We start from the raw sequence: 110880 nt of genomic DNA on the forward strand, positions 1-110880 counted from the left end.
GCAGTGGGCGTGGGCACAGGGGTGGGCAGGGGCTGTCCTCAAAAACCCCCTCCCCAGCTTGACTCTTTCCTTAGACTTGGTAAAGACCTTGCTGAATGAGCCAGCCTCGGTGAAGGTGGATGAGGTGAGCCCTGGGGGCGTGGCGGGGGGGGGCGGGGGAGTTCCGGGGTGAGCATGAGGGTTTTCCTCAGCTCAGCCGATGTTGCTGGGTGTCCCCCAGGGTGGGATCCCAGGCATCTCTTCCCCCTTCCTTTAGCACTGCACTTGGCAGACCTAATTTCAAACCACAGCTCTCTGCCATTAACGGGCCCTGGGTTTTGCAGGGAGCAAACACGGACTTTGGTTTCCTGGTTTAGAGCTGGTAAATCACAAGGACACCGTACACCTTGCATGGGTTCTAGGAGATGTGTGCAAAGTGCCCACTGTGTGTGCATCCCCTCCCCTTCTGGGGATGTTCTGTGGCATCGGGCAAGAGGGGTCGGGACAGCCCCTCATGCCTGCTGCCTGGCCCAGGTGGTGCGGTATGAGGCGGGCTATGTGGTGTGTGCGGTGATCGCCGGCCTCTACCTGCTGGTGGTGCCCATTGCTGGCCTGTGTTTCTGCTGCTGCTGCCGCCGGCGCTGTGGGGGCCGAGTGAAGACGGAGCACAAGGCCACGGCCTGCGAGCGAGGCACCCTCATGGCCTTCCTGCTGCTGACCACCCTCGTGCTACTGTGAGGGGCACTCGGGCCAGGTGGGAGGCGTGGGCTGAGGCCCAGGGTGCCTGCAGGCATCCAGCAAGCCCCTGTGTCCTCCCCCATCCCTGCAGGACTGGTGTGGTCTGTGCCTTTGTCACCAACCAGCACATGCATGAGCAGATGGGCCCGAGTGTGGAGGCTGTGCCTGAGATTCTGCTCAGCCTCCGGGGCCTGGTCTCCGATGTCCCTCGGGTAAGTACTGAGTGACCCCCTCGCCAGGGCAAGCCTGCATGAGCACCAGCCCCAGGCAAGACAGATAGTGCCAGGACCTGCGGATTAGAAAGGGCTCCCCATTCAATGAGCCCCCTGACTGCCCCCTGCTGGAGAGTGGCTGTAATACATGAATGCAACCTGGGCATCTTCAGGATGACCAGGCTGCTGTGTGGGGCATCTCTGGAGAAAGCTGCGGAAGGGAGGGCTGTCAGGTGACAGGAGGAGAGCGGTCTCATGACCCTGTGTTTGCCTAGGAGCTGCAGGCCGTGGCACAGCAGTTCTCCCTTCCCCAGAAGCAAGTCTTGGAGGACCTGGATGGTGAGGGATACAGCCGGCTGACAGATGGGCCAGCCGGTGGATCCCCCTGCTACGCCTGTCTTGGGGGGGCCTCTCATCCCCTCATCCTGGGCTCCACCTGGCCACACCCTCGAAGAGGCAGGGTTGGGGCCCAGCTATGGAGCACAGTCATCGCTGTGCTGAAGGACCGAGAAGCCAGCGACTCTGCAGAGCCCAGTGTGGGGCCTGGGGAGGCTGGACTGATGGGTGAAGAGGGCCCCTAGGCTCCTGGGGGCCAGCCCTGCAGACCATGCTGTGCTCTCCAGGGGTCGGCATGAACATTGGGAGCGCTATCCACACCCAGCTCAAGAGCACTGTGTATGAAATGCTGGCCTCAGTGAGCAGCCTGGGCCAGGGTGAGTGGGACCAGAGGTGGGGGGGTGGGGGTGGCATCGCTTGAGGGCTGGCCCCACCTTCACCCAGGCCAGGATCCCATTTGCCTCTGTAGCAGGCCCCTCCAATGACTTCCTCATGGCTTTATCTAGGATCCTTAGCCTGGCTTCCCGTGCCCTTAGGGCCGTCTTCCTTCTAACCGCAGAGGTTCCTGACCCACCTCCCTGGGGATGGGGAAGGGGGAGGGGTTCTGTCTCCCACAAGGCCTCTGAGGTGGTGGTGTCCAGAAGGGGGTCCCTCAGCCCTGCAGGTCTCTGTGGATCACCTCCAAGCCCTGAACAGCACGTTGGTGGAGCTGCGGAAGAGACAGCAGGGCCTGGAGCCCTCCGTCCAGGAGCGCCGCAAGCGCCTCCTCGCCCTGCTGGAGGGGCCCAGCTGCCAGGGCTGCACCGAGGCTCAGAACCAAGCCCGTGCCCTGGAGCTGGGAGCTGACTTCCACCAGGTGAGGGCCTCCTGAATGGAAGGGGGCTGCTCTGCCTGCTACCCCGGGAATCCCTGGGTGTTTCCCGAGGCAGACTCCGAATCCCCTTCCCGGGGCAGCTTCTTCCCTCCCCACACAGCAAGGGTTCATGATTTGGTCATCCTGGCAATGGGGTGAGAGAGCTTTCCTGGGCCATGTGCTGTGCTGTGGGCTTCCTGTATTTTAGCTCCCTGAGTTCTCCTTGTCCCCTAGTAAGATGGTCCCCATTTTGCATGTGAGGACATTGAGGGTTCCTCTCATCCTCCCTCTGGGTTCCCCCTTAGGCCTCTCCATGGGCTTTGTCATACCACCCCCTCTCCTCATTTCAGGTGTCCCCTGTGGACGATGTCCTGCATCGGCTGAAGGGCGTCCCAGAGGCCAACTTCTCCAGCATGGTCCAGGAGGTGAGTGCCTGTCCATTCTGCCCAACTTCCCCATCACCTAGTAGCTCACAAGTAAGGGGGCCTCATTTTACCCCTTTGGGGGTGGGAACCCAGTTGAACCTAAGACTTGGGTCAAATCAGGGCCTTCCCTACCACAGGGCTCCCTGGGCTAGGCGCTCATGATGAGGGTTCTCGAGTGTGTGCAGTCTGGTGGGGGAGGCAGCCCCGGAAGCCAGAGGGAAGAGCTGGGCCCCTCGAGGTGGTGGGGGCTGGGGTGGCCAGGGAACAAGGATGCCAGCCGAGCCCTGGAGGTGCAGCCTCAGTGCAGATGGGCTGTGGGGGAGGGTGTGGCATGAGTCAGCACCTGTGACCTGGGGCCTGGAAAATGCCAGAGTTGGGGAAATGGTGAGTCACCTGTGCTGGGTAGCTGGAGCTGAAGGTCCCGGGGGGGAAGGGATGGGGGAGCTGAGGAGGGGTAGGTTGGAGCCAGACTTCAGGGAGCGAGGCCTGGCATCATGTGCAGGATGGGTGAAGGAGAAGACAATAGCAGGGAGAGTTGGGAGGGGTCCCCCAGGAGCAGTATTTTGGGGAGCTGAGTCAGGCAGGGCTGAGGAAGCAGAGAAGAAGCCATCTACCAAGAGAACAAAGGGCCTGTTTCCTGATTTCCTGAGCTGTGAGCGCTGAAAGGGGTTCCCTCCCCCGGGCCTGGTGCTGTCAGGGGTCCCTCAAGCTGGGACTGTGGGTGGACAGCAGGAGGTACAGCCACCTTTTGTCCTGGCAGGAGAACAGCACATTCAATGCCCTCCCGCTCCTGGCGGCCTTGCAGATGGCCGATGTGGTCAAAGGTGAGGCCCTGTCTGGGGCCTGCTGCTCCTACCAGAGGGGCCCGTGGAGAGGAGGTGGGGCGGGGTGAGCGGGCAGGGGTGGAGGGATAAGGCTGTCCTCCATCTGGGCCTGGGCAGAGAGTGGGCCCTCTCTGGGGGTCTCAGATGTCCTTCCGGCCCACCCGACTCCTCCCTGGGCTCCTGGGTGCCTTCCCCCTCCCATAAGTCTCTGCTGCTTGGGGCAGAGCTGAAGAAGGTGGTGGCCCAGAAGCCTGAAGGACTGAAGACACTGGCCGAAGAGTTCCCAGGGTGGGAGGCAGCCGCTCGCTGGAGCCAGGCATTGGAGGAGGTGGAACAGAGAAGCCGCCCCTACCTGCAGGGAGTGCAGAGATACGAGAAACACAGGTGCCCAGGAGCCCATGGGCTTGGGGGTGGGATAGGCAGCCCAGCCTCTCAGCCACACTGGGCCCGATTCCTAGCCCTCATCAACCAACCCCAGGCTATACTGAACATCTGCCCCCATTTCAGCCAAGACCCCTTACTCCTTGGGCCTCTGTCTCCGCCTTGCCTATGGGCCTTTGGGACGTGAGCCTGGGGACCCCACAGGGGCCGTGGGCACCCTCCCCAGCCACTAGATCCTATGCCACCCCATCCTGGTGCCTCCCTTCTCAGTGACACCCCATCTTCTCTGTGGCAGGTGGATTTGGGGCTATGTGTTGTGCTCCGGAGTCCTGTTTGTGGTGGTTTGTAACCTGTTGGGCCTCAACCTGGGCATCTGGGGGCTGTCTGCCAGGGAGGACCCCAGTCACTCGGAAGCCAAGGGCGAGGCTGGAGCCCGCCTCCTCCTGATGTAAGATGGGCTGGGGGCAGGGTAAGAGTCTCTTCCACTGGGCCAGCGGGACTCCTCTCATGCCCGTGGATAGCTTCTAGTGTGACTACAGGAGAACGTCCTAGGAGTCAGGATGCTGGGCTCTACTTCCGGCTCTAGCACCAACTCACTTGGTGACTCTGGGCCAATTACTAACCCATCTGGGCCCCCACGTCCTCATCTGTGTGAAAGGGTTAGACTAGAGCAGGAGTGGCAGATAAGAAGCACCTCCCCCTTCCACGCCATTGACAATTATCGTAATCAGTGGGCACTCTTTCCCACTGAGCCAGACGTGGCCTCAGAATCCTTAACCCAGCATCTAGATAGCACTTCCAGTAGGAGGCAGCAGCAGAGCTAGACTCTGTTTGCCCTCTCTGCACTAGATGGTTAAGTCTGGGGCTGCCTCATTCAGTTGTGCAGGCTGGCCACTGCATCAGGGTGCTTGACCAAAGGGGTGAATGGAGGCTGAAATCTAGCCCTTGTTCTATTCTCCGAGCCTCAGACCCTCGCTTGGGGCTGTGCCTATCCTGCAGAGAAGCCCTACAGATCAGCAGCACTGGTCCCATTCAGCCCCCCTAAGTTGTGGCCCCTACTGTGCCACGTGGCTCTGTTGAGGGCTGAGTTCTGGAGCCGGTCACCTGCATGTGCCTGAGGCTCAGAGACCGGTCATCCTTTCTTGTCCAGCAAAGCAGCTAGGCTGCCAGGGCCAGCCAGGGTATCAGTGAGAGGCGGGAGTGGGGAGCAGGGAGGGGGACAACCAGCAGTCCTGACTTCTCCCCTCTGGCCCTAGGAAGCGGAGTCCTCTAAGGGCTCTGTCTTGGGGCCAACAGACCCCAGGTCGCCCCCCCCGCCATGTGGTGGGACAGAGGGTGTGCGGTCGAGGGTAGCCGGCCTCCTCTTTCCCACCTCAGCCCCATCCCTCTGCCTTCCCCAGAGGTGTGGGTTTCAGCTTCCTCATCGCTGCTCCCCTCATCCTCCTTGTCTTTGCCACCTTCCTGGTGGGTGGCAACGTGCAGACGCTGGTGTGTCAGAGCTGGGAGAGCAAGGAGCTCTACAAGGTGACCCTGCCTGTCTGTTCTGGGGCCCTGAGGGAGGTGGAGGGGACTGGGCTCTCGGGAAGCTGGGGTAGCCTTGCCCTCAGCCTGCTCAGGGCCCTTTTCTCTTTGCCCCGTTTCCAGTTTGCAGACACCCCGGGGAACTTGCCCCCGTCCATGAACTTGTCTCAGCTTCTTGGCCTGAAGAAGAACATCAGTATCCTCCTGGCCTATCAGTGAGTGGGAAGCCTTGGCTGGGGACAGGGTGTGGGAAGGAGCTGAGGTAGGGGATGTCGGTCCCCTCCTGCTGCCCTTTCCTCCCATCTTCGGTGTCTGTTATTTCTCCTCAGTCAGTGCAAGGAAGGGGCTGCGCTCTGGAGCGTCCTGCAGCTCAATGACTCCTATGACCTTGAGAAACACCTGAATATCAGCCAGGTGAGGGAACCTTCTAGAAGGCTGTGGGGATCCCTCCTGCAGAATCCTCCCTCCTCTGGCCTTGCCTCTGTGGGGGGACGATCTTACGGAACCAGAGAAGTCTGCAAGTCTGCAAGAGTGTTGGAGACACCTTGGGGCAGAGGCCCCAGGGCCGAACTCAGGGCCTGGCCCAGGGCGAGAGCCCAGGATGGTTTCTAGGGTGTGTGGGAAGGTGGGTGAGTGCCTGGAGGCACAGCTCCAAGCGCTGTGCTCCAGAAAGAACTGAATACACCTGAGGTTGTAGCAAGAAGGGCTGGTGATAGTGAGTGACGGGGCTGAGGTGTGCGTGTCCTGACTGAGGACAGGCATTGGTTAGGATGCTGCTGTGGTAGTAGGGTAGTTGGGGCTGGGGGTGGTGACAGTGAAAATGATGGTGATCAAGTTGTGAGTCCCTGGGGGAGGTCTCACCAGAGGCCCTCTGCTGAGCTCCCACAGCCATAAACGTGGGCCACTGAAAGCTCTTTTATAGTGGTGGCCTGGGAAAGTCTGCATGCTGTCCACTAGCCAGATATGTGTGGGCAGAGCTAGGTCTTGGTGGGGGTGGGTTGGAGTGCAGGCAGGTGAGAAGCAGAGGCCTCCTGGGAAACTGTCTAGGGCTGGAAATATCCAAGATGGGGGCCCTGGGTAACCAGGGGGAGAGCCCTGAGGGCCTGGTGACTCCGACCCCTGGAGAGCAGCTCTGGGGTCCTGGCTGAGCAACTACGCATGCCCTCACGCTGTCCTCCCTCATCCCCCTCAGTACACTGCCAAGTTGCAGCAGGAGTTGCAGAATCTCAAAGTAGACATGAAGAATCTGGACCTGCTGAGCCCAGCCGCCCACCGGGACCTGGAAGCCCTGCAGAGCAGTGGGATCGAGAAAATCCACTATTCCACCTTCCTTGTTCAGGTCAGCAGGGAGCCCCTCAGGCCAGACCCTGGCAGACAGAGGGGCTCGCCGAGGAGCTGGGCTGACAGGTGGTGTCTTGTGTCATCACAGCCCTCTACATTCCCTCCACTTTCTACATGTCCCTAGGGGTTGGGGGGGTCTCTTCCTGTGGGGGGTTGTCTGCACACCGTGTGCCTCCAGCCTGTCTGGGTGCCCTGGTCTGGGCTGGGCAGGAATGAACTGGCTCCCACCCCAAGCACGTGTTGCTGTTCCTGGTCCTGAACCCACTGCTGTGGTGAATGCTGGTGGGAAGTGGCCTCTTCATTGGGTTATACCAGAGGGCGCCTCATTGGTTTGTTTTGTTTTTTTCTATCCTAACAGAAAATTCCTGATATATTTCACAGTTTCAGGTCAAACCCATGGTGACCCCTGTGTCACAATAGACTTAGCTGGTGAGGGGTACTTCTGAATAGACTGGGAATTTGAGGGCTGGGGGAGCCACAGTGCATTCCCTCTTGGCCTCTCCTGTCTGTCTCCAGATCCAGAATCCAGTGGTGAACACCAACGTGGAGACACTGGCCCAGGAGCTGGAGGAACTGGCCCAGACCCAAGTGAGAAGGGACCAGGGGTCCCACTGGGCAGGCAGGTGGTGGGAGAGGTTGGGTAGCTTGGACTGGGGAGGGGCATGAAGGCAAAGGCAGGGGATGGGGGGGTTCCCACCAGGGAGCGCTGAGGCCCTGGGTCCCCTGGATGGGCTTAAGAGTTTTGCAGTATCAGTTCTGACTCAAGCTCTACCTCCAGTAGACTGTGTGCAAGGGCAGGTCATTCAGTGTCTTCAGGCCTCAGTTTCTTCATCTGTAAAGTAGACATTCCTCTACCTCAGACCAGATGAAGGAACTGTCTAATGTCACAAAGTGGAGCAGGGGTTTCTAAGTGCACACTGCTTAGGGAGCCTGCTGGGACAGGCATGAGGACTGTGCTATGGACTAGGTGTCGTGATAATTATCCTGGAGAAGCTTAAACTCCACTAGAAAAAAATATAACATTTTGCATTTATAAATATTTAGAGCTTAAATTGACTCTACACCAAGCACACATGATGGGTAGAGTGAGGAGTATTTCCTGTTTTAGGAGATGCCACCGCCGTGTGTGTGTGGCCACCTCGGTGTGGTGGGCTTAGAGGCACCTAGTAAGCTAGCAGTGGACCTAGAACTCGGGCTTAGTGCCTCCAAACCTGGATCGGAGCCAGGAGCTTAAAGAGGCCTCGGTTTTCTGCCCCAAGCCCAGCACCTTCCACATCTTCTCAGTATGTCTGACTGAACAGCTGAGTAAAGAATATGTTGGCAGAAGTTGGCATGTCCCTGGCAGAGTGCCATTCTCATCTCTGTCTCCCCTCAGGGCAGTTCCGTGTTGGGACAGCAGCTGCAGCAGGAGGCCCAAGAGCTCAAAAACCTCTATCGGGAGAAGGTCCTCCCCCAGGAGAGCCTCGTGGTAAGTTTGGAGGTGCAGGGAGCCTGGAACCTGGGGAAGAGGAGAGGCGGGGAGGGGAAAAGAGGAGGGAAGGGCAGGAAGCTTTCTTCCCTATGCATCCCTTCCCTTAACCAGCCCTGCCCTCTCCCCCATAGGCCAAGCTCAACCTCACAGTCAGAGCCCTGGCATCCGAAGCTCAGAATCTCCAGGTGGCTATTGGGGATGGGAAGGGTGGAGTGGAGCAGGTGGGCTGCAGAGGGGCCCTGCTGGTTTGGGATCTCATCCACTCCACAGAGTCCCCGTGGAGGTTGATAATAGAGAGTGGGAAGAAATGGGGGGGGGGGGACAGATCCTTAAAGACCACCATCTTTGGCCTCTGTGTCTTAGGCCCTAATACCCCATCCCAAGGTGAGTATGTGTGTGTGAGAGGTTGAATTAATGAATGGGTAAATGAATGCTTGGCTGCTCCCTGACTGAGCAGGCGCTGAGTCAAGCCCTCTCCTTCCCCAGACGGAGACCTCTGGGGTCTTGGACAAGGTCACCTACCTAAAAGGAGAGCTGCCTACCTGGGCCACCAGTATCTTGAGGAATGTGAGTGGGACATGGCACAGGGGCCGGGGGCGGCCACATAGTCAGAGATGGACTGAGCTGCTAATGCACATGGAGCTTCTTCTCTCCCCTGTCCCCTCACCATGGCTCCCAGGAAAGCCAGCTCAGCCTGTCCTACTGGTGCTTGGCATGGGTGGTGGTGGCGGCTGGCTCTGGGACCCCTCCCAGCCGTGGGCTCTTCTTTCTCCTGCAGGAAAGTGAGTGTTTCCTGACCCGGGAAGTGGATTATTTCTCCCAGTACGTGGCCTGGGTAAGAGAGGAGGTGAGTCGGGGGCCAGGCCCTCCTGGCCTCAAGCAGGCTCCCGGGGCCACCAGCTATTTATGCTATTGCATCCTTCCTCTGTCCCCTAGAGCCCCTGGGGGTGCCCTAGGCCTTCAGCATTGAGCCCAAACTCTGCATCAGGCTTCTGCACTCCTGCTTCCTGGCAGGGCTCTGCTTACTCAGCCTCAGCTGCAGCCCTTCTCTAGGGCCTGAGTGTGAGCTGGGCCGGCCGTGGCTCTCTAGAACCTTGCCCCCATGCCCTTCCTCACGTGGACCCCTGGCCCAGCTCTCCAATCAGCCTGCCTCCTGCAGGCCTGTGCTGGCCTTGGCCTCTGTAAGCCATCCAGAACCCACACGGGACAGGTGCGGTCGTGCTGAGCCCCGAGTGTGCGTGTGTATGGGCACATGTGGGTGGTGCGTGTGTGGGGGCTTGCACACCACAAGCGGGGCTTCTCCAGTGAGGGTGTGAACCTAAAGAAAAGTCCTGGGCACACAGTAGGGGCTTAATACAGGCTGGCGAATGGAATGGAAAAAGCAGGAGCAGAGTGATGACCCTGGGTCAGCGTGTCCTCCTCTCTGTGTCCCTGCATCCACGTGTCTGTGCACAGCTGTGAGCAGGCTCCCTATGGGTTCCCTGGACTTATCTCTGTCCGGTCACCCTCCTTCTCTGCCTGTGGGGTGTATGCCCGGGCATCTGAGTGTCTCTCCACGTGCCTGCTTCCTGTCGACACTACAGGTGACTCAGCGCATTGCCACATGCCAGCCTCTCTCTGGAGCCCTGGACAACAGCCGTGTGATCCTGTGTGACATGATGGCCGACCCCTGGGTGAGTGCCTTCAGCTCCTCAGGTCTCATGGATGTGGAGATCCCCAAGACAGCGTGAGCAGGGCCTGAGGGGAAGCAGGAGCCCTGCCTCCAGGCCTGCCCGCCGGACCTTCCGCTCAGCTCTGAGAACGCGTCCCTGTGCCCCTCACCGAGTCAGCAGGAGGCCTCAGGGTGGGAAGAAGTAGCTGCCTTGCCACAGCAAGCTGACCACACATCCTCTGTTCTAGAACGCCTTCTGGTTCTGCCTGGCATGGTGCACTTTCTTCCTGATCCCCAGCATCATCTTTGCTGTCAAGACCTCTAAACACTTCCATCCCATTTGGAAACGCCTCAGGTGAGGAGGTGGCCAGGACTGAGGGGGACAGCAGGGGTCTGGGAAGGAGTCCTTCTAGTCACTGGGTACTGACACCCCCTCCTAGGGGTCCCACACCCCCTCCTGAGACTTCCCTTGTAGAGGAGGCCCAGGCCTAGCTCTGAGGAGTCACACACTCTGAGCAACTCTGGGGCCAGAAAGTTCTTTTGTATGTCTGCCCCATAGCCTTCTTGTTGCAACACATCCCACCATGCACAGCTTTTTGGAACTCTTCCTACCCCTGGAGAGTTTCTGCGCTGGGAAGATCAGGGCTCTGGGCTTGTCCCTATGTCGGGGCCGAGGGTCCAGGCCTGGGAGGTCACTGGCTTTCTTTTTGCGACGTCTCAGCTCCACCAGCTCAGAGGAGACTCAGCTCTTCCACATCCCCCGGGTCACCTCCCTGAAGCTGTAGGACCCCAGTGGGTGAGTGTCCCCACCCCCTTCATTCCTCGGTGCCGGGAGTAGAGAATAGGAAGGGAAGGAAGGGCTTGGGGTCTGGGGTCTCTAGGGCCCAAGAGGGCAGGAGCGTTCTGGGACTTGGTGGGTCTGGCCCGGTGGTGGATCTGGCCCACCCGGCCTGAGCCCTGCCTTCCCCGCCCTCCCCTCACCCGCCCCGTTCTTCCTCCAGAACAGGGGTATTTGCTGGCTGCTAGGTGATGCCTGGGGCTGCCTGCCTTCCTCCTCCTTTGACTTGCCCTGGACCCGAGGACTTCCGTTGCTCTTGCCTAGAGCCTGGACGGGCATCAGGCCTGGATTAGCCTTCAGCTCCAGTTCCCTGACCCCATGCTGTCTCTTTTCCACCCCCTTCTGCTGATGAACCCCTTTTTTCATTCTCAAAAGCACGTTTGACTTTGGTTGAGCTACAAGGGCCGATGGGTTCTTGCAGGTATCGAGCCCTTGTCCTCCTTGCTAAAACTCGTTAGCTCCAGGAGGAGCCTGTTTTCCACCTGTTGGAACCCCTTCCTCAGCCCCGTGGAGGAGACAGAGGCCCTGCCCAACCCATTCTGTCACTATCTGCCTACCCCCCCACTCCTCCAAGCTCCTGTCCCGTTTCATCCTCTGACCTGCCCACCTGTCCTAGCTTCACTCTGCCCCAGCCCTTGTGTCCTCCCCACAGGGAAACTATTTTCCTTGCTTTGACCCCTTTCTACCTTATCCGACCGCCTTGCTGGTACCCAGAGGCTTGTCCTGCCCAACTAAGCCAATCAGGTAAAACCGCCAAGCAGGCCCTTGAGCCCTCCACTGCCCAGGTACCTGGACCTTCCACAGGCCCTGGCCTGGATTTCTGGCCACCTTGTGGGGTGAGGGAGGCCTGTCTGAAGGCTGAGCCCCTTGCCCGCGTCCTGGGTTGGAAATAGTGCTTTGTCCTACAGCTCTTCTCTGAGCACTGGCTCCCTAGGAAGGGACCTGGGACAAAGGCCAGAGTGGGGGTGGTCACCTCTGGTTCCCCAGAAGGTAGCCTCTTTGATAACCCCCACCCAGCTTTCCCAGGAGAGATCTGGTGGCCACAACTGGATTCTGTACTGTGCCCCTTCCTCCTTCTATCCTGCGCATGAGGCCTAGTCCATCCTGTGCCCTCTCTGAATGCTGGATGCTGAGTTCCAGAAACAGGGAAAAGAAGGAGGAGAGAGAAGAGATGGACAAAACCTTAGATCCATTAAAGTGTTCTCACTTCCTAAGCCTCGGCCTTGGATCTCTGACATGAGCTCAGGCTAGGGCCCTATATGCAGTTGGTGTTTAATGAGTTTTTTTTTTGGTGAGGAGAATCCAAGGCTTCCTCTGGCCGTGGACATCCAGGATTAACCCAGCAATCAGCAGATGGGGAGTGGGACCCACTCTGAGAGCAGGCAGGCCTGGTTGCACCTTGAAAGCTTTAATGCTTGAAAGCTTTAATGCTTGAAAGCTAGGACACCTTGGACATGTTCTGTGTGTTCCATAGACCTTAGTCTCTCCATTGGAGAGAATAGTCATGACTGCCTTCTAGGGCTATGAAAAATGTGACATTGCATGGAAAACCCTTGGCAGGAGCCTGGCACAAAACAAATCCTCAGATGCTGCTATTTTTTGTTTTTTTTTTCTGCCACAACTACTCTGGGCCACGGGCAGAGCTGGGTCTTGGCAGGTACAAGAGAGGAGGGAGATGGGTCCCTGTTCAAAGGTGTGAAGCCCTTTAAGATTAGAGTCTGCTGAGTTTCAGGGTGTGTCTGTGTTGCATTGCATTTTACAAGCCAGCAACAGATTTGCTACTAGAAATTAGGATGGTGTGTACGCAACCTACTGTCACTGTTCCAAGCACACTCCAACCAGGCATCCTTGAATGAAGCACAACTGTTATTTTTGTTTGTTTGTTTTTGTTTTTTGTTTTTTCTTGCTTTTCCCAAAGCTTTTTTGGCTTGTTTCTCATCTGTTGCCCTATGCAGGGAACTATGGTGCCTGCTGTTAAGAATGAAATTGATGGGATAAAAGTTGAGAAAACAATTGTGAAATAATTTCCAGTTCTCCACCTTATCCTTTCTCTATGTGAACATACCACACATGGTGACTATAAAATTTAATGACCTCCTAATATGGAACCTCTTTGAGTCTATTTCTTGTGTCTGTTGTTTATCTTGGTTTTTGTTGGTTTTGCCGCGTCTCCTCACGTACTTGGTGTGATTTTTTTTTTTTTTAAGATTTTATTTATGGGGCGCCTGGGTGGCTCAGTGGGTTGAGCCGCTGCCTTCGGCTCGGGTCATGATCTCAGGGTCCTGGGATCGAGTCCCGCATCGGGCTCTCTGCTCAGCGGGGAGCCTGCTTCCCTCTTTCTCTCTCTGCCTGCCTCTCCATCTACTTGTGATTTCTCTCTGTCAAATAAATAAATAAAATCTTTAAAAAAAAAAAAAAAAAAAAGATTTTAAGATTTTATTTATTTATTTGACAGAGAGAGATCACAGGTAGGCAGAGAGGCAGGCAGAGAGAGAGAGAGGGGGAAGCAGGCTCCCTGCTGAGCAGAGAGCCCGATGCGGGACTCAATCCCAGGACCCTGAGATCATGACCTGAGCCGAAGGCAGTGGCTTAACCCATTGAGCCACCCAGGCGCCCGCTTGGTGTGATTTTTGATTGAATGCCACACATTCCATCTGAAAACCTGTAGAAATAATCTGAGGCTTGGGATGAAGGTATCTACCATCTCGAGGGTTATGTTTACATCTGGTGGATGGCTTGGGATCCAGCAAACTGGGATTGTTTTAATCTAGTCTCAGGACTGAGATGATCGGCAGTCCCTTGCAATGCTGGTCTGTTTCCAGTTCACTTGTGTTCTGGGGGTGAATTCCTCTGGGGTCCCAACCCAAAGCATGAAAGACGCTCCTCCTCTTGGTGGGCCCCGTTTTTACCTCTAACAGCTCTCTGCTCAGCACCTTTATTTTGTAATGTCTTCTGGCATCAGCGGACCTCCCGGGGAGAAAGTAGCCCCAAATATCACACACATATCCCTGAGTTTCCTTCTTTTCCCAGGTCTTGGCCCTTTGATTCCTTACTCCCTTGTTTACTCTCTGATACCTCCAATCAAACTTAAAAATATATATTTTGAGTAGCTTTTAAGTTGTCCTTAGTTGGGAATTTAGGTCAAATGACCTACTTCACTGTGATCAGAAGTAGCTGTTCTGCAAAATTAACTGATTCCACCCCTCCACCCACCCATGACTTGGGGTGGGAAAGGCTGTCATTCATTGAATCAAAGATCCAAGACCTTCACCCAGCCAAAGGAACACTGACTGTTGAACGGTGCTTGGTTTGGAGAGTATCACTGTAGGCCCTGGTATCTGGGGATGGGGGTGGCATTCCGCAGGTGGGAGAGAGAGAAAAATAGCCATGGAGAAAAATATATTACATATTTTCCCAGTTTTAAAATGCTGGAATTCTAAAATGCTCATCTTATTTAATGTGTGAAACAAAGCCCCTTTGTGGTCACATTCTCATCTGTTCTCATGACATTCCCTGAAGGCGGTGGGGCTTTCCATGCTTGTTTGACTCTTGAGCAAATGAAGCTTTTGGGGGCAGAGTCAAGGTCTCCCAAGCTGAAGCCCAGCCAGGCTTTGGATTCAGGTCCCCTGGTCCTGGTGACTCTGGAGGTTTCCTTCTGGGCACGCTGCCAGTTTCCATTCCCCAGGGCTGTGTGGGAGGGAGGCCCTGTCTCCAAGGAGATTTGATCCAAGTGTCCTTGTTGTCCCTGTGGCAGCAGGGATGACAGATTGAAGGCCCTGGGACATGCCAGATGCTCCAGCCTGGCCATCCCGAGCAAAGGCCCCGTGGGCCATGATTGCCAGATTCTGCCAAAGAAACGCCACATGGGCTGGGCTGTCTGAGGTCCCAGGTGGGTGGCCAGGGCAGTTCCAGCTGGCTTCAGTGTGCAGAGGAAGGGCTGCATGGGAAGGGGCCCATTCAGGCCACCCGAGGGGACAAAGACAGTTAACATTTGTTGAGTTCTGGGAATGAACCAGGAAGTGTGCTAAGCACTTCCCGTGAATTGTCTCAGATGCAAGCACTGTTCTCCTATCTATAGTTGAGAAAACTAAGGCCCAAAGACTGGATATGAGCAGAGTAGAAGGGGCACAGTGTACCCAGAACCATTAACTGATGATGGTTGCATTTCTGGTGGGACCTCTGGGGTCAGCCCGTGCTCCAGCTCTGGGAGTCAGGATCCTACAGTCAGGATCTCCACTTTGCTCTCCTAGTGCCCTATCTCCCCAGGCCTAAACCCCAGGGTTTGAACTGGGAGCTGTGGCCAGCCTGGTTCACAACGCCCCCCATGTCCTGTTGGATCGAAGCTTCTTCCCCAAGGGCCCCCTTCCTTGCCCTTCCTAGATGGGCCACTCCTGGAACAGTGAGCACTCCCCCATCTTACAAATGCTGCCCAGATACTGCAGCACCCTGGGGAAGGAAGGGGGGCCGTGTGCTGAGAGCTGACCTCTGCCCACAAGTGATACAGGATTTAGGTGGCTTGAACCCTTACCACACTGAGGATACCCGAGAGGCAGGTGTTGAAGTTAGAGGAGGGAGATTCTGAGGTGAGCAGAACCCAAGGGGAGAGCTGGGACGCCCACCCTTGCAGCCCTGAAGGAAGGAGGCTTCAGAGAGCTTCATGGTGTCCCCTGCAGTTTGAGAAATGGGGTGGACTGATGTCTCACCTCTACCTGCACACTCGAGAGAGAGTGCACCCTCGAGAGGTTGGCTGCTGTGTGGCAGAGCCAAGGAGGGGGCTGCTGGCCCACGCGAGGGAGCGTGTGAGGGGGTCAGGTGGGCTCTCAGGCTGGGTCCCAGGAGGCTGCCTGAAGCATGAACAGACCCCAGTGACAGGCTGGAACTGCCACAGGGAGTCCAGGCTCCTTGGTGCCCTGAGGCCCCCGTGAAACAGCCCAGCCAGAGGGGTTGGCCAGGCAGGCCCTGGAGACCTGTGGAGGGGCCTGTGGGAGCAAGAGGTGTAGCTTGAAACCTCCCCCACCAGAGCAAAGGTGCAGGGAAGCTCCGTTCCTGGGGTCCTACAGGCTGCACCCCACCAGGCACCCTGTGTTCGAGGTGAAGGGATGGAGAACTGTCGTGTGCCCTCACCAAGCAGCTCCCCAGGCCTGTCCGGTGTCTATCCCTCCACCTGAGGGTGGGCAGAAGAGATTCAAGCATCAGTAGGTGACACAAAATGACAGCGACTTGCCAATCCCATAGCTGTGCTGCCCCAGCACCATGGTGACATCCCCGAGGGCTGTGGCAAGCAGAGGAAGGCTTTTTGGGGCCCACAGGTTTCTTTTCTTTTCTTTTTAAGATTTTATTTATTTATTTGACAGAGAGTAGGCAGAGAGGCAGGCAGAGAGAGAGAGGAAGGGAAGCAGGCTCCCTGCTGAGTAGAGAACCTGATGCGGGGCTCGATCCCAGGACCCTGGGATCCTGACCTGAGCTGAAGGCAGAGGCTTTAACCCACTGAGCCAGCCAGGTGCCCTGCCACAGGTTTCTTGAGCTCTTGTGAAGAGGGGACCCCACATGACCTCTCCACCCAGAGGGGACTCCCTCACAGGCAGAGGCTCTTGGTGAGGCAAGGACCCAAACCCGGAATTCGTATTGAGGATCCATATCTCTCTCTCTCTCTCTACCCACCCCTGCTGCACCACTTGGACAGGGGCAAGCAGAGCTAGGGCCCCAAAAAAAGACCCAGGAAAAAAAGAGATTGGGGGCTCCATGGAGCCAGGTTTGGAGTCCCTGAGGATGAGGAATTTGAACTTGGGCCTGGAGTGGAGAGGATAGTGAGCAACAATGGCGGAAGGTCCAGAAGACCCAAGACTCGTGAGTGGGGATGGCGTGAACGTGCTCACCACTGCCTCCTCTCAGATGTTGTTCATACAAGGACACAGCCTTCCTCTCCCTTCCTCTCCCCCTGCCAAACTCCCCCATCCTGGGACTCTCTCTCCTGTCCCCCAGTGTGAGGAAAACCGCGGCTGAAACCCATCAGGCTGAAGCGTGTGTAGCCCACAAGGTGAGGTTCTTTTGCAGCCTTTCCTAACTTTTTGGGTCTGATACACTGCCAAAGAGTATCCGGAAACTCCCAGACTCCCTCTCGGGGAAAGTTTGCTGATGCCCACAGGCCCACACCACTGCCAGGGCCTCTCAGCGCCGCCGAGGCCGGTGTGAGGAGTCCTGCCCCTGGCCTCCTCTCCCTCCCCTCCCTCCTGCCCTTTCTCCTTCCTGAAGCCCCCAAGGGCCCAGTGAGAGGGGGCCAGACTGGGGGTGACTGGGGCTCTGGAAAAGCCCTGACGGTATGGGGTCTAGAAGGAGGCAGGAAGGGGTCTGTAGTGGGGCAAGGATCACGGCAGGGGAACACATACTCCAAAGGAGGGTCATATGAGGGACATCTCATTGGTGGCAACTGCGGTGGCAGGTCCCCAAGGCCCATGGGACGTGGGGCCTGGCAGGGAAGGACAACTGTCCTATGTTGTCACAGCTCAAAGCTCCTCCCCTCAGAAGAAAGCATCCTGAGTACTGCAAGTTCAGGGGGTGTCCCAAGTAGCAGGGCAGCGATTCTGCAGAGGGTGGCGCTGGTCTGGGGAGTTGCTTCTCTGGGATGCAGCCTCCTCACACCACGCCCAGAGTCTGGCCATCCTGGAGGTGTGGTGGGCGTTTCCTGGCTGATGTACAGAATGTGCGAGGTAGGGTAGGATCTTATCCATATGGTCCCTACGGAATGAAAGGGCCAGGCTGTGTGTATTGGCTTCATTACTTTCTGGACCATGATGCTGGGCAAATCCTTTAACCTTTTTGGGTTTCACTTTCATCATCTGCAAAGTGAGATCGTGACCCTTTTCTCCCAGGGCTGCTATGAAGACAGAATGCTCAGTGAGTCCCTGCTTGTGGAAGCTTGCTAAGAGCAAAGGTGGCCAGTGTGCAAGGGCTTGGCCCCAGAGAGCTTGGCCTCTGACCAACAGCTTCTCACCCTCTTTCCGGAGCTCCCAGCGTGAGGTCCAGCCTGTCCAGCAGGATAGGACCTTCCCGGGCTGTCTCCTGCCCTGGAAACAGTTCTCCTTGCCTCAGTGGGTGCACAACTCCCGACTGTTTTCTTCCCCTGAGGATCTGAAAATTGGAGCTCATTGGCTGGCTCAAAAAAAAGAAAAGGGGGGGGGTGCAAATTCTCTCGTGCATGCTGCAAAAGGAGGGGGGGGTGTCTCAGGCTCTGTTTCCATGGAAACCACTGGCACAGGCTGGCTCCTCGGGGTGCAGAAAAGGGAAACTTGGCGGAGGCTTTGGGCACCTGGCTCCTGGGTGGTTTCCTGGGGCTGAGCAAATGGTTAGGAGTCTGGCCTCCCAAGGGGCAGGAAGGATCTCCCTCCCAAACTCAGGGGCCTTCACCCCTTTCCTCCAGCACCACCACCCACCAGGAGATCTGGCAAGGTCCCTCAGCCTCCCTAATGTGGTCCCAACCTCAAACCTAAGTGGGGACAGATAACAGGCCTTGGAGGGACTGGGTGCCTTATGGGTGTAAGGAGCGCAGGAGGGTTCCCCCCTGCGAGGCCCCATGTGGGAGGGAGGCAGCTGAGGGGGGTGGGGACAGATGAAGCAGTTGGAAGGACCCCTGTGTGCGACCCAAGTAATGTGGCAGCTTCACCCTTTCTGTCAGTGAGCTCCCATCAGTGAAGCCATTTCCCACCCAGAGACCCAGAATGATGTCCCCAGAAAGGATGCCCAGCACCAGCAGTGGCCAGAGGATGTGGGCAGGGCAGCCGGAAGGGTACCAGAAAGACCCCAGGCTTAGGAGCCCAGATCCTTCTTTGCAGCCCATCTTGACTGAACCAGCCTGAGGTTGTCTGTGGGGGCAGTAGGGAGGGGAGGGGCTGGCCTGTTCTGGAACTGCCTCAGGGGAGGTTCTCCAAGCTCCCCCGCCCCACCCACCCCTCTGAATTCCTCATTGATCGGAGCTCTCCTCCCCCCAGTGGAAGCACTCTGCACCCACCACTCCACCCTCCTGTGACCGAGGTAGGAGAGCAGAGAGTGTGTGTGTTAGAGGAAGAGACAGACAGCGGGGGAGGCAGAGAGAGCCGCCAGCTCAGCAGCGGGAGCAGAGGGCAGAGCCAAGAGCCGGGCAAAGGGGCTTCAACAGACTCAGAGGGAAGGATTAGGAACCCTTAATACCCAGAGTGGGACAGAGAGCCTGGGAAGGGGACCGAGAATCCGTTGGAGAGGCGTGGGGAGGGAGAGGGAGGGAGGGGGAGGGAGAGAGGGAGAGAGACAGGGAGGGAGGGAGAGGGCTTGAAAGAGGCAGGAGGCAGAGCAGAAGGGGTGGAGCGGGTAGAAGCAGGCGGGGCGGGAGGGGTGGGCAGGGGGCGGGCGAGGAGCCGCCCGTGTAACAATTACGTGTGGGTCCAAGCAAACATGAGGCAGCTGCCAGCCGGCCAGGCAGTCCTGTTCTCAGCTGCAAAGAGGGGAGGCCGGCAACAGTTTCCTTCAGCGCCCAGGATGCATCGGGCGAAGGTAGGCGCTGGTGGGGCTGGGGGCTCGCCCAGGGGTGGGGAGCCAGGGCTTCTGAGGGTGGCCCTGGACCAGGGAGCCCTGTTGTGCTTCCTCCTTTGATCTCAAGCGCTGTCGTCCCCTGGAAGGTCACTTTTGAAAAAGTAAGTGTTGGGGTATCCTGTCTGGGAGGCTGGACGTCGGGGGCCCCCCTCTGGACCTGTTAGGCGTTAGGTGTTTGTGGCATAGAAGGTGGTCGGAGGAGGAGCTTAGAGTCAGGCATGTGGCTGGTGCAGTTCTGTCCGGTCTCTGGGGCAAGTGCCAGAGTAACTGACCCTGACCCTGACCCTGAGACCGGGCCCACAGCCCTTAGAGGTGTGGGAAGGCTGAGTGCTGGGAGCGGGTGCCTTAGGCTTGAAAGCTGGGCAATGAGTGTTTCTTTTAATCATTCAGGACATTAACACACCACTTCCCAAAGGGTTCTGAACCCCCTGAACAAGGATGCATACTCCTAGTTCCCACTCCGCTGGGTGGCTGGGAGGTTGGAGAGAGAGAAGGCGAAGGAAAATGCCTGGGACAGAGTTCATGAAATAGTAACAGGCTGTTGGGAAGGCTGAAGACCAAGTGAAGAATGAGGGAGAGGAAAGAAAAGAAGCCGGTTCCCAGACTGCCGCTCACACTCAGGGAATCCGTCCTGATGCCTTGCAAGCCTCTCACGTGTTTGGGATAGTCTTGTTTGGGAAGGAAGAAGCAGCATCAGGTTAGATCTGGCGGCTCATAACAGAACGCCCCGGCTAACAGCGGTTTGAACGAGTTGGTTGCGTTTCTGTCTCATGCAGAAGTCTGGAGGGAAGACATAGAAGGCTGGCACGGGGGCCCCTTGGTCAGCAGGGGCTCAGGCTCCATCTGTCTCCTTGGCTCCCATTCTTGAGGTTACCCTAAAGTCCAACATGGCTGCTGGAGCTCCAGCCAGCACGTGTAGGCAGCAGGAAGTTGAAAGAGGAGTGGGCAAAAACCAAAAACAAACCTCAGATAAAATCAAGGTCTCGTGAGTAAGGAAGAATAGATATAGGGCTGCTTCCTTCAGTCTCCCCCTACATTCAACCTCCCCCCTCCCCCGCCCCCTCCAAGGTGGATTCCTGCTTCTCTCTCACGCTCAAGGACAAACAGCCCAGAGTCAGCTTGCTTCTAGAGTCAGGTGGTTCCAGGCCACACTTTGGCAGAGCCTGGGTCACCCCTGCCCTGTCTGGCCCATCTCCCAGGGGTGCCAGGAGGATTAGCAGAGGGGATGGCATGAAACACTGTCAGCCTGGTGATGGGGCCCACTGAAAGGTGCTTTCTCTTCAGACACCTCCAGTCTCCCCAGCAACCTCCAGGGCAGAAAAAGAGAAACTGTGTGCTTGGTTCCAGGCATCTGTGCATGTGATCGCTTCACACGCCCACCCCAGCCAGCATGGGTCCTCGGCATCTGCACACGCGTGTGAGCAGGCCCTTCACCAGCATGCCCGGTGACTGTGCCCACAGCTGACAGCACACACACAGAGGTTGGCGCTTCCAAACCCGGGCTGCACATGGCTGCACACAGCCCGATCTATCCACCCACCAGGAGACAAGTCTCCTTCCTCTGCTCCGCTGCCCCTAACTGCCAGGAGGCCTGCCCCCACCTGGTGAGTGGAGCGTGTGACTCGAGTCCCACAGGTGTATCTGGCTCTTTCCTTGGCCACTGTGATTCCATACCTGCCCTCCGTACCCCTACGACTTTCTCCTGGGCCCCAGTGGATCTCACTGTACCTTAAGCCTACTGGTGGCCTTCTTGGAGCTGGCCCGGCCAGAAACTGGAGCAAGTCGCACACCTTCTGGTGCTGGGCCAGGTAGGGACGGTGGTCCTAAGGAAGCCGCCGCTGGGTCCCTCACCAAGCTCAGCAGGGGGATTGGGGAAAAAAATCCTCTCTAGGGGCAGTGAGGACTGCAGTTGAGAAAACAGGATGGCCCAGCTCATGCGTCCTCAGCGGCCTGTCGGTCATGGTCAGCAGCTGCCCCCAGTGACACCCCATGGGTGTTCAGTCCCTCGGCCTCTCTGTGCACTACCCAGTCCTTTATGGATCCTTGGGGCATCCCAGGAGGGTGAGCACACCACCTCCCCTTGTGCAGACACTGAGGCTCAGAGAAGGGAGCAGCCTACTTAGCTTGAACTCTGGTTGCTCCTAGGGGAAAGGAACAAACAGAATCACAGGTCTCCTGGGGGCAGGCAAGGCTACCGTCCTAGATCTTTGGGGAGTGATGTCTTCATGGTCCAGCGCATGAACCGGGAACCTCTGTACCTGTATTACCCCCCTGGACCCCCGGGACAGCCCCTGAGATAGCCTTTGGTACTGTGTCCCACTCTACAGATGAGGAAACGGAGGTCTGCCTTACATTGCAAGCTACGAAGTAGTACAGATAGAATCTGAACCCTGTTCCATTTTACTCCAAAGCCCAGTTCCCTAGGGCTGGGTGGGGAGGCTGGGGAGCTCCTGGGAGAGAGTGGCTTACTTGTCACCAGGCAGCTGGGAAAGTGCCCCATCCCAGCTGGAGGCTGGCTTCATGGGTTTGTGGCCCATTGTTCCTCCTGAAACCTTTAGTGAGAGCATAGTAACCAGACCCCATCCCTGGCCATGTCCCCTGGTTTAGCCATATCACCTTGAGCCAGCCACAGATCCCTTTCCAGGTAGTAGATCCAGGGCCACAAAGGAAAGGACTCCCATCTTTTGAATTCAGGATCCCTTTTCTTATCAAAATCCTTCCCGAGAGTGGCAGGTGCTCTGCCGATTCCAGCTGGCTTGGGGCCCATCTGCTCTCTCCGCCCCACTCCGAGGCATCTCCGGTGATGCCCAGGAGCAGCTGCGGAGCCCTGAATGTGGCCTCTGTGAGGGAGAAGGGCAACCTTGGTTTCCAAGGCAAAGAGAGAAGAGGAGAGAGAACTTGGCAAGTCTTCCTTAGCTGGTCCTCCAGACAAGGGGGGCGGGGAGCAGGAAGGAAACGGGACAGGCAGGAGAGCACAGTGGGCAGTCAGTCCCTGTGTGCTGTGCCCTCACTCCAGCTCCCTGTTCCCAGCTGACTGATGTTTCCCTTGAACAGGTGCATCTGTCAGCTGTGATCAGCCTTCGTCCTAGAATGCCACAGAACAGCCACGTGACAGGGACAGAACCAAGGGGACTCGCAGGCACCAGAGTGGGAGAGGGGGAGCTAAGCTAAACTTCAGCAGGACAGCCCAGAGGGGGCCTGTCCTACCTCCCAGTTGGCCCAGCCTCGTGCCTCTCGTCTCGGTCCCACCTCCCGCCCTAGGTCTCTGTCCAGCGGCCCCTGAGCCCCACAGCCATAGGTCTATGCAGTGCTCAGCTAGGCAAAGCAGGCACCGGTCTTCACAGGCCGCATCTCCAGTTCGGCTGTCCACCGCCACGCAGCCTCATCTCTGACACACCTCTCCAGGCCAAGCAAGGGGTAAACCCGAGGCCACCTGCTGCGGGTACCATGCCCCTATGCCCAGCCTACCCTGACTCTAGTTCAAGATCCCCTCTCAAGATAGACTTTCTGAGCAGTGACCCCCAGAGGCCAGCTTCTACCCCCAGCTCCACCCAGCTGAGCCTGCGAGCTTGGGCAGGTCCATCCCTTCTCTGAGCTTCAGTCTCCCCATGTGGGCCTTAGATACGCTCATAGCCTTGATCGGGCCCTCACCTGAGGCCTGTGCCTTATGCTGACCAGCGGGGGCCAGGAGTAGAGGCGGGGAACACTATCGAAAGTGCCAGAAGGCAGATCCGATGGGCATACATATGCCCACTGGCTTGTCACGGAGCCCCATCTGCACATTTGATATTGGAGGGCTCCAGCCACGAGAGGATAGTGGCCTGGGGTTGGGAGTAACACGGCTGTACCTTGTCAGCTATTAGCCTGGCTCTGCTCTGCATCAGGAGGACCTAGGCTCAGTCCCACCTCCTTCAAGCATTAGCTGTGTGTCCTTGGGCAGGTAAGTTAGCTCCTCTGTGCCACTGTCTCCTCATTTTCCTGGGGGAATATCATCCTCCTCCTAGATAAATTAGGTCCCATATCAGCCTACTCAGCCCAGCCGGGGCATAGAGCAAGAGCTCCGTAAATGGTTGGAGGGTCAATGTCACTGTTTTCTGATTACTAAGTAGAGCCTGGAAAGGGCATGCCAACAGGAGAATGTTCTCTACGCGCATGCTGAGCACCCCTCCCCCAGGTTAATGAGACACCTGCATTGCCTGGGCAGCAAGGGCCAGGTGGGAAGCTTGTGTCCTAGCCCAGGTGGCAGCCGTCAGAGGCAGGGCAGCAATGACCCAGTCCTCCCCTCCCCTGCTCCAACTCGTGCGTGCTCGTGCAAGTGTTGGCAGGAACTTAGGCCCAGCTCCCGCCTCAGCAGGCGAGCTGCCCGGCCTGCATCTGTAGGTGCCCAGGGGTGGGTGGAAAATCGAGGCTCCCCCAAGCTTCCCCACCCCAAATCCTTGGGGCCTGCACGACACGACGCCCACCGCCACTTCCTGCCATCTGTCCCAAGTGATGGAAATAGAGCGAGCAAGGAGGAGTGGTTGCTCAGGGAGCCAGCCTGAACTGCCAAAGTCCCCAGGACAGGGCCGGGGGCGGGGGGCAGGCAGCCCCACATCTGAGCGGCTCTGGCTCTGCTTGTTCCTAGCTGGCCCAGACTCTGGCCTTGAGGCAGCCCTCCTAGGAGGGGCTGGGGCGGGGAGGGAGATCGAATCCGAGACTCCTTCCTCCCACAGATAAAGCCTAGAACTTCCCATTGGTTGGCATGAGCCCTCCAAACCTTAGTGGCACTTTCAGATCTACCGACAGCTTAATAAAAATAGAGCAGCGCGGGCCCCACTGAATCAGATAATGCGGCCTCGCAGGCAGCCAGATGTGGGGGAAGCTCCCAGGTGATTCTGATACCCAGCAGCTCAGCAGAGCGAGTTGGCTGGCTCTCTCTCTGGAAATCACAGGACAGTCGCTTGGCCCCGCCCCGTGCTTGGCCCCGCCCCGTGCTTGGCCCTGCCCCTTGCTCTGGTTAGGCAGAATTTGCCCTCCATCAGAAGGATGGGGATTAGGGATAATCCGGCTCCTGCTGGGGCTTTGTATGCCACCGCATTTAACCTTCCCCAGTGTCCTATAAAAGCATATTAGTCTCCCTCTTTTACAGATGAAGACTAAGCGTGGTCGAGTACTTTGTCCAGGGCTGTCCAGCCGAGGTGACGACTGGCTCACTGCAGACCTCTTCCCACTGTACCTGGTAGTGGGAAATAACATTAACCTGCCTGAAATCCCCCCTTCCTGGCTAAGTGTGTCTCATGAGCCGCACCTGGTGGGTCCTGATGGTCCTTAGGCAACCATTCACGCTATTTCTCATCCATACATATAAATATTTGGGAAAAATTAGTTCTAACTTTTGCATATGCATTTACTCAAGTGACATTACTCTGAGGAAGGGAGCCTGGGTGTTGAACCTGGGTTTGCCAGGACCCTCCATGGCCTCCAGCCATGCACTCCCACCCCCAATAGGCTGCCACAGGCCCACAGGTAACCTCTGCCAAGCCTTCTCTGGGCTTCACTGTGGGGGTTCTCTGGAGGCCAGAGGATGAGAACCACAGAGACAGAAGTGGCTGACTGAAGGTCTTGCCTCAGGGCACCCCTATGGCTTGACCTGATGGGTCCTCACCTGGTGAAGCTTTGCCCACTGAGCATGGGCAGTGAGCAGGGCAGCTGCTGGCCTTTCAAGGGGTTTCAGGGGGTGGGAACTCACGAGGTGGGGTGTTCAGGTCCTGGGAGTTTGAGATGGTTGGGCTGATGGTATTCCTGGTGGAGAGTACAGACCTTGCCCTGGGGCAGCTGGAAGGCATGAGGGGTTGTCCTGCCCCCTCCGTCTCTGTGGTGACAGGTGTCACAGTTACTGGGGAGTCCCCTCGACCCCCCCACTACTACCCACATCCATAGCAGATCCCCCACTCACACTAATATCTCCACCATCCTTCCCACTGCCTGGGCCTCTCTCAGCACCCCCACTTCCTTCCCTGGATTTGCTTAGCCCCCCCAAGTTTGCCTCCTGCCTCCACCCTTCCTCTGCACCCCACTGGGCCACCTTTCTGAAACAAGTCTGACCGACCCTAGCTGGGACTTGAGAAGGACAGAGGAGTTGGGGTCAGTGTATGCCCTGGCAGGAGGAGACTGCCCCAAACCATCCACCCGGCTGGTCTGAGAACCATCTAGAACAGTGCTAGCCAATAGAAGTGTAGTGTGAGCCACAGGTGTCATGTTAAATGACAGGGAGGCACATGAAAGAAAGTTTTCTTTTTTTAAAGTGAGGGGTTTTTTTTGATCATATATTTTATTTAATCCAGTGTAAGTATTATCATTTCAATATGTAAGCAATATAGTTATTAATAAGCTATTTTCCATTCTTCCAAGTAAGGCTTTGAATCCATGTCTGTTTGCACTGATGGCACATCTCAGTTTGGACTAGCCCCATTTCAAGTGCTCAGTAGCCACCTGCCCCCAGGGGCCCCTGTCTGGGACAGCACAGACCCAAGGGCTCAGTGCAGCTGCCTTGAGTGGGCCCCTAGGTCTGTTGGTCCTCTGCCTCTGACTTTGCTTCGTCTGGCACAATCTGTATGATTGTTTTTTGTTTTTTCTTTAAACTTACTCACATTTAAAATTTTTTTTTTATTAACATATAATGTATTATTTGCCCCAGGGGTACAGGTCTGTGAATCAACAGGCTGACACATTTCACAGCACTCACCATAGCACATACCCTCCGCAACGTCCATAACCCCACCACTCTCCCCCTACCCATCTCCACCCCCCCACCAGCGAACCTCAGTTTGTTTCCTGAGATTAAGAGTCTCTTATGGTTTGTCTCCCTCCTGATGCCATCTTGATTCATTTTTTCCTTCCCTACCCCTCATAGCACCCCCTCCCTGCCTCTCAAATTCTTCATATCAGAGAGATCATACGATAATTGATTGTTTTTCTCTGACTCAGCATAATACCCTCCAGGTCCATCCACATCGTTGCAAATGACAAGATTTCATTTCTTTTGGTGGTTGCATAGTATTCCACTGTATAAAGGTACCACATCTTCTTTATCCATTTCATATTTTAAATTTTAATAAATGCCTGAAAGGGGAATCTTTAAATCATTATTTTAAATGGAAAGAGGGGAGCCATTGATGAAGGGGACGGTTAACAGTATGGATTCCTTGCAAGCAGAAACCACCAGGACACACCTAAAGGTAGACTCTTCCTTGACCCTGAGTGCTAGAGAACACACAGCACAGGGGAACTGGGCAAGCTTGGTCAGAGGGTGTGAGGAAGAATCTCTTCTGGAACTCCGGCTTCAGCTGGCTGATTTGGAGGAAGTTCTGAGGAACTTTAGTAGGTTCTGAGGAACTTTAGTAGGAATACTTCACAACTTTTGTGAACATCAAATAAGATAGCATCTCCATACGCCTCACCTGGTGCCTGGCCCATAACAGGTGGGTCTCTAGCTTGGTGTTCTCTCTGTCCCTCTCCTGGTCCCCACAGACTTGGACTTGAAAGTGAGCTGAGACTCACCCCACCCCACTCCCCCCACAACCCATCTGGCTAGACAGGAGCTCTGGGTTATCAGGGAACGACCCTGCCCACCCACAGCCCCTGCTCTTCGGGGAACCTGTGAGCCTCAGAGAAGGCTATAGGTCCCCAGGGCCACTTGTGCCAGATGTGCCAAAGGGGACTCTGTCACCCAACCCTGGCCAACCCTTGAGGCCCACAGAGGATGGAGGGAGGGCTCCAGCCTCTGTGGAAATGATGCCAGGATAAAGCAGGAGTGGGAGGAGAGAAATTCTCAGCTGAATTATGAAGAGCATCAGGGGACTTTCATCTAGTCATCTGTGAATATTTCCTGAGGTTTTTGAGTGTGTGTGTATATCTAATAGCCTTTTTTGTTTGTGCGACAGTATTTTTATTTGAGACATTACTGAGATCATTGTGGAATCACGTGTGGCTGTGAGAATTAATATAGAGAGACAGTGGAGGGAAGCTGTAGGTGGTAGTGGTTGGGGGGGGGGCAGCGGAGAGAAGGTGCGAGAACCTGCCTGGCCTGTGTGAGGAGCAGCAAGGTGAGCGCTGGGCGCAGGCGACGGGGGGTTGGGGTGGGGTGGACGGTGCTGCCTGTCCAGCAGGGCGCCACTGACTGGGACTTTCTAGGCAGAACAAAGGCACTGGGGTTTTACTTGGACTGCGGTGGAAGGCATGGGTTGCTTAGCCGGGAAGGAGGTGGCTTTCATTCGAGCTGGAGTTTCCTCACGGATGCAGTTCTCCTCAATTTTGTCCCCTTAAAAAAGAGGCATTTTGGGGTGAGGGGGCTGGTCACCTCTCAGGGCTCCCTCCCTCCTATGCCTGAGAGCTCCAAATCAGGAGCAGGGTGCCCTGAGTGGGCCACTAACATTTTCTGACAGCCCAGGCAGACCCTCTCCTAGACAGACCAGTGTCAACCATTCCTGAGGATGACCTGAGGTCACTCGTCCCTCCTGACTCCCCTCCTGGCCGTTGTGTGGCCCTACCCTGTCTCAGCCACTGTGGGCCCCTTCTCTCCTCCGTAAAGACCCCCCACCCACCTCACAGAGGGTCACTGTCCTAGGCCCTACCTGTGGGGCTCCTGGAGCTCCTGCCCCTCATACCCCAACTCCCTGTGTCAGGGAGAGCACACACACTAGGTCTCGTCGGTACAGGAGAATAGGAGGACATGGTTTGGGGCTGACTCTGACGTGGCTGCGGACTCAGGAACCCCTCCCCAGCTTCCGAAGCCTCTCCGGGGTCCGGGCCCTAGGAAGGCTGAGCAGCACAGCCTGTGACCAGCACCTCCTGAACCCTGGAACCAGGAGACCACAAGGACAGAGAGACCCTGGCATGCCCCCCCGCCAGACTTCTCCTGGAATTAGTTTCCTCATCTTTAAAATGGGGGTGGTGTTGCCGACCCTGTAGGATTATCTTGACAGTGAGACCACCTTGAGGCTCAGGATAAAAGACACACACAGAGCTCTCTGCCCTACCTGTGGGTCTTGCCTGTGGGTCTTGCCAGCCCTCCCTGGAGGACAGAACCCTAGCTCCCTGGCTGGGTCTCTCCCACTTTAGTTAGGTCCAGTTTGCAAGACAGAATTCCCATGACTAACCTTGGGCTCTATGAGGACAGTCCCTGCCAGCCAGCACCAGCACTGACCTGGGATAGACAGGGACCCAATGGATGGCTCCTGAGGCCCACGACAGTTTTTCCTTCTGACATTCTCCACTAACCCCAGCTGCAGGGCCTACAGCAAAGAATCATGAAGTGATGAAGCCACAGTTGTCCATCAACTCCCTCCCCGCCCCTCCCCCCCCGCTTCCTGGACTGAAATAAAGACCTTACTCATTGAGGCCACTTCTGTCCTGAATATGATCATTAATAGTGGAGAAGGTGCCTCTCTGATCGAGCAGGGGCAGGACCTGTGTGTGTGTGTGTGTGCAAGTACGTGTGTGTCTGTGCATATGGGGGCCCTCCCTCAGCCTCCCTGGTACCCCGAGGCCCCTGGGCACCCCTGCTCACCCCTTCTTTCTGCCCCACCAGGATGGGGGGGGGTGCTCGCTCTTGCTGCAGCTCTGGGCACAGCTGACCTGCCTTGTTGCCAGGGTGAGCCTTGGAGGAGGGAAGGAATGTGGGTGTGGTGTTGAGCGTGTGTCAGGGAGGCAGCTCGGAGGGTGATGGCTATATAGAGAGCGTGCCCAACCGGGAAGGCCCCAGAAATCAGGGTAAGGGGTATGGATGTCACTCTGTCTAGGTGGCAACTTCACCAAAAGCTGACAACAGACTGTCCAGCCCTACCTAGGAATGGGCCTCAGGGAGCCATGAGCCAACCCAGGACCTGGAAGCTTCTCCCGCATCATTGGTGTCTGCAGGGTGCAGCAGTCCAGCTTCCCCTCACCCGAGCATTTGTACGAACTCCTCGGTTCAGGGAAGCTTGTAGGGCTTTCCTTACTCCTCATGCTCAGAAAAGCCTGTACCCAAGACATGAGAGAGCCTGAAAGTCCAGATGCTTCCTTCCTGGCTCCTTCTGTAGCCAGGGAGGAGGCACAGGACCCAGGCAGGGACCTGGAGCTAGGGACCCCACTGAGAAGAACCCCCAGAGCAGCCTCCAGGTCCCGGGGACAGCAGGGCCATGAGGCCCATGGGGATCCCAGGCCCAGTGCCCCAGGAGGGAAGCAGGAGCAGCAGGGGCTGGGGTGCTTGGCCACGGCAGGGGGATCTCGCTGGCCTCTTCTTTGGGGGTGACTGTGACTGAGGGCTGGCTGTCCCTTGGCTCGCTCTTTGCTCTGGCTTATCCTCCCAGCCTGGCTCTCTGTCCTTTCTGGGGAGGCTGTGGCTGGCCCAGGATCCTGTGGCTGATTCCTTTCCTCTTGTCATCAGCACAGGTCAGTCTCTGCTTCTTGCGCCCAAGAGCGGACCGATGCAGGGGCTCTATTTGGGGCCCCGGGTCTGCAGCACTTGCTCAGCTGCTCATCTGTTCATTGGCTTTGGGGACGATGCAGAGTTAAAACACATGGAACCTCACGACCCTGGAAGGATATCCCCAACTCACCACCCTGGTGGCCATTGTCCTGGCCAACCAACCCGACCTCTCAGGACTGGTGCCCACGCAGGGGGGTTCTCCCTCCTGCAACTGGAGCTCAGGCCATGTGTCCTGGGTAGAGGGACCCTGGGGACAAGACTTGGGGGTGGGTAAAGGGTGACCCTGCCCTGGAGATTGCGGTCGGCCTGGAGGTCCTCTCTGAATGGGGGCTCAGGGCTGCTCTGCCTGTCCCTGCTACAGGAAGTGATGAAGGTGTCAGATGGCAGCCTCCTGGGAGACCCCGGGCGCACGCCGCTGAGCAAGAAGGAGGGCATCAAGTGGCAGCGGCCACGGCTCACCCGCCAGGCCCTGATGCGGTGCTGCCTGGTCAAGTGGATCCTGTCCAGTGCCGCCCCCCAGGGCTCAGGTAGGGGCGGTGGGGGGCTGGGCAGAGGGCGGGAGTGGGCATGGGTCATCTGATCTGAGCTCTCCTCTCTCTGAGGGCTCAGAGACCAGCTGGGGACCCTAGCCCAGGCCGAACCACCTCTGCTCCGTTGGCAGAGTATGTTTTCATTCATTCATGTAAGCAAGGCCACTGCACTCAAGGCAGGACCCGCAGAGGGTGGGGACCGAGGATTGGAACCATGCTGAGGTGTCCCACCTCGGTTGCTGGATAGAGCGAGGGGTTTGAGTCCGACAGGCCCGGCTGGCTCTGTCTACCATCTGAGGGTCACCTGGGGCAGTTCACATGTCCTTCTTAAGTTCTCTGTGAAAAGGACGGGCAGCAGTGCATGCCAAGGCCCAGAGAGGAGACAGCTCCGGCCCTCGCCCCTCCTCAGTTCTACCCAGCGCACCCCAGGGCCTGTGCTGGCTGCTCACCTCGGGCAGCATTGGGGATGGGAGGGGGGTGTCGGTCCTGAGGGGTCCTAGGAAACAGCTGCTCTGCGCTTGTTTTTGGTGATATTTGATGTCTGCCAAGTGTGACAGAGCAAGGGACACACAGGTCGCCTCCTGCAGCCCCTGAACTCTCACATGCACATGCCACACAATCATACCTGTGTACACCTACCAATACCCCTGTGTCTCCACCGCACATGAATGTGCACACCCACCCACCACGCCCATGTGGGTGCACACCCAGGCGTGCCCACTGCTCACACCCTCGTGCACACATACCCACGTGTGTATGATCACATAGTGCACAGGTGCACAGGAGAGCCTGCCTCTTTGCCTTGAAGGAAAAGGGCAGACCTGGGCCCTGACAGCCCATCCTGTTTGTTGTCTCAGACACTCTCTGCACGATTTCCAGGGAGACTCGGTTCCTCTGGCAGGAGAACGGGCATAAATCATGGCCCCGGTCTCCCAGGCTTGATGCAGGGGAGAGGGGAGGGGATGGCCCTAAGGGCCCCTGCATCGGCAAAGCAGCTGGTGGCCACCTGTGTTGAGTGGTTGAGTGGTCAAACCCCCTCTGGGGTGCTCCCAGCGCCGTTCCAGCCCCTCCCTTCTGCCACCCCCCAGAGCCCCTGTCCGTCCGTGCTGTGGGCTGACATTTGCTCCTGGCCCTTCCCTTCCGTGCCGAGGCCTCTCGCGGAAACACTGCTGCGCGGGAACACATGTGCGGGGACGTGCGCGCTCCTCGGGGTGAGGATGGGGAATGGATTTTGCATGTGGCAGAAATATGAAGGCACTAAAAGTTCATGCAAACAGCTTTCCTGGGAGACTGGCCTCTGGACAGTGCTGTTTGTTCCGCAGCGGGGTAAATGCAACGCCATTTGTTGTCGGGATAGAAACCAAGAGCAGGGGTGAGCCCCAGCGGTGTGTGTGATGGGGTCTGGTCTGCTGCTGCCTGTGCTGCTTGGGGCTCCAATACCCCCCTGGTCTTGGCCCCCAGGCTTTTATTTATTTATTTATTTCTGAAAGCTGGCTCCTCACCCAGCATGGGGCTTGAACTCATGACCCTGAGATCAAGAATCACACGTGACCAAGAGAGCCAGGCACTACCTCTGGGCTTTTCTGGGCAGCAGCACAAGACCATCACCTCAGTGTCCCTCTCCGTCTCACCCTCCCTGATCCTCTCCATCCAGGACCCCCACCCCCAGGCTTCTCTCCCGCGGGGCCCCACCTCCAGCTTCCTTCCTGCTTCAGGACTGGGCTGAAGGGTGACAGGCTACCTCCTGGCTGAGGCTGTTTGCACTCCCAAGTGTGGGTGGGCATCGAGGAAAGCCAGCTGGGGGCTGGGCTTGTTGTGTTCAGGGTCATAAGGAGGGGGCCCTGAGGGGCCCATACATCCCACCTTGAGCTGGGGGGGGGGGGCTCCTGGAGGTCAGGAACCGAGGCTGAGCTGTCAGGATGTGTTTGGAGACTTGTCATAGCCCAGAGCCGTGGGGGCAGGAGGGGGGTGTGGATGGAACAGGGCCCAGGACACCTTCCATGTCTCAGGCCCAGTCCAGTGCATTGCCCCGCATAGACACATCCCCCAGACTCCTTGCCAGGCCCTGAGAGGCTATGTAGCGTGTGGAAAAACAAGATCCTATTTCATTGGATAGGGTACGCCCTGCAGATCACTCTGTTTTATTAGAATCAACAGAAGCTCAGGGAGGTCACATGACACAGCAGGTCACAGGGTATTACGGGGCAGAGTGAGGGCTCTGACTGGGAGCTTTTCCACAGGTTCTGGGCGGGGGGGGGGGGGCGCGGGGGGGCGGGGTGCTCACCCTGATGTTTGTCTTCCATGTCTTTTCTCTCGGGGAACCTCTGGGATCTCTGGAGGCAGCAGCCATTCTCACAGACTAAGGAACTGAGACCCGAGTGCACCCCTGATCTCCACAGGGCCCAACTCCCAGACCCTGACTCCTTAGCCCAAAGACGTCTTCTGTGTACCCCTCCTGGGATGGAATGGCTGGTGTGGTCACACTGAGGGCTTGGCATGCACATGAAATGCTAGTGTGCCCAGATGAGGCACTTCTCCTTCAGGAAGCTTCCTGGGCTCTGGGTGAAGAGAACAATCAGTGCCTTCAGTGTCACTCAGTCCCCGAGCTCAGCAAGGCCCCGCTGCAGTGTCTGGAGTGCCGGTGCCTGTGGAAGGCAGGCATTAAGGCAGAGACACTACACCCTTGTTGTCAGGGGTTTTTCCATTCAGATGAAGCAGGTCAGAGAGACAGATTTCTGGGACGGCTTGGGGGAAGAAGCCAAGGCTGAGGAAAGCACATGGATGTCCCTGAGGCTGAGGCAGCCTTGTCGTCAGGGGCCGGGATTCGAGGGTGCGATGGCTGGACCAGCTGCTGCTGTGCCTGGGGGTCCCTCCTGGGCTGTGAAGGCCCCCACATGGAACTGGGATCTGGCTGGCTTCAGTGGCCTCTGAGATAGGCCCAAGAGCAGGGGAGTACAGGGGAGCCCAGGGCAAACGCTCTAACCCCAGCACCCCACCCAGAAGGAGGGCCCAGCCTTGGCGGGAAACTGTCCGTCACTAGCCCTGGGGGACCTGGCCTCAGTGACCCAGGGGCTGGGACCCTGACCTGCTCTGCATGTCTCCCCAGCTTCCAAAAGTCCTTCCTGTCACGATACCGGAACATCTCTCCAAGAGCCTCGCTAAGCTACCAACAGGGTAGACTGTTTCTCAAGTCTGACTCCCCAGGAGGACAGAGAGACTGGATTTCTTCAACTATAAAACTGTCATCAGGGGCTCCTGGGTGGCTCAGTCGTTAAGCATCTGCCATGATCCCAGGGTCCTGGGATCAAACCCCCGCATCAGGCTCCCTGCTCTTCAGGAAGCCTGTTTCTTCCTCTCCCACTCCCCTAGCTTGTGTTCCCTCTCTCGCTGTGTCTCTCTCCGTCAGATAAATAAAATCTTAAAAAAGAAGAGAAAGAAAAAAAGAAAGTCACCATGTCCCTTGGGCTTTGGGTCCGTCACTCTGCTACATCTGAATTGTCTCGTGGCCTGTGCTGGGGCCTGGTCCGCAATAGGCTCTTCCACTGTCCCACAAGGCCAGCTGCTTCTGGGCGTGGGCAACAGAGTAAGGTCAGCAGGCCTTGCCAGCGCTGGCCCTTGGCCACACTTCTTGGTTGTCAGAGGAGTCGCTCAGGCAGCAGCTATGGTGTGTGGGACCCTGTGGTGGGAGCTGGTGCTGGCAGGAGCAGGGAGCAGGGAGGACGTCCATACGCAGATCGAGGGTCCACTCCGGGGAAGATAAGCGGTGGTCCCTGCCGGAATGAGGGGTGCAATGGAGCCGACCTGACAACTGGTGGCTGGCTTGTCAGCCTGCCAGCAAGCTGTGTACTTAACTTCAGCCTGGGGACGAGATGTTCCTATAGGAACCCATCGGCCGTCTTAGACCACGTGGCACTCTGCTGGGGAACAGTGCCACGCAGCAAGGAGTATAGCCTACCCAGCCATCTTGTCTACCTGACCCCTGGGCTCCTTCTCAGGCCTGCTGCCCTCTGGACAACAGTCACCCCTCCCCCTCTCTCTTCTCCTCCCCCTCCCTGACCCTTGAACAGATGGTTCGCAACCATCCACGAGTGAGTGGAGATCTGTACCCCAGGCCATCTGTTCTTCCAGGAAGTATGGGCGGGCAGATGTATCCGTCACTCTGCCCCCCAGGAAGGCTCCCCTTCTCCATCGTCCTTTTCTGCTGAAGAGGCCACCGTGTCAACCTAGAGTCCGTGCTGGCATTTCTTGCTGCTCTGTCTATAAATGACATGGGAATGCTCTTCCTCTTCAGATGGCCCTAGAGACTCCCCATGGGGTCACAGGTATGGGTTGAGGGGCTGCTGGTGCAGCAGTTGCTGTGGGGACATGAGTCTCTTGCTATATTCTTACCTGAGCCTTCCAGACCCTCTGTGCCTGCACTCGGACATCGCTTATGCACATGCAGATAGAATGATAGAATGCTGCACACACACGTCTAGGCCTTTAGAGCCGAGAGAGAGGTTGATACTCAGTACCTGATGGGCAGCAGAGGTTGGCTCCATGAGAGCTCAGTAGCGAGCCACTAGCTCCATGTCAAAAGGAAAGATCTTTGCCAAAGAAAGATGGCTTTACTCCAAACCTGGGGAGACCATGGAATGTTCCCCCTGGGGATGGCCATTGGCCTATAGACACGCTGCTTTGCCTGGAACGCAATGGGTGCTCGTGAATGTGCAGGGTCACAAGGCCCAAGGGGCAGAACTGCTGGTCTGTGGCCTGACGTGCTGCCTAGCCCTTACTTGCTCTCAGGAAAGCAAACGGTTTCGAGCAGCGTGCTTCACGGCGGTGTACAGGAAGGCCCAGCCAAAGCTTACTTCCTTTTATCAGCTGGGAGAGTGCAAGGTGCAACAGTTCGTCTTTCACTTTGGAGGGAATATTTTGACTTGGCTGTACTTGTGTATAACAGAAACCCCAAATAACAGCGGCTTAATTTAGACAAAGATATGAGAAATCTGGGCTAAGCAGTGACTGGCACCAGGTTAGCAGCTTGGGGATGTCAGAATCAATGTCTTTGGGATTTGGGGTTTTTTTGGGGGGGGGGGGCGGATGCCCTTTTCCTCACAGCCCCAAGGTAGTTGCTTTGGCTCCAGCCATCACGGCTTCATTCTAGGCAAAGGGAAGGAGGAAAGGGTAGTGATTTGATTAGGAAAGCAACACTCTCATGGAAATCTCTGGAAGATTTCTTCCTGTATTTCACTGGCCAGAACTGAGCCACCCTGATGGCAAGGAAGGTGGGGGAATGTTGGTTTTTTGTTTTTGTTTTTTTTTTTTAAAGATTTTATTTATTTATTTGACAGACAGATCACAAATAGGCAGAGAGGGAGGCAGAGAGAGAGAGAGAGGAGGAAGCAGGCTCCCTACTGAGCAGAGAGCCCAAGGCAGAGTTCAATCCCAGGACCCTGAGATAATGACCCGAGCCGAAGGCAGAGGCTTTAACCCACTGAGCCACCCAGGCGCCCCAGAATGTTGGTGTTTAAAAGCTGGTTACATTTCTGCCTCCAAGAGAATCTGAATTCCGTAGGTGAAAAAGCAGAGGAGAATGAATACTGATGTGGCATTCTAGGCCACATGGACTTTATGAGATCGTTTTGATGACAGAATGTGCTGGTGGCCAGAAGGACCTTAGCCAACTGCCTGGCCCATGCTAGGTGCCCAGTAAATGTAGGGGGTGGAGGGGATGGCCAGAAGTTTCTGCTCCAGTCCTCCCGTTGTTTTCCTCTACCCTCCTCATCAGAGCGACCCCTTTTCCCCTCCCCATTCTCTGCTCTATAGAGACACCAACAGTGCTGTCATTTGGTGTCAGTGAGCAGAGACCAGAGGTCAAGAAGTAGCCAAAGGTCAGGACCCTACCCATCCCCCAGCTCTACGCAGGGCCCCTGGCTACTGAGCATCCCAGGCAGAAGGCTGGGTGGGAGCAGGCTGCTCCTTTTCTGGCCACGGAGAAACCCTGGGTCATGGGTGAGGCCCACTGCAGTGAGATCACACTCTCACCCGAATATCACACCAGCGGCACCTCCTCTATTGGTGCTGGGAGCTCCGGAGCAATGCCCACCTCCCCCACCCCCTTCCCAGTCCAGGAAGCTGCAGCAGCCCTTCCGCCTCCAGAAGAGTGAGCTCCCGGGTCCTGGGGAGCCAGAGCAGGCACAAGGTGAAGGGGCTGGCCTGAGGGTAGGAGTAAGGGCTGCTTGAGGACGTCCACCCTGGCAAGGGGCTGGCCATCTCCTGAATGCTCTGGGCTGAGGGCTGGGTAGCAGGTGGTCCTGGGGAAGGCTGAGAGAACAGGAGGCAGAGACGGAGAACAGAGGAAGGAAGAGGGAAGGAAGTGCAGGTCAGAGAGGCCGAGACCCTGAGGGTCAGGGTTAAGATCAAGAGGAGAGACAGGCCGGAGAGGGGGGAGAGAGAATTCCAGAAGGAAGGCTCTGAGTGTCAGGTTGGGGAGAGGCAGGCAGAGGAAGGACGGAGCAGGCTGGGGGTAGCCTGCACTGTGGCTGGTCAGGCCGAGCTGAGGGCAGGAGCTAGGGCCCCCAGGATGGGGCCCGGCCCAGGGGTGGCGGGGCGTGGGGAGACCCCAGGCCCAGCCCGGGGGGCTGCTCTGAGGCTTCAGGAATGCCACCACGGCTGCAAGAAGCACCTGGGAGACATCATCAGCTTCTTCTTCCGCTTCATCTCTGGGAACCTGGCTCGAGGTGAGGGCTGCTTTGACAGGACCAGTCAAGGGAGCAGAAGAAGCAGGTTTGGGACTCGGGACTGCTGAGCCTGCCTTGTAGGGGGTTGGGGCAATTAGAGGGGGTGGGAACCCCAAGAGCAGAACTGGAAGGAACCCCCTGGCTCAGGGCCCTGCCCTTCGACCGCAGGCAGTGAGTGCCAAGCTGGGCTCCCATACTCTTGGGCTTGAGGAGGGAGCAGATGTGGGAGGGGGCTTCCTTCTCCCGGAGCACAGACTTGGGCTCATCCAGGAGCAGGAGGCCCCAGGACCAGCCCACCTGTCTTGCCCACACTGACCCCAGTGCCCTGGCCTCTCCCCTTCCCAGAGTCCCTTTCTTGTTCCCCCAAATAGAGGTGTGACTTCTGCAATGAGGATGAAAGAAACTGCTTGATCAGTAAGAGCTATCTTTTAAAATCTATACAACCAACCAACCTGGAATTTCAGGCAGGGACACCCATGGGGCCGTCAGGCTCAGGCCTGGGGAGGAGCCCCATGTGGGAGTGACAGCAGAACAGGCCAGGTCCCGCTTCTGCTCTGTCTCCTTTGCCCCTCACCAGGATGAGTGTTCTGGAGCCAACCAGGACCAAGACCCTGCATCAGCCGTGGGGACCGGGAGGCTGGCACAAGGAGAGGGTTTCCTGTGTGTGTCAGGAGCTCCAGACACTGAACGGAGAGACCCTCAACAGCTCGGGGCTTCTGGTCCTTTTGTCTTTCCCTGTTATTAGAAGGATATGAGGGGAATTTGGCTGAAGTAATCCCATGATTCTCTAAAGAGATATGAAATGAAATCCCTGACACATAAACATGAATCAGTGTAGACATGTGATGTATTGTTTTTTTAGCCAAAGATAAAAAATGCTTCTGTTGCCCAAAGATGCTCATAGACCCTGAGGGATGATGTGCCCACACTGAGTGGGGCTGGGCTGAAAAGCCGGGTCTGTTGTCCCCTCTCTGGGGGTGCGGGCCTGGTCCCCTGCTCTGATTCCCTGCTCTGACCCACCCGAGAGCCAGGCACAAAGCCTGGTACGCCAAATCCTTGTCAAATTAATGAATAATACTTTAAGAAGAATAAAAACACAAAACTGAGCATATAACCAATCCTATCAATCATCTCAAAATCGGTCAGATAATAATGATTTCAAATACTGAAAAGCAGTAATAGATCTCTAATCATAAGACAGGATTCTGATATAAGGAAGGTTTGCAGAGGGAGATCAGATGGAGATCTGAGTCTAAAGCAGGAGTGGTGACCTCAGGGGACTTTAAGGGAGAGGGACCCAGTGTGGCTGCCAGAAGTGGGGGCCCAGGCTCACAAGCCAGCTTTTCAAAGGCAGTGGAAGCTCTCTCTCTGCTTGTGATGCCCCTTTGCAGACTGTGGGCCACTCCTCAGCGAGGGGAGACACCTGGGGGTTAGGCTTAGTGGTGGAGGGATGAGCCTGGAGTTACCAAGCCTCCGGCATGTCCCCACGTGCTGCTTCTACTAGTTGCTCCTGCGTGTTCCTGCTGCCTGGTGATCAGGACTGCCTCTCCTGCCCCTGCTCGGCCTGGGCTCTTCATCTGTCCCAGGGGGATGGATATGTGTCATGGTCCCTGCTCCACGGGGCGCCTAGAGAGTCAGAAAGACCCCTCGCTTACTGAGTTTCCCTGAATGGGAGTCTTTTTCGTCCAGTAATCTCAAGCCCCTTTTTCAAGGCTTTTTACATGCTTGATGGGCTTGCAGACTCATGGGAGCTTTTTCTCACTACCTCTGTGTGTCTCTGTGTCTCCGTCTGTCTTGCAAGGAGGAAGGAGGCTGCGGGTCTGTGTCACCTAAGGGTGCAACCTGCCTCCCTCGGCTTCAGTTTCCTCATCTGACAAAAAACAAACAAACAAAAAGGGACAAAGACTTGACCTTGCTGGCCTACTTGTGAGCTCCTTCCAGCTCTAGATGCTGGTTCTGGGCATCACAGTAAGTGGGGGGTGCAGGGAGCAAGGAGCCGGAGAGCAGGCTGGTGTCTGCTCTCAGACCAAGAGACATGATGCTTGAACACAATGGCTGGACGTTCACATGTGGGACAAGCCAGGGGAGGGGCAATTCCTTGTCACCTCTGACTTTTCCCGTCTTCCCTGCGGGATTGCTCTTCCCTGTCCTTGGGGGAATTCTGTGCAGGTCCTGTGGGTGTCTTTCAGGGGTTGGTGCATCTTCAGGGAATCCTGCCTGGCCCCGATCAGAGTTCTAGACCCTCATCCACTTCAGGATCTCCCTCTGGCTGGCTTGTCTCAGGCCAGAGTGTGGGCAAGGTCCTAGGCGTCTCCACTCCTTGTCCCTTGTTCACATTGCTTCCCACCTGGTTCTGGTGGCCAGGCCAATGCCAGTTCCCTTCCTTTGCTCACGATGCCCCTTGACCCCATCTCCCAACTGTTGAGACTCCCCCTCTCCAGGCAGCACGAGGAGGAACAGTGAAGGTGGATTCCCCCAGCTCTCATCCGCAGGGTCTGAGGGGCTCTGGGGAAATGCATCCTCTGCCTCCAAGACCATCACCCGGTGGGTGTCCAGTTTCCACCCCTCACCCTGGCTGTCTTGGCCATTGTAACCATGGCCTTCACCTGACCTCCTCCCAGTGTGGGTCAGACCCACCTGGCCCCAGACACGGGCCCAGACCCCAAAGGCTTCCTAGAAGGACCTCAGTTGGACAGAGGACTAGAGCCCCTTGGTGTAGGAGGAGGGAAGACAAATGCACCAACCAACCTTTCCAAAGATGTTCCTTTTCTCCGCCTCACCAACCTTTTCCTTCTCTGCCCCCTGGCGGGGCGAGGAAGGATAAGTCACAAGACCGGTTTCCTAGGCCCTTTGTATGACCTCCAGAGCTGGTCTCTCTCTACTGCTGGGCCAAAGCCACATTTAACACCTGGATGTGAGACATGGAGTCCAAATCAAGAGGGGGGAGAGCCTTGTCTTCTGAGCCCCCGGCCCCACCAGGCAGCAGGCCTCCACGCCCCCAGGGCTTCCAGGGACACTGCATGGGGCAGAGGTGGGGAAGGGCCAGGAGCCAGGGAAGAGGGCTGGAGATTGAGATTGAGGCCGCAAAGCCTGGAGGTTCCAGACAAAGCTGGGCACAGCTGGCTTGCATTGTCAAAGCATCATTCTCTCTGTGTTAAAAATATCGTTCTTCCACAAATAGACAGTGAGTGTGTGTCAAGGTTCTATTGAAGTACTTAATAAGGAAACCAGCAGAATGACAAAGCTGATTCAAAAGAGAAAGAAACGCAGGGAATTTTAGAGCGGGTGGAAATAAAAGGGACACAGAGCTATGACCTCTCAGTTAGACTGAAACGAAGAAAGATCCAGGGCGGTCAGACAGCCACCTGCAGGGCTATCTTCTCTGCCAAAGAAAAGAGGAAATCATGGCCTCTTAACAGTTTTATAGGCTTATGAAATGTCTGGGACCTCATCCCTGTACATCCCACTTCTGCTCCCCTGGAGAGTCCGAGGCTCTGGGCAGGCATTGGACAATGCCCTAGCGGGACTGAGAGGCTGGGCAATACCCAGCTGGCTTTGTCCCCACACTTTTTGAACAGAAGACCATCTCTGGCGCTCCCAGCTGGTAAAAGGGTAAACTGAGGCACGTTAAGAATTTCAAGTTTATTTAAGCACACATCAATTCAAACAGGGCAGCGCCCACCTAAAAGTGGTGAGGACCGCTCCACAGACAGGAGCTAGGGGAAGGGTCTTATAAGGAAGGTGCCAAAGCAAAGCAAGGAAATATTTGATTGGCGGTGGCTGATGTGGTTGCCTTATTTGGGAAAGCCTGGTTGGCTGCTTGTGATGGTTTGTTCTTAAATTTCCTGGGGTTTGGGCTCAGTTGCATAGAGCCAAGGCATTAGAGCCATCACGGTCCAGTGGGCTCCTTGTTTCCTCTCTTAAACAATCCCCCCCCCCTTCCAGTCATCTTTCATATGTGAGGGATTAACCGGCCACTTGTTATTACGGCCGCTCTCCGTCACCCTCAGGGTCAAGTTCTGATCTTGTCGGGAATCACCGATTATGATGTCAGGCTATGGAAGGATTGCTTTTGCTGTTCATCTCATCGTTCATCTTGTTTCTGCTCGTCCGAGCATAGTGAGACCATCTGATGTACTTCTGATGCTGTGAGCATCTATTTCAGACCCTGGAGAGAACACGGTGCACCAGGGAGATCACCACGATGACTCTCAGGAGGATGATAATGACAAGAGATTGAAGTGTGCTCCTTCCCCAGGGCACCCACGAGCCCAACCAGTTGGTGTCCAGTAAATCAAAGAACGTGTCTGAAGAGGCATCGACCTACTTAGCTAAGTGGCTTGTTGGTTAATTTCTCGTATGTGAATTTCTGCTGTACCAGTGGCCTTATCCAGGTTCAGCAGGAGGTAAATGCTATGGCAGACTCCTCCTTGCTCAGGCAACAAGTAATCCAGAGCAATTTTATTATCTAAAACCAATTTATCAGCTTAAAATAATGGCTGTGCCCAAGAGGCATTTTTTTGGGGTGGATATTTCGCTACCCTTTATACCCTGCCTTTGAAACCCCTCCAAGAAGTTTCACAATCTAGGATTTGAGCTGGTAGGTTGTGCCATCCCACTGAACACGTCCTTTAGCCCCGAGAATTGGTCACCTCAGTAAAATAGCTGTGTCTTACTTCAGGTGGCAGTACCCAGGGGGGTTCCCAAACCTAGGCCTAAATGGTGCAAGCAATCAGGTATTTAATAAAAGCATTTCCATGGAAACAAAAGGAAAGCCAAGGTTAATGGTTAGAGCAGACTATAAATGGGTTTCTGAGCCCAGAGGGAAGCCAGTCAAGAAGATGTCTCCATGTTGGCCTCCTAGAGGTAGGGCTTAAAGCCACTTTTATAGTTTGGATGTCTCTGGTGGTGTCAGGGGTATTTCGGAGAACTTTCTGAGTGACAGGCACAAAGCTTATCCACCCATGAGTCCTTGTGGTGATTTCTCTAAAGTTTATTATCTATTTGTCTGGAAGTAGTTGGCAGAGCTTTGGGAAAAGGAAAGTGTTTGTTCTTAATGAGTCCAAATCAGAGGAAGAAAATTAGAAACGTTAGTTTGGAAAGCTGTAGCCAGATATCAGGGAAAAACTGGAAGAATTTAGGATTCAAGCCAGTTTACAGGTAGAAAACAAACCTCAAAGACAATGAATGGGACTGGAATCTAATAGCCACAAGGGTTTGCGATAGTTTTCTACAGAAATTATAATTTTACAGAAACTACATTTGCAGAAACAAAATTTCTTTCTCTACAATGACCCCAATTTCTAGCAAAGATAATAAGATAAATGTATTTGCAGAGTAAGTTGTCTCATTAAACTTGGCCTGGTTATTTATATAAGAATGCCAAGAACAGTGATTTTAAGTATATCCTTAAGTATAATATTCCAGTTAAAGTTTGGTCATATCTAAGGGGCTTTAGTGGATCTATGAAGTCATTCCTGTTTCATTAGATTTTTTTTTAAGCCTCTTTAGTCTAAGAAGTCAAGCCAAAGACTTGCCCAATTGTGCCCTATTACAAGGAGAAGAGATTCTTACTGAACTTACATTGTCATAAAACCTACATTGTCATAAAAAATAAGACTAGCCAATAAGAGTTTCTGGATTTTGGAGAGATCAGGCAGAGAGGAAGAAAAGATAATGTATTATTATTATTATATGTTATCATGTATCACATATAATAATATTCATTTTTTAAATCCAGAAAACAAAACGCTGAAGACCCAGACATGCTTCAGAGTAATAAAACTTATAATTATCCTCACCAATCCATGCAGTCCCACATCATTAATTATTTTTTTAGAGACTTATTTATTTATTTGAGAGAGAGAGAGAGAGCAGGGGGAGGGGGAGAGGGAAAGAATCTCAAGCAGACACCGCCCACCCCCAAGCTGAGCACTGAGGCTGACTAGGGGCTTGATCCCATGAAGGAGACCATGACCTGAGCCAAAACCAAGAGTCCGGGTGGATGCTTAATGACTGAGCCACCCAGGTGCCCCTCGTGTCAAGAGTTCTTGACCCTCAGGTTTCCCATAGAGTTTCATGGTGTCATCTTATAGTTATCAGAAATCTCTCCCTGTCCGAATTCTTTTCCTGAATCTCTTTGAAGAGGAAGGCTTTCTGCAAACGCAGTAGAGGAAAACAGAAACTGTGTATAAATATCAGAAGATGTAAAAATGGCCACGGATTAAGGTCCAATGACCGTTCATTATCATACAGTTAACAAGGGTTTTTGTTATGTTGGTGACATCCTTTTTTTTTTTTTTAAGATTTTATTTATTTATTTGACAGAGAGAGAGAGAGCACAAATGGGCAGAGAAGCAGGCAGAGAGAAAGGGGAAAGCAGGCTTCCCGCTGAGCAGAGAGCCTGATGGAGGGTTCCAACCCAGGACCCTGAGACCATGACCTGATCTGTAGGCAGAGGCTTAACCCTCTGAGCCATCCAGGCATCCCAACATCCATTTTAAGATAATCACCATAATTACCATTGATAACATGATACCAGGACATATGAGATGTCTAGGAATTTCATAGAACTTCTGGAACACTCAACATCAATAACACGTATCCGTACAAATATAACTTAGAGAAGGGTTAGCATCATTCTTATTTGACAATTCTTTCCATGTAATTTAATGTATCAAAGAAGCTTTAGTGAGCTTTATGGCTCTTTTATAAGGAGTGAGAACTAATCTGCTGAGATGTTCCAGAGCCCTCAGGAGAATTCCAAGGTAGTTTAAGACCAAAAAGACTTCACTTAGAATTTGATTATGGGAAGTTTATACAAAATATCAAAAGGTTTGAACAGTTGATTAAATATGATCTTGGTAATCTAGTCAACCAAAGTGATAAAGACTTCTAAGGCAAACAAAGTTTTAAACAAAAAAAAAAAACAGATGCACAAAACCTTAGCTTTTTTTTCTTTTTAATTGTGTTGTTAGTCACCATACAGTACATCATTAGTTTTGGATGCAGTGTTCCACGATTCCTTGTTTGCGTGTAACACCCAGTGCTCCATGCAGTCCGTGCCCTCCTTAATACCCAGCACCCGGCTCACCCATCCCCCACCCCCTTTCCTTCTAAAACCCTCCACTTTGTTTCCCGGAGTCCGCAGTCTCTCATGGTTCGTCTCCACTCCGATTCCTTCCCCTTCATTTTTCCTGTTGCCTCGTGTCTTCCCTGCTATACCTTATGTTCCACAAGTAAGTGAAACAACAAACCTCAGCTCTTTTAATAGAAAAGACTCCCTTCTCCCAATTGATCAAAAACCTAGTTAAAAAAAAAAAAAAAAAACATGAAACACAAGAAATTGCTTCGGTAAAACACAATCTTTGCTTTCCAGGTGGATTATCCGAAGATGAAGGAAAACCTTTCATAGTCTCTGATCAAGCGCAGCCCAACCATCCAAGAATACTTTGTTCTTTTAACAAGCGAAAGGGAATTACATTTTATTTTTGCCTAAGCATACTATTGATATTAGAGCTTATTTTTAAAAACCCTTCTTAGGGGCATCTGGGTGGCTCATTCTGTTAAGTGGCTGCCTTCGGCAGTCCCCCATATTGGGCTCCCTGCTTGCTGGGGAGCCTGCTTCTCCCTCTCTCTGCCACTTCCCCTGCTTGTGCTCTCTCTCTCTGTTAAATAAATAAATAAAATCTTTTTAAAAAATAATAAAACCCTTCTATAAAATCCCTTCAGTCTTAGCCAGCTCGACCACAAGAGATTTTCCCCTCTCTCTCTCCTCTGACTTTCCATATTCCATTTAGTTTTTGCCCTTTATTCTCTTCATTCTCATTCTGAAACAACCAGTACTGTCCCATAGGGCAAAATAACTCCATTTTCCTTTAACAAAAATGCATTTCTTTATTTTATGTCTTTTCTTACCGAAAATAACCTCCTACTCTCCTTGTGCGCAGAGTTGTCTCTCTCATTATTTCTAGCGGTTTTGATTACATATATCAGTTAGATTTTTTAACCCTTGGAAACCTTGATTTCTACGGACACTAAGGAGTGCACAGTTGTGGACTGTTACACCAGCGTTCTATAGATTGGCAAACTTACTAATACGTTTCATAATTTCTAGGAGCATACTCTTCCTCATAGGAAATTTTTCCACATGGCACAAAACAGAAGTCTCTTTAGTTGGTCTGTATTAAGAAGCCAAAGTCAGGGGTGCCTGACTGGCTCAGTCAGTTAAGCAGCTGCCTTTGGCTCAGGTCATGATCCCAGCGTCCTGGGATCGAGCCCCTCATCAGGCTCCCAGCTCAAGGAGTTCCCTGCTCCCTCCCTCTAATATCACTACCTCTGCTCGGGCTTTCTTTCTTTCCCTCTGTGTCAGATAAATAAATAAAATCTTTAAAAAAAAACAGCAGAGATAGATAAACCTAGGTTCAGTCATGAATGCTCAGTATTTTATCTTATTTGGAAACTGTTGGGAAAGGCAGTCTGACGCTCCACAGTCTTGGACGGCTACTCCACCCCCTAAGAGAGGGCCTCAGGTCCGAACACTTCCTTCTGCCTTACCAAGAGGTAAAAAGCTCACACAGCCTTCACTGGGCTTATCCCCTTTTGTGATCATAGCCCTCCTTGCTTACCTTCCTGAGTATTCTTTTGTCTCTGCTTGTAGTGGCTGCAGCATGGGGTACACGGACAAGCCAGTGTTCTACCTGTCCACTGCAGGGAAGGGCAAGGTTTGTCCATTGCAGCAGGAGAGGGGTGGTCCCAGGTCAGGTGTCCCGCGTCAACCACCAGGAGACACCTGCTATCCAGGGGGGCTGAAGCCTACTCTGGAAGCCGATCTTGCTCTGTCTCTCCTCAATGTAAGTGAAGTGTTGTTCCATCCAATGCTTGGCTGATGTTTGTTTTCACCGGCAACTCTGATGCTACAGTGCCATGGACAGAAGGGTTTAGAGCCCTCTAAGTGGGACTGGTAACCGGTGCTCTATGCACTCCTCTTGGGGGGTAGGGGTGGGTAAAAAGGGTAGGTGGGCTTTGAATTGCTTCAAGAGCTGCATTTCTGTTCTTATAAATTTGTAAGACAAATTGGATTGCAGTCTGAAGGCTGTCAAGGGGATGGACCCAGCCAGCAGGCCACATTATGTTCAGTTCTCTTCTTTGTATCAGGGAGAAGGTTTCCAGCTAAGATGGAACTCAAAGGATTCCTACATTCTAGTTTTAGAGCTGTTTTTGGAATGTTTTAATACATTGTTTCACAAAGGCTTCAGGACAACAACCTTCCCTTTTAGCTTAGAAGGCCTTTAAAAAGTCCCTGTCAGGTTCTGAATATAGATCTCCAATTTCACCGACTCCTGTCCCTAGAAGTTCTCTTAAAAAATCCTTTCAAATGTCTTATCATCAAGTTCGAGTTGGGACAAAGAGTCAATATTCCTGGCAGTGTTAAGTCTTTAAAAGGGACTCTTTTGATTAACGTAGTCTTAGAAGCTTCTGCATACCAATCAAATATGCATCCCACTGTTTTGGGGGAAATTTAGGACCCTTTTTTCTTTAGGGCATTTAGAGATGGATAAGTTTATTTAGGTTAAAAGTTCCCATTGTGGCCATCATGATTCGAGATCATTTTTGGTAAGCTTAACCCACTCGTTCAGATGAATTTGGGTCTGTGCCCATGATTTTCATGCATAGAGCCCTAAATGGAGGAGTCCTAGACTTTCTGGGCTTGAAACAACCTGTTTTCTCCCTCCTTCCCTTAAAACAAAATTGTACTTCACTGAGGCCTCACCCTGGGCTCAGTCCTGTTTCAGTCAGACCTGGTCTGGTTTAAGTTGGAGAGCTCATAATGTTTAGGTTGGACCCAGTCTGGTAAAATAAATGCTTAAATGAAGTTGGAGAGCTTGTAATGCAAAAGCTGCAATGCTCAGTTACCTGCGAGGGGCTTACCCTTGACCTTCATTCAGGCGCAGGGAGAAAGCAGAGAGCACAAGGCACTCAGCAGGTACCGATGCCTCATTGCTTGCTGCTCCAAGGGCCCATCAGGGTCTCCTTTGGATTCCACTTCTGACACCAGAGCTGTTAAAAGGTAAACTGAGGCACACTACAGTTGTCAAGCTTATGTGAGCATACATCGATCTGAATCTGGTTGTCCAAACCAAAGACGGTTGGGAGAACTGCACCCATGGGACCTGGGGAGGCAAGGCAAGGATGTGATTTGATTGACCGTAGCTTAACCTATTGCCTTACTCGGGAAAGCCTTGTTGGCTGTTTGTGATTGGTTGCTCTTAAATTTTATTTTCTCAGATTCAAGTTCCTTGGCTCTGGCTTAGGTTTGGGTTTGCTTCCATCGGCTCCCAAGGCCTTGGAGCCATCCCAATCTAATGGCCTTCTTGTTCGAATACTTTCACGTAGATTCACTTGAAGCAAATTGCATCTAACCTCTCTGTCTCTTCATTTGTAAAAGGATCGTAAGAATAATGAGGTCATGAAGAAGGTTGTCCAATGCACATGAAAATCTTGCACCCGTGAGGTGGGCTTTTACCGTCTCCATTTGGCTACCCCATGGGCTCCAGTACTGCTTGGCTGTGTACTGATGTATGACTTTGGGCAAGTGATTTGGTCTCTTTGAACCTGTTTGCTCATCCAATGAGCAGGTAGAGTCTGTAAAGGGCTATGACAGGGCTACCCCTTATAGTTTCAATAGCAGTGCTGAGATAATGGGGACTTACTGTGTGACTCATGGCTGGAACCCCTCCCCTGCCCCTTTCTGGGTCTTGGTTTCCTTATCTGGGAAGCAAGAGCTGGAGAGGGAAATTTGCAAGGGCAAGGACCAACTGTAAACCTTGTGATTTCCCCCCAACTCTTGAACCAGACACAGGGACCTTGGAGCTTGGGGTGCATTTTGGGGTCCTGGATTCTGGGCAAGGACTGCTTTTAGAATCACTGCCCCGTCCTGCCTTTTCCCGGCTTTTCCCTAGATGTCCTCTCCCAGTCCTGAAAGACTCTGTGCCCTTCCACCACTCAGAGAGCCTCCGAAACCTCTCCCCAGGGCCTTGGTAAGGAAGTGAAGTTTATTAAAAGCCAACTGTGAGTAGTCTGATGCTCCTTCTTGGGCTTGTGTGGGGAGGAGTCTCTGGACAGATATAATGGCCCGCTGAAGTCCCTGCCTCTGCCTGCCCGGCCTCCCCCATTGCCTGCCTCCAGATGGTCAGAATGGGTAGGAGACGGATGGCTGGGGATGCACAGGGAGGGTCAGTGGAAAGGGCACTGACTGGAAAGGCGGGCCAGGGGAGCCCCTCCGGAAAGCTGAGTGGTAGTCACCTGCCCAGATACAGGGACCCCATGGGACCCGTCATCACCTTTCTGTGCCAGACTTTCCCAGCATGGTGTGTGTGTGTGTGGTGCCCCCGAAGCTTTGGGGCCCGAGTCCCTGTCCTCTTGGATGGAGGGGGTTTGGGGATTATTTGGGATGGTGGGGAGGAAAAACAAGAATAGCTTCCAGATGCTCCAGGATGGGAGGAAATAATGTTTGTGCTGGCCTGGAGCTGCTCAGGGAAAACAGAACCTTGGGGACCGAGCAAAAGGGGCTCCTGAGCAGACACTCACAAGCTGGAGAGCCTGCCGGGCTGTCCTGGCCACCCCCTTCCCGCCCTCCTTCCCCGCCCTCCTTTGCCACAGGGTCTGTCTTGGCAGGTATTTCCCAATAAGTCCACCAGGGGGCAGCAGGAACCAACACGTCTGCCACACTGAACTTTTTTTTTTTTTTTTTAATATGGTCTTTTGTGTCTAGCTTCTTTTTAGTGCCTAGCTGAAAATTTTTTTAAAGATATTTTTATTTATTTGTTTGTTTGTTTGTTTGTTTTTTAAAGATTTTATTTATTTATTTGAAAGGCAGAGATTACAAGTAGGCAGAGGGGCAGGCAGAGAGAGAGAGGAGGAAGCAGGCTCCCTGCTGAGCAGAGAGCCCGATTCGGGGCTCGACCCCAGGACTCTGAGACCATGACCTGAGCCGAAGGCAGAGGCTTTAAGCCACTGAGCCACCCAGGCGCCCCTATTTTATTTATTTGACAGACAGATCACAAGTAGGCAGGCAGAGAGAGAGGGGGAAGCAGGTTTCCTGCTGAGCAGATAGCCTGATGCGGGCCTCGATCCCAGGACCCTGAGATCATGACCTGAGTCAAACGCTGAGGCTTTAACCCACTGAGCCACCCAGGTGCCCCCACACTGAATCTTTTTAAGTGGAGATCACCCGCTCTGAGTTCTCCTGATACCAGCCCTTCCCGCTTCCCCTCCTGCCTCCACATCCCCTCACCTTTGGAGCAGAGGGACACAGGGATCTGGAGTTCCTGGGCTTCCATCTCCCTTCCATGACACCTCTTGGCTCCTGATGTCCTGAGCTAAGCCTAGGACAAGCTGGGACCCTCTCTCCAACAGGCCTCCCCTCTCCTCCGCTACCCATGATGTGCCTGCCCCAGGGGCCAGGACTTCCTGTGCCTTCAGGTGGCAATGGTTCCTTCTTGGATCACACCCAGAGACCTCAGGAATGTGAGGCGAATCCCAGTTGTTACAAAGGAGGGCCTTCTTGAGCCATCCTCCTGGGTGTGGGTGAGGGGACAGGTGCAGATGGAGGCCATGTCCACACCCTGGGCTTGTGCCTGACCTGGAGTAGCAGGCTTTCTGTAGTGATCTAACACAAATTCTTCCCAAGATAGACAGACCAGGCTCCCGATCACTAGTCTGTAGCCTGGTACAGGTTTCCCTAGTGAAGTGAGGTGAGACAGGGCTAAGCTGACCGTCAGTAAACTAACTGTATTCCCTTTCCGGTCGTTCACATCTTCATTGCCTTTTGAAAGAATGCTGAAGAGAGGGGCGCCTGGGTGGCTCAGTAGGTTGAAGCCTCTGCCTTTGGCTCAGGTCATGGTCTCAGGGTCCTGGGATCGAGCCCCGCATCGGGCTCTCTGCTCAGCAGGGAGCCTGCTTCCCACTCTCTCTCTGCCTGCCTCTCTGCCTACTTGTAATCTCTATCAAATAAATAAATAAAATCTTTAAAAAAAAAGAATGCTGAAGAGAGATGGGAGTTAAGATTTTTAAGTTTTTTTTTTTTTATGCCCTTGCAAAATAAAAGATGAAATTTTTATGCCCTCTTCCAAATTTGGGGGAAAACATGAGGCTGGCTGGAAGAAAGGGGGCTCCAGTGGTGGGACTGGTAGGCAGAGGCCAGGGACAAGGTGGTGAGGGCAGATGTCTTGGCTGGGACCTACGGAGAACATTCTCCCCACCACCCTTCAGAGCAAGGTGCAGCCCTGATGTAGTTCACAGGCCTGGGGCCCCCACTCTGGTGACCAAGAGCTGGTCCCTAGAGGGAGGTACAAGCTGAAGATTGGACTTGAGCGGTGACCTGAATCCTGGTGACAGAGCAGGGAGTGTTAGACAACACAGTCCTCAGAATAGTGCAACCCGGAGCAGGTGAATGAGTGAGAGAGTGAGCAGAAGGAAGAAAGGAGCAACCAAGGAAATGATTGTTCAGTACTGACCCACATAGTCCAGCAGGAGGGAAGAAGCCTCCTACCACCTCTAAGTGTTCAAAAAGAAAGTGACAGCGAATGGAAGAGTTAGCAGAAACCAGTAAGTCGTGAGCAGCCTGGGGTCTAAGCCGGGTGATTGCATGTGGAGGGTCCCCAGATAGGTGGGAGGCTCGTGGGTCCAAGGCCACTGTCATGCTGGGGCCCCCAAGCAGAGAGGCTGCCCCAAGTGGGGAGCAAGGAGCCTGGGAGTGGGTGCAGGTCAGGCCGATGAAGAGGGCTGGGAGCCTTGGGCTGGAGTGTACAGGAATAGGAAGGACAGACTCCCCCCACTCCTTCTCCTGCCCCCTGAGCCAGTAACCCCAGCAGAGAGTGCCAGAGGGTGGTCCTCCTTACTGCTCATTCCTCACTTCCTTTCCTCATGCCCGCCTCTCCCACCCGAGGTCTCTCCCGGGAGGTGGCCCCCGCAGAGCGCGCTCCACTCAGCAAGCAGCCAGAGGCGGCTTTGCGAACTTAAGTAAGTCATTCTCCTGCCAAAACCCTTCAGTGGTTTCCCTCGAACCTTAAATAAATTCAAGGCCCTCTTCTTCCTCTGCAGAATGTTAGCACACGCCGTCCGCTCTGCCCGGAGCATTGCACTAGGGGCCTTTCTCCCCCTTCGGGTCTTGGTTCAAATGTCACCTCCTCAGAGGACTGGTGCTGTCGTATCACAGTGTCGGTACATACCGGGTGCCAGACCAAATGGCATTTGGCAAAGACCACTCTCAGCTTGGGGGATTCAGCCAGACTGTCCACTAGGCCTTGAGCTTCCCCATGTAGATGGAGCCAGCAAGACTGGGAGGCTGACCATTTAGTTCAGGTCTAAGGATCAGCTCTCCCAGCATTACCGGCCACCCCAGGATCCCAGGATCCCCTTGCATTTAGGGATCCCAATCCAATGGCTCTGAGGTGACATGCAGGCTCCCTGCCCACTCTTCCAGGAAAGCCATGTGGTTGTACCCAGGATGCCTGGAAGCAGGGCATGGTCTCTGTTTGTTGCCAATTTGCAAAGAGGCTTCTGAGTACTGGCTGTGGCCAGGGCAAGGGGCTGCATACTCCCTGGGCCCTCAATCATCCTTATACGGATCCTGCTAGGTGGGCATCATCATCAGCTCCACCTCCTGGGAGGACCTGAGGCTTAGGGAAAATCTTGTCCATCTGTCCGTCCATCCATCCATCCACCCATCCAATCAATATATATCCACAAAGCACCTACTGAGCCGGGCACAGGCTGGGAGGGAGGAGGAGCTGGGAGACCCTCCCTTCTGCCCGCCCCTCCCTTGCAATGCCCTGGCTCAGCCCTCCCTGCAAACACACCTGGGAACCCGCCATGGTTGGACTTCAGGACCAGGCTTGAGCTGGCAGCATTTGGGGGACCTGTTGCTGGTCTGTGCTGGACAAACCTGGAGCTGCAAGAGCCATGCACCTTCTGGAAGAATGGGAGCAGAAGCGAGGATCTAGGTCTGGTTTATGCTTGGCGCACCCTGCCCCCCATGGAGATTTCAAAGTCACCCATCTCCCCATCTTCCCTGAGCCTGGGAGAATGAATCGAATACAATGGCAGATGCCACCCGCCCCCACCCCAACCCCCAGTGGCCTTCATCTTAGACCTGCTGAGAACTCAAGGCACAAATGGGGAAACTGAGGCTTGGGAGGGAAATGGGAGCTGTCCAAGGTCACATAGATCTGGGAACTCTCAGGTCAGCGCTCTTTTCTCTACTCCTCCCAGTTCCCTTATCTTCAGTGTCTCAGCTTGAGAAGCACGAGGGTCCCAGAGAGAGAGAGGCTGAGGGCTCCGTCCCAGTACTTGGAGAAGGGCAGTAGAATACGCCGCGGACACCTGAGCCATTTCTAAGTGCTGAACGCACAAGGGATGTGGTTGAGTTGAGTCTGTGGGGAGGCAGGAAGCCACAGTGTGCTGGCGCGTGCTTGTGTGTGTGTGAGTGTGCGCACACGCTCGCCATCCACACGTCCTCTATGATCAAGGGGCGGAGGGGCTTTGAGACTTAGCCTGTGCGTTGGGGAAGACATCCGGTGCTGTTCTTAAAGAAACAAGAAGATCCTTAGAGAGTGGCCAACTGACCCTTGGGAGAGCCTGGCCTGTGCAGGTGCCCTCAGAGCAAGGATCTCAGGGCAGAGGGGCCGTTGGCAGAGGCGAAACAGAAGCAGCGTTCTCTTTTGGCCGTGGTCTTGGCCAGTACTTAGATGTGTCCTCAGGCATGTAGGCTGCTGGCGGAGGGCCAAGCTACCTCTTGGGGGTGGGGGTGCCACGGGGGAGGAGGAAAGGGCAGAGAGTGGGTCTCAGCATAGCCCAGAGGTTTCTAGAAAGGGTAGGAGGGGTATGGACTGTAGTCCTGGCCCTGCTACTTACCAGCTGTGTGACCTAGGGCAAGTCACTTGACCTCTCTGAGCCTCAATGTCGTTATGTGTAAAATGAGGAGTGGTAATAGAACTTTCCGCTCTGGGCTGCGGCAAGGATTGAGTAAGCTACAGAGGTGACCCGGGAATGCCCAGCACACGATGAGTATGTAGTAAATGCGCCGGCTCCTGGCTCAAGGCTGAGCCTCAGAGTGGCTCCACAACAGCCCTGTCATACTCAGATGACCGACATTGAGAGCAACCAACTTCTGAGACTTAACCTCATCCTGTATGGTAACTAAGAGTCCAGGGTAAGACAGGGGCCTCTGGCATTTGATCCCATGTGGTCCTGAGCCAGCAGGACTGGCATCTGCCGCATGTCAGCCCCCCTGGGGTCACACTGGGAGCACTCGCATGCCCTGAGGTAGGCTTCAGCAGCCCATTTTACAGATGAGTGCTATGGTTCATGGAGGTCAAGACACCTGCCCAGAGTGACCAAGCCAGGAGAGACCAAGCCAAGAGAGCCCAGCTGTGTCCAACTCCTGGACCCATGCCCTTAGGGAGCCTCTGCCCCAGGGGACCGGGGGAGGAGCTTAGAGTTGCAGCCCTCTGGTGGGCCTGCGGCAGGGGGGTGGTGTGGGGGGGGTGTCTGCCGGGCAGGGACCCCTGTGTTAAGTGCGTGGCTGGCGCCCATATTCACAGTTAAGCCGAGTAAATATTTACAGCCATTATGGCAATTGATTGCCTTCGATCCTGTGTGCCGCTGTGAGAGCCCTGCTTACTCATGCTTTCTTAAAAACAGCCTCTTCTCTCACACGTCTTTAATAATTCAGCTCCTAATTGTCTCCAAACGCAAGTCCGAAAATGCCAACTCAGGGCCTTTGTCCCTGGGCTGGTGCATCTCCCTTCCTCCCTGCCGTGGGCGGAGGCGGGGGGCTCACCCCTTTCCTGCAGCAGACCCAGGCCTCCGGGCTGTGCCTGTGACCACTTCCGGGAGGGGCTCTGGCCTGCTGGGTGCCGGTATGCCCCACCTCTGGCTGTTGAAAGCAGCAGTGACCAAGAGAGCCTTGGAGTAATTGAGTTGCAGGGCTGAGAGGGGAGGAGGAAGGAGGCAGGAGCAGGAAGGTGTGGCTACTGTTCCCGAGGGAGCCCTGGGAAGCTGAAGAATAGGGAAGGCAGGGGTGGGGACCTGGGGACAGCTTGAGGTGGCAGGACAGGCCAATTCTGAATGGGTCTCTGGACACACCTGAGACCAGAAATGGCCTGAGGGGGTGGGGCCTGACCAATGTTTAGTGGGTCCTGGGAGCCAGGTCTCCAGTGCTGGGCTTCTGGGCTGGTATGCAGGGAATCTGGGGTGGGGGGTGGAGTGTTCTGGGGCTGTCCCCCTGGCAGGGGGATGGGGATACTAATAGCACCACTCTGAGCTTATCTTCCCTTCTTCCATCAGGCCCAGTCAGGGGACATGGGTTCTAGGGAAGAGTTGTCTAGCCCTCCCCCTAAGCAGAATGTCTGCCCCGTGAAATCCTCATGGCCATGAAGGTCAGGCCCCATGAGACAGACACCGTGGCTGGTACAGCAAGGAGGGGACCAAGCTGTGATGGCTTGACCCGGCCCAGCGCCCACTCCTGTAGAGGGACTCTGGGCCAGAGCACCAGGGCTGTGGCTTCCAGTCCCTGTGAAGTCCCTGGCTCATGTGGGATCCCTGTAAACCTCGGGGACTCCTCTGGCCTCCAGCTCCAGGCCAGGCCAAGTCCACCCAGCTGTGCATTCACTCAACAAGCTAGCAATCTTGTCTGCCAGGTACTGTTCTGGGCCCTGGGGACATAGCCAGGATCTGAGATCAAAAGCCCTCTAGTTTATAGGCTATAAAATGAGATTGATATATAAATTATATATTTGAAAGTAATAGGGCTCCAGAAATTACACAGAACAGGAAGTGGGGTAAAGGACCCAGGGAAGGGCCTGGAGGGAATGTGTGACATTTGAGCAAAGACATGGGGGGTGGGGTTTAGGAAGAACCTAAGGGAAACTTTTCAGGCAGAGGGACAGCGCAGGCCAGAGCCAGGTGTGTCTGGGGAACTGGGAGATGCTCAGAGAGGTCACGGTCATGGCAGCTGGAGAGGGTCTGTGTGAAGCGCTGCAGGAGGCTTCAGCTGGTGGTAAGAGTGAGGCGGAGCCCAGGGATAGGAACAGAGTGGTGTGGGGAGCCTAGGAGCTGCTTCCTGGTCTGAGCCAGCCTTCCTGCTGCTTCTGCTGTGAGAAGGAAAATAAGCCACAGCAGCCAGGCAGGTGGCAGGGTCCTTGTGGCCATCAGGCTGGGGCAAGGTACAGGTGACAGAGACGGTGAGAAGCAGGCTGGTCCTGGAAGCATACGAAGGTAGAGCTGAAAGGATTTGCTGACAGATGAGTGGGAGGGTGTAAGAGAAAGAGAGGCGGCTGAAGATAATGGTGAGGTCAAGGTTTTTGTCCTGAGCATCAGGACCTCTGAACCACTGTTCATAGTGGTGGGAAACAGAGGAGCAGACCTGGTGTGGGGCGAGGGTGGTGGGTGGTGGAGGGGGTTCCTTAGCTGTAGCACGATAATTGTGAGGCATCTAAGGACATCCTAGTAGAAGTGTTGAGGAAGCAGTTGGTAGTTGGGATATGAGGTATTTGGGGACTGAAGGGAGAAAATTGGGAGTCATTGGCACATACACAGGATTGAAAGCCAAAGGACTGGACAGAAGTGGTCTAGGGCCAAACCAGGCACACACACATGGAAAGGTCTCTGGATCCTATGCCCATCCCCTGAGCTTGGCCCCCTAGTGTCTACAGAAGGTCTCTATGGTTTATTCTATTCAGAAAAGCACTTATCCATGTTCCAGAAATTGACCTTGATCTAGTTCTAACCATTGGTTGGTATAAAGGCTCCCAGTTCTCCATGCTTCTTGATCTAGATGTGGGCCCTGGACATTGCTGGGCCAGCCGGAGCAGGAGCACCCGCTGGCCAGGGCAGGCGCCTGTGCCATCTGGGCCAATGAGAGCCCTTTCCAGATCCTTTGACAGTGAATGGCCCTGTGTCCAGAGATACAGTGACACAGAAGCCTGGTAGCTTCTAGTAGCCAAGAATAGAGCTACGTAGAAGAAGCCATTTGGGTGTGAGAGGTAGAGAACAGACTGAGCCCACGCTTCTGATCTTTCTTGTCCCTTTCTCTTCCAGTGGTCTGGTTTAAGGGCAGATAAATCCCTTTGCCTGAGCCAGTTCAATCAAGGGAGCCCAAATCTCAGTAATCAGCTGGAGAAAAGAGGCTAAACAGGGGTGCTGGGGAGGTTCAGAACTCAAGGGAAACACTGATTCCCCTAAGCCCTGGAAAGGCTCCCCCAAATCAGGCCTATGAGGGGCACGGGATGCACAAGTGGTTACTGAGGCCAGCGCCAGATGCAGCGCTGAGAGGGGTCAGTACTGACTGAGATCAATACTGTTGGTGATCTGATGATACTGAGTCCATTGTTTAAACAGACAGATAAGGCATGTGTTGGTTCACTTGGGTTCCCTACAGAGGTTTGACTGTTGCTTTCCTTGTTTGTTGATTTCTTCTACCAAGAATCTCAGGAAACAATGGATATATGGAGGAGGTTCATTCAGCGGTCAAGGTGGCTGGTTTGGGGTTTGGGGTGCAGGGCCTCTCCCTTCCCATTGTATTCTGGGTACAGGCCTCTCTGAGGTCCCCGTTCAGTACCCAGCAGCATCCCTACCAGAGGACAAACCAGACCAGGCACCACCGTGGAGCAGGGTCCAGCGGGCATCACCCCTCAGGGCCCAGCACACCCCAGGGTTTGGCGAATGTCACCTTCCCACTTACTGCTCACATCCTGAGCGAGGAGGCAGCCACGAGGACTGAGCTCCCGCAGGCGCTCTCCTTCCGTCAGGCGAGGGAGACCAGGCCATGTGATCACAGCGCACACATATGCTTCCAGCTCCCCCAGGAAGGGTAGAAGGGATAACCAGAAGAGAAGGAGGAAGGGGCTGCCTTCAGTGAGCCAGAAATTGTGAGGCGTCCGCAAAAGGCAGAAGGCAGGTGGGTTCACACTGAAGGAGGAAATTGGGGGAAGCAGAGCACGATGGTGCAGAGAACACGCCACGGCTTTCAGACCTGGGTGGGTGGCCACAGAGGGCAGAAGGGGTGTGGAAGGAGGAGCATCTGGTGGAGACATCCACCCTCTCTGCCGACCGCTTGTCTTCGCACACAGGTGCCCACCTGAGATCAGAACTAAGGTTGGGCATGAGGACCTAAGAAGCCGAGCAGTGCTGGGGGAGACTGGCCGTGCCCAAGGAGCACAGGGAACCTGGTCCCAGAAAAGGAGAGGCGGGTACATCCTACCACCGACCTCCCCACGCTGCCTTAATCTCCCTGCGGGGACAGAGCCCCAGGTGCTTGACACGAAGATGTGGTCGGGCTGCCCGAGAGCCCCCCAACATTTGAGGAAACCCAACCACATCAAAGAGAAGCATTAAGCTCAAGTGAAATGAAAAAGCAACCCCCAAATCGACAGAGTTACTAAGACAAACAAAAGCAGAAGAACAGAATAAATATCGGAGATTCTCTCAGAGATCCAAGAGGACATCATTTGCCTACAGAAGAGTCCGCAGTCTCGGAAGGGAAGGCGGGATTGCCGATCGCCCTCGGGTCACAGATGGGTGGAGGAGCCGAATGGTTGCCCTAAGAAACAAATTAATGAGCTTAACTCTGTAACCTAGAATTTCTATCAAATTATATATACCGAAAAATATGAAAATATGACAAAGAATTGCATCATGGGGCAATTTTTCAGTTTCTACTTGCTCCTAAAAGGAGTAAGCAGGAGGCACCTGGGTGGCTCAGTGGGTTAAGGCTCTGCCTTCGGCTCAGGGGATGATCTCAGGGTCCTGGGATCAAGTCTCACATCAGGCTCCTTGCTCAGTAGGCAGTCTGCTTCCCCACACCCCCCCCCACCTGCTTGTGATTTCTGTCTGTCAAATAAATAAAATCTTTTAAAAAAAAATAGGAGTAAGCCAATATGGAGAGAAAGAACAGAGAGGCGCGTTCATAAACACACTGTGGGAGTCATTTCATTTCTTCTCCCAGCAGTGCATTGAGGAGCTGTGGGGAGATTGAAGTGACTTCTCCGGTACCCCGCAGTGACTCGGAGAATCTGCTCCTGGTTCAGCCTCACCCCAGAGCCCAGGGCCATGCTAACGGAGACTTGCTGACTGACATGCTGGAACAGTGTTTCTCCAAGTGTGGCCCGTGGAACAGTAGCATATGTCATGTGATCAAGATCCTGGGGTCAACTATGTTTGAGAAGCGCTAGTCAGATGAGGCTAAACAAATTTTGTCTTTGTGACCTTTGGGAAGACTTTTTGCACCACCACCCCCTGGGCCTCGACTTTCCTCTCTGTTCAGTGGGAATCATAATGACATCCCGGGCTGTCTTTCAGGTTTTTTTTTTTTTTTTTTAAGATTTTATTTATTTATTTGACAGGCAGAGATCACAAGTAGGCAGAGAGGCAGGCAGAAAGAGAGGAGGAAGCAGGTTCCCCGCTGAGCAGAGAGCCCGATGTGGGGCTCGATCCCAGGACCCTGAGATCATGACCTGAGCCGAAGGCAGAGGATTTAACCACTGAGCCACCCAGGCGCCCCATGTCTTTCAGGTTTTGAGGCTCAAAGGAAACAAGGCATGTCACGTTGCATGTATGATTGTGCAAATACGGAATATCCTGGCTCGTGTGAGTCCCGTCACTAAGTCCTCTATCTCCTTGTGCTTCAGGCTTCGATGGGCAGCTGTACAGACCCAGCTTCTCATACATCATTGGGAAATTTGCCCTCCAGAGTCTGCTCTTTTGGTAAAAATGTTTGTGCTGAGAAGTGCCCTGTGTGTCTCTCCTTGAGCCCCGGCCCTCAGGTCAAGTCCAGGGTGGCTGGGCTCCATCTATCATGCTGCCAGCAGGAGTGGGGCTGCGTGTGGGCCTCCCACCCCTCTGACTGCAGCCCCGTGTCTTTTAGAAGTTCAGCACCAGGGGGATGAGGGCTGAGGAAGGAGCCTTGATCAAGGAGTTGAGAGACCTGGGCCACTGTGCCACTGTGTCCCCACTCTGTTCCCACTATGCCACTGTGTGACTTCATAGCCCCTGGCTGGGCCTCACTTGTCTCATCTGCGAAATGGGAGGAAATCACTGCAGGCTTTCCCACCCACCCCTAACCAGATCAGGCAGCAGCTAGAGAGGTTGTTATAAGGAAAAGAGCAGGGCAGGGAACAGGGAGGGGAGAAGAGGGAACAAATGTCTTGTTTCCTTTGAAATAAAGCCTGGTCTGAACCCTCACCTTGACTTCTTGGCTCCTGCCTGGCCCTGCTTCTGCCCCATGCTCTTACGGCCCCTTAAACTGGCTCCCCTTTTGTCCCCACCCAGTCACCACCTGCTCACTCCTGGTCACACTCTACTTTCCTGGAGCTTCATAGTCAAATCCTCTTCACATTCCTCTTTGCCTTCAGAGCTGGGCTTGGAAGGGTTCCAGCTCCCCCTGGGAAACTGGTTCTGGGTCTTGGGTTTGGGATGGAGCTCTTCACAGTACGGCTCCCGCTGCCATTGGTGGCCTGCCCATATGCTTCTTGAAGCCAACAGTCACATGTGACACATTTAATGCTGAATCTTCCAGGCACAGAGTAGATGCTCAGTAAAATATTTGTTGAATGAGCCTCTGCCTCCTTCTAACTCTGAAATCTTACATCTGTCTAGATTGAAGGAACATTCAAAAACCTCTTCTGGGGGGGTGCCTGGGTGGCTCAGTGGGTTAAGCTGCTGCATTCAGCTCAGGTCATGATCCCAGGGTCCTGGGATCAAGCCCCGCATTGGGCTCTCTGCTCGGTGGGGAGCCTGCTTCCCTTCCTCTCTCTGCCTGCCTCTCTGCCTATTTGTGATCTCTCTCTCTCTCTCTGTCAAATAAATAAATAAAATCTTAAAAAAAAATAAAAAACCTCCTTTGGGTCTAGCTAAAAGGCTCCTCTGGCCCTGACCCCTTTCCCACGATGGCCACAAGAGCCCTCTGAGGAGAAATTTTAGGTTGCTAGGGACCTCCTTGGAGCAAGTGCTCAGGTTAGAACCCCATGCTTCTGGAGGGCAGTAAGAGGGGTGCTGTGTCAGGATGAAACAATGTTATACGCGGGAGAGCCTGGGAGAAGGCCTGGCCCATAGTTAGCTCTTGGTTAATGTAGCTACTGTAATTATTAGTCCCCCATTCCCTCCCCTCGCTGAGCTCAGAGAGAAGTGTGGACTGGCTGAGACCTCCCAGCCTGTGGGAAGGAGGCAAGGGTGAATCGCAGATATGGGATTTTCAACCCCCAGCCCAGGGCTCTGGCTTCTCCCCTGCTGCTTCCCATCTCAGACCCCAAGGCTTTGATTCCCAGGCCATTCGTCTGCATCTGGCTGACACAGGGCATCAGGAATCAGCACACACCTCTCTGAGCTGCCAGAGGCCACAGAGCTGAGACGCTGGCATCAAGCATCTCGGGTGGAAATTCCCCAAGACACCCTTGGGCCCTCAGCTTGAGTACAAAGAAATGCTTATGTCCAGACTTCTTCACAGATCAGCAGCAAGGATGTGACTTCAGAGCACTTAGCATCAGTGTCATAAAACATGAGGATTGATGACCCTGTGTGACTGGGGCGAACGCCAAGGAGAACAAGTAGACTTGGAGTTGGCTTCTTGTGTGCATTTTGTGTGAAGGGCCCCCGCCTAGATTCAGCAGGGTGTTAAAATGACATGATACTAGTCAACATATGCACATAGAGCCCTCACACATGCTTGGGGAACACCTGATTTTCATGACAGTATAAGAGGGTGGGCCACAGGCTAAGGAATGTTTCCCCCACTTTGCAGATGAGGAAGCCAAGGCCCAGGAAGGTGAGAAAAGCAATGTATCTCGGGTCACAGACTCCCCATTACCCAATCCTCTCGCCAACACAGAGAGGTGGGAAAGCTAAGTTCAGCCAAGAAAAATTAATTTACCCAAAGAAACATGGTGGACATTGTGCAAACTGTAAGTGTCTGCAGTGAAGTTGCTGAGAATAACTATATTTGGCCTTATCCAGTCCTGTCATTCTGAGATGGTTGCTTCCTCTACACTGGACCTGTATAAGGGTAAGAAAAGATGTAGGAAAAGATGGGAAGTCCTCCAAATGAGAAAGGGAATGGGAATCTTCTGTCGCAGGGACCTAAGGAGTAGGATGAGGGGCGCTGAGGACAAGTTGGCTTCAAGTGTCCCTCTTTCCTTTACCTGTTCAGTATTCCTAGACTCTTATAAATCCTTGGGACAATACATGGGGATTTGGATATGCCCTGGGTGCAGGTAGAGACATGAAGAGAGATCCTCTTTTCTTGACAACGTGTAATCAAAGATCATTGGGTAATCAAAAGAGAGTTTTCCAGAAGTAGGCAGTAAGGGGTCTATGACTATGACTGCTATGACTCCATCTTGTGACAACTGGAGACATGTCCACATGTCAACAGCTTAGTTCTCTCATGCCTTCCAAGTCTGTCCAGACCACAAGAACCATGGGAAACAAGGTTTGTTAAATTAAGGAACATGAAGTTCCTTTCCTTCCAGAGATCACTGGCCCTGTTTCTGGGATTCTCAAGATGCTGAGAGATCCCATGGCTCCTGTGAGGGGCAAAAACTTATTCCCAGAGGCTGATTCTGACATGAGAAACTCCATCTCTTTCATACTTCTAATGGAATGTGTCTCCTGATGACAAATTCTCTCAGTTTTTGTTTAACTCAGAGTGTCTCAATTTGCCCTTCATTTTGAAAGACATTTTTGCTGGGTATAGAATTATAGGTTGGCTGGTTATTTCTCTTTGAGCACTTTGAAAAAATGTTATTCCATTGTATTTTGGCTTCTGTGGTCTTTGTCACAAAGTCTACCATCATTTATATTATGTCCCTAAATGTCTTTTTACTCTGGGTGTCTTTGAGATTTTCTTTTTACCTTTAATTTTCAGCAGGTTTTTTTTTTTTAAAGATTTTATTTATTTATTTGACAGAGAGAGATCACAAGTAGGCAGAGAGGCAGGCAGAGAGAGAGAGGAGGAAAGCAGGCTCCCTGCTGAGCAGAGAGCCCGATGTGGGACTCGATCCCAGGACCCTGAGACCATGACCTGAGCTGAAGGCAGCGGCTTAACCCACTGAGCCACCCAGGCGCCCAATTTTCAGCAATTTGACCATGATATGCCTAGCTGTGATTTTCTTTGTATTTATCCTATCTTGGATTTGTTGAGCTCATTGAAAATCTGATTTGATATCTTTCTTCTGTTTTGGAAATTTTTCTGCCATTACATCTTCAAATTCTGATTCTGTCTCTTGCTCTCTCTGCTTCTTCTGGGACTCCAATTACAGTTGTTGGGCTTTCTGATTCTGTTTCTTACTCTGTCTCTGCTTCTTCTGGAACTCCAATTACACATTTGTTGGGCTTATTTAATTTGTCCCACATTTTCCTTATATTCTTTTCTGGTTTTTCTTTCCTCTAACATTCATTGTAGTCCATTCACATTTATTGTAATTAATGATGTGGTTGGATTTCCATCTGTCATTTTGCTACTTTTTTTCTATTTGTCTCTTTTTTGTTCTCTGTTCCTCTTTACTGCCATTTATTGTGTCAAACATATATTTTATACCATTTTAATCCTCTATTTTTAACACCACATAATTTTGACTTACTTGCTTAGTGGATCTTGTAGGGATTATAATATACATTTTAATTATAACAATTTACTTCAGAATAATATTAATACAGTAAAATATAAAAACTTTCCTCCAATATTCTACTGCTTTCCAGCTAATTCCATTATTTCTGAGAAGACAGCTATTAATCACATCATTACCAGCCTGTGATGTGTCATTTTTCTCTTGCTGATTTTAAGATTTTCTTTGTATTTCAACTGTTTGACTGTGATGTGTATGGGGGGGGATATCTTCATGATTATCATTTTTTGAGGTTTTTGAGCTTCCTAGATCTAGAGATTAATGTTTTTTTTTTTCCCTCAAATTTGGAGATTTGGGCTATTATTTCTTCAAATGTTGTCTTTGCTTTTCTCTCACTCGCCTCTGTTCTTCTGGGACTGTCATCAGATTCCTATTGGTTTGTTTATTTATTTATTTATAAAAGATCTTATTCATTTACTTGAAAGAAAACATAAAAGAAGTAAATGAAAATTCTGAAGATGAAAAGTGAAATAACTGAAATTTTAAAATTCATTAGAAGGATTCAACAGCAGACGTGAGCTAGCAGAAAAAAGAATCAGTAACTTTGAAGAGAGATTATAGAAATTATCCAATCTGAAGAACAAAGAGAAAAAACATAGAAGAAATGTGAAATGACTCTCAGATATCTGTAGGCCAATATTAAATATACCAACATAAGGGCTCCTGGGGTGGCTCAGTTGGTTAAGTGTCTGCCTTTGGCTCAGTCATGTTCTCAGGGTCCTGGGATAGAGCCCCACATTGAGCTCCTGCTTGGTGGTGGGAGTCTGCTTCTCCCTCTCCCTCTGCTTATGGCTCCCCCTGCTTTTCTGTTGAGATCTTCAATACTCACAGCTTCTACTGACCTTTTTTTTTTCTTAAGCATGAGTCACATTTTCATGTTTCTTGGCATGTCTGCAATTTTTAATTGAACTCTGGATCAGGGACATGAGCAACTTCATGTGGTAGATGGTGTCTGCTTCTTCTGCGGGTCACCTGTGTTGTCAGGGTTGGAGGCAGTGAGAGACAGATGTGGGTTCCAGCTTGTTCTCACTTTTTCTCACTTCGTATCCAGCCTTTTCCTCTATATTCTAGTCCTGTTGACCCAAATACAGCAACTTCAGGCATATGTAGGGACAATAGCCTTCCATGGACTTCTTATTCAGCTCCCCCAATTGAGTCAGGTCTCATTCTTATAATAAACCCTTTATTCTCTCTATCACTCTGTTCTATAGCTATATTCTCTATCAGTCATAGTGGTTCTGCTTCTCTGATCAACCCTAGTGATGCAAATTTCCAACTTGCTGTTAAAATTTAAGCTTCATCTTTTCATTTATTTTGTCCATTTCCTTATTTTATTTTTGGAAACATGTTAATTATAGTTTTTTTGAAGTCCTCATCTGCTAATTCCAAAATCTCCATCATATCTGTATGTTTCTATTAAGTTCACGATCAACCACTTTTCCTTCTTCACATGCATAAAACTTTTTAACCTCATGCTGATTGATGTGCTTGTTATACATGTGAATGGTATGTTGTAGGGGCTCTGGGTTAGCTCCTCTCCCTTGAATTTTGTTTTGTCAGGCAATTAACCTTCTGGCAAACCACACTCATCCTGTGAAAGCTTGCATTTTGGCTTGTTAAAGTATATCTGTTTCAGCTTTTTTCTTATGTATAGAGTGTAGCTCTTCTCCTAAGTCATTGTCTTAATCCTAAAGTGTAGCCTTCCTGGGACCTCAACAGAAAGCCCAAGTTGTTCCCAAGTGAACTGGCTGGACTCGACCTTCAATATTTCCTCAGAGTTGTGTGACTTGTGAAATCTCCGTTCAGCTTTTAGTTTCCTCAGCCACTATTCTTTGCGAGCCCTCCTGGAGTCTCTCCCTGCTCATGAACAGCCTGACAATTGACCAAGGACCCAAGGGATATTTTTGTAGATTTGGGGGGTTCTTCCTTCTCTGTGCCTCCCTCATTTCCAAACACCTGCCCTCTCAAATCAGGGCTACCTTAGCCATCCTGAAGTCTGATCTCTATTTCCTCCATCCAGTGTGACCACCAGTGCTAGGAAGTTTTGCTGCCCAGCATTTTGAAAATACAGTCAGGAATAAAGAAGAAATGAAAGTCGGGATCATTTAATGTGATTCTCATGGATCATTGTCCTATATTAATTCATGTCCATTGCCCACATATAATTGTTGTACATGTTTTGTCTAGATTTTATAGTTATTTCCATTGGTAAGGTAAGTTTGATGTCAGCTACTTCATCATAATTAGAATTTTCCTTTTCTGCACTCAACAAGGCTGAGAGAGGTAATGCCATTTGTATAGTTAAAAACACAGATGTGTTCAGACTCACCTGTGTTCTTGCTTGGTCTCTGAATGTCAACAGGATATACAATGAATCCTTTCTCTGTGATAATAACAGAAGCTTTAGACCTTTTGAGTACCTCACATGGGTGAAAGTCACTGTTCTAAGTGCTTTGCATGTGCTAATTTATTTTGCCCTCACACTTACTCTGTGAAAGGTATTATCATTCCCATTTATAGTTGCAGAAACTGAGTCTTGTTGAGGCTTATTACTTGCCCAGGGTCACATGGCTAATAAGTGGAAAGGCCAGGATTTGAATCCAGGCACTCTGTCTTCAAAGCCTGCACTATTAACCAATATCCCACACTGTCATTTAAAAACAATCTTAAGATTTAAAAAAAAAATGTTTTGTTATATAGGCACTTGTGTGGCACAGTCTGTTAAGCATCCGACTCTTGCTTTTGGCTCAGGTCATGATCTCAGGCTTATGGGATCAAGCCCCATATTGGGCTTCATGCTCAGCATGGAGTCTGCTTCAGATTCTCTCCCCCTCTCCCTCTATCCCTTCTGCTCGTGCACACACACACACACTCTCTCTCTTTCTCTAAAATAAATCTTCAAAAAATTTCTTGTATAAGTTATGAGAAAATCACTGTAGGAGCAGAGCCTTAAATATAGCTTTTCCTCCCAGGAATCTGCATTTGGAGTGTGTAGAATCTGTCGGCTTACTTCATTTCTCTCAATGAAGCTCCCTCCTTTCCAGTCCTTCTGCCTCTACCTGGGTGCAGGCAACCTTCACCTTCCACCCAAACTCTTCCCTGTCCTCATCATGGGCTTCTCTGCCTCCAGGCTTGTTCTTGAAGTAGCAGGGCCAGAGAGGAAAGGCAGGAAGCTAAGCAGAGGAATGCTGGTGAGGACTGGAGCCAAGAAAACCAGCCCAACCATTGAGCTGGAAGGTGGAGGAACCTATAGGTGGTGAGGAAAGCAGCAGAACAAACAGCTGGAGCCCTCAGTTGGGGCTTGAACAATTAGAAGAAAGCTTCCGGGCAAAAGATTGGCAACTGGCAAGGAGCAGGCAGATATGAGGGAAGACAAGAGCCCCAAAGAGCCATTGTGGTCAGCACAGGAAGTGGATGGGTAGGGAGAGGTTGTGAGGCACATGACCCATCTCTCTGTGACACTGCCTTCACAGTACATTCAAACAACAGCTTTGCCTCTTAATGGTGAGCACTTGGTGTACATCTCTTAAGCTTCACTTTCTCCTCAGTTTCATGGCACAAAAACCTAAGTAATGGTGACACAAATGAGACAAGGGTTTAGTTTTCTCAAGCAATGACAAATCCAGAGGTAGGTAGTTGTTAGGTTTAGTTCAGCAACTCAAGCCATCACAATTCAGGAACCTATGTCCTTCTCTCATGGCTCCAGATATAACCATCATAATCCATTCCACAAAGGATTGGAGAGAAATTACAAAAAAGGCAGATTCCATGAAGTCTCTCCCACTCCATTTAAGGTGGTTTCCAAGGAGCCCCACCCAATGGCTTCTGCTTATATCTCATTGGCCTAAACTGTGTCATATGGCCATCTCTAGCCACAAAGAAAGCTGGGAAAAGTAGTTTCTCTGCAGAGGACATTGTTGCCCCCAACAAAATTAAGGTTCTGCTAGAGAGAAAGAAGGAAAAAACAAATCCTAAGTCCATGCAACCAAAAATCTCTGCCACAGGGGTACATGATGTTATTTCCTCCATAATTAGGGTCAACATGAAGAAGAAACCAGGTAATTTTTGTAAAGCATCTAGCAGATACCTGGCTCAGACAATAGCAGTGTATATTCCCAAACTCAAGGAGCTCTTCTAATTAGCCCATCTAAGGAAAATCCCCAAGAGAAACTGACTCTGTAGAATGCTCACCAGGACCATCCACAGAGTGAGGGCTCACTAAATATTTGAGGCATTGACTTGTCTAAGCCTCACCCAAGGAGAAAGCATCAGCAGAGGCTGGTGAGACACAGTCTGAAGCCTTTTTAAAGCCCTGTGTTGGAGGAAGTAGACTCTCTTTACTTGGTGGGTAGAGTGATGAGACTTTGGTCCTTGGACTTAGATACTCTAAGAGAGTGGTATGAATGCAAAAACTGTAGTTTGTCTGCTCCAAATCTACTCCTTACTTCATCCCTCTTTAGGGAGCTGTGGTTCTAGCCTCAGGTGTCTCCCTTCCTCCTTCTGCTACAAGTAGAACTGGGTCTTCTTCCTCACCCTGGGGGTGGTCCTGATTGATCTGAGCCATCATGTTTGCATTAATTAGGTTAGATCAGGTGTTGTAGCAATGAGACTCAATGTAGCTCAGTGGCCTAAGGACAAAGTTTATTTCTGTCTCCTGTGACCATCCTGAAGTGAGTGCTCAGGTTGGTGAGGGGCTCCACTCCATGCAGACATGCAGGGCCCCAGTGATTTCCACCTTGTGGCTCTGCCAACTCTTCCCTATCCAAACTTTGGAACTGAATTCAGATAATTTTCTAAGATGCCTTTCACTCAAGAGTTCTCGTACTTCTTATCCAAAACTCAGGACTCTGATAGATTTGAATGTGACATTACACTACTCATGACCTGAATTTACCAAAATAAGTCTCACATCTGAATTCAAAAAACATGGATTTGGATAGTGAGGATTCTTGGGCTACCCATGCTGCAGTGGAAGGAGAAAGCTTAACTGGCTACCTTAGTTCTGTTCTCTGGATCCACCACCTTGCCCCTTGTCCTCCACAGTTCCAGCCTTGTCCTCCATTCCCTGTCCATTTCCCTCTGGGCCACATTTGAAGTAGGCATTGGGAAGTGTGTCTTCCTCTGAAGTCAGAGAGCTTTCCAAGTTTTCTGCTAGTACAAGTTAGGAAGGTCAAGAGTTGTTGTGGATCTTGATTACTCACAGGATTTGGGGGCCAGACTTCTGGCTTCTATCACAATATAATTCCCTCAAAGATTTGGTCATTTTCTGGTTCATTTTCTTCCAGTCAGTTCTGTGTTCAGTAACCACTACCGACGTTCTTTTCTGAATATAGTTCTCCTATAGTTGCTTTATTTCTTGGCTTCCTTCTTCTACCCATTTCTGTCTCATTTGAGGCCATCTTTGTTTGGCTGAATGTTTGGCTGATAAATCTGAAAAGACCTTTGAAAAACATTTTCTGCAACAATCTTATTTCTATTGCTTGGTCCAAGTGTTTGCTTTGCTAACGTCGTGAAGCCTTCTGTACCTTGTGTCTCCTTCTTCCTTTCTTCCTCTATTTTCAAAATAGCCAGCTCTCACCTTATTATATCTTTTTCTTTAAGAGATTTTTTAAAGTTTATTTCTTTCTCCTTTAACATATCAGGGTGAATGTTCTAGCTTGGTGGGCGGTTCTGTTCCATGTAGGTCATTCAGGGACCAAAGTCCCTTCTATCTTGTGGCTCCACACCCTCCTCCTCTTCCAGATGTGTCAGGATCTGCATGACTGAGGCTGGTCATTGACATGTCTGGGTTCCTGCCAGTAATAAAAAGAGAAGAGATAATGATGAGGCTACTCATTCGTTGACTTAAGGCCTCCATCCCCAAAGGAACATCCATCTCTTCTACTGTTATGAACTTACTCATATGGCCACAACTAATTGCAAAGGGGTCTGGGAAATACTGTCACCACTGGGCAGCCATGTGCCCAATTAAGGCTTTTTTACTTTAGAAGAAAGGAGAGGAGAATGAGTTTTGGTGTAGAGCCAGGAGTCTCTCCTATAGTGCTGGTCTCATTCCTCTTGCCAACAACAGATTTAGCCATGGCATGTGAAATAATTCCAGTCAAGAAACACCAAGAAGTGTTCATGGGAAGCTTAATGGGTAAATTTTTTTTCACTATTAAAAAAAGACATAGGAAGAGATGATCCCATCTTTTCCAGGACATTGTCACATCAAGATGTGATGTCTGGAACTAGGCATCCACCTTGTGTCATGAGAGGAGCAGGTTGTGGGTAAGGTTAATGCTTTGAGGCTGGAGATGTAGGTAGATACATGAACTCAGGTCCTTAATGATACCCCTAGGTCTGAGCTGATTATCCCTGGAGCCACCCCAGTGCTGGACTTCTGTGTGTGACATGGTGCACTTCATAACAGTTTAAGTTAAAGGAAAGGAGGATTTCTGTTACCTGTAGCCACAAACCTCCCACATTTCATCTGAGGTTGGGCCAGAGCAGAGACTGTGTGGATGGGTTCTCTGCAATCCCCAGAGATCTATCTGATTGGAAGATTTGGGCAATACCATAAGATAAAGTAGACCCCTTTGGTGTCACTTGGTGTTTCTGGCTCTGAGGAAGTGGGCATCTCCAGGAACAGATCCCTCATGCCTGACTTGGGAGGCTTCACTTCCATCAGCTTGTCAGATTCTCATAGCTCGCTGTTTGACAGGCATGTCACCAAGTGACTCCATTTTACAAAAAGGAAAGGGAAGCTTGGAGAAGTGGTGTGCCTTGGCCAACTCTGCCAATAGATTACGATTGGAACTAGGGACTTGGCCCTGGTTCTCTTGGACTCCCAGTCTGGTGCTCTTGCTAGTGATACCAGAACAGCCTCTGCTGAACTAATTAGAGGAAAATCATCATCTGATATCCCATTAATTATTTTATAAATATACTGAGGCAGGTACTAATTATACATTCAGGAAGCTTATCATCTGGTGGGAGAACAGAAACAAATCAATGAATACATAAATAGCTAAACTCACACTGCAAAGAGGGAAGGGGATGGGAGGTAGAGCAGAGCAGGGACTAATAAGGGGAGCAGGTCAGGGAAGATACTCTGCAAAAGTGACATTTGAGACCCAAAAGACAAGTAGGCACTAATTAGTTGGGTGAAATGGAAGAGGAGGAGAAGAAAGAACATTCGTGGCTCAGAGAAGAGCTAGCTAGATCTGGAGAATCTTGGGGCCATTCAGGTAGCTGCAGGTGTGGCTGGCGTCATTTGAGCAAAGGACAGGAGGAAGGGTCTGATCATGCTGGTGTAGAGGGGCATGGCAGGATTGAATTAAAATCATAGGCTGTGGAGCTGGAATGTTTGGGTTCAAATTCTGATGCTGTGTATTATCAGCTGTGTGCTCTTAACCAAAGAATTAACCACTCTGTGCTTCAAGTTCTTCCTCTTATCAAGCCCCTACCTTATTGGGATCTATGAGAAAAGAAGAGTGGTGTTGAAGTGCCTGGTGCATGGTGAGTGCTTAGTAAATGTCAGCTGCTCTGATGGGCCATATTAAGGATTTTGGTCTTTGTTCTATGAGTAACGAGGGTTGCATTGATTAAGACCCTTTTGGTTGCAAGGAGCAGCAACCCAACTCACATTGGCTTAAGCAGCAACAGGGAGATTTATTGGCTCACATAACTGAAAGAGACAGGTTTAGGTGTGCCATTAGGCACAGCTGGATCAAGGCATAGAACATTGTCAATTGGGCTATTTTCTTTAGTTCTGTTTTCCAAAGAAATAACTTCCTTCTTCAGCTTCCTGTTCCCACATGGGTGGCAGAATGGCCATTTAGCTGCCATAGTGAATAAGAGTGCCCCTCCTTTTTGTCCCAGGGCCAGTCATGAAGGTCTCTCACTGAGTCCCAGCAGGTACCCACCCCTGAATAAATCACTATGGCAGTGGAGGGGTGGTATGCAGTGGGAAAAGAGGAATTGGTGTTGGTTGACCAGTTATATTGCCAAAGATCCAAAATCACAAGGCTGGCAGGGGCAGGGGGTTCTACAAAGGAAATTGGGAGGGCTGTCACCACATCAGGGAGAAGAATGTCAAGCAGGCAAACACAACTGGTGTTGAGTCAGACAGCCACTCGAAGTTTTAAGCAAGGGAAAAACAGGGTCTTATGTCCATCTTGAGATGACCACTCTGGTTGCCGAAAGAGGGAGAGACAGGAGGAGGATGGAATGGAGATGGGGAGAGCTGCTGGCAGCAGGAGTCCAGGAGAAAGGGACAGTGGCATGGCCAAGCTCGTGGCAGGGGAGCCAAGATGGATGAGAAAGAGGCACAGTGCCGGAGTTTGTTGGTAGACTGGGCAGGATTGGGACAGGAAGATTCCAGGCTAAGCCAGGGTTTTGGTTCTGAGCAGCTAAGATTGAGCTTGAAGGAGGGACGGGTTTGGGGGAAGCCTGACAGTCTAGCTCTGAACACACCGCATGTAAAGAGCCTTGGAACATCCACGGGGAGGAGTCTTAGAGGCATTTCTTTGGGATGTGGAATTCCACTCGTGGACATTCTTGTTTGGTTCCTAGGAAGTATGAGAAAGAGAAATAAACTGAGTAATGACTGTTTTGCCCTCTCCCTCTGGGAGAGTTGAGACAGGAGCCACTTGCTGAGCTGTTTGCTGGGCATAGGTCCCTCAAACAGCATGTGTGTAGCCTAGTCCCTGCCTTAAAACTCAAAAGACCTTTTAAAATCCTTGAGCAACTACATGATCAGTAGGCTGGGGCACCCAATTAATGTTTGGTCAAAGAGACAGGTCCCAACCCACAAGAGCTGACAGCACAGCTGTGGTGAGAGAGGGGTGACATGGGAGATGTCCGGGCAGACAGCCAAAACACAGTGCAGAACAGCCCGGCCCAGGCAGCAGAGGCCATGGCGGTTCTGAGGAGAAGCGGGTTGGTATAGGGCTGGCATAATCTGGGAAGTCTTCCTGGAGGCAGAACTGGAGTGGTAGCAATATTCCAGGCACAGGAAGACCATGACCTCAGGTGTGGGATGCCAGGCTAAGTTCGGGGTGTGCCCCAGACCACCCCAAAACAGCTGGAGGTCCAAAAATTTTCTAAACCAGGACACCAAGTCCTCCAAGACCCTCCCAGACATCTTGAAGTCTTCCAAGAGAGGGCTTGGGGCTCCCCAGCCCTCTACTATCACCCGGGGTAGAGCGAGCTGCTCCCTCCACATTGCGCCCTGTCTTTCCCTACTTCCATGGCAGTCTACAGCACCCTGAAGGGCAGGGATTTCTCTGTCTGTGCCCCTCCCCCAAGACAGGGAGCTGGTAGGGATCACTGTCAACAGCCAGCATGCTCCTTGCCACAGGAGGCACTTGGGGGATGTTGGGGAGGGCACAGCTGGGAGCTAGGGAAGGGAGCTACAGCCAGCTGGGAAAGGCCTGGCCTGGGACTTCATGGGTGTGGGGAGGATGTATAAGGTCTGGGGGCTTGTCTGCCAGCTTCCCTGAATAGGTCCCATGGAAGCAGGGAGCGTGATGGGGCCATCAGCCCAGCCTCAGTGGACCTGGTTGGCCCCAGGGCTGGCAGGCCCCAAGCTCGTGAGTGAGCGGGGGAGTCAGCTTCCCATCCATTAGGCCCCTGGCCCAGGCAGCTAATGCCGAGCGGACATTCTGCTCTCATCCCTGGTATCCACTTAGGCATCGTTAATATTTTACGCCACAGAGCCAGGGGATCAATGTCTCATTTATAGCTCAGTGTTTATGAGCAGCCATTGAAGCTTTCCCAGGGAAGATGCTCAGGAGCATCAGGGGAAACTGAGGCAGGAGAGCAGGGGTGGACCAGCTTCTGGAGGACCCCCCGTATGGCTTCTTTTGCTTGCTCAGTTCTCTATCTGCCCCCTCCCCCCATCTGTCTCTCATCTGGCACTCTGAACACACCCAGCTCCAAGAATACATCATAAGAGGCCATCAGAGCCCATGACACAGGTCAACCCTCGTCTCTCTCTCTCTGGATCTTTTACAAGCCCTTGGAGAGGTGGGCTTGTCATCCCCATTTTAGGAAACAGGCTTAGAGAGGTTAATGTATTCTTAACTAGACCACTGACTGAGGACTGGTGGCAATGGGCTTGGACACAGGCTAGATTTTACTCAGCATGTAAGTGTGTAAATTAGGAGAGTCTTGAGCCTTTATTAACTTACACATTTTAGCAACTCATGTGCTCCAACAGAGCTGTGTTCTCTGGCTATCATTAGCATCTCTGCTTAGACTTCTTGGTCAGTGGAGACTCACCACATCCCACTAAATGCAATTGAAAGCTGTGCATTTACAGTTCTTTAAAAATATCTCCAATAACTCAGACTTTTAACCAGGTGTGTTAAACACTGAGGTTGAACTGCACCGGCCAGAAGAAACCCAGCAGCCTCTCTCCCACCCGTTTCCACTGGAAACAGTGTGGTATGCTGGCCCAGCATCTGCTCTGGAATCCAGAAGGCCTGGGCTGCCCCTGTGTCCCTTCCCTGGCCCAACATTTAGGCCTCGGTTTTCTTAACTGTAAAATGGGGACGAGAAATGCCCACTGGGGCAGCCCTTACGGATTATGAGTAAAGCTAAAGGTTTGGTTCCTGTACCAGCTCCAGAAGGGCCCTGGTCCACGCACGCTGCTGTACCGAGTTCTGCGCCTGGGGCGCAGTACACGTTCAGTATTTGCTGAACGAATGACCGACCCAGTGGGTAGCAGAGGCTCATACAGGGAAGCTACTGTTGTTCTGACCCTACGTCCAAACGCGTGGAACGGGGCTGGATTTCCCCCTCCACTAAGGCAAATGGAGAACTTCTAAAGAACTTGGAGGGGCGCCTGGGTGGCTCAGTTGGTTAAGCAGCTGCCTTAGGCTCAGGTCATGATCCCAGCGTCCAGGGATCAAGTTCCACATAGGGCTTCTTGCTCAGCAGGAAGCCTGCTTCTCCCTCTGCCTCTGCCTGCCACTCTGTCTGCTTGTGCTCACTCTCTCTGACAAATAAACAAAATCTTTAAAAAATAAAATAAAATAAAATAAAATAAAATAAAGAAGTTCGAAGCAGCCCGAGCCTTCTCCCGCTCTAAGCCCGGGGCTGGCGAGGACACCCGCAGAACGCAACGCCCGCGGGAGGGCAGCAGAGAGCCACGGCTCGGGCCCTCGAGTCCCGGAGTTCCGAGACTTGGAAGGATCCCGGGCTCCGCCCTGCCACGCCCCCATCTCTCCCAGTCCTTTCCTATCCCGTGCCTCCAGGCTGGAAGAGAGTGATTCACAAACGAATTAGCGCTCCAGTGCACTGCCCGCGCGTCGGACTTGGCATCCGTTTAGCTCTTTCCCACAGCCGGAAAGGCAGGCGGGCACCAGCCCCTCTGTAGGTAGGAGGAATCGGCAAGTCCGTGACTCGACCAAGGTCACGCAGCAAAATCAGGAGTGGAACTCAGTTCCGTAGTCTCTAATGCCAAAGCCCACACTCCCTCTAAAAGCCTGGAGCGCACGTGGGTTTCCGGAACTGGATAACTTTGAATACCAACTTTTTCATTTCCAGTGGGGGCCAGACGAAGGCCAAGTTCAGTCTCGAGCCGAGACCTGGTGGTGTGGGAAATACCCCGGGGTGAGAGGGCTTTCCCGATCCCCCGAAGGCCGGCTCTGCCTTGGCCGGCGGGGCAGTGAGCGGCTGTGGCAGGCTCCGCACCGCTCAGCAAGGAGTACGGATCCCCGAGTCCTCGCAGAGAGCAGTGCTGCGGCTCCCTTCCCCTCCGGTCCCCGGCCCGTTCCCCAGCCACTCAGCCCCCACCCGCACAGGCAGTTGGGTGAAACCGCCGACCGCTGGGTCGCCGGGGGCATGGCTGGGGGGTGGTGGCGGTGCGCCAGGCTCCGTACGAGGGCTGGGCCGTACGGGGCGGGGCCACCTCCCTCCGCCCCTTCCCGTGCTCGCGCGGGCGGGAGGGGGGCGGCCGCAGGGGACGCCTCCCCGGGTGGTCGCCGCGCCTAGGCCAATGAGCGCGCTGGGAGCCGCGATGAAGGCTGGGGCGGCCGGGAGCGCCCGGGACCCCCGCCGCCGCCGCCGCGCCCCCGTGCCCTCGCGTCCCTGGGGCTGGAGACGGGGCGAAAGAGGCGCGGCGCCCGCGCGGGCCATGGAGGCGTCTCTGGCCCGCGCCGGCCGCCCGAGCTGCGCTCCGCGCCGCCGCCGCCGCCGCCGCCGCGCCTCGAAGTTTGCCGGCTGACTCGGAAAGTTGCGCTCGGGCTCTGCTGCCGCGCGGCGTCCAACCTCCCGGCCTGCCCAGTTCGCCGCCGCAGCCGCCCTCCTCGGGGCTCGGACCCCGTCTACACCCGCAGCCCCGCCTGCCGGGGGATGTGAGCCGCGGCCTCCCCAAGAGGCCGGGCGGGCTGCACCGGCCCGGGCGCCTCCCGAGGCACGCGCGGGCGAGGGGCACGCCCCGGCCCTGGGCAGCTCGGGTCGCCATGGGCATCCAGGGCATGGAGCTGTGCGCCATGGCCGTGGTGGTGCTGCTGTTCATCGCCGTCCTCAAGCAGTTCGGCATCCTGGAGCCCATGTCCATGGAAGGTAACGCGTGGCCGTCCGCTCCTCTGCCGGGCTCAGCAGTGTTTGGGGAGTGAGCAGCAGCGGAGCGCGGGTCTGCGGGCCCGGCGAGTGCTGCCCTTGGGCGCTCAGCGGCACTGGCCGCTAGAGCCGCCGCCCCCTCCGGACTCCAGAGGGCTGGCCTGGGACTGAGGGAATGGAGAAGCCTGGGGCTCTGAGGAGCCCCAGAGGGGTTGGAGCTGCGGTGCTTGGGGTGGGCGTGAGCGAGATGCCTGGTGACACCCTGAGCCATCCTAGGCCTGCCGGTCCGAACTGCCCCGGGTGAGCACAGCCGGATCAGGCCTCCGGTTGACGGGAGGTGGCTCAGGGTGAAGATGACTGGAAGGATCCCCAGCCAAGGGTACTTGATAGTGGCAAGTAATGAGACCTTCGCCACATCTTGGGGCTGCCCCTTTTGCCTCGACTCCCATCCCTAGGCATGGCTCAGGCCCACGGGATCAGTAACCAAACCCTCAGGCGCCACATTTCTGTCCCAGTGCAATATTAACCGAGAAGATAGACCTACCCTTTAATCAGACTGTGGACAGCCTCCCTGGGACCCCTGAGAGGTGTCCTCGGAGCTGTTCCCCAACCTTCCATACCTCCTTGAGACTTCTGGGCAGGTTAGGAGGAGGAGCCCCTCTAGGGCACACCCATTCTGAAGGGGACCTTGACCTCCCAGGGCTGTAACTTCCCCTCCTCCCTGTTCGAAGTGGCATTTGCAGCCTCCTGCCTCTGTACTGCAGGGAAGGGGGCCAGCCTGTCCTGTTCTTGTTACCTGTGCTCCCTTGCTGTCCTCTCCGGGGAGGACAGACATCTTCCTGCCGCAGCATTCCGCTGACCTTGCCAGGCTCCGGCTCTTAGAACTGAAACCCAGAGGTCCAGGCGGGCAAGGAAGGCAGACTTTGTCTTTGCTTCTGAACTGCGTGGCAGCCCCTCCAGCTTGAAGATGTGCCTCAAACCCCTACAAAGGGACGGGAAGGGGCACAGGGCCTGGAAGCAAGGTCCTTCCTCCATTTTGCCTTCAGAACCTCGAGCTGACTCTTTACCTGAAGTCCATGGCTATGTGCCCCTAAGAAGCCGTCAGGCTCCATCACACCTTTCCGAGGCAAGTCCATGGGGCCCAGAGAGAAGAGATGTGATCAAGTGGTTCTGAGAGATGACACCATAAGCTTTAAATGTTATGTGAAGAGGAAAATTGCCCAAGCTGGGCCTGCACTTGTCTGGATGCTGCGCCCGGTTAGGGAATCTATGACAGGGGATTTAGTGGGAAATGCATTTGCTTGGGATGAGGTGGGTGGGGGGGAGCATCCTGCACTGAGGACCGTTGCCTCCTGCAGGGCACAGGGCTGTCCCACATGCCCTGTCCTTTGCCATCTGAAGTCTGGGGACGGTGTGGAGGGTGTTGGTGCTTAGGCAAACCATGCCCCCCCCACCCCCCACATTGATCTTCCCTGTTTCCAGGACCCTCCTGGGCTGCCAAGGAGCCAGGAGCACCAGTGGTCTCATTCTGCTTGGTTCTGCAGAACCTTCGGAACTGAGCCCAAGCCCCTCCCAGGTCTGGGCCTGTGAAATTTGTTTTTGTGACTTTTAAGGAAATGGGATTTCTTTACAAGGTGGATAGTGTGCACTGGACTACAGAGGCTTTCTTCAGCCTACTAAAAAACTCACTTCAGGCTCTAGTGAGTTTCCCTTTCCTGCTACAGTTGCCCATTCATGCCCCTTAGGAGTTCCGATGCGTTGAGGCAGTGGGAGAAGTACGGACCCTGTGTCACCCAGGTCTTCGCTGGGGTCCTGTCACCCACACGTGCTGGCCGTAAAGCTTCTTTAACCTTTCCTGGCCTCAGTTTTGTTACCTGTAAAGTGGGCTGTAGCAGACATGTAACTAACTAGCCACTGGGGCTTTAAGGCCTCTGGCACCGTTCTTGGCATATAATAAATGTGCAAACTTTGTGGACCATTCGCATCACCAACAATTAGCAATGGAGTGATGACTCGTAGTAGTAGGACCGATTCATGGTTGGAAACATTCTCTCACTCAAACAGGCCTCCCCTCCTGCCTCAGAGGGAGGGACTTCTAAGTTCCACATGTTGCCTATTGTTGGGGGTGCTGCCCTTTAAGTGCCTGGAAGAGTCTGAGGGACTGTCAGAAACCCAGCCTGGATGGGAGTGGGCACCTAGGGAAGAGGGCTGGCGCCTGGCTCCCCTCAAGCGTGCGTACATCCGCTTGTATGTCTCTTGTCTTCCCTGAGCCTCTGTAGTTCCCATCCGTGAGCCGCCAGAGTTACGATGCCCCTGGGATTGTCAGGAACTAATGGATCTGGGTTCTAGGGATGCAGCCTTCTAGAAGTAGATGCAGATCATAAAAAGCCCTTAGTCTGCCCCGGGTCTCCTGTCCCTCTCTGCCTTCAGATGACCTGTGCAGAAATCCCGGCCCGGTTCCTCCACTAGCTTACCAGGTGACTTTGGTGCATTTAACATTCTTGACCCTGAATCTCCTCAGTTGTAGAATGAGGATAAAAGCTTATATTCCCCTATGCATTTCACAGAGGTGTGGTGAGCTAAAGCACTTTGGAAAAGTGAAAAGCAGAACTCAAGGCTAAGGGGCTCACAGGGTGGGGCACGGTGGCAATAAGTGACCATGGGCTGGAAATTCTTGGTGCTCGGTTTGCAAGCCCTGACACCACATAGCTTTTTGTCCACCACATCTGGGCCTAGGACTGGACTTCGGTCACTGCCTCTTATCTTAAGTCGGATTTCCTAGATTTGGGATGAGTAACTCTCAACGGAGGGCAGTTTTGCTCTCATGGACATTTGGTAATTTTTGGGGACATTTTTGACTATCCCAGTTGGGGAGAGGGGGCTACTGGCATCTTGCAGGTAGAGGGCAAACATCTGGCAATGAATGGCGACAGCCCCCCAAAAAAAGAATGATCAGGTCCAAATATCTGTAGGGAGGCTGAGAAACCTGATTGTGGAAGGAGCACTTGGGGTGAGGTGGCCAGGGGCTGGGACAGCTGCTTTTCAGGCCTGACTCAGTCACTGACATGCTGTCGTTAACTTGGGCCAGTCACTCCTCTTACCTGAGCTCTGTTTCCTCGTCTATATTGGGGTATTGGATTGGAGGCCCATCTCCCCTGGGAACTTTCCCTCACCCCTCTGGCTCCCTGCCCCTTTGGGTTGTGTTATGATGCCGTTCTAAGATTTTCTGTGTCCCCATCCCCACCCCATATGGACTTTCCGAGAGGGTCAGGGACTGTGTCTATATACTTGTGGCCCCAGAGTGTGCTCAGCACTGCTTGGCAAACAGTAGACGTTGAAGAAGTGTAAATTACATGCCATCACTGGCACACATTCATTGGGCACCCTTTGTATGCCAGGTATGTGAAGCCACCAGAAGCACAAGTAATGCAGGGTCTTGGCCCTCCTTTTAGGACACCCCTGGGCAGATGTCCTCTGAGGGGAGGACCTGTCTGGCTGGAGTGGAGACAGAGAAGCTGAATTGCGACAGTGGGGGTAGAGGTGGGTGAAGAGATAGAGGTGTGAAGGGGAGAATGGGGAGTGCCCAGAGAGAGGTATACATGCCCTGACCCACCACCCCTGCTCTTCCCTCCTGGAGGTGGCCCAACCTCTCTTTGTGTGTATCATGATTTTGTCCTCCACAGCAGCAGGCCCATCCTGGAGATGAGGGAGCTGAGGCTTAGGGAGGGTAAGTCACCTAACTGTGGCTCAGGTGGGTGGCTCCTGTAAGGCAGGGAGGTGGCCTAGAGCCTGAAACCCGATGCTGCTCTACATTGGGAGATTTGGGCCAAACCTGCTCCCTCCCCAAGTCAGTGCCTCACTTGTTGCATGGCTGGTGGTATCAAAGTGTCTTAGCTATGGAATCTCCAACCGAGTCTTACTTGGAAGCCCAGTCCCCCCGACAGACGGAAGATGCATTGCTGGCATTCGCAGGGGAGTCTTGCTCTACAGTGGTCCCCGGGGCTCCTCAGAGGGACCTCCGGGTCTAGGAGTCCCCTGACCATCAGGGGCTGTCCACACTGGCTGGCTCCAGTCCCTCTTGCCTCGCCGGTAGGCCAAAAATGGCTCTCACCCAGGACCTGGTACATCTTTGCTCAGTGAATTAAAGATTTGTCGCCACCTTTTCCGAGCCCCTGCAGGTGGGTCCTGCCCAGAGGGGGCTGTGTGGCATGAGGTCTGCTCCCTGGGAGGAGAGCCCCATTGGAGATTTGTCAGCTTGCTGTATAACGTGGGGACCTCCCGCTTTACAACGACAGCTTTTTTTTAAGAACAATTTTTTTAAAAAGATTTTATTTATTTATTTGATAGAGAGAGAGAGATAACAAGTAGGCGGAGAAGTAGGGGGTGGTGGGAACAGGTCCCCTGCTGAGCAGAGAGCCCAACTCGGGGCTCGATCCCAGGATCCTGGGATCATGACCTGAGCTGAAGGCAGAGGCTTTAACCCACTGAGCCACCCAGGCACCCTTAGAACAAATTTTTTAAACCTCATGCTTTTCCACCTTTCACAAAATGTTTGTTTGATGGAGAGGTTCAATCTTGGTTGCTGAGCCCCTGGTTATCAGCGGGCAGGGGTGTGTAGTGTCCAGGACCGGCCTCCGGGGGTCCGGGAGAAGGGCTGCACCCAGGGAGAGGTGGAAGGGAGAGGGCAGAAGCAGGTTGACTTCACCGTCTGGCGGAGCACGGCTCCTCCGTGTTCTAAGGAAAACTGTAGCAAATGGCTATTTAGGTCCATTAGTTGTCAGTTCCGCCTGTAATTGCAGCAGGTGGGTGTGAGGCCGTTGGCATCTCCTAAGAGATCTGGCAGCGTCTCCGCCCAATCAAACCAGAGGGATGAATCCTTGGATTTCTCTTGTTGATGAGCCTGGAGTAGTCTCCATTGTCCCCTGAGAGCATGTGGGGTGCCCAGGATCTGGCCGGACACTGTGGGAGTCAAGGTGAAGCCAGATCCCCTGCCCCCCAGACACTTCCAGACAGTTCTATGACCTTTCCTTGGTGCATATGTGTGAAGAGGGGGTGAAAGTGGACGGGGCGGTGGGAGTGGAGAGGAGGGGGTGAGATCTCTCTTCCTCTTCTTACAAGGCCACCTGTCCTACTAGATACCATCTTACCTTAATTACGTCCAAAGCTGTATCTCCAAATAGAGTCACATTGGCTTAGGGCTTCAACATGCAAATTTTGGGGAGACCCAGCTCTGGTCCATAGCACCGGTAAACAGAAATATGCACCTGGCAGGGAGTCATAGCCAAATGGAAGAAAGTAGAACAGAGATGGGGGATACATAGGAAGGGTGGGGGGCAGCACCTGTGAGAAGGTGACATTTGAGGAGAAAAAAGAGGTGTGAATTCCAAGGGAAAAGCAGTGCCCTCTAGAGGGAGTTTGCCTGGTGGGCTTGCGGGGCACAAGGGGGCGGGAATGGCTGAAGCAGTGGGAGCAAAGGGAGAGACTGGGAGATGAGGTTAGAGCCGAGCTGGGGAGGGGCGGCAGTGGCGGTGGTGTGCGTTCATTGGTGATTTACTGGTTATTTTTATATTCAGAGCTTAGGGGAGGTTGTTGGACAGAGGAATGCACAGGATATGTTTCCAGCAGCTTCCTCTAGCACTGTTTGAAAACTAGACCTATGGGACCCAGGGCAGAAGCGGGGCTTCAGGCCAGGAGAGATGCTGGAGCCTTGGACCAGAGGAGGGACGTGGAAGTGGGAGAAGGGGTTAGATGCTGGAGTTAAGGGTTAGAGCTGGCCGGCCATGCCTGTGGGTTGAGCCCTGGGAGGAAGGTCTACGCCCAGAGTTTTGGCCGAAGCACCCAACAGGACAGAGTTGCCGTCCCGGGAGCTGGGGAAGGCTGTGGGTAGAACAGTTTGGGGAGGAAAATCAGGAGGTCCGTTTGGAAATGCTCCATTTGAGAACCACCTAGACATCCGAGTGCAGATGGCAAGCAGACAAGGGAGTCTGGAGCTGTGGGAGAAGGTAGCCCGCAGTCCCCAACGGAGTCTTGACTTTTTTTTTTTTTTTTTTTTAAGATTTTATTTATTTGTCAGAGACAGAGGGAGAGAGAGCGAGCAAACACAGGCAGACAGAGAGGCAGGCAGAGGCAGAGGGAGAAGCAGGCTCTCTGCCGAGCAAGGAGCCCGATGTGGGACTCGATCCCAGGACCCTGGGATCATGACCTGAGCCGAAGGCAGCTGCTTAACCAACTGAGCCACCCAGGCGTCCCGAGTCTTGACTTTTAACGTAGCTTTCAGACTTTGCTGATTTCATGAGTGTCACATTTTTCCTTGCTGTTCTCAGGTGCGTTTTCCATACTAATGATTTTGAACACCTCTTCGTGTACCCCTCAGCTTTTTCAGTTTGCTCACCTCTGACTTGCCCATGGATGTCCTTTGGCCATTTCTTTTGGGACTGCTGTCCGTTTCCTTTCTTCCAAGTGTCCTATTTTGTCCAGACCAAAGGTGTGTTCTCGCTTTCTTTTTCTCCTGATCTGGGTACTCTAATTACTTCTTTTAAAAGATATTTTATTTAAAAAAATTTATTTGAGGGAGAGAACCTCGGCCGACTCCGCGCTAGGTGCAGAGCCCCACCTGGGGCTCGATCTCAGGATCCCGAGATCACAACCCAAGCCTAAATCAAGAGTCTTATGCTCAATTGACTGAGCCACTCAGGCACCCCTCTGATTACTTTTAAGCATTTTAATTAACTTCTAGCAAATTCAAATATATATTTGATCTGTGCATTAAAAAGAATAATAAACTCCAGTGAACTGATCCTCCCCACCCCTGGAATTAGAACATCACTAGCCTGCCTCTCTCTGAGCTTCTCCTCTCTCCCACGCTGCAGAAGTTACCACCAGCCAGGTTTGCACTTGTCATTCCTGGATTTTTGTTCTTATTTACCATTTTATTTCTTGGGTATCCCTACAAATAGTCTGGTTATTCTTGGTTTTGAATTTTGTAACAACTATGTGTTACCGTCCGTTCACTGCTGTAGGACGTTTCATGCAGTGGATGGCCCAGCACAGTCTGTTTATCTGCTCTGTTGTCAGGCTCATGGTTGATTCAAGCTACTGTTACTGTAGAGAGCTGGGGTGTCTGCTCTCCTGCCTATGTCCTGGCCATTGTTTCTTTGGCACACAGTTCCTAGGATAGGGTTACCAGGCTCTAGGGTATGCAAATATGTGCAACATTAGCATGGAAATGCAAATACTTCCCCACAGTGCATGCCTGTACCAGTATGCATACACACTAGGATGCTTAAAAATTACTGTTGACCTCCCATCTCTCCCTAGCCAGCACTTAGCCTTGGTCAACCTTCTTCTTTTTTTTTTTTTTAAGATTTTATTTATTTAATTGACAGAGAGCGCACAAGTAGGAGGAGCAGCAGGCAGAGGAAGAAGCAGGCTCCCTGCTGAGCAAGGAGCCTGACGCAGGACTCTGTCCCAGGACCCTGTCCCAGGACCCCGGGGTAATGAGTCAGCCAAAGGCTGACACTTAACTGACTGAGCCACCCGGGCGCCCCAACTTAATTGCATTTTATTATTTCCTGCTCATTTGGCTGTTGTGTTCTTAATGTAATTTGCCTTTTCCTGTTTAATAGTGAGGTTGAGCAATCTTTCCCATATTTATTCATCTTTCCAGTTTCCTTTTTTGATGATTATCTCATCTAGATATTCTTCTTTTGACCGTTTTAAACACTGTCTTCTCCCCTTCTGCTGAATGTCTTGAACTGACCATGGTGCCCCCCCCCTTTTTTTTTTGAACAGAAGTCTTTAAGTGTGATGTAATCAAATTCATCCTTTTTTTTTTCCTTTATGGTTTGAACTTTTGAAGTTTTAAGAAAATTTTCCCCACCCTTAGGTTAGCAAGATTATTTCACATTTTAACTCTATAGCTTACCTTTCATACTTGGGTCTTTACTTCATCTGGAACCCACTTTTGCATGTGGTGTGGGAAGGGGATCCAGATTTCCGTGCTGAGCCAGTTTTCCTAAAACCACCTACTAAACCATCTGACCATTGCACAAATCTTCTGTGATGTTCCTGCTCCACCTCAGTCTCTTTTTGTGCTTTTGGTGTGTTTGTCTGTTCTTGCACCAACCACACCACTTTTATTACAGTGACTGTGCAAATGTATTAGTATTTAATGGGAAAAATCCTCTCTGTACTCTTGTTTCTAGATTTTTGTTCCTCCATATGCATTTCAGAGTGATTTTATCAAGGTCCTCAAAAAGCCCAACTGGATTTTTAATGGCATTGTGTTGAATTTGTGAGTTACTTTGGGAAGAAATGACATCTTTATATTATGTGGTCCTCTTTTTTTTTTTTTTTAAGATTTTTCTTTTAATTTAATTGACAGAGATCACAAGTAGGCAGAGAGGCAGGCAGAGAGAGAGGAGGACGCAGGCTCCTCACTGAGCAGAGAGCCTGATGCGGGGCTCGATCCCAGAGCCCTGGGATCATGACCTGAGCTGAAGGCAGAGGCTTTAACCCACTGAGCCACCCAGGTACCCCATGTGGTCCTATCTTAAATGGAATGTCTCATTTATTCAGATTATCTTGCTATAAAGAAGTCCTTTGAGTTTTGGCTAATACTTAAATAGTTTGAGTTTTTATTGCAATCATGAATGTTATATTTTTAATTATATTTTCTAGGTGGTTATTACTGGTGTGGAAAATTGCTATTGATTTTTGTAAATTAATCTTATATCTGGCAACCTTACTAAACTCTCATGTATATTGATTCTTTTGGTCCCTGTTGGGACCAGATATTTACAAGAATGTTAGTTTTATCCTATACTTCCCAATTCCTGTATTCTTTCTTTCTTTCTTGAAATTTCCTTAGAGCAACGGCAGGATATCAATTAGTGGTGCTTGTGGCCAACCTTGGCTTGTCCCAAATCTTAAAGGGAATGTGTCTGAGCCCTTGCCATTCAACCTGATATTTTCTGTAAATAAATCTATAACTTGCAAATATAAATTACATCAAGTTAAGAAAGTTCCCTTCAATCCTGGTTTGCTTCAAGTTTTGTTTGATTATAAATACATGTGGATGTTTATCAAATGCCTTTCCTGTATTAAGGTTTTCGTATGATTTTCCTTCCATATTACAGATAAAACCTTGATCATGGTGTATTTTTTTTAGTACAGTTGGATTCAGTTGGCTAACATTTTGTTTAAGGTTGTATCTATATTCAAGAGTGAAATGGGCATGTAATTTACTTTTTGTTTGCTTTCCCAGCTTTACTGAGATATAACTGATATATAACAGTGTATGGGGCACCGGGTGGCTCAATTTGTTGAGCGTCCAACTCTTGATTTCAGCTTAGGTCATGATCTCAGGTCCTGAGGTAAGCCCCACATCAGGCTCCATGCTGAGGATGCAGTCTGCTTACCATTCTCTCCCTCTGCTACTCCCCCTGCTCATGCTCTCTCTCTCTCTCTCTTTCAAATAAATAAATAAATAAAAGCTTAAAAAAAAAACCAACCCCCCCAAAATTATATAAATGTATGAAATGATTACTATAATAAGGTTAATTAATGTATCCATCATCTCACATAATTACCCTTATGTTGCCGGGGCGGTGGTGTCAGTGAGAACATTTAAGATCCATTATTTTAGCAACTTTCAAGGATACAGCACACAACACAGTATTCTTAACTGTGGTCAACATGCTGTGCATAGACCCCCTTGACTTACTCATTTTATAACCAGAAGTTTGTACCCTGTGACCAACATCTCATTTCTCCCACCCCCTGCCCTGGCAGCCACCAGCCTACTCTCTGTGTCTGTAAGTTTGGCTTTTTTTAGAATCCCCACGTAAGTGAGATCGCACCGTATCTGTCTTTCTTTCTTTCTTTTTTTTTTTTTTTTAATAGATTTTATTTATTTAACAGAGAGAGATCACAAGTAGGCAGAGAGACAGGCAGAGAGAGAGGAGGAAGCAGGCTCCCTGCTGAGCAAAGAGCCCGATGCGGGGCTCAATCCGAGGACCCTGGGATCATGACCTGAGCTGAAGGCAGAGGCTTTAACCCACTGAGCCACCCAAGTGCCCCCGTATCTGCCTTTCTATGCCTGACTTATTTCACTTAGCATAATGCCTTCAAGGTCCATCCATGGTGTCACTGTAAATTTCATTCTTGTATGGCCCTTTTATGGTGTAGGAGTCAAGATGACAGTACTGAAAACTGGACTAGCAATATGGTGATCACTGGTCATTCTCTGAAAAGCAGCTTGTGTGGACTGGTGGGGTCAATGTCCCATAGGCCCAAGTTCAAGGGAGACTAGGAGAGGAGGTAAAGATAGTGAGTTAAAGAAGAGAAGAAGAAAGAAATAGCTGGAGGGGAGGGCAGGGCTGAGGAAGGAATAGCAACAGGTTTAGGGGTTTTGTTTTCTTTTTTGACCCTTAGGGGCAGAGGATTAATCATCTTCTTTAGTTTATGGGACACTTTTTTTTTTTTTTTTAATCAGTCTGGACCGTTTAAATCCCTCTCTTACTTTATTCTTTTCCATTTTATCCCTCCATATCTACTCCCTTCGACTCCTATAGGCAATTACTCTAGTTTCTGTTTCTTTTGTTTCTAATCTACATACCAAGAGTTCTCCTTTTCAGTGTCCAGTTCTGTGAATTTGGGCAAATGCATCGTAATGTAAGCACTGGCACAGTCAAGGTAGAGAACAGTTCCATCACACGAAAAATTCTTTCCTGCTGCCTTTTCTGTCATCAGCACGTCCCCTGTGTCACAACCCCTTGCAGCCATGGTGAGAGAGGCTATGATTTCTGCAATTCTGTCTTTTTGCAGAACGTCATTTAAGTGGGAGTCCTCCATTGCATAGTCCGGATTTGTTCACTTAGCTAGCGCATCTGAGGTCCATCCCTGTTGCTGTGTGTATCAATAGTTCGGGCATTTTTACTGCTGACTGGTATTCTACCAGTTGCCCGTTCACTGGTTGAAGGACATGCGGGTTATTTCCTGCCTTGGGTGATTGTAAATGAAGTTGCTCTAAACATTTGCAGAAACGCTATTGTCTAACTCTGATAGGCTTCATTTCATATGGGTAAATACCCAGGAGTAGGAATTCTGGGTCACATGGTAAGTGTATGTTTATAAGAAACTGCCAAACTGATTTCTAGGTGGGCAGTACCATTTTCCTTCCCACCAGCCAAGTGTAATGGTTCCAGTTACTCCGGATCCTCACCAGCCCTTGGTATTGTCAATATTTGTTAGTTAAGTGATTCTGAGAGGTGTGTAGTAGCATTTCCTCGCGGGTTTAGGTTGTATTTCCACAATTGCAGTGGTGGTGAACACTTTTTTATATGCTTATTTGCCCCTTGTATGTCCTCTAGGTCAAGGGTCTGACCAAGTTTTTGCCCACTTACTAATTTGAGTTGTTTTCTTACTATTGAGTTTTGAGAATTCTTCATATAATCTGGATATTCTTTGTCAGATATGTGATATGCAAATATTTCCTTCCAGTCTGTAGTTTTTTTTTCTCTCATATCTCTTGCAGAGTGAAAGTTTTGTTATTAAAAAGTACAGTTTACCCAAAAATAAAATAAAATAAAAGTGCAACTTAGCAATTTTTCTTTTATGGATCATGCTTTTGGTGTGTCTAAGAACTGTTTGCTTAAACCCAGCCATAAGTTTCTTCGTGTGTGTGTGTGTGTGTGTGTGTGTGTGTTTTCCTAGAAGTTTTGTATTTTTATGTCTTATGTTTTAAATCTGTGCTCCAATTTGAGTGAATTTTTGTATAAGATGTAAGGCTCACACACCATGGATATATGTACCACACATATGTGTTCCTCGCCTGTGGCTCGCTTATTGGGTTTCCTAGTAACTTTATTGGTTTTTCCTCTATGTTTGTCTATTTTCTCTTTTTGCTGATTTTCACTCTTATTTTATATGATCTCCTTTCTTCTAAAAACTTTGAACTTAATTTGCTTTCTTTCTGGATTCTGAAAAGCTTAGATCTAGAAGTTTATATCATTGACTCTATACCTATCTTCCTTTATAATAAAGTAACTTAAAGCTGTAAATTTCCCTCTAAATGTAGCTTTGCCTGCAGCCAGAAAATTTTGGTATGCTGTGGTTTTATTATCATTCAATGCAAAATATCTCAAGACTGTCCTTGTGACTTTCCTTCTCTGACTTATGGATATGGTAGAAGTATGTGTTTTATTTCCAAGCATTTGGGATTTTTATTTAACCTATCTTGTTTTTTGAGATTTTGATACCATTGTGGTCAGAGTTTTGCACTATAGTCCAGCATCTGATACATGTTGGGAACCACTAAACGTGTATTCTATAATTGTTGGGGGTAGGGGTCTAGAGATATTAATTTGATGAAATTAGTTGATAGTGTTTTTCAAATCTTTTGTTTCTTTACTTCTACCATTTACTGGGGAAGCATGTTAAGATCTTCAACTGTAACTGTGGTTTATCTGTTTCTCCCTTTAGTTTTGAAGTTTTTTGCTTCAGTTGTTTTAAAGTTGTCATTAGGTAGATGTATATGTTTTGTATTGCTCTGTCTTCTTGATGATTTAATCCTTATAGCATTATAAAATATTCCTCTTTGTCTCTAGTCATAACATTTGTCTTGAGGTCTCCTTTTTCTACTAGTAATATAGCCACACCAGGTTTCTTATCTATTCTACTCTTCTAATTTACATCTGCATGCACATTTCACATTAAATCTGTGATTTAAGGGTATCCTTTTGTAAGTAGCATATAGTTGGGTCTCTTGCTTTTTCATCCACTCTGAAATGTCTGCCTCTTAGTTGAAGTAGGCAACTGATTTTTAACCTCCATTTATGATGCAATGTGTCCCTTTAATCTACTGCACAGTTCTCCCTGGCGTGCACCCTCCATGTTGTGCCCACCAATCCTGCCTGTGATGCACCCCTGGGATGCCTCCAACTCCCCCATCAAAAATCTTATTGCTATGAACATCCTTGTACAGTCCCGTTAGCTGGCTAAGATTCTATCTGAGATGTTTACCCAGAGTAGAGTGGCTTGCTTGTAAGGTTTGCCTATACTTTATTTGATGAAGGATTGCCAGATTTAACAGTATGTCCTCATGGTGGTGGGCACGACCCAGAAGGGAGAGCAAAAAGAAGATGAGGAAAACGGAAAGAGTGGGAAGGCTTGCTGCAGTCCCGTGCTGGAGACAGTGGGGTTGGGACCCACTATGCAGGTGGAGGGGTTTGCCTTGGCCAGCAACTGGGACAGTTCGTTCCCAGAGAAAGAGGGAAAGCAGGTGATATTTGGGCCAATACAGGTAGATGGGTAGACATGGGGGTGGGAGCTTGGAGAAATTCTCTTCTGGGGCTTCTGTTTTCTCAATAATGTAGGAAGCAGCCTGACAAGGGATGGGGAAGGAGGCACTGGGAATTTAAAGAGAAGAGAGGTATGAAAGCGCTGTCTTGGACCAAGGCAACAGAGCCTGATTGCCAGGCCCTTGCAGGGCATGTGGCCCTGAGCAAGAGCCACATTTAAAGAGAAGAGAGGTATGAAAGCGCTGTGCGTGGACCAAAGCAACAGAGCCTGATTGCCAGGTCCTTGCAGGGCATGTGGCCCTGAGCAAGAGCCAGCAGGACTTGTGGGAGAGGCCTGGTGCTGGGCAGCCCAGTCCAGGGCTCAGTGTGTTCCGGTTAGCAGTGCTGCCCCCTTGGTGCTGACTCGCCTCTGTGGGCATGGGGTGGTTGGTACAGAGCGGCTCATAGCCCTTCCTGTGCAGTGGGAGCCAGTAAGCAGCCGTGAGATAATCACACAGTCACTGTTGTGCGGGACGCCAGGGGAGGCTAGGGGTGGTGGCAGCGCAGTGGGGATCGTGGTACCCATTTCAGTGGGAAGTTCTGTAATTACGTGAGCCTGCTGTTAGCAAGGCTCTCAGTGCTGTTTTGTCAATAGCTCGATTTTGTGTTGTAGAAGTGATGCATGCTGTACCAAAAGAAATGAGAAAAATGTAAAAAAAAAATCACAAATAAGAAAGTAAAGATCACCTGAAATTGACCTCCCTCCTCCCTGCAAAGATAACCATGGTTAATTAACATTTAGATGTGTTATTATTAAAGGAAAGGTCTTGTCTCTTGTCCCTGCCCTATGGGCCCTTGAGGTCTGACCTCCTATGCAAATGTGACTGACACCCTCACACCAAATGCAGCCAAGCAGCAGCATGTTAGGCTGGTTGGGCCAAGAGCGGTGACCTCCCATTCCTGGGGGTAATCAGGGAGGGCAGCATGGAGGAGGTGGTCCAGGAACTGTATCTCAAAGGCTGAGGTCCATTGAGTTTCTCTTGCTGTCTTTTTTTCTCCCACGTCCCTTTGTTCGGTGGCTCTCTCAGATAAGACCAGCTCTCAGCCCCCATCCCACATGTGGCTGAGAGGGTAAGACACTCTAGATGAGGCAAGTGGAAGGGGCCTACTCTGCATGAGGAGCAAAGCAGCAGAGCAGCCATAAGGCACAACTCCTCTGAGTGTGTGTCGTTCCATCATAGCCACTCCATTTGTGTAGTGCACAGCCTGCGGGGACGTACATGGTAGTCACTTAAGGAGAACCCTCCACCCCTACTTTAGCACATGGCCTAGTTCCCACACTGGAGCTAGAGGAGGAGCAGGGGCACTTGTTCCACCCTCCCTGGGTCTGTGTCCCCTTCCAGATAGCAGCGACAGTGAGCTGGAGCTGTCCACAGTGCGCCACCAGCCGGAGGGATTGGACCAGCTGCAGGCACAGACCAAGTTCACCAAGAAGGAGCTGCAGTCCCTCTACAGGGGCTTCAAGAACGTGAGTGCTACCCATGCCTCCGGGGCAGGCCCTGACCCACCTAGTCCTCCTGTCCCAGGCTCCAGGAAGGAGGGATCCTGACCCAAAGAGACCTTCTAGAAACTTATCCATGGCTCAGCAAACATCCCAGGGGCCTTTATGGGTCTTAAGTTTTGTGGGAGAGCTGTCTGGGGTTGGTCAGGTCCCCAAATCAGCATTCTGAAGGCACCATCCTCCTTTCTGTGTGTTCCTAATGCTGACCCAGGGAAGGAGCAGATGGTGAGACTTACCACTTACTGCTCCTGCATTACCCTGCCCCAAGGCCAGACTTTCCCCGGTTCCGGTTCCGGGGCTCAATAGCACTCAGCAGTATCTCAGGCAGCAGTATCCCTGGAGGGAGGAGAGAGGCCAGGCCCTCTGCAGTCTGGTGTGGGGCTGGGGATGGCTGAGGTCACTAAAGGGTGACTTCCTGCTGCAGGAGTGTCCCACAGGCCTGGTGGATGAAGACACCTTCAAACTCATTTACTCCCAGTTCTTCCCTCAGGGAGGTGAGTCTGAGGCCAGGCACCCTGGCTCTTCCCCAAATCCCCACGTCCCCCCTGTGGCAGCTCTATAAACAGTTGCTGTCACTTTTATGGAGAGGGGACCATTGCTTCTACCGTTTGCCTGCCAGAGGCCTGGTGCTGCCTCTGTCCTGGTGAAGGGTGGGGAACTCCAGCTCTGGAGGCAGCTGGAACCCGCCAGCCACCGTGGGGCTGCCTGGGTGGGAGCCTCGACACACCCCAGCGCTCACCCTTGCTCTCCCCAGATGCCACCACTTACGCACACTTCCTCTTCAACGCCTTCGACGCTGATGGGAATGGGGCCATCCGCTTTGAGGTAGGTCCCCGACAACCTCCCACATCCCCTGCCCCTGCAGCCCTCCGGGGTGGATCTCCCTGCCCTGAGGCCTCTCTCAGGCCTTCCAGTGGCCAGGCACGATCCTGGGTGTGAATGGTCCCATATGTCCTTCCGAGAAGGAGCAGACTGTGCTGGGCTGGCCCTGGCCCTAACTGTGAAGCTAGGGCAATGGGATGTGGCCTTCTGACTCCCACTCTCCTTCTCACTCAGCCTTCTCTTCCATTCTGTCCCACCAAGCCAAGAGACCTGCAAAGGCACACTGAGGCCATAGGAACCCAGTGTAAAATTTCATTTGAAAAGGGGGCTCAGACTCAGGGGTCTGTGCTTCCGGCAGGATTTCAGGCCCCCAGCTCCAGAATTTAGCCCTTTGTTCCAAGGCAGGTGAGGCAGGCTGAGTGGGTGTGATGTGCCCGCCTCTGATGCCTGCCCACTCCCCCCCCCCCTCCCTGGGCCTTGCCTCTGCAGGGCCTGCGAGTGGGCTGGCCCCGCTGTGGGCTCCACCTCGGCTGGCCACATGGGACCACTTGAGAGAGGCCCCGTCTGTGGAGCCCAGGCCCCTAAAAATAGCCGCAGGCGAAAAGCTGAAACCTCTTTGGAGAGGAGAACCTTGCTGAGAGCCCGGCCTAATCGATAACCACCCTGCTCGGCTTCCAGGGCCAAGGGTAGCTGACAGGAAAGCAGAGGAGGGAGCCGGCTGGGCTCAGGAAGCCCCTGGACGCACTGGGGTGTAATAATAACCCGTCGGTAATGCCGCTCGGTTGATTTTTGTGTCGCGGCCAGCCTGCACACTGACGGCGTGGGGGAGGGGGGCGGCGAGGCCACAGCCTTGTCCTGTGACCGCAGGGGCCTCGCCCGCCCCTGGGCTGCAGGCTCAGGGCTAGTGTCTGCGTGAGTCCAGTGTCGTCATCTGTCCTGTCTTCAGTGATACCCACATGTGGCAAAAACCCAAGCACCGCAAAGGTTGACAGGAAAAACTGATTGTCCTGCCCTGTGACCAGGCTCTTGTGTATCCTTGAGGGGACATCTAAGATTTCCAGAACTGAAGGGTGGGGAGGACTCGTGTGATGGACCCAACCAGGGCTCTGTGAGAGAGTTTTTCTTGTTGGGAAATCAGCTGACAAACAATGAATTCTGGAATACTGAAAAGAAATTTAAAAAAAAAAGGTTACTTGAGAAAAAAAATCATAAGGAACATTGGGGTACATATGGCCCTTCTTCTCACTACATCTGTATTTTTGGATGAGCCATGAGAGACTGTGGACTCTAAGAAACTGAAGGCTTTGAAGGGGGGAGCTTGGGGGGATGTTGAGCCTGGTGGTGGGTATTAAGGAAGGCATGTATTGCATGAAGCACTGGGTGTGGTGCATAAACAATGAATCTTGGAACACAAAAAATAAAATTAAAATAATAAAATTATGTAAGTTAAAAAATTGAAAAAAAAAAAAAAGAAAGAAAGAAATCAGCTAACAGCTCACCAGGGTCCTGGTGCGTGTTGGGTGTCAGGAAGGTCTCAGTCCCCCACCCCCGCCATGGGGTCTGGTGGGCCCTTTCAGGCAGTAGGCGGTGGGTCTTTGTGGAGTGTGCTGTCATTGGCTGAGTTGGGGGCACTGGTGCTGAAGGCCCTCTGCCAGGAGCCTTCTTAGAAGGTCAGGTATCTCCGGCATCATCTGGGACCTTCCAGGGGCTTCCGTGGGCTTCTTTGCCGTGAGGTCAGCTCCTCTGGTTCCATAATGTGTATGTTTATCTTGAGGACCATCTTGATTTCCGCATTCTGCTCTAGGACAGCATTTTCAGAAAGAGAGAAGGGGATGTGTGTCCTTGGGGATCTTCCAGTCGGCAGAGCCCAATCCTGGGTGCCCCATGGGTTGGGGTTCCTGTGGCAGGAAGGACTGTGAGGGGTGGGGGTGGCCCTTGGCCCACCTGAGATGGACTCTTCTCTTGTGCCCCTAAAACAGAAAGTCAGGTCCGCTTCTGGATATTTATAATGACCCCAGTCCTTGTTGTATATTCTTGAGAGACAAGACACATGTTAATTAAAGTGTATCGATATGGTAAAATATGGTAACTTCCCTACCCTCAACGAAAAGAGCACCAGAAAACAGAACAGCACCCAAGCCAACCTCATATTTGCCAAGTGGGAGAAGCGGTCCCACATCCCACCCCAGGGTCGGCTTGCTTCGAGGTTCCTCTTGGGTCCTCTGGGATCTCCCTGCAGGAGGGAGCCTGGTCGTGGCCTCCCCAGCGCAGGCCCAGGCCATGTGCCTGCAGATCGATGCCCCAGAACCCCCCATGCCATCCAGGGCCTTTCTCATTCACCCCACACGTCTTGCCAGCACATGCTGCTGTTTCGGAGTTGGGGCTGGTTGTGTGTCTGGAGGAAGGGGCAGCCACCTCTCCCTGAGCTCCCTCTGCAGGAACCCCCTCCCTGTGTCATTCACTGGCCAAACCCCACGTGGGGGCAGTAACTAGAGAGAACGTGCAGGCCGTCATCACACCCTCTGCCTCCCTGCTCTGGCTGAGCTCCTGCTCTGAACTCTCCCAGAGACCTCTCGTGTGCACTCAGGGGCTTCTCGGTGTGGGAGCGGAGACCTGTGTCACTGTGCCACGGCTGGGCCCCCCAGGCTCCCCGGGCTCTGCCTCAGGGACACGACGGCAGAGCAAGGGCTGTGGAGGCGAGAGACTTCGTTTGCCTTGGAGTCAGGGGGTTACAGCTGGTGACAGTCCCACATGAAACTGTGCTGTGTGGGGCTGGAAGTTTAGGACTACCAAGTCCTCGGACGTTTGCTGGCAGGACATGGGGTACTCTGTGGGTTTTGGAGGAAGGTCCAAGTGGCCTCGCAGGGGACATTCCCACTCGTCCCTGGCTTAGTACCATCACCACTGATCTACCTGCACACTTAGGGACACAGAATGGAGACATTCCTCAGATGGTTGTGGCTGACTCTGAGGGCTGTGAGGCAGCAGGCAGGCCTGGGTCTGTGAAGACAAGATGGCAGCGTTAGTGGGGAGGAATAGTGGTACTGGCACCCCCCCACACACACACACACCGTGACTCACATGAGAAGGGAGGCCCTATGTGGGCCTTCACCATCCCCTGCATCCTCAAAATGGGACTCCACACCTTTGCGTCCCATTGGGGAAGCCTGTCAGATCCCAGAGACGTGATTTCGGGGACGTGGTACCTCTTCATTAACTCATGCAAGAGCTTCAGTGATGATTCCCCAAACTGAGGCGGGTAGGAACCATCACCTGTTTCTCCTTTAACATTTTCTTCACTGACACACGCACAGTGGACTTTACGAGCCCAATAGAGTGACAGAGTGTGCTTTGAAAGAGCAGCCCTGAGGCGCCCACCCACACACCCGAGGAGGCCGCCACCTTCCGCTGTAGCCCATTGCCACCGTTTGCCTCCGTGTCCCTGGTAGCACCTGTGTCCCCAGTGGCTGCCCAGTTCTAGACTACTGGTCCTCCACTGGGGGGGGGGGGGGCAAGGAGCTGGGTCTCCCATGGGCATACACACCCCTCCCATATCCCCTGGCTTTCCAGAATGATAGGATTCAGGTGAGACAAGGACTGTGTTTTGCTCTGATGGCGTGAACGGATTACGTTTTCCTTCCCTGCACACATTCTTTTTTTTTTTTTTTTTTTAAGATTTTATTTATTTATTTGACAGATCACATGTAGGCAGAGAGAGAGAGAAGCAGGCTCCCGCTGAGCAAAGAGCCCGATGCGGGGCTCGATCCCAGGACACTGAGATCATGACCTGAGCCGAAGGCAAGCGGCTTAATCCACTGAGCCACCCAGGCGCCCCAACCCTGCACACATTCTTACTTTGCTGCCAGTTAACAGTGGTCCTGTTTGTTGAGTTACCCGCGGCCTGTGACCTGTGATCTCATCATTAATTCAACCCCAGGCCTTTCTCCCATCATCCGGATGGGCACCTCCCTGGGGACGCTCCTCAGCCTCTCTCCTTCTGGGGTTGGGTCCCCTGGTTCCAGAATTCCGCATCTTCCTCTTCCTTGCTTTATTCTCCCTTTTCAGGGGTACAGCTCTGAGCAGCTTCCTATGAAAGAGTAACATGGGAGGTAACTTTTGAGGCTTTAGGTATCTGGAAGCATCTCCACTGCGTTCCGAAGCTGCCGTGGGAAGTTGCCCTCCCTCCCCGTGGCGGTGGCCGCACTTCAATCAACGGCTTCTTACCAGAGGCAGAGTGTGCCGAATCCTAACCCTCTGTATGGGACCTGGTTTTGTTTGTTCTGTTTGGTTGTATTTTTCTCTCTGGAAGCTTGTAGGATCCTCTTTTTGCAGCCGGCACCTGCAGGCCACACGGTGGGCCATTTCCGTGCACTATGCTTGGCCTCGGCAGGACCAGGATGCTCCCAGCCTTCCATTCTGGGAAGTCCTTCCCTGCTTCTCTGGCCTGCCTTCCTCCATCTCCTCCGACTCTCCCAGGAATTCCTGGTGCACGCGTGGTGGTTCCTCCGGAGTGGACCTCTTGTTGCCCTCTTTTCTTTTTTCCAGCTTTTTCCTTTTCACATGACTTTATGGAAGATTCTACGTGCTCTTCCAAACCTCTTCTGAGTCTGTCATTTTGTTTTCTTATTTTCAATTCCCAAAGCTCCTTCTTATTCTCAATTTGTAGCATCCTATTCTTATTTTTGGGGGGTGACAGATGTCTAATCTCTACTTCTAGTCATTTTTCTTAAGTTTTTTTCCTCCTGGAATAAGTTTTGTTTCTTCCAGGTTGCTTTCCTGTTTCCATTAGCCTTTCCCAGGTACAGACCTCTTTACATCCAGAAAATCTGATGTTCGAGGGGCAGCCCAACCCCTTAGTGCACAGCCCGGCCCCCTGCAGTTTGTCTGTCATCCTCCACTCCCTGTTCCAGGACAGCCCGGCTCTGCTCCCTTCTTTCAGAAGAACCTGGGAGGGTCCCATGGGGCAAGACGGCTCACCCTGCAAGCCTTCCAGGAACTGGAAGAAAGGGCTTGCTTTCCATCAACTGTGAGAGCAGTTGGAGTTTTCCCACAGAAGCCACTGGAACATTCATGAAACAGTATAATAAATTATCTGCACACCTCAGCAATGATTGCCCCACACAGGCATGCCGTGATGCCAGAGCTGAGCTCTGTTCGTTTAGCTTTTAAGCTGTAAGTTCTCAAGCACCTTGACCTGCAGATCCTTGGTGAACTAAAAGTGGAGCACCCCCTTTATTAAAAGAGCACCATGGGTCTTCTCTGCCGGTACTCATTCATTAAATGGGTCTAAGACACCATGTATTTGAATATCTGTACTTGAGAAGATCAGGACCAGCCACCATGTCATCTCCACCACACACACGTGCGCAAACACATACTCATGCCTGCACACGCAACCCTCGGGCACACACACATGTACACTCACACACTTGCACAAACACGCATGCATGCGCGCACTCACACACACATACACGTGTGCATACACACTCACGCATACACTCATACTGTGTTGACCTAATAGACACCTGCCTGCGCTGTAAGGAAGACTCCTCACCTACAGGGGTGTGAGGCCACACGGCAAAGTGGAAATGAAGTCTGGGCATGGGGCTGTCACTCTGTACCCTCCCTTCCCTCCGTAGGACTTTGTGGTCGGCCTCTCCATCCTCCTGCGAGGAACAGTCCACGAGAAGCTCAAGTGGGCCTTTAACCTCTATGACATCAACAAGGATGGCTACATCACCAAAGAGGTACAGGGCGGTGGGGTCCCTCTCCCTTGTTGCTGGCACCACACACCCAGTCTCTCTCCACTGCTCCCCTGCTGGCCCTGTCTCCCGTTCCTGTTCAGAAAGGTGGCTCTCAGCCCCGCCCTGGTGGGGACAGCAGCCAGGGGACTCTCCTCCTCTTCAGGCTCTTGGTCCTGGATGCCTGGGTGCAGGGGGCATGGGACTTGTTCTGTGCCCTTCCCCACGCAGCTTGGTCTAGTCCGACAAAGATTCTCAGGTCATTCTTTCCTTACAGGGAGATCCTGAGGGAGACACGGTAGAGAAGCTGGGGACAGAGGGTGGGAGTTGCTGGCCTTGGCTCCTCCCAGCCAGGGGGGGCAGTGTGGCTCTTTCAGGCAGGTGGGGGTCTTCGCCATACTGGCCTATAGTCTGGTTTTGTTCGGCCCAAGCATTTTCTTGTATATGAAAGAGTTGCTACAGTTTCAGATTTTGGAGATGGCACATTAAAATCTAGCTCCAGCTTCTGGAGAGTCAGAGGCTCACGTGGGTATGCTAGATGGGGGTGAGCCCGTCTCCGTCCAGCTGGGGCTCCCCTCCTGCTCCCTCCCTCCTCAGAGGCAGCCTCTCCCCTTGGGCCCTGGTATGTCCCCACATCCTCGCAGCCGGGCTCATGCCAGCCGCCCCGGCCCCCCTCCAGGAGATGCTGGCCATTATGAAGTCCATCTATGACATGATGGGCCGCCACACGTACCCTGTCCTGCGGGAGGACGCACCCCTGGAGCACGTGGAGAGGTTCTTCCAGGTGAGAACTCTAGCCCCGGACCCTGAGAAGAAGGGCAGATGGGGGAGGGATGGGGTCCCCCTCTTAGGACAACCCTGGGTGGGCCACTCCCCCTCTCTGAGCTCACCTCTCCCCACGAGGAGGTTAACCTTGCATCCCCCACTGGGCTGGTTGTCAGGATCCCAGGGAGCAGATAAAAACATCACCTCCACTCCCCAACCCACTGAGCCTCCTCTTGGGGCACGCCAGGGCCTGTGGATTCCAGGGCATTTGACACCCCAGGCCAGTGTTCTGGTGCCTTCCAAAAGCTCTCCCAGCCCCTCCAGAAAAACCACGCAGGAGGAGTAGGGTTGGGTGACCTTGCTCCGTGTCCATGGGGACGAAAGGGGCTGAAGTTTCTACCTCCCATTTGCTGGCCGCCCGTGCTGTGCCTCCATTGCTCCATCTGCCCTGGCTGCCCGCCAGGGAGGTAGGGGGACAGAGGGGCGTGGGGATGCACTGCGGGAAGTGGAAGCCCAAGAAGGCTGCTGGGAAGTGGCTGGGTGTAGGGAGCAGGCCGGGGAGGTGTCAGAGAGGTCAGCTATGCCATGGAGGTAGCCGGGGAGGGTCCTTCATGTGGCCCGGATCCAGCATAGAAGGCAGAGGGGACAGGTTGGGATGGAAGGGACCCACAGACTAACTGAGGCCATGGCTTGGGTTACAGAAAATGGACCGGAATCAGGACGGGGTGGTGACCATTGATGAGTTCTTGGAGACCTGTCAGAAGGTAGGTGGCATCGGGAGTCGAGGACACCCAGGGTCCTGCCCCTGCCGGCCCGAGCCCCTCCCGACCTCTAGACTTCATATTGCCACTTTGGTCTGAGCCCATCCCTTGGCCACCCGCTCCTGCCGGCCCACAGCCCACAGGCTCACCATCCCTCGGACTGCCCTGTAGGGCCTCATGTCAGAGCGGCAGACACAGACCAATAGGACAGTTGGGCCCCTGGGCCCACAGCACGGGGTCACACTGTAAGAAAGGTGCCTGGAGCCTCCCCTGGCCTTGCTGTTGGCTTTCCTCTTCAGAGCACCCTGGGGGTCCATGACACGTGCCTCCCCGTCTCACTCCCAGAGCCGCCTCTCAGGGGCCTCTGGGCGCCCCCTGAGTGCAGCCGAGGAAGTCTGTCTGTCCACAGGTCAGCAGCTCCCGGAGGTGCTTGTAGTCGGGCTCGGGGGCTGAAGAGAGGCTGGGCCCAACCAGGTGCCCCTGCCCCCAGGGAGACAGACAGAGCAGTCGCTGTGGGGTTCCGAGTCTCTGGAAGGAATCTGCTGAGGGTAGGATCAGTGTGGGCATGGCCTGCGCCACCCGCCCGAGCTCTGACCGGGCCCCTTCTCCTCCTCTCTCCACACAGGATGAGAACATCATGAGCTCCATGCAGCTGTTTGAGAATGTCATCTAGGCCGTGGCGGGGGGGAGGGGTCCTTGAGTGGCCAGTGCCACCTCTGCCCCCAAAGAAATCTCAGTCCTGCCGGGAGCAGCTTCTATGAGAAACTTTTTTTCTAATATATTTGCAAAAAGTGAACAGTCTGCTCTAGACACACACACATAGAGCCTATTCCTCTGGGCTGGGAGAGGGGGTGCAGAGGTCAGGGAGGGGCGGAGTCTGGCTGGCTGGGAGCCGGATCCAGGTGACGAGAGCTGTACCACCTAGGGCCAGCCCCTGTCCGGGCCAGTGCAGTGGGGCTGCCCCCGGAGTGGGCACTGAGCGAGCCATGTCTGCAGGCTGCTGGCTGCGAGGTACTGTCTGGAAAGTGCTCAAGGTCCCCTTACAGAAGAGGGTCCAGTCTCCAAAAGGCCCCTCTTGTGAGTCCCCTTGCCCCTCCTCCCGTCACCCTTCTTTCCCACCCCACACAGGCCAGGTTGTGGGGGCTACTCTGGCGTTTTTGTCCCCCAGCCACTCCCCTGCCCACCGACTACACTCCCAGAATGCTCATCACCGCAGGATGCTTGCCGGGCAATAGGATCAAGGGAGTTGGGACGGGGAAAGAGGTAGGAATGGAGACGGCCTGCTGTTTCCTGGAAACACTTCCCTGGGGTCCCAGGATGCCCGTCACCCCACTGGCAAGCTCCAGCGGTAAGAGGCCACTGGACTGTCTTCTCTCCATCCTGGGAAGGGGGCCTCTCAAGCTCAGGGATTAGGTTTCTTGGTGGAGAATCTTAGGGAACTGTCTGCCAAGTCCACTACAATGGAGGAAGACTTCCCTTGCCTCAGTCCGAGCCCAGTGGGAATGAAGTGGGTGGGGCTGCCCATCCCTGTCTGGCACTAGAGTGTTCAACCCCAAGGTCATGAACAGGTCCTAAGAAGAGGTCACAAGGATCAGGGACTGGCAGCCAGGGAGCACAGGTGGCAGAGCAAGCCTGAGAAGGGGCTTCTCTCTCCTTTCTTGCCTGTTCCTGTGTCCCTTGGCCCCCAGCTTGGATGAGCCCCCCCACTACCACTTCCTGGTTAGGGTCCTAACGTGATGTGTCCAGCCCTCTCTACACAGGCTCCCCCAAGCCCATACAGAAAGCACAAGCACCCAGAGCCACTCAGGCTGCAGCCCACAGAGGGAGCCAAGGACACTCTGGTTTTCCAAGATCAGGCTCTCCTGGTGGGCTGAGGCCGGGGTCACGGTGGCCCCAATCAGGTAGTTCTCAAGAAGAAGCATGGAGCTCCATTCTGTGCCTCAGAGCCCTGCGGCCTCAAAGCCCATCCCCATTCCAGCCCGGCTCACCAATATTCAAAAGCACAAATCGTAGGGACTGTCCTTGTCTGCGTTCTTCTCTGGGGATGGAGGCTCCTGTCAGCCTGAAGGCAGAGCCAAAAGTGAGGGCTGAGGGGCCTGAGGCTGAGTGGGAGATCAAGAGAAACTTCCAGGAAAGAGAGAGGCTGCTCTCCTCCGCCCAGGCCTCCCCAAGAAGGAACCCAGCCCTTTCTGAGGAACATTCCCATACAATACATTCCACCGGCTGTCTCTCTGCTCAGGCCTGGCCCAGGGGTGTGAGCAGGGCCCTCAAAGGAAAGTGGAATGGTGGACGCCATGGAGATTGGCCTGGTTTGGTCACGGGGACCCCTTGGCACCTACACACACAGGTGGTCCTCTCCCTCGGAGTTGTACTGACACCCCATCTCCAGTCTGACTGAAATGAGGGGTCTTCCCTCCTCCAGGAGGGCATCAGCTTTCCCTGGCTCAGGGATCTTCTCCCCCTCCGCCCACCTCCAGCCCCCTCGGCTGGCATAGCTGTGCTTCTAAGGGGCCCAGGCCATGGAGAGGGTCACCACCATGCTCCTGCCCCTCTTGGCCTGGGGCCAGACTGGCTACACGTCCAAGCAGGAGGGGTCTGTCTCCCACGCTGGGATGCGGACTGGCCGCATGTCTGCATGGCAGAAGCATCTCCCTGGGGTGCAGCCTGGGAGGGTGGTTCCTGTTCTCAGCGCCCACCAATATTCAGTCCTGTATATTTTAATAAAATAAACTTGGCAAAGAAGAGGGACTCTTGTTGGCTTTATCCCAACTCTGGATTTCAGTCCAGCCCCTCCCATCCCTGCTGCTAATTAGCGATGGCTCTTGCCCAGGGCTGTGCTGGTAAATGTTTGACATTCCCTGAAGTGTAGCACTTGCCAGTGTCCACGCTTGCTGGCTCACCAGCTCTCAGGCTCCCACTGTGCCGGCACTAAGGGCGGAGCCAGGCAGGGAGGCCCACTGTTGGGAAGCCTGTACAAGAAGCTCCAACCCCCGGAACCTCTGCAGAACCCATGGGACGGGCTGCCTTCTTGAGGTGCCATTTGTATTCCCTCCCAGATCCTTTTTCTTTTTCAGTGCCAAGAAGTCATTCCTGCCATGTCCCCTTGGCTGGAGGGTGCAGGTGACAGAGCAGAAGCAGAATCTGCCTGAAGATAGTTTCCTCTCCTGGCTTTATTTTCAAAAGAGTAAACTCAGTGAGAATGATGCCAGGGGAGGGGCAAGAAATGAAAACCTGGCATGGAAGAGTGGAAGGGCTTTCCCCAACTCAAGGATGGGGAGGAGGGAGGTTCTCGGGGATCTGCAGTGCTTTAAGGACCAGCCCCCATGCTATGTGACATCACCTCCACAGTAAACACAGACCCAAGCCTCCATGAGTCACCAGGCTTGGCTGATGGGCATCTCAGCAGTAGTTGGGAGGACAGGTGACAGGAACCCACTTCCACCACCACACACACCAAAAGGCCCTAGGGCCTTGGCGCAATCCAGGTAAGGAAGCCCTGACCTTGCTGTCTAGGATGGGATATCCTGCATTTGCCATGGGCTGACCACCATGGTGAGCATGTTCACTCTGGTCACAGCCTAAAGGGATGCTGGGTTAAAAGATCTTAGGACCTCCCGGTCATTGAAAAATGGAGCCAAGCAGGTGGCTTGAGGCTGGGTGTAAGCACTGACTCAGTTCATGATGGTCTACTGAGCTAAGAGTGGGGAAAGCCCATCCGTCCAGCCAGCCAGCCAGCCTCCCTCCATCTATCCATCATCCATCCTCCCTTCATCCATCCTCCTTACAGCCATCTATGCATCCATGCATCCATCATCCATCCTTCCTTCATCCATCCATCATCCATCCTCCCTCCATCCATCATCCATCCTCCCTCCATCTATCCATCATCCATCCTCCCTCCATCCATCATCCATCCTCCCTCCATCTATCCATCATCCATCCATCATCCATCATCCATCCTCCCTCCATCTATCCATCATCCATCCATCATCCATCCTCCTTCCATCCATCCTTGCATCTGTGCATCCATCATCCATCCTCCATCCATGCATCCATAATCCATCCATTTATACATATGTTTTCTATTGATTCACTAAGAACCTTCCTGACCTGGATACTCAGTGCAGAGGTGGTGATCAGGGTATGACTTCTGGGTAGCTGGTGGCACTGACGGGTTCAAAGGAGCCCTGGGTACAGGGACAGGAGACTTAGTCCTGACCTCGGCCATAAAACGTATGTGGCCTTGGACAAGTCCCATCCTCTCTTGCTCCCTGGGTGTTGGTGTAGAAGAGAGGGAGAGAACACTTTCCAACTCATTTTTTAAAGAGTGGTATTACCAGGATTTTTAAACAACCAGTCATGGGTAGGATAAGAAGGAAAAATAGAGGACATTCTCAACCATAAAACAAGGGTGTAAATAATCAGAATATCAGTAAACCCATTCCAACAATGTATGTATTATATCATGACAGATTTGGGTTTATCCCAGAAGTGCAAGGTTTGCCATTTAAAAATATAGACACTTCAGTTTCCAATAACATGGAGTGTCTAGGTGACTGGATTATTCCTTCCACTGAAAACAACTAAAAATCTAGGATAAAATAACTTCTTAGAAAAATCACTGACCTGACCAAAAGGTAAAGCATTCTTGGACCAGGAACTAAGTGAATATGGAAATTCAGAGATGTAAGCAGAGCCATGAAAGGACTTTTTGAAACAGGTAAGCTTGGCTGAGTTTGGTTTAACATCCTTTAAAAGCCTAAGGTATAAGAGATCAAGCCCAGGATTTACCCAGGTGAGAAATCTATCACGAAATCCTCCACAGAACTGGGACCCCAGTTACACCCTTGGGGCTAATGAGCGTGAACCAGAAGGAAACCCAGCTGTTCCCACCTTCTCTCCAAGGAGGCTGCAAGAAAATTTGACTATCTCAATCCCCCAGTAAAACTGGGAAAACTCATCCCTAAAATTAGGAAACATGAGGGGTTCCTGGATGTCTCAGTCAGTTGAACATCCGACTCTTGATTTTGGCTCAGGTCGTGATCTTGGGGTCCTGGGATTGAGCTCACCAGGGAGTCTGCTTGAGATTCTCTTTCCCTCTGCCCCCGCCCTGTGTGTACACATGCTCTCTCTAAAATAAATAAATCTTCAAAAATATTAGGAAGCATGAGCTAAACTTTATGTGAGTTTGCAGCCCAGATTCACACAGAAAATATGATTGAAAATTTAATTCGTAGTGATCTGTGTAAAGTTGAAGGAAAATGAGCAGATTCAGTCAACAACAACTGAGTATTCAAAGAAACAAGACACTATAAGTGAGGTTTAGTAGAAATAGCAGGCTGCATCAACAGACCCAAAGGGCTTCCAATAATGGAATTATCAGACATAACTATAAAAGATTCTATTTAATATGTTTATAGAAATAAAACGCACACTTGAAAAGTGTGTATGTAGAAAAGACTATATTGGATGTCTAAGCAAATCTGATAAGAGTCAACTTCTTGGGATATATATGTTGTGTGTGTGTGTGTACACATACATATATACATAAAATAATTATTTTATATATATAACATAAAATAACATATACATATGTTATTTATACATAAATACATACACATACATATATGTATATATACATAAAATAACATACATATGTATATATGCACATGTGTGTACACATATATGTACACATATATGTATCTGTGCATACATATACATGTGCGTGTGCATGTACATAATATATGTACATGTGTGTATGTTTATATATATTTATACTAAATTTAAAACTCAAGGAATGGGTTTAGCAGTAAATCAGATTCAGCTAAAAAAAGAATCATCCAGGCGCCTGGGTGGCTCAGTGGGTTAAGCTGCTGCCTTGGCTCAGGTCATGATCTCAGGGTCCTGGGATTGAGTCCCGCATCGGGCTCTCTGCTCAGCAGGGAGCCTGCTTCCTCCTCTCTCTCTCTGCCTGCCTCTCTGCCTACTTGTGATCTCTCTGTCAAATAAATAAATAAAATCTTTTAAAAAAAAAATCATCCACTTGGAAATCTAAATCTAAAGAAATTATTCAAACTGTAACTCTGACAAATAAATAGAAACATTATAGAGGTAAACAAAGATAGAAAATAGAGCAGGAAAAGTAAACCTTAAATCTCAATGCAGTCCCTAAAATAAATAAATAAAGAACGAACGAATGAACAAATGAACAGGGAATGGCCAAGAAGTTCTAGACTTGACTAACACTGTTTTCATCATGGTTCTCCCAGCAGAGGGCGACGGGTGTGAAGGAATTGGCTCACATGATTGTGGGGACTGACAAGTCTGAAATATGCAGAGCAGGGCTGCAGGCTGGAAACTCAGGCAAGAGTTGAAGCTACAATCTTGAGTCCAAAATTCACAGAGCCCACCAGCAGGGTAGAAGCTGGGACAAAATTTCTATGGTAGTCCTGAGGTAGACTCCTTGCAGGAAACCTAAGTTTTTGCTCGTAAGGCCTTCAACTGATGGAATAGGTCACCCACATTCTGGTGTGTAACCTGCTTTACACAAAGTCTACTGATTATAACTAGTAATGGTAAGCACATCACAAGAACCTTCACAGTGACATTTAGACTAGTGTTATGCACTACAGTTTAGACAAGCTTGAGGGTCGCCAGGACACAGAAGATTAATCATTACAGAAACCAATACACTGATTTAAGAAATTCAAACAAGCCCCAAGCAGGCTGAATAAAAGGAGAGTGTCAGCTAAAACATAGTATACTGAAACCACAGAACACCAAAGACAAAGATCACCAAGCTAGCCAGAGAGGAAAGCACAACAGACTGACAGACGACATCTCATTGGTAACAATGGTGCTAAAAGACAGTGGATTGTCTTAAGTTTCTTCAAAAGAACTGCCAACCTGGAATTTTAGACTGCGCACCATGAACATGTTTTCAAACAAACATCACTTGAGAGAGTTTGCCATCAATAGACACTAAAGAAAATTCTGAGAGATTTACTTCATCTCCCCCAGCTACAAGGTCTGAGGTGCAAGAAGCATGAAGTGCCCAGAGAGTGGGAAATATTATTCCCTAGGAAAGTCTATTCCTTAGCTCTAGGCACTGGCTCTGAGGGAAGCTTCTCACGGAAATCTCCTTCTCTCCACCTGCCTATGTCCTTACACATCCCCATAACCTCCGGACATGCTATACCTCCAAGGCCCTATGACATTTAAGGCAAAAAGCCCATGCTTTGGTTCTGGAATTTTCTGTTTCATCCTAAGCACATTTTACCTTGTTGAGCCTCAGTTTCCACACTAAAATAAGCAGAAAAACAATCATTATGACAATTAAATATGAATATTTACTAGCTTCTTGATAAATATGAACATCCTTCCTCATGCCACTGAAGTTTTCATGTATTTTTCCCTTTCTATAGAAGGGTGTCTCATATCAATAAGCCACCAGAAAAAGGACAGATGTTTTGAAAGGAGTTTCCAGGTGTTGGAAATAAACCTGTGATGGTTCCCAGTTTCCCTGGTAACTTCCAAAGCCTATTTGGAGACCAGGTGGCTAAGGAGGAGCAATCCATGCCCGTCAGGCCACATCCAACAACCTGATGTCCATGTGCCCCATGCTCCTGTCACCACTCACTGCCTGTCCATGCTGACATGACCCAGACAGGAGAAAGGACCCGGAGCAAGCAGAGGTTCCTGTGGTCAGGTTTGTCTCACTCTTATGGGCCTACCCAGGAGACCCCACCTCATTACCTTTTTTGCAGGGAAGGGGGAAAGCGAGACACTGGGTAAGGAGCCCCTAGCCCTTCCCCTTCCCTGTGTTCTGCTGCACAGCTTTCCAGAGCAATGGCCAGCCTACAAGAAGATGCATAGCTTCTCTTCTCCTCCCCCACATGGAGGTTTTATTGGAGATGCCATTTGCTTGTGCTTACAGGGGCTGTGCTCCCTGTTGACCACCCTGGGTGGGGGGGTGACTGTACCACAAACGGGTCTCCACACAGATTTCCTGCCCTCAGGTTCCTGGAGGAAACTATTTGGAAGGGAAGTTACGTGTCATTTCTCTTACAGCCCAAAGACATTTTCATATTTCCACCTCTTTCTCCATGTGGTTTTTCTTCAGAAAATGGACTTGATCAGGATTAATTTCACAAGAGCCTACCAATCTGGGTGCTGGGAGAGAGGACACGCTGTCAGTCCCTATTTTATGAACCAGGACACACATAACTACTCATCATACTGCATAACTGTTACCACATGGAACTGATTTAATTCCAGCCCATAGCAAGGATGTTAACATTTGGACTCCCCAGTGAGCTTTGCCCAGGAGGCTTTTGAAAATCCTGAAAAAGGCTTGAAAAACCCAGTGACACCCTTTAGGGTCTAGAAGCCAGACAGGAGACAGTAGTTTGTCGCAGAAACATCTGGGCTGTCGGAGACCCTTACAGGAAGGAGGCTTCAAAGAGCTGAGAGTGTGATCCTGACAGAAGCAAACTTTGAAACAACCACACCTTCCCTCTGCAACCACTTGTGGGGGCTGAGACCTTTTTGCAATCTCTCCGCACTCTTCTGTCGCTAACCTTTGCTCAGTGCCCCGGAGCCCTCAGTAACAGCAACATTGTCCTTCAAGTTGGCTGCTGCCTCAGAGGCTCCCAAAGTTGCAGAGCCGTTTGCCTTCTGTGAGCTTCTAGTTATTGTGTGTCTGCTTTGGGTGGTTTTCCGCCTCCTCCTTCACACCAGGTGGTAACACTCCAGTCAGTAGTCCTCTTCCCTGCCCCTGCCAAGTTCCAAATTCCCTGGTCTTCACTAAGGAAGGCACGATTCTATATTTATTAGATACCTTCCCACATACCAGGTGTGGGCTTCGATGTGAGGAGACCACCATGGATAAGCCACAGCCTCTGCCTTTGGGAAAGTCAAGTCCTGTGGGGACCCAGGAGGCCCAAAGTCCAAGGCAGGGATTGAGACCATGAGAGAAATTACCATGAGGCACACACAGGGTGTGTGTGGGCCAAGGGTGTGGGGAGGTCGTCTCAGGGGAACAAAGCTCATCAGTGAGAATTGCTGGAGGACCTGGACTTCCCACAGACTTGTGAGTAAAATAAGAGGAAAGAGTGAGGCTCCTCCAAGTGAAGAACAGAGGAACCCTCTTCAGTATAAGAGACGTCCATTTAGAATGGCTGGGAGCCTTTTTTCCCTGATCTGTCCTGTCTTCCCTGACCATTCCAGAAAGGAGCTATGCAGCAGAGTCAGTAAGGCTTTGAGAGCTAGTGTGAGGCCCTCCTCAACCCAGGTTTTCTATCATCCTGGACCTGGTTCCTTGTTCTTTGCAATGCCCCATTAACCTTCTCCATGCCAGACAAGCCCCCAAAGCCATGGATACTGCTGCCAGCCCAAAGCCAGTACTGGGCACCCCTTCCTGCCCCCATGCCCACTCACATGAGCCCTAATCTGTCAGGTTAGGGAATACCAGAGGCCAGTCATCCCTGGTTTCACATGGGCCAGATATAATCACATGGACTTTGTCTCAACTAGCTTTTTGTAAAAAGAACGTGCAAAATCTAGCTGCCTGCGAAGTGAGTTCTGCAGGGTTCAGAGATGAGAGAAGAGAGTGGGATATAGGTAGGGTCCAATCTGCACAGAGAATGATGTTTGTAGGGGAGACCTACAGAGACAGCATGGCCAGGAGTAACTCGTTCCTACGCAGGGAGGGCCAAGATGATGGGATCTGTAAGAAATCATCTATTTGTTGTACCCACATCCCTGTCCATTCATGCAAGAAATCGCACATATCTTGAAAAGGAAAATAGGGGTTTAATGAGACCTTGGCCGGAGCTGAGAGGTCCCAGGGAAGAGGCGGTGTAATGAGAGCAGCCTGACAGGAAGTCCAGGTGTGGCCCTGGAAGGGATTCAAGCTCTTCCTGAGCAGGCGCCCGAAAGCAGCCTTCTCTTGGGTGCTGCTGGCACCAGTTAAGGGTCCGTCCAACCCATAAACCTCACTCTGACAGCTGTCCTGACTGCCGAGTACCATCGGCCTTAGAACAGGACTCCCCAGCTGCTGCGTACTTTTTTGTTTTGTCTATTCTTCCAGCAGGAAACCTCAGCTTCCTTCTAACTCACCTGTCTTTGCTCTCACTCCTTATTCTGGACACAGGGCTCCCTCTGTTCAGCTCTCTAGCTGGCTTTGAACATTACTGAACCCTCTCGTGAATGCAGGATCTCGGTCTACCCCATCCCTTTGCCCAAGATGGCCCTCCATTCTCTTAGCAACAAAAGGCATTCAGAAACTTTACTCTCGCTGACGTTCCTGGGCACCATGGGGACGAAGAAGGTCACCAGCCTCCCGCCTCGCGGGCATCCTCCCTCTTCTAGCAGTCTCTCCTGGGGAGGCCTTCTCCACTCCCCATCAGAGAAGCCTCGGCCGCCATGTTACCTCCAAGCCGAACAAGGCCATGCCTTTCCCTGTCAGTGATTGGTTGAGGGGCGGGCACCCGACTCGGCTACAGCCAATGAGGTCCAGGGAGACATGTGCTGGGCATGCTGGGAAGACGCTGCGGCGTTACTTTGAAAAGCTGGTGGGGGTGTCATAGCTGTTCCTGTGGCTGTGTCACTGCGGGGCGTGGGGGAATGAAGTTCGTGAGGAAGATGGCCTGACTGAGGGATGAGGAGAAAGAAAGCAAGGTCCGAGGAAGACAAGTGGGGGCAGGGGGTGGCCCTTGAGCTCAAAATCAAACTGTACCTTAAGCAAGCCCCCTCCCAATCTTTAGACTTTTCACTTATGAGCCACTAATGAGATTCCCCACCTCACCCACCATCCCCTAAAGCCAGTTAGAGTTGGGTTGATTGGCGCTTTTCCTGAAAATTTCTCAGTTACTATGGCTCATAATGTTAAGCTTAGCTGTGGATGGTGAACGTGCTTTCTAGACTCCAGCAGGGCCTAAAGGAAGGGGGTCTATGGCGGGTCTGCCCGGTGCCGTCTCTCCTGCCAGATTGTGGGCATCTTGCAAGCAAATACTTGCAAGCAGATGTTCCCTCTTAGGGCCCAGGACTGGCACTGTGGTGGGCATGGGGGAAGGGAGTGTTAATGCTGCTGAACTAAAGGTTATAGGGAAGGAGGGCATGGCAGACAGCCTAGGGAGGGGCCAGGTGTCAATGCCCTGAGTCTGCTGGGTCATGGGCCCAGCTCTCCCTCGTTACCAGGATCAAAGTCTCTTTGAAACATCTCCTCTGGCCTGTTCTGTAGGGTCCCTCAGCCTGAGCACTCACCCCAGCCCCAGCTCAGTCCCTCTTTCTTCCACTTTTCCTTTCCTGAGCAGTTCTGGCTGTCCTGACCCAGGAGCAGAGTAAGTGAAGCCAGGCAGTGCTTTTTCCCAGTTTTGAGAAATTACCAAATACAGTAAAACATCCAGAAACTAAAAATAAAGCCCCAAAGAGCAGGCTGTCAGTCCCCCACAGCCAACTGCCAGCCCAACCAGTATTGTGAAATCAAGTTCTCTGCTTTTTTGACGAACTTCCCCACTCCCAAGTGGAGCTTTGTCCTGGGCAGAGCAAATGGGGCCCAAAGGAAGGAGACCATGGTCTCTGACTCGTGCCCCCTGTGTATGTGGGACAGGCATCAAGACACTGGTGTGTAAGGCATCTTCACTCCAGCTCCCATCCATCCCAGCCCTGGGCCCTTACTTCACCATTCTCTCATCATTGGAAAACACAAACAACCCTTGTACACCAAGCCCTCTACTGGGGTCTGTGGTTAAAATGGCAGAATATTTGCAAACCCTTCCCTGATGGAGCCTATCATTTCTTGAAGACAGGGCATTAATAAAGTAAGTCACTCAAAAGAGTTTAAATTTATAGCCAGCGCTAAAGGCACAAAACTGAAATCTGTTGTTCTGTGAGAACCTTCGGACAGGTCGCATGATCTCAGGAGGCTTCCTGAGGGAAGTGGTGTTTGAGCTGAACCTGAAGGATGAGTAGCACTGAGCCAGGTAAAAGGCTGTGGCATGGGGAGAAGACAGCACTGCCCAGAACTGGGCTAGATTGATGGGGTTTGGAGCCCAGAATCCTGAAGGCAAATGCAGGTAAAAAGCCTTCAGTCCTCTGAAGGCTTGGGCATAGTCTGAGAGGAGCAGGAAGCCACTGATGAGTGTCCTGTCAAGTCAGTGTTTTGAAAATGCCCCTCTGTCCGGAGCATGGACTCCAAATTGGAGGGGGCCAGAGAAGATGCAGGGAAACCAGACAGGAGGCTGTTGTGGTCCACTCTTGCAGCTGTCCCTGATTATTATTGGATCTCACAGTGATATCATGCAGAGTCTCTTGTGCACTTGCAGTTAGACAGTGACTGGGGTAGAAGTCATCTGATAATTGAAGTTTATGGCAAATGGGGATGCTCTATGGAGCCTCTGGAAAGCACTGATAGGAGAATCATCACAGTCCAAGCTCTAGGACTGTGGAGCATGTCCATATACCCTCTTCTGAAATACCTACTCTCACTTGAAGAAACAGCTCTGGCTTGTTGTTGGGCTTTGGTAGAAATTTAGCACCTAAGTATGGGATTGAGTTGCTGACCTTCCCAAATAACCTGAGTGTCGTTGGACATCCCCGCCTGAGTTGTAAGGTTGGATATGTGCAGCATCAATGTGTCATCAAATGGAAATGGTAGAGAGGAGTCCAAGCTCAGGCAAGTGTGGAAGATACAACTAAGATGCACAAGCAGGTGACTCATGCTCTTTTCACACCAATTCCAGGTGCAATGCCTCCTCTCTCTCAACCCATGTGTAGGGCTTCCTGGGATGGTCTTTGGGATCAGTTTACTGAGGATGAAAAACTCAGGCTTGGTTTATAGATGGGTCTGCATGATAGGATGCTGATTCTTCCCCAGAGTTACAAGGC

General features: G+C 52.2%; 2 protein-coding genes and 1 long non-coding RNA gene across 8 annotated transcripts in view; 2 read left to right on the forward strand and 1 right to left on the reverse strand.

Annotated features, from left to right (window-relative positions):
• The window catches only part of PROM2 (prominin 2), a 13681-nt gene extending 1008 nt beyond the window's left edge, over window positions 1–12673 (forward strand). The window contains exons 2-24 of one of the 2 annotated variants that reach the window (XM_059188430.1): window positions 75–124; window positions 514–713; window positions 809–929; window positions 1205–1268; window positions 1553–1642; window positions 1922–2121; window positions 2469–2543; window positions 3304–3367; window positions 3592–3751; window positions 4044–4196; window positions 5149–5272; window positions 5393–5484; window positions 5599–5683; window positions 6462–6608; window positions 7127–7198; window positions 7986–8078; window positions 8213–8266; window positions 8568–8648; window positions 8860–8928; window positions 9665–9754; window positions 9981–10087; window positions 10454–10528; window positions 10734–12673. In XM_059188430.1, coding sequence (XP_059044413.1) covers window positions 75–124; window positions 514–713; window positions 809–929; window positions 1205–1268; window positions 1553–1642; window positions 1922–2121; window positions 2469–2543; window positions 3304–3367; window positions 3592–3751; window positions 4044–4196; window positions 5149–5272; window positions 5393–5484; window positions 5599–5683; window positions 6462–6608; window positions 7127–7198; window positions 7986–8078; window positions 8213–8266; window positions 8568–8648; window positions 8860–8928; window positions 9665–9754; window positions 9981–10087; window positions 10454–10517 — 2255 coding nt within the window. In that variant the 3' untranslated portion in view covers window positions 10518–10528; window positions 10734–12673. The remainder of the gene's footprint in view (window positions 1–74; window positions 125–513; window positions 714–808; window positions 930–1204; window positions 1269–1552; window positions 1643–1921; window positions 2122–2468; window positions 2544–3303; window positions 3368–3591; window positions 3752–4043; window positions 4197–5148; window positions 5273–5392; window positions 5485–5598; window positions 5684–6461; window positions 6609–7126; window positions 7199–7985; window positions 8079–8212; window positions 8267–8567; window positions 8649–8859; window positions 8929–9664; window positions 9755–9980; window positions 10088–10453; window positions 10529–10733) is intronic. The other variant, XM_059188431.1, reaches the window with a different exon arrangement.
• Window positions 12674–18519: 5846 nt separating this feature from the next.
• On the forward strand, window positions 18520–100734 carry KCNIP3 (potassium voltage-gated channel interacting protein 3). 4 transcript variants are annotated; one of them, XM_059188434.1, is made up of 9 exons: window positions 18520–18598; window positions 29941–30106; window positions 89746–89870; window positions 90328–90397; window positions 90658–90728; window positions 96365–96472; window positions 97146–97250; window positions 97933–97995; window positions 98618–100734. In XM_059188434.1, exons 2-9 carry the CDS (start codon window positions 29947–29949, stop codon window positions 98663–98665), a joined length of 750 nt encoding a protein of 249 aa, XP_059044417.1. In that variant the 5' UTR covers window positions 18520–18598; window positions 29941–29946; the 3' UTR covers window positions 98666–100734. The 4 variants fall into 4 exon arrangements, with proteins under 4 accessions (XP_059044417.1, XP_059044415.1, XP_059044418.1 ...); XM_059188432.1 differs by lacking the exon at window positions 18520–18598 and adding an exon at window positions 18936–19093; XM_059188435.1 differs by lacking the exon at window positions 18520–18598 and adding an exon at window positions 27118–27216.
• Window positions 91456–94114, reverse strand: LOC131840462 (uncharacterized). 2 transcript variants are annotated; one of them, XR_009357360.1, is made up of 3 exons: window positions 93639–94114; window positions 92225–92695; window positions 91456–91888 (listed from the first exon to the last, which is right to left on the reverse strand). It is a non-coding gene; the product is annotated as an uncharacterized LOC131840462 (long non-coding RNA). The 2 variants fall into 2 exon arrangements; XR_009357359.1 differs by having other exon boundaries at window positions 92225–92758.
• Window positions 100735–110880: the final 10146 nt, after the last annotated feature.

Source organism: Mustela lutreola, chromosome 9, assembly GCF_030435805.1.
Source record: "Mustela lutreola isolate mMusLut2 chromosome 9, mMusLut2.pri, whole genome shotgun sequence".
Classification (NCBI taxonomy): Eukaryota; Metazoa; Chordata; class Mammalia; order Carnivora; family Mustelidae; genus Mustela; species Mustela lutreola.

Bases quoted from the DNA above. Each gene is read 5' to 3' on its own strand.
- KCNIP3 (XM_059188432.1), top strand. From the start codon at position 18,995: ATGAGGCAGCTGCCAGCCGGCCAGGCAGTCCTGTTCTCAGCTGCAAAG. The intron at 90,729-96,364 runs GTAGGTCCCCGA...TTCCCTCCGTAG, and splicing joins ATGGGGCCATCCGCTTTGAG to GACTTTGTGGTCGGCCTCTC. The intron at 97,251-97,932 runs GTGAGAACTCTA...CTTGGGTTACAG, and splicing joins ACGTGGAGAGGTTCTTCCAG to AAAATGGACCGGAATCAGGA.